Source organism: Pseudonaja textilis, chromosome 7 (assembly GCF_049901715.1).
Source record: "Pseudonaja textilis isolate UNSWEBS1 chromosome 7, rPseTex1.2, whole genome shotgun sequence".
NCBI lineage: Eukaryota > Metazoa > Chordata > Lepidosauria > Squamata > Elapidae > Pseudonaja > Pseudonaja textilis.
Window position 1 is genome coordinate 14466974 of NC_141996.1, and position 144179 is coordinate 14611152.

Genomic DNA, 144179 nt, shown 5'->3' on the forward strand with positions numbered 1-144179 from the left:
CTGTCCATATTTGCTGCCTGTATTTCCAAATATAAAAAATGTCTGATTTCCCCCTGTTACCACAGTGTTTGATTATTAGGATTGTAGTAAGAACAAATCCTATTTTCAGATTAGTCCCCACTGTTCTATTATTATTCAAAGTCCAAATATAAAGGATTGAACTCTGTACACAACATCCAACCTACCTCTGGATTCTGAAATGAAACATGAATGAAGGAAAAGCTCAGAATGAAAGACTGAAGTTGAAAGGTGTTTTATAACAGCATTCTGCAAATTTTGTTTTGTTATTGTTATTACCTTTACTGTCAGAGTGCAACATGTGTACAATGAGATTGGCTGAGCCTCCCTTCGTGCACACAAATATAGAAAAATAGGAGCTGTGATAACTCATTGGTCAAAGATGCTGAGCTGGAAAGGTAACAGCAGTTCAAAAGCATGAAAGTGCGAGTAGATAAATAGGTACCAATTCAATGGGAAAATAAATAGGTACCAATTCAATAGGTACCAATTCACTGGCTCCCTAGGCTAAGAAATGGAAATGTGTTCCAGAGTCAGACACAACTGGACAAGGGAAACCTTTTCCTTTACCTTTATAGAAAAATAATGCTGCATTAATATACTATTTCCACACTGCTCTTTCTATCTTTTTTTTAATTAGCAAACCAAAAGTGCATCTAAGATGTATCCCAACTGAAACATCAGTAACTCACCAAGATTATACACCCTGTTCATTCGAATGACTTGGGGAGAATCTAACCTCTTAGGCTAATCAGGAGGTTGAATAAACAGGAGTGTTTGTTTATGCAAGGTTAGGATGACATAGATGCCCAGGCACACATGTCACCCTTTCAGCAGTGCCAAAAAATACATCCCTGCAACTTTAAAAAAAAGTACGCACTAGGAGGTGTATGAAAGAAAACAAGCAGCCACACATATCCTTCAAAGATGTATATAGGCATATAGAGCAGTATAAGATGTATACATGGCACAGCAACAATGTTAGTTAAATGCACATTTGGAAATAAGTATGATCAATGAAATAGAAACATCACCTACAGTATATTCTCACTATAAAAAGTCAGTATATAGTTGTCAACACTGACTCAATGTCTTGGGCAAACCTCCAATCTGGATGAGAAGTTTCAATGCTGTCTTTGAAATTTTGTGATCATAAATGGAAGGCTACCTATATATCACTGACTTGAAGGCACCCCTTTATAAACAGTGTACATACATCATGATATATACACTCACTATAAAAGTAATATATAAAGAAGTATAAAATCCTACATCGATAACCTGAAACCCTGCTACCTGACTTTATTAATAAGATTGGCAACAGATTAGCCTTACCATCTAATGTTATTGTCTGCTATTCACAAAATCTACTCACAACCACTTCCAATAAAAAGTCAATTATCAAAGATATTATTAAACACCAAATCATTCTTAAATGCACCAAAGAGGTGTGGGACTAGAGTTGAAAATGAAGATAAATCTATAATTACTGCATCCACTTCCTGAAATGGATGTAAACAGGATGGAACAACATGGAAAGAAGCCCATTGTGTTCCACAAACAAGATTGTGCCAGAAAAGGAGCTGGGATAGGCTGTGGGAAAGGCCCTATTGAAGAGCCTTAAACATTAGCATCAAATGCTTAAGTTGGCGCCTAGCTGTAATAATGTAATAATAACAAGCTGTAATAATGTAATATGGGAGAAAGATAAATTGTGGGGGGGGGGAGGGCGGGAAATAAGGAAGGTCCAGAATAACACAAACTGTATTTATTTTTTGGACCAGGTTCGATGGATAAAGGAAAGTCAATAGAAGACTTGCTGATAGATTGTTGTAATAGTCTATGGGGCCTGAACCAGGGGTGGGATTCAACCAGTGTTACTACTGGTTCAGTGAGAGTGCGTTTTGTGAGCACGCAAAACCTGTCAGCATTTGCAAAAAAAAACATGAGCTGTGCTGCCGGGGAAGCTGACAAGTGCTGCGTGCAGGTGCGCAGCATTTGAAAATCCTCTTTTTTCCTGCTTTTTCAACCTCAGCTGTGCCGCGCAAAGCAGCTGAGGTTGAAAAAGCAGGAAATAAAGGACAGCCAAGAACCCAGGCGGGCATGTGGGTCAAACAGACGACCAAAAAATGGTCGCAGTGAACCATTCACTGTCTGCTGCTCTTCAAAGCTACTGGTTCTAAAGAACTGGCCATAAACTCATCATCATAAATTCATTAAGTAACTATCTACCTATCACATTAACTAGCTATTGTAATTGTTTAGTGTATTATTGTCATTGACCATGCCAGCCAAAAACACCAAACCCTCCACTACCAAACAACAACAAAAGAATAATATCTCTACCAATGAGCTCCCAGACTCCTGCATATGTTTCAGATGTCTTGAAACCATCAATGAAAGTGAAAATAACATCAAATGCCACCTATGTGACAATCAAGCCCACCTTACCTTCAACCATAACAATACAAGAGCACATAATAGATATAAACTCAAGGTAAACCATACCAAACTTGATTGCAGGAAATACGACTTCAGCAACAGAGTGGTCAATGTATGAAATACTCTACCTGATTCTGTGGTTTCTTCCCCCAGCCCCAAAAACTTTAACCTTAGACTGTCTATTATTGACCTCACCCCCTTCCTAAGAGGCCTGTAGGGGGCGTGCATAAGCTCACCAACATGCCTACCGTCCCTGTCCTATTGTTTCTTTGTATTTTTCTTATATGTATCCATTTCATGTATTCATAACTATGTTTATACTTATGCATATTATCTTATAATCACTTTACAAATAAATAGATAAACAAACAAACCAACAAATAAATAAATTTTAAAAAACTGGTAGCATCCCATCCCTGGCTTGAACTAATAAATGCACAGTGACAATAGATAGGAACTGCCCCATTCAAAGGCCAATCAGTGAAGATAACATATCTTCAGAGGCTTTGGTAAGACCACACTTGGAATACTGCATCCAGTTTTGGCCACTTCAATGTAAAAAAGATGTTGCCACTCTGGAAAGGGTGCAAAGAACAGCAATTAAGATGATTAGGGGATTGGGGGCTAAAATATATGAAGAATGGTTGCAGGAATTGGGCATGGCTACTCTAATGAAAGGATGAAGTAGGGGTGACATGATAGCAGTGTTCCAAAATTTGAGAGGCAGCCACCAAGAAGAGGCAGTCAACTTATTTTCCGAAGCACCAGAAGGCAAAACAAGAAGCAATGGATGGAAACTAATCCAGGAGAGAAGCAAACTAGAACTAAGGAGAAATTTCCTGACAGTGAGAATAATTAAGCCAGTGGAATGGCTTGCCTTCAGTGGTTGTGGGCACTCCATCACTAAAGGCTTTTAAGAAGAGACAGAACAACCGCTTGTCTGGAATGGTTTAGGCCCAGTCTCCTGTTTGAGCAGGGGCTTAGTCTAGAAGACCTCCAAGGTCCATTCCAACTCTGATGATGAGTAATAGTGAATGAGCATGGGGATCCAGGAATGATTTATTCAGAAATAGTTGAACATTTCAACATTTTTGGACTATTGTATTGTCGGAAGTTAAAACTCACCCCTTTCCTAGGAAAATGAAATATTTTAGGGTATACTAAAAAGGCAGAATATTTCCCCTAAAAAGAGAAGTAGAAACTCAGAAGCAGAAACTCATCGCAGAAGCAGAAGCTCACCCCACACCTGTGTTAATGGGTAAGCCATTAAGGCCAGGGCCAGAGTATTCTACATAACAAAGGCCTCTACCCATCTCACCACCTGGCCTGGGAAAATTGCATCAGCCAGCACTCAGGTGAAGCCATATGGTCCTGACAAAACCTACAAAGTTAGCTAAGACCCCTGCCCCTGGGAGTCTGACAGCCAATGGGATACATTTCTTACACAGGAACAGGAAACACGAAGGTGGGGCCGAACAGAGGGTATATAACTAAGAGTCCCTCAGCCTATCAGCCCTTCTTTCTTTCCACCCAACATCTTGAAGCATGTGATCGTCCTTTTCACTTTGGAGCTCCAAGCCATGTGGTCCTGTCCACCATTAAACCATCTTTCCAAACAGCCTCCATGTTTCCAGTGTCTTTTTCCCCACTTGGAACTGGACCCAGAAGGACATTTTCTTCCAATAGTATAGCATTAAAGAACAATCCATAAGGCAGGTCACCCAAGGTATGACCAGAGGAAGTAGAGAAGATTAAAACTAAGTCAGGGGGAAATATCACCTTGGCAAGTAATAAAGGAAAAGTAATAGAGTCATCTTGGGAACTGAAAACAAAAAGCGAAAGTTGCAAAACAAAAACAAAGGGATCAGAGGGATAAACAGTGGCCGAAAACCTTCCAGATTGTTGACAATTCTGACATGGAAACAAAGGTCAGCATCCTCCGTTGTTATGCCAGTGATTCAATCCTTCCTCGGGAAGGCAATAGAAGAACACCTGAGGATGCTGACCTTGGTTTGCGTGTCACAGTTGTCAACAATGAGTAATTATTACGAAGAGCTTCTTTCAGATTCAGAAAAAATAGCAGCTTGGAGGAAAAATTTGCTTTCACTCATTCAGAAGATGACAATGATTAGAAAGTAGGGAAGATACTGGGAAAGTTCTTGCTTCTCCAAGATGTTCGTTCAGCATTTGACTTTGAGAGAGGGATGGAGGATAACCTTTTGTGCTGGTGGACCAGTAATGTTCACAACCCTCTATACAGGTGATTTCAAACAGCTCTATCATGTTGCCCACTGAGCAAATTACAGGTACAAATAATCTGATCACAACCGAGTCGAAAATTGCTGTTGTTAAATGAGACATTTGTTAAGTGAGTTTTGCCCCATTTTAGGAACCTTTCTTGCCACTGTTGTGAGGGGAGTCACTGCAGTTGTTATGTCAATAGCTGTTCTGACCTGGGCTTCCTTAGAAATCATAAAACACAATTTTTGTCCCTGCAAAACCTCTTTTATTTCCATGGCTGTGAATTATGTTCATTCATAGCTTGCAAGGCTTCACAAACAGTCTTCCAGGGGAATGTTTATAAACACTCACCTTATCGCACTTGGAATGCTGCCGGAGAACCTAATTGCCAAATTCATGGGCAAGGCCAAATTTGACACAGAATCAAACAGAACTTTTCAAAGCTTGAATCAATCAGACGAACTAATTGCTTCCTGCAAAAGCTCACGTCCTATTCGCTCCTCTTTTGTGTCCTATGGGAGGGGGCCAGTCATCTCTGAGGTGTGGCCTTAATCCTGAGTCGACCATGCATTCTGAATTGTTCTTGTCTTCTGATAGCCCTGCACATGCGCAGATTGGGAAACCAGTTCCAGAAACTCTCCTGCCTCACTGCTGTCTGAGTCCGAAGGCAGCTGCTGACTGCCAGCCTGCCCTGGCCCCATCTCTGCCTTTGATGCAGAGCCCTCGTCCGAGCTTTCCTCAGCCATCAAGACTGGCCCAACTTCCTCACCACTGTCCTACTCTGCTGCCAGCTACATCAGCCGCTGGAGGGCTACAACAATAACATAGTTGTTAAGTGAATCTGACTTCCCACACTGACTTTGCTTGTCCGAAGGTCACAAAAGAGGAGCACATGACTCCAGGGCACTGCAACCATCATAAATATGAGTCAGTTGCCAAGCCTCTGAATTTTGATCTCGTGACCATGGGGATGCTGCAATGGTAATTAAGTCACTGTTTTTCAGTGTCGTTGTAACTTCGAACAGTCATTAAATGAACTGTTGTAAGTCAAGGACCACCTGTACACCCATTTGCTTCCAGTTCTTCTGTAGGAGCAAGTGGTGGGGAATTTTCAGCCAAGGCCTCAGTGAAGGTGACAGGAAGAGAAATGTTTGAAGAGGTCTTGAATATAATTCACCTCTGAGAGGGAGCCAGATAAAGGAAGATGGAAAGTAAAAATGATAGAAAATAATGACAATAACCTGGTGGAGTTATAGATGGAGTTAATGTTGAATGAGTAGCCTTTAGTCATCCCTGACCTGCCATATGAATAGAGAGTGTTTCAGGACAAGGGAAGTTAGTCACTCCAAAAAATAAAATGCTAGTAAGATGTCACAGTTATTAAAAGCAGATTGTAGGGTATTCGCAATCAGATATCTTATCTGACCAATTCAGAAAGAATGTTAATGCAAGTGCATTGTTAGCCTGTAAACCCATTTTAACTTCCATTTTGGATTACTAACTTCAACTCCACAAATGTCAAGAAGCCCTGAATTTCTAGCCAGAGTTGACTCATTGTCTTTCTCCTTCTGAGAAGAATTACAGACTGTAATTTTTTCAAACCCTCTAGCTGCATGATGGCACTTCATCCTCTAGAGTGGCTGAAGCAACATTTTCTTCATTTCTAAATCACATATCTGTAATAACCAAAATCAAGCATATAATTAATCCATGCATCAACTTCATGGGCTAACTTTCTAGGGGTCACAGTAGGAAAAATGTAAAGTGATTGGTAGGAATAAGCAAAATGGGACAATGCACCATGGTCAACTCGCTTCTGGACAATTCAACAATTCAATTTAATTGTTTAAAATAATTAAAACTTTATTTTAATTTTTGTCCTTCACATTTCATTTTGTCCCTCCTTTGGCATCCTTTCTTCAATGATTCTATTCCATTATTTCTTCGATATTAGTGTAACTTTTGTCCCACAGCAAATTAGCCCTCAGTGAGTTAGTCATGGCAAGTTGGCCATGGAATTGGTCATGGCAAGTTGGCCACAGCGAATTGGCTGCAGAAAGTTGGTTGTGGCAAGTTGGCCACAGAGAGTTGGCCGTGGAGAGTTGTTATAGACCCAGAAATAAGAAATGAAGGGGAAGAGAGAGAGAGAGAGAACAGTGGACCTCTTCTGATCGAAGGCCACTTTCCATGTGATCTCCCATAGTGTTCTGACCCAAACCCTCATCCAATAAAACAAACACGAACCAAAGGGAAAAGAAACCTCTTAATGATTCTTCCGAATCCCTGGTTAAAAGGCTGCTGCAAACTAATTAAGCATGAGCCTTGCCAAAACTGTGTGAGGCTGTCAAAAATAACAGATAAGGTCATCTAGAAATATTTTACAACACAACAGTCATCAAATACCAACTAAGATACTGCAATGTCCACAAGGCTCGAGTTTCAAAACGTCTTTGCTTCCTGCAAAGAACGTCCAATTCACAGCTGGCTTTTATCTTCTTGAAAGAGGGGCCATTACCTTGCAGCCTTATTCCTGAGTCGCCCGTGCTGTTGCAGCTGCTCTTTCCTATGAGCAGCCCTGTGCTCACGCGCACTTGGCACAGGCTCCTCAGGAACCTCCTCATCACTGCTGCCAGCCCCCACAATCTCTGAAGGCAGCAGTCCACTCCCTCATGGTCCTGGCCCCTCATCTGAGTCCTCGGTCTCCTCAGCCGTCTGCACCTGCTGCCACAACACATAGGGAAAGCATCCTCAATATACCCATTCAATATGTGCATACTGCGAAGGTGGAGTCTTCTTGAGGGAGATGTTTTTTGCACGTAGCTTGGTCCTAAGCCACATAGAGTTTTATAGACTGAACAATCACAGCCAATTAGATGGATGGATCCAGTCATGATTCATTGTTACTGGAATCATCTTCATCAGAACGGCTGGCAACTGGCTCACTAATGAAAGTTGAAGAAAAGCCTCCACCTTCTATTCAATGGTAATTGTGAGTTTAGAAGACTCCCAGTTGCAAACTTAGTGTTTCAGGGCTAATGCTGCTTTAGCCATAGTCTATTCTAAAATAAATAGAGTGTCCAAAAGTTTCTGGGTTTTTTAAAATATTTTTTTATATATTTTAAAAACATCTCTTTTGGTGAACAATGTGGTTCCAGGTTTTTACATTTCAATACAAACAAGACCTTAGTTAAATATTCATCTTTCATATTCAATTTCATATCATATCATTACTTTTCCCATTTTTCTTTAAATATTCTCAAATATTCTTATATTCATCACATTTATTTTATCCATTTCCAATTCATATCCTAGCTTATTTCATTTTTCTTTAAATATTTTCATCTTATTTTACAATGTTATCTAAAGTTCTTATTTCATTTCTATATTCATTATATTTATATACTTTTATCTGTCACATTTGCAATTTTGTCACATACTTTTATTTCATTCATTATTCAATAAATTTCATCTTAATTCTAATAATTAAAAAATTGCCCCTTTTAAATATCAATTCGAGTGTGCCATCCCTTTGCCTTATGCATCCCTCAATTTACTCCCCTTTAATTCATAATAAAAATTTACCATAATATAATCACTTTTTAATTATCACATTCTAGGTTAATAACAATAGTCTCCTAGCTACTACATATCACATATGTATATGCATATATATTTTAAGTCAGGTTCCGCATGGTATTCTTTCCCTCGATTACATTCTAAGTCATTTATTATTTCAAAAATATTAATCTATTCAATTAATTATAGACACTGATATTAATCTTTCTATTGCAATCCTCATAGTTCATTTTAACTTTATTCTTCATATTGTTAAATGTGATTAGTATTCTTATCATAAATTCCCATTCCCACATTTATTCCAATTATATCTCTATATGATTTAACAGTAATCCTTGAAAAAAAATCAAACCAAAGAAATATCAGTTGTAATCTTTTCAATTTTAAAATCTATATTCTTATATATCACAACACATTACCTTGCAGAATCCCCTTTCTTGTTTTTCATCTACCCATTATCTCTAGCTCTCCTAATTGTATAATTTCTTTTCATTTTTGTTCGCTTTCTACATCCCTCATTTTCTGGTCCTTTCTCTTAATCCCCCTTTTTATCTTTATTGTTTCCCTCCATTTCTTGTTCCAATTTTTATCCCCCTCCCTCTCTTGAGCTTTCTTCTGTAATTCCCTTTTCTGCTGTTTCCTTTTTCTTTGTTTAACTTTTCAAACAATTCCCTCTTTAATTATCCCATCAAACCTCCAAATTTTAGTTTTGATTCTCTTTCCCCCCTTGCTTTAATGTTCATTGTTCCATTTATTCTTTAAGGCTGGTTTCCTCTTTGCTCAACTCCTCCCCTTCTGGTTCTCTTTGTTCTTCTTTAATCAGCATTACCATTTCTAATTTTTGTAGTATAATACTGCACATTTCCACTCTTTCATGCATCATTTCCTGTATGTTTGTTGATTCCAATTTTATTTCCAAACATAATTCTGCCATTTTTGTGCACTTCTTTTGATTTTGATTTTTCCTTTTCTTTGATGTTTAAGTCCAATCCAATTGTCCAGTAATTTATTTCAACAAGCATCTTCAATGTTTATTTCCATCAATCAATGTCCATAAATCTTTATTTCCAAGCATCTTAAAGTTACAGTGGTTGAAAAACACTGACTTAAAGTGTAACTTAAAGTGTACATTTAAGGAGGCACCACTGATTCTTTAAAGCAGAACATCCTTTTTCAGCCCCACATGGAAGCTAAAAGGTAGATGATCTCTTAGAAGCCAAAGATGATGTTACAAATGATTAGGGTTCTGGTTTCTTAATTTGGCTTCTTGGGTAGGGTGAAGGTCTTTGTATTTTGTATTAAGATCTTTGTATTTTAGGCTACATTGAGGCCATGTCTGTACTTACACTATAACTTTCTGCATTCCAAGCTTTAAAATAGTCGCAAGTCACAATACCAGAGGCAGTATCCAGCAAGTTCTGACCAGTTCTGGAGAACTGGTAGTGGAAATGTAGAATGGTTTGGAGAACCAGCAAACACCACCTCTGACTGGAGATTTTACAGTATCCTACCCCTGCCATGCCCACCAAGCCACGCCCAGAGAACCAGTAGTAAAAAAAATTGAATCCCACCATTGCTCAATACTAATATTTAGCAGTTGTAGTCAAAGAGGATTCGGGAGGTAAGAGAAAAGGGTCTTGTGGCCACATCTGGCTCAGAAATCACCAGCTATGAAAATCCACCTTATTTATTATTATAAATGGCTTATTCAATTTATTATTATAAAATGGTTTATTCAATAAACCATAATTTCAGAAACATGGGAAAATGTATAGTGTGTGAACTAACGTTTCTGATATGTCATTGTTTGTATCATGAGGACTTTCCACATTCTGTATGTCTTAAGAGCAAGAGATCTAAAATACATTAAAAGGTGGCAAGCCATCAAGTTAGTTGTACAGTATACGGCTAGGCAGGACTTCTAATGGATTGAGCATGCTAGCTATTCATTGTTGTCTTCTTTCTACGTGAGTTCTTCAGTCAATCATCTTTCTTCAGTGATCTTCTCATATTATGAAAGAGATAAGAACATTTATCTCTCTCCGCCTGCTTGCTCCATAACTATGACGAAGAATGAGAGGAATGGGCAGGCTAGGTGCGTATTTGCAATCTGTCTCTGAGCCTCCCATATTATGTTTAAAAGTTTAAATGCAGACACTCACTTCTGCATGTTGGTGTCTCCAGCACAGATCGCCTTGATCTTCAGCCACTCAAGTTGCACTAGCTTTACAGTACATGACAAACAATCTGTTTTCATTTCTTGTGAGCCTTGAGATTTCATCCTTGCTGCCTCATTTGCTGACCTTGCTGCTGCCAGTAGCAATGATTGGTTCAACGGCGATGACATGTAGGTTTCGAGAGTGTGGCTTCCTGATTGTCGTCTTTAAACTGATAACTCCAGGGTTACGCTGGTAGACACCCCCACATGGGTTGTTCTTTTTTAAAAAAACACACACACACACAAGTACACAACATTTTAATGATTTGCTGCAGCATTTCAAGTTAACTTCGCTCTGTGATGGAGCACTTCAACCAGGACATATCTGGAAATGCACCAGAATATTTTCCTCTGTGTGTGTGTGTGCTTGTGCGTGTGTATCTATATCTATATATCTATGTACCTATACATACACACACACACACACACACACACACACACACACACACACAATGGGGGGGGTAATGTAAGCAGACTTTAACAGATAATCAGAGCGGAAGGTACCTTATAGGTCATCTAGACCAACCCCCCGCCCAAGCAGGAGACCCTAAACAATTTCTGACAAATGGCAGTCCAATCTCTTCTTGAAAGTCTCAAGTGATGGCGCTCCCACAACTTCCGAGGGAAAGCTGTTCTATTGGTTGATTGCTATCACTGTCAGAAAGTTTCTCCTTATTTCCAGATTAAATCTCTCCTTGTTCAGTTTCCAACCATTATTCCTTGTCTGGCCTTCAGGTGGCTTGGAAAATAGCTTGACTCCTTCCTCTCTGTGGCAGCCCCTCAAATATTGGAAGACTGCTATCCTGTCTCCCCTGGTCCTTCTCTTCACTAGACTAGCCATGCCCACTTCCTGTAACTGTTCTTCATATGTTTTAGTCTCCAGTCCCCTAATTATCCTGGTTGCTCTTCTCTATACTTTTTCTAGAGTCTCAACATCTTTTTATAGTGTGGTGAACAAAACTGGATGCAGTATTCTAGGTGTGGTCTTACTAAGCCAGGCTTCTTAACCTGGTTAGCCTTCTTAACAGCAGTCATATCAGTGAGGAATTTTAGGAGTTGGGGAAATTAGGATAAGCTTTAATGCTGCTTGTTTTGCATTGGGTTTATGTGTTGTGTGAAGCCAGCCCTTGCAGTTTATGAGGGAATACAGGCAGTTCCCCAACTTACGATCACAATTGAACCCAGAATTTATGTTGCTAAATGAGACATTTGTTAAGTGACCTTTGTCCCATTTTATGACCTTTCTTGCCACAGTGGTTAAGTGAATCTCTGCAGTTGTTAAAAATTAGTCATGCGGTTGTTAAGTGAATCTGGCTTTGCTTGTCACAAGGTCAGAAAACGGAAAACACATGACTTCAGGACACTGCAACCATCATAAATATAAACCGGTTGTCAAACATTCGAATGTAAATCACGTGACCATGGGGATGCTGCAACGGTCATAAGCGTGAAAAATGGTCGTAAGTCACTTTTTTCAGGGCTGTTATAACTTTGAACAGTCACTAAATGAACTTTTATAAGTCAAGCACTACCTGCATTTTTTTTACAAGAAAATTGACATAATTATTCAATATAGCAACCTAGATCATACATTTTATCGGTATAGAAGGTGGCATTAATATTCAAGTCAAACCTCCTTCAATAAGTCCATATTTTTTATATCAACAATGCTGTATGGTTCTAGATTTTTCATTTTCCCGGGTTAAATTATAACCCTGGAATTTTTTCCTGGAGTCTCCCCTTGAAGTACTAACTTACTAAACCTGCTCAGCCAAGAATGTTCAGATGCTGCCACCTAGCTGGGCAAAGCAATATTAATTTCTTGGCATAAAAGAAGAGTAACTTCTTCTCTTAGACTAATCGTGTTTTTCAATCTCAGCAACTTTAAGATAGGTGGACTTCAACTCCCAGAATTCCCCAGTCTACCCATCTACTGAGCAGAGGTGATATTCAGCAGGTTCTGACCAGTTCTGGAGAATTGGTAGTGGAAATCTTGAGTAGTTTGAAGAACCAGCAAATACCACCTCTGACTGGAGATTTTTGTCATGCCCATGTTAGAGTTGGACTCTGAGGGAGAGGAGGCACAGCCAACAGGGAGTGGAGGTGTGGCTCCGGAGGTTGTGGAGGAGGCTGGGGAAGGCAGAGGCCGGCTGGGCAGTCAGAGGAAGAACCATGTCCATCCCCTCTTCATCCTAGGACATGCAGGGAGGAACGGAGAAGGAAACACCTTGGCTTACCAGAGAGGAAGCGGCCATGATCCCCCTCATTGGTTGCAGCTGGGGAGAATAGTACATAAGAGAGACGGTTAAAACACAGTGTTGCTAGAAGCAAAGCGTGTTTTATTTTGGGCTGAAGTTATCTTGGTTGGTGTCCTTCCAACAGACTGTGCCTTGTTATCTCCTTGAAGTTGGTAATTACTTATCGTGGTCCATTGTGGAAATTCCTTCATTGTAGCTTGTTTTGGTTTTTTATTTCACCTTTATCTGCTCAGGAAGTTTGGACTGTATTGCTTTCTTTTAAAGACTATTTTTGAATAAGTTTAATCTCCAACTGAAAATTATTGAACAGTGGGGCCAAGTTGGAGGCATTAAAGGACATTTATTTACATTTTGGATTTTATTATGCTTGTGTTCAACTCCAGGTCATCACAATTTTACAGTATCCTTCCCCTGCCACGCCCACCAAGCCACCCCCAAGAACCAGTAGTAAAAATATTTGAATCCCACTGCTGAAAAAATTTGAATTACCACTGCTACTATTATGTTAATAGTTCTTCTGAAGTCATATATATATATATGTGTGTGTGTGTGTGTGTGTGTGTGTGTGTGTGTGTGTGTGTTTTCTTAAGTTTTCGCAGGTACTTACATGTATGGCATTCAGCTTTGTTTGGGTATTTTCCCACACCATTGTAGTTGTGCTTTTAAAGATGTAGCAACGTTTCAGCAGAATCTCATCTGCCATCATCAGGCTTCTGATTGTGTCCATCTGGACACAACTACAATGACGTGGGAAAATACCCGAACAAAGCTGAATGCCATATGTATGTATGTATGTATGTATGTATGTATGTATACCAAAGATCCACATATATATATATATATATATATACACACACACACACACACATACATACATACACATACATACATACACATACACATATACATATACATATACATATACATATATATACATACATACATTCATACATACATACACACACACACACATAAATCTCTGGAGTCTGGATGAGAGTTTCTGTCGAGGTGTATAAAATTCAGGCCGCAATCATACATTTGACTAAGCAATGTTTGGTTCAACCACTATTTCTTGACTAAACCATAATTGCTAAGTGCACATAATATATGACATGGCTCATATTTATGGTAGTTGCAGTGTCCCGGGGTCATATAATCACCTTTTGCAACCTTCTGACAAGTAAAGTCAATGGGGAAGCCAGATATACTTAACAACCATGTTACTAACTTAACACTTGCAGTGATTCACTAAACTGAGAGTTCAATCCTAAGCAGAAGCAGATATTTCTCTATCAGGGCACAAAGAGAAAATATCTGCTGTGAACTCCATATAGGTGTCAGGAAGGGCATCTGGCCAGTAAATGCTCAGCTCCATTCAGTTGTCCCAACTTCACTCCAAATAAAGGGATTACAGGGTTGTAAAAAAAGAACAAAAATCCAAATGATCTTGACATACAGCATTTTAAATAAATAAATTAGATATCCTTTATCTAAATTTCCTAAAATCCAAGAGAGCTGAAGTTTTGCAAAATAATTTATGTTCCTGTTGGCCCAGTGAAAGGATCCTATGCTTCTGCTACATTTTATCATTATTCTAAGAAAGTCTACATCATGTATGCTGGAGAAAAGAAGGGAAACATCAAGGATTTTGTCTCAAGACACTAGTTAAAAGTTGAAAGAGAGTGTCACACTTACATTGTTTATCCATAAAAAAAATACAGATGTTTTCCTGTGAAGGGTAAAAAGTAATTTACAATAGTTATTTATAATATGGCGCAAATGCACCTGATTTTATTACTAATTTATCCATTAGAGCAATAAACTTTTAGAACATGCTGTTCCAAATTTTTCCTTTCGAAATCACCATTCATGGGCCAGCTGAAAACTGCTTTTCTTATAAATTCCTGATGAAAGAAGTTTGTTTTATAAATTAACGCATAGACATAAAATCATGAGCCTTTATTGCTGGAAAAAATATTGCTGGTGTTATGGATGATTATTGTTATTCTAAAGAGAAAATTGTTGCTGTAAACCAGATACTTTTTGTTACACTGCTTCAGAAATTCATACAAGCCAAAGCTCAGTGGCTTCAACTTTTTGAGACAAGGATGACATAATCGATGCCATTTCAACCCTAAAAGAGATTTGGCATGGTTTAAAATACAAATCTGCTACCATGCATCCAAGAATATAAACTTGGCCAGAAAATGGTAACCTGACTTGCCATCACTTTGTTTCCAGCTTCCAAATGGATTGCACCCATAGTATGCATTTCCCCAGAATTATTTTTTTTTCTGCTTCTGCTTATATAATTTATTACTGTAAGGAATGAAAGGTTGAGAAAACTTCCCATGAGGCCCAAGATAGTTTGCTGCCTGGGAAAGTCGCCGTCCCTTCACCCCATGGATTTTATATACAGAAGTCAACCAAAATGCCCTTTGAATTTTGACTGGTGAGGAAATGAGTGCTGGGGGAAAAAATCAAAAAATGTTTGATTTTCTACTTTATCCTCAGACTTGGATTAATCAGGGATTAATGTAGCATTTTGTAGCGCTCCAGATGTTGCTGAACTTCAACTGGCCCTTTGGTTGGGACACAGGTGAAGGTTTAAAGCTAAGCAAGCTAACTAAATTCTAGGTAAGTATTTATGGAGTTTCTTAGTCATCCAGGTCATGTTTGTCCCAAAGATGCTTTTTCGACTTTGCTTTTTCTTGAAGATGTTTCACTTCTCATCCAAGAAGGTTCTTCGGTTCTGAATGAATGGTGGAAGATGGAAGAATTTAAATTCCTTGCCATCATCTGGTCATTAGCAATCTTTCTGAGAATTGTTGAGGCCACTTGAAGGTTTCCTCTGTGCCCTCAGGGTCACTTGAGTAGAGCAAATGAGTGTGGAACCTTGTTGGAATTACTGAAAGGACTGTGTAAAAATCCGGGTAGCAATTAAACAGATTATAAAGAAACTTTTTATCTGAATGAGATTTTGACTTTATCCCTTTCATTGAAGTAACTGAAAGAGCCAAACAGCCTCTGGGCATTTAGAAAATCAAAATGTTTCTTCCCTTTGAGGGAAAATTTCTACCTTACCAAAGATGAAGAAACAAAGATGAGTTTGAATCTGTGTCAACAGGACATGTCACTTACATTTCTCTTGGCCAACTTAATAGCAGGGATTTGTGTGTGAGAGAGAGCAGGGGGAGAGGGAGAGAGAGCCTTTATGACTTGTGAACTTCAACTCCCAGAATTCCTGAGCCAGCAAGTGCACAAGTCATAAAGGGCCCCCACCTTCGATCTATGTGATGAGTTAATAAAATGAAATATTAGGAGTTCAGCAGAGAAGCTGCTGCTCCTTTGTTATCTTATCTCTGCCCCATGTCACAATTAAATAATTACATTTTGGAGGAAAAGTTAGTTTGATTTAAACATCTGAAATTTCTGACTCTGCAGAGGGAACGTAAAGTCCACATTGTGATAAAATATTCAACATCCCAGGGCATTAGAAAGGAAATACTGAGAACTGTAGCTGAGCTACATTTTGACTACCAGTGTCAAAGGTTTCTGGGTTTTTTATCTTTGCAGTTAATGGCTTGTAAGTCCCCCTTCATCTCTGATGTATATTCTAAAATAATATAACATGTTTTTCAGTTGTAATTCCCCTGTTTCAAAATGATTTTACATTTTCTAGACTTATTCTCCATTCTAAGGCACTGTTGCAAATATATATATATATCAAGCTCTGTGTTGATCCAGAGAAACTGACTAGCGCCTTTATTTGGAAATAAACTGTCATATTTCTGGAGCATTTGGAGTTACAGTAGGTCATGTATCAATAGAAGAGAGTATTTGTAACTCAGAGTTGAACTGTGCGGTCTTCAGTGCTCTCTGAGCATGGTGGTTTTCTTGAAGACGTTTCATTACCATACTCAGTAATATCATCAGTGCTGATAATGTTACCTAGTTTGCCAATGACACCTCTGTAAGAAAGCAACCCAGCTCAGAAAGCACCAAGGACCCCACAGTAAGTCATGCTGTGTTCTTTTAACTGGTGGATTTTATGCCATTTTACTAACCTAAAGTTGAGCTTCTCTTATCTGTGTAATTTCTTCCAACTTAGCCCTTCTAGACTTCCAAAGGTACAACCATCTCTGCTATAATCAAGTCCATGTAGCTTGCTCTTGTAGGAAGTTGTCACCCACCCCTCTCCTAGAAAAATGAAATATCCTAGGAAATATTAAAAGGGCAGAATATTTCCCCTAAAAAGAGTAGAAACTCAGAAGCAGAAACTCATCTCAGAAGCAGAAACTCAGCCCCCACCCCCACCTTTGCTAATGGGCCATTACTCTGGCCTAGGCCAGCCTATTTTACACAACAAAGATCTTCAGGTAGAGCTATAGGAATTGCCCAAAGCCCTTTCATTGCAACATCATCCAACAAGGCTCAACCAAGCCTGAGACTCAGGACAGCCTACAGAGTTGCTCCTGCATGACCCCATGGGAGTCTGACAACCCATCAGAATACAAGCTCAAATTCAAATCCCAACAGAGGGAATATAAGGGACTCTCAGCATCTCAGTCCTTCCTTCTTTTCCTTCATCTTGAAGTATGTGATTTTGGAGCTCCAAGCCATGTGGTCTTGTTCACCATTAAACCATCTTTCCAAACAGCCTCCCTGTTTCCAGTGTCTTTTTTCCCACTTGGAACTGAACCCAGAAGGGTAATTCTTCCAACACTCTGGGTTTTTTTTTTTCATTTCCTTCTATCTTTCCCAGCATTATAGACTTCTCAAGAGAGCTACGTCTTCATGTAGGGTTTCCACAATCCGATAATTGGAGGCTGTTCATTTCTACGTGAAACAAAAGCTCTGGATTGATTTGTTCTATGATCATTTGTTCGTTTCTTTGACTATCCGTGGTATTCTCAGGGATCTTGCCCAACACCCAAGCATCAATACTTTTTATATCCTGTTTTTTTTTTCAAAGTTCATGGACTTCCATTAGTTGTCCCAGTGCTCTGTACTTCTGAATTTTTCCATCCAATTCCTTAACTAATTCTACCAGCAATCGCGACTCTTGTTCCTTGGCCTTTTCTAAAATCCTCTTGAACATTTGGCATTGTTAATATTAGACACTTAACACAGCGACAGATCTGGAGATTAAAATGTTCCATCACCAGAAAAATTACATTAGAGGCAATGCTGCCAGGAGGCACACCTCCCAGACTTTCCAGAGACTCACAGACAAATTTTATGAATTCAATAAAGGGTTCATTTATGTTCGTGGTGAACATTAATCTTTGCTTAAACCTTAGGGGAAGCAATCCCTCCAAAAACACATTTCCCCCCTGAGGATGGTGAGGTTGACACCTGTGAGCAATAATTTTCTTGTGCAATAGCAATCAAATGAAAATCCAGATTCGTGAAAGAATGTTCCCTGATGATGCAAATGATCTTCTGACTAGAATTTGGGCCGCCTGATTCTTGAAGAAATGGTAAACAGCATAGTCAACAGCTGTGTCTTACACATCTCAGCTGTCTGTCCTCATAATTGAGTACAGATAGGACTCGATTATGCCTAACTGGTGTCTTAAGTACAGCACAATAGTGGTACCCCACAACAGAAGTGAGAGAAACTCTCACGCTATGAGATGGTAACAAATGTGATCTCCGACAAAACCTTCAAACCAATTTTTCAAACCTTAGTCGATCCCTATGCAAAATATCTTTTTTTTAACAATGAAGATACATGGCAAATAGAAACGATTACCAAAAATTCATCTGAAATCAAACATGGCAGTGAAATAATTAAGGGCATGATAGCTGAGTAGGAAATTCTGCAGGGCTCCCTTCGCTTTGTGCTTATTTTGCTTAATGGTTAATCCAGGGTTGACTAAAACGCCATGATGATGACTTATCTCATGAAGGATGCCCTGGGGAAGATGGTGGGAAAACCTTTGTGGTCATTGCCCTCCACAGAAATGTTTGCCCGCTATGAATCAGAGACACCCACACTGGAAAGTAGGGGAATCCAAGTGACTATACTAACAGGTCGTTTTTGGAGTTTTGTTGGGTCTGTTTCATTACATATTATAGAAACATAGAAAACTTACAGCAGAAAAAGACCTAGTGTTCCATTGAGCCTGCCTTTTATTTATTTATATTTATTTATTCATTTTATTGATTTTATTCATATATTTTTTATTTTTATCAGATGCTGGACAGGTGTTTATCCTGAGCATGTTTAAGCTCACTTACAGATGATTGACCTCCATTGGAAGTTGGTTCCAACCTTTTATTACTCTTTCTATGAGTATTTAATTGTCTACCCTGAAGTTGGCCGAAGTGTGGCCATTTTTCTTTTGTAGTTTTTCTTTAGAGAGTTTCTTCTTCTCACAGCTTCAGGGCTGACACAGGCTCAAGCAAAAGGAGCTAGGGAGCGGGGTGTAGAGATAGCTGGGGTGTTGTAGCCAAAATAACACACACACACCCCGGGAATCAAGGACGTTGGTGCAGGTGTTTGAAAGTTGGAGACTGAGGTCACCTAGCAACTAGACTATGTGCTGATTGGACCATGTGATGGATGACTCTGGGGGGAAGTGACAAAGTTTTACTTTAATTGGTGGGAATCTAGAGCCTGTTTTTCACCAAGAAAATGCCAATTTGGTATGTTCCAAGAAGATGTTCTTTGAGGAAAATGTTTTCCTCTGAGTTCTTCTTGAATGGGACATATTTCTTGAAACCTTGATATTAATACTTTCTAACATTTATTTTCCGCTTCCCTCCTGTCAGTTTGAGGCTATGCCCCCATGTTCTGGATTTTTGCTTAACATTGAAAATGTTGTCTTCTAGATTCTAGAACCTTATTCACACCCTAAAGGTTTTAAAGATTTTAGATCAGGGGTTTCCAACCTTAGCAACTTTAAAACTCTGGGAGTTGAAGTCCACAAGTCTTAAAATTGCCAAGGTGGGAGACCCCGGTTTTAGATCATGTCAGATTCTCTTTTCCTTCTGTCCTCCAGGTTGTACATTTTCAGTTCCACCAATGTCTTCTGATATGCTTTGTCCCTCAGACCTTGCACTATTTTTGTTACCGTCTCTGGATTCACTCAATTTTATCAATATCTTTTTTGAAGTGAGGTCTCCAAAACTGGACACAGTACTCCAAATGGGATTATCTTCTATTCATAGTCCTTTTCTTTTTCTCCAATTTCCTTTCCATCTTTTCTATTTGTTTGCAATCTTATCTTTTTTTTCATTTCCTTCTCCTCATCTGTCATGGGTGATTGCAAAGGCAGAACCTGCAACACATGAAATGTTAAAATATCATGTGCGCTAATGGTAGACGATGCAAAGTAGAATGTACTAGCTTTTCTTTATTTGTACAGCACGGCTCATCTATATTTTATTGGTTCCGTAATTTGCGAACCTTTGTTTTTGTCAATATTCTGCTTTATTGCCATTTTAATTTTATTACTTAGTGACAGACTGGAAGCTCGTTGCCAACAGGAATGGAACTATAAAAAACCTGACGTTATAGAAAATATCTTTATATAAATTTATGGTGCGACAATATTTGGAATGATTTTTTATGTGGGTGGTTGATTTCCCCTCAAAAAGATAATCTAAGAATTGTCAAACAACTAGGAGGCTATAGATAAAAGCTAGAGGAAAAACTGGTGTTTAAGATTTTTAAAAATTTTTTGAAATAACTAGGAGGCTATAGATAAAAGCAAGAGGAAAAACTGGTGTTTAAGATTTTTTTTTTAATTTTGAAATCAGGGAGAAAAAACGTAGATGTTTAAAGCATCATGTGTAATATAATATGGAAAAACTTTTTTCCTATCTCACAATATTGAAACTTGGAATCAGCTAACTGCAGAGGAATTGAAGACTGATTGAAGAAAATACTTTGCATAAGGCAAATTGAGGGAACTTCTGCCATCTGGTATGTCAATGGTTACTCATTTAGATATTTTAAAGAGAGAATGGGAAAAAACACGAAGAATCAGGCTATCAGGAGACAATACAATAAGATGCTGAGACCCTAGAAATTGTGCAGAGAAGAGCAACAAAGATGATAAAAAGGGCCTGGAGGTTAAATCATATGATGAATGGTTGAGGGAACTAGATAGGTCTAGATCAGTGGTGGGATTCAAACTTTTTTACTCCTGTGGGGGTGGCATGGTGGGCGTAGCAGGGGAAAGATACTGTAAAATCTCCAGTCAGAGGTGGTATTTGCCAATTTTCTGAACTACTCAAAATTTCCTCTAATGGTTCTCCAGAACTGGTCAGAACCTGCTGAATACCCCCTCTGGTCTTGATCAGGAGTGTCAAACTCAAGGCCCACAGGCCAGATCTGGCCTGTGGGTTGTTTACATCTGGCCCACGGGACTGCCCTGGAAAAAGTGAAAGATGGGTCCATGGTGCCTGCCAGCGAAAACATGTGCAGACCACGTGCAGCCTTGCCAAGCTCTGTTTTCGCTGACAGAGGGTTGCAAGAGGCCGTTACAGCCAGAAACAGACTCAGGAGCCCATTTCAGCTGACAGAGTGCTCGTGCCACCCCTGACATGAGTGACATAGAGCTGGCCACACCCACCCTGGCCATGCCTCCCCTGCCTCCCTGAGGTCAAACACAACACTGATGCGGCCCTCAATGAAATTGAGTTTGACACCTCTAGTCTCAACTGTTGAAGAGGGCTTAGAGAGGACATATTAACTTCCCAGTACCTGAGCTGCTGTCACAAAGAAGAGGAGATTAATTTATTCTCCAAAGCACCTGAGGGCAGGACAAGAATTAACTGACATAAGTGTGTTAAAAAAAGATCCAACCTAGAAATAGGGAGAAATTTCTGATATGTGAGAACTATTGAATAGCTTGCCTCCAAGAGTTGTGGGTGCTCCATCACAGAAGGTTTTCAAAAATAGACTAGACAGCCATTTGACCAGGATAGTATAAGGCAAGGGTCTTCAGACTTGGCAAGTTTAAGACTTGTGGACTACAACTCCCAGAATTCCTGAGCTAACATGACTGGAGGAGGAATTCTGGGAGTTGTAGTCCACAAGTCTTGAAGCTGTCAAATTTGAAGATCCCTGGTATAAGATATCCTGCTTTAAGCAGGGGATTGGACTAGAAGATCTGAGGTCCTTTCCAGCTCTATAATTCTATGTTCTAAAGTTTTTTCCCCCCAACTTCTTGTATTACAATAAACACAGGGGTGGGATTCTACCAGTTCACACTTATTCACTAGAAACAGTTGTTAACATTCTAAGCAGTTCAGAGAACCGGTTGGTAGAAAAAATTACTGGCCTAATCCTGTAAGGAAGGCAGGAAGGAAACATTCTGGTGTTGCTTACAGAAACTGCCTCTCCATCAACCCTTATTACATTCTTGGCAGGACTAGACTTCCTGTCTCAGGAACGTCTCTGGGGTTTCTTTCCTCTCCTTTGCTGGTACTTTGCTTATGTGGAGTGACCATTCAAAGTTACAATGGCACTGAAAAAGTGACTTATCACTATTTTTCACACTTACAACTGTTGCAGCATCCCCACAGTCATGAGAGGCCAGGCGAGGAGATACGTGCCTCGATGTGAGTGATATTGAGTTGGCCACTCCCACCAAGCCATGTCCACCTAGTCACATGACTACCAAGCCACGCCCACCACCTAAGCCATGCCCACAGAACCAGTTGTTAAAAATTTTGAATCTCACCCTTGAATAAACATATACCACAAGCTATTGGAGAACAGTGATACAAGTGGCCAAAACCTTTCTGGTCAAACTTATAAACTTTCTAGAATGTTGAACTTGGTGAATTTTTGGCTCAAGCTAGTAGAATGTTTTTTAACAATTTTATCTACTTGGGTTTTTTTTTTTAAGTTTATTCTGGAAAACAACCAAGCTCAGAGAGCACCAATGTCTCCACAGTTCAACTCTGAGCTACATATATTCTCTCCTTTTAGAATCACAGTTTGTTTTATGTCTGTTGGAGAAGCCAAAGATATAATAGATAACTATGCTGGACTATTTTCTGTTCCTGCAGCAGTAACTATATTTCATAGTAGTGTTGAAGGAAATATTTTATCAGAGATTTTCATCTTGATGATTTATTATCTTATGAATGTGATATATTTCCAAATACGTATACAAGTCTTAACCAACAAAACACATCTTCTTTTCCAAGTTCCAGGACCTTTCCTTAGAAGTCAGCAGTACATTTTCATCATTTTTTCTGAAGTTGGAAAATTCATACTTCTGAAGCAAAGAGGTTTGCCAAATACATGAATAAAAAAGGAATTTTCAAAATAAAGCAAAGCTCTCAAAAATGTATAGGGAAAATGGGACATTGCCCCAGGTCTGAGAATGAATCATTGGGCATAATAATATGTGAGAAAAATCATATTTTTGTTCAGATACTTTACAACTGACCAGTAAAAGATTATGCATTGAGAGAAACAGTGTGTATAATTACTGCTGCAACTGGAAATATGGAATTGGAAGTTTAAGGTTGCAATATTCCCAGCAAATATTCCAGAAAGCATTGCATCATCTAGAGCCATGATGGCGAACCTATGGCATGCATGCCACAGGTGGCACGCAGAGCCATTCGTGCTGGCACAGGAGCTGCAGGCAAACTTATCTCACTGCACATGCGCATGTCTCACGGCTGATTTTTGGCTGGTTTGAGGACTTTTTCGGCCTCTCAGGGGCTTTAGGAAGGCTTCGGCAGGCTTCTGCAGGCTTTTCAGGACAAAAACTAGACCCATTTCATCACTTCCTAATTTTTCCAGAAATACCAGAAGTGATGAAATGGGCCTAGTTTTGGGCCTGAAAAGCCTGCAGAAGCCTTCCTAAAACCTCTGGGAGGCTGAAAAAGGCCTCAAACCAGCCAAAAATCACTGTGAGGTGCAGTGCAGGTTAAGGGGGTGGGTGGGGTTTGTGCACGCATGCGTAAGGGGCGTGGGGGGCATGCATTGCCTTCTGGGTGCTGGCACGTGAGCACGAGCGTGCAAGTGCGTGCACAATTTTTGACACAGAAGCCCAAAAAGGTTAGCCACCACTGATCTAGAGTTTGCTCTTTAATATCATAAAAATCTATAGACGGTTTGACTTCAGAATCAACTTTGTGGCTCCTATTCTTTGTTGTTGTTTTTTCCTAATTCAAGTGTTCAACAGGGAGGAAAAAAGGGTGCCAGAAAAACGGCTCTGACTTTACTGAATAAAACATTTTATAGTTTCTTGTACGTGATCCCAACAGATGCAGGATTTTACTAGATTGGATAAACCTATTCCAATGAAGTATCTTTTATCTTTATAGTTATGATCCAGTGGTTTTTATCATCAGCTTATTTAGACATTAGGGGTTTTTTTGGGGGGGGGGGAATCAAAATTGAAATGGCCAGGAAAGAAAATGTTTCATCAGCATTCAGTTCAGAAGCTTCCAAAATTGGACGAGCGTGAAGCTAAGTCCAAGGTATTAAATCTAATGTTCACCACTACCCGAATCTTTTCTTGCAAAAACGGTATCATCTGGATACCATCTGTGGCAATTAATTCTGCAAGGGAAGACTTGTCTTATTCTTAAAGGAGCTTCAGTGAAGCAATGCCTTCTATCAATACTCTGCAAATGCTTGCTCTCTGGAATGGGGTTCCCTTCAAATCGAGTGGCTCTCACTCTACTGATACATCAAAGGGCCCAAAGACCTGGATCTTCACCGCAGGTCTTTGGTGAGGAGGAAGGACACACCTTTCTTCTTTTGGTTACCCTCTGGATTTGTTTACTTTGCCATAATTGTTCTTATGTTTTGTGCTGTTTTTGCTAGTTTCTAAATTGCTCTTTATTTTGGAATGTTTTTAACAGTAGTGGGATTCAAAAAATTTTTTACTACCAGTTCTGAAGGAGTGGCTTTGTGGACGTGGCAGGGGAAGGTTACTGCAAAATCCCCATTCCCTCCCCACCCCACTAACCTGCTTTCCAGTTCCATTCTCCTGTGCAGGGCAACAAAAGAAGACCCAGCCAATCAGCTGGGACTCAGGAGGCAGAGAATAGATGAGGTTGGGGCCAGTCAGAGGTGGTATTTGCCGGTTCTCCGAACTACTCAAAATTTCTGCTACCGGTTCTCCAGAATTGGTCAGAACTTGCTGAATACCACCTCTGATTTTTTAACAATTGTAAACTGCGCAGAGCTGCTGGGAATTGGGTGGCATATACATTTAATTTATTATTATGGTTGGTCATACAGTCAACCAACCATAGTAGCCTAGATCTGGCATTTTTACCTACCTATCGAATATTTCCCAAGGACTTGGAACATGAATTTGATGTTTGATGGCATTTCATGGCGTAGCAACTTGCGTCCAGAAGTTGTAAATGCTCTAACACTGTTTTTAAGAAGGGATTGGATAACCATTTGTCTGAAGTGCTGTTCCAACTCTGTTATTCTAATTCTAATTCTAAGCTGCTTGGAGTAGCCTCATAAAGAGATAGGTGGAAAATAAATTCAACAAAATAAAAATGATAAAGATTTAAATATTTTTATGTTTATATTATAAAAATAATACATTTTAAAAAAAACATTTCAAGCACTCCAGTCAATATTCTCCTCTATATTCTCACTTCTATCGAAGTGGATTGGTAGCTGTAACAGTTGCTTTGCAAACAAATGGTATCGCGCACCTGCTTTTGGGAATTTTGCTGCCCCAGCCTCTGAAGATTAATTTGTTGCAAAAACCTTCCAAGGTCATAATTTTGTTTTATTTTACAGAAAGCATCTTGCCTTTCTGGCCATAACAACTCAAGGCCAGCCACTTAAATCAAAACAGAAACATACATTCTAATTTTAAAACAAAAGAAATTATTATCTTAGAGTAATGGCTACTGTTTCTGTCTTCTTTTGAGGAATGGGAATTCTAAAGTCCCCTTCATTGCTGTTCAGCCAATGCACATTTTTTAATATTTAGAATAATATTTAGAATGTTTCATTATCAGATAGGAGAAATGTTCTATTCATAGACACCCCCCCAAAAAATCACCTTTATTAATTAACTGCAGCACTTGTAGAATCAAAAGAAATACGAGTTGGAATCACATAGTCCAGCTCCTATTCATTGCAGGAATTCATTAAACCATCCTCTACAACTGGTCATCCAGCCTGAAAAATTGAAAAATTCTCAAGACAGGAATCCATCATCTAAGGATACTTTTCCATGGCTTAACATCTCTGACCCTCATTGAATGCATCCTGATGTTCAGCCTGAATCTCTTCATTTAGTTTCCCAATCCACGTATTGTTGTTTGGTTTTCAGTTTAGAGAATATCCTTATTCATGACGTCCTCTTCAATATTTATAGAGGAACAGAGCTCTCCAAAATGCTAAAGAGAAAAAGATAAATATAAGAAATGGAAGGATCACAAGGCCTTCTCCAGAAACCAGAATCAGAAAAGCTAAAGCTTAGAATAACTTGAAACTTGTGAGAGGTATCAAAAATAACAGAAAAGGATTCTTTACATATGCAAAAGGAAATAAAAGGAAAGCTAAAGAATTGCCAGGACAAAATAGAGAAGCGCTGATGGGTGATGTGAAAAGATAGAACTTCTCAACTCCTTCATTCAATGCAGTGGTGGTATGTTACCAGTTTGGACCTGTTCCAATGAACTGGTAGTAAAAAAAAAAAAAAAAGGCTCCCACACCAGCTCCAGCACACCACTGTATACAAGGGTGTTGGTCTTAAATGAATTCCGAGAACGTTTCATGATTCTTTCATTCCCAGTGCTTTTATCTACTCATCCGTCATCTGTCCACCAAGGTCCTTTTCAACTCCGTTACTCTGTTCTGATTATCTAAAGGAATAGTACTTGATTTCTAAATCCTCTATGTACCTAATAAACAACCCAGCAAATAAACTGCAATGGTTTGCACAAGATGTATGTATTTATTTTACTTTGATGGGTTATCATGACTTGAAAGGACATGACACAAACCGCTGCCCCAACCAGGTATTTCGACACACTGGCTCCAATCCAAATTGGAGAGGTGGCAGGGGAGAAATGATCAGCCTTAAAAGTCTAATGGATACAGCCGAATAAGTAAAGAACAGATTCTCTTTCCTATGCTTTAAAATGAAAAAAACAAAACAAAACACTATTCACATTTCATCGCATAAAATGAAAATTCAGGTATATTGCATCTCTTGGGGAATGTTTAAAGAAGTGTGTGGAATTTTTTGGCTACTTTGGCAAGAGTTGGAAGGGACCTTGGAGTCCATCCACCTGCTCCTTCCTTTTTCATTGCCGAAGACTTCCTCAAGCAGTTTGGCAGCAAAAAAGGAGGCACGGAGGTGCGTGCGCAGCTCTCTGCACCTCCTTTTTCATCGCCGAAGCATTCCTTAAACAGTTCGGCAGAGAGAAAGGAGGTGCAGGGGGCTGTGTACACCAGTGGTGGGATTCAATTTTTTTTACTGCCGGTTCTGTGGGTGTGGCTTGGTGGGCGTGGCAGGGGAAGGATACTGTAAAATCTCCAGTCAGAGGTGGTATTTGCTGGTTCTCTGAACCACTCTCTAGAATTGGTCAGAACCTGCTGAATACCACCACTGGTGTGCACCATTTGGATCTCCTTCACAAGGTAAGTGAGTGTTGTGGCCCATCAGCTGCCAGCAGAGCTGGCGGCAGACTCGGATGAAGAGGAGGTTGGGGAGGAACTTGGGCCAGTCCTGGAGTCTGGGGAAGGCTCTGATGGATGTTCTGCATTGGAAGCAGAGATAGGGCCAGGGCCGTCCAACATTTCCCAGCTGCCTTTGGAGTCGGAGATAAGTGGGGAAGAAGAACAGCTGGGGCCTGTTCCAGATGTGCATTTGCCCAGAGCTGTCAGGAGAAGAGAACAACTGAGGAACAGGGGCCAACTCTGGAAAGGCACACATGGATGCTGAATCCCTGGGGAATAAATAGAAGCAAAAGGGGAGTGGTGGTTGCACGAGACAATAATTCATATTTCTTTCAGAAGTTTTGCTTATCGCGCCTTAGAGACTCCTTGCCAGGAATTAATTTACAGCTTTGCGACTGGAAGCTCTCGGCCTGGCAACTATCCAAGGACTGATAAGATCTGTTCTTGCACTTATCCCTTGGAAGGATTATTGCCGGGACTTTTCTGTGTGTGAATGCCATGAATTCACAGTAACTAAATAAAGAGCGGTACAAGGGACAAGGGAGTCTGTTTCTTGGCTCTGCTAAAGCTGGGTCAGAACAGTGAGTGTCCACAGGTGAAGTGCCTGTGAAGACTTGGCCAAGGAAGTGACTAGGCAGGGCGAATGTTGTAGAGACTCTGCGGCCGTTCGCAAGGGTGAACAACTGCCATGGTGCTGCAACATTTGTAATTTTGGGGGTTGTTCGTAAGCACTAGGAGGCACTTATTGTATAACTTTGAACATTACGCTAAGGAAATGTTCATAATCCAGGAATCACCTGTATTCCAATGGGGTCTGACTAAAGAAGCCCTATTGTGGTGACCCGGGATGTGGCACAAAGGCAACACAGTCAGATAATCAGTAGGAGTCCTTTTATTAGCTCCAACTTTGCCCCCAATGTCCTGGTTACCTTCTGGCTAGAGAAAAACTCTCCCAGGAACAGCCTTTGGCTGCAGAGAATCAAGTCCAAAACGTGGTCAACAAAAACTGTAACTCTAGGTCCAAACAAGGCAAAATGGGATAATTAGTCTGGCAGGGCAGGAGAACGAATCCCAGACATGAAGGCACAGCAATAACACAACACGGTTGGGAGGATACCAGGAATGCAGATAACCAAAGTACACACAAGATCTACTCATGTTTGTTCCCAGTAAATGACACACTCAGCATGCATCTCTTTTAAACTCTCTTCCCAGCTTTGGCTAATGAAGGGAATCAGGGCCCTTTCCTCCCCTGTAAGCCACACAACCCACATTGCTCTCTTTTCCATTCTTCCCTGCGTGCCCTAGGATGAAGAGGGGGTGGGCCTGAATCTTCCTCTGAACTCCCTCTCCCTTGTTCTATCTCTCCCCTGCTTTGCCCAGCCAGACTTTGCCCTTCCCCAGTTTCCTCCACAGCCAATGGAACCACACTCCCACTCCCTGTCAGCTGTTCTTCTTCCTCCTTGGATTCAAACTCCAACAGGGGCATGACACCTGTATTGCATGTTTAGGACCTTCTTTTTCCTGCTGATGATCGCTCTAGTGATGCATCCCAGAATTTTGTTTGCCTTCACAGCTGCCTGGCCACACTGTTTGCTCACTTTTACAATCATCTGTTATGAGCATACCGTTTCTTTTGTTGTCTAGCACTAACACTGAATTGCAGTCTCCAGGTTTTTGACCAATTTTCCAGCAAGACCAAATCATTTTCCATGTTAGAAATATCCCCAGGAATGTCAACTCTATTACACGTCTTTGTTTCATCAGCAAGTAGACAAACCTTACCTAGCAATCCTTCTGTTATATGCTTCCAAGCCAGAAAGATATTATCGTCAAAAAGAAAACAATTGAAGATAAGATCAAGAAATTTTGCAAAATCAATTTCCATTGTCAAAAATTGCTGAACTGGAAAGTGGTGAATTTCTAAATGATATCAACTCATTTCACTTCAAGCTTCCAATCATGTTTTGAAATTGTATTTGCTATGCAGTCAATCTCCTGGTGATCCCTAAATAACCAACATATTCATTCTTTGATGGTTATCACCCAGCAGAAGCAGAACAGACAGCAGGCAAGAGACACAATTACATGTTGTAGATTAAAAAACATTGTCCTCATATATTGTTTTGGATATACAGTATATTCTCACAAATTAAAAACCTATTACTAAAAACTAGAAAATATTAGAATTAGAAGAATTAGTATTCTTTTATTGGCCAAGTGTGATTGGACACACAAGGAATTGTCTTGCTGCAAATGCTCTCAGTATACATAAAAGAAAAGATACATTTGTTCAAGAATCATAAGGTATAACACTTAATAATAGTAAATAATTCCCTCAACACAGTCCAACTATTTACAAAGTCTGCACTACTATTACTATTAATCTTCTCATCACTCCTTATCACTCCTCTCTTCCCATTTGTGACTATATGATTGTCGCTTGTATCCTTATGATTATATTGACTGTGATTACATAAAACATGTTTAAATATATTCCATTTAAGAGAAGAAATGGAACACAACAGCTATAGATTATCTTGTTTTGTTTTGTTTTGTTTTGTTTTGTTTTTCTTCAAAATGGGAACAAAAGAAGCCTAATAGGACAGGGCACACAAATATATTACACATCATAAACCCCAGTTAACATAATAACATTCTTCACTCTAGTAGAAAAAAAGTATCTGTATACAGGTAGTCCTCGATTTACAACAATTTGTAACTGACTGTTTGAAGTTACAATGGCACTAAAAAAAGTGACATGGCCATTTTTTAACATGGCTGCCGCAGCATCCCCACAGCTGATTGGTCACCTGATCAAAATTCAGATGTTTGACTACTGACATGTACTTATGACAGATGCACTGTCTCAGGGTTATGTGCAGAGGTGGTATTCAGCAGGTTCTGACTAGTTCTGGAGAACCAGTGGCGGAAATTTTGAGTAGTTAGGAGAACTGGCAAATACCACCTCTGACTGGAGATTTTACAGTATCCTTCTCCTGCCACGCCCACCAAGCCATGCCCATAGAACCGGTAGTAAAAAAAAAAAAATGAATCCCACCTCTGGTTACGTAATTTTCCCAGCTGGATTCCAACAAGCAAAGTTAATGGGGGAAACTGCTAAACTAATGTTTTTAGGTGAAGGACTACTTGTATTTAATTTCTTCCCAAATGTTCTTCTTGAGACACCTAGGAGTTCTAGAGGCAGAAGGATAGTTTTTACCTAGATTCTTTGCAACATCCCTGCAACATTTCGTTTTTGCAACTGATTCAAACACTCGGTGGCAATACGTTGGAACATCTTTTAATGATATGTGGCAATGGCCTCAGAGAATGGGAGGAAAAATCAGAGAAGAGAAGGTGTAGCCCACAGCTGTATAACAGGCAGAGAAAGAAACTCTGAAAAGAACCTAAAACAGACACTGGGTGATTTATACTATTAGACCTACAAAATTCTGTTCAGATAACCTTGGAGTAGAGTAGAATTAGTTCATCTGGTCATGATTCCGGTCTCATCTGTCTGGGAAGGCTGACACATCTGCTCAGTTTTTCCATCACTGAAAGATTAGATCAAGGTGTTTGTTAAGGTCTTGCTTCTACTTCTCACTCAAGCAACAAGAAACTCTTGAAACTTAGTATTTCAAAAGGAACCTTTTTATTGAGCTGAAGTGATAGCAAAACAAAGGCAAAGCAGACTCTAAATCTCCTCAGGCAATACAGTTTTATTTGTATTTATTTATTTGATTTGTCAATTGCTTATAAGATAATAGGTATAAGTATAAACATAGTTATGAATACATGAAATGGATACATATAAGAAGAATAAAAAAACAACAACAATAGGACAGGGATGGTAGGCACATTGGTGCTCTTATGCATGCCCCCCACAGACCTCTTAGGAAAGGGGTGAGGTCAATAGTAGACAGTCTAAGGTTGAAGTTTTGGGGGTTTGGGGAAGAAACCACAGAGTCAGGTAGAGTATTCCAGACATTGACCACTCTGTTGCTGAAGTCGTATTTCCTGCAATCAAGTTTGGTGCTGTTTACCTTAAGTTCGTATCTATTGTGTGCTCTTGTGTTGTTATGGTTGAAGCTGAAGTATTCATTGACAGGTAGGATATTGCAATGTATGATTTTATGTACTATATTTAGATCAGACCGAAGGTGTCATAGTTCTAGGTTTTCTAGGTCTAGAATTTCGAGTCTGGTGGCATAAGTTATTCTGCAACGAGTAGAGGAGTGGAGAACTCTTCTTGTGAAATATTTCTGGACTTTCTCTACTGTGTTAATATCAGATACGTAATGTGGGTTCCAGACTGATGAGCTGTATTTGTTAGAATACAGTTAGAAATAAGAGATTAGAAACCTCTTCCTCCAGTCCAGTGTGGATTCAGCCAATCCACAGGTGTGGAGATGTTATTGCAATAGCTGTCCTGAGAACCAGATAAGCATGCATTCCCAGGGTCATCTTCCACTGGCTTGAAGAGTAAAACAATCCACATGCCCTCCCCCTTGTAAAGGTAAAGGTTCCCCTTACACATATGTGCTAGTCGCTTCTGACTCTAGGGGGCAGTGCTCATCTCTGTTACAAAGTCAAAGAGCCAGCGCTATCCGAAGACATCTCTGTGGTCATGTGGCCGCCGTGACTAAATGGGGAAGGTGCATGGAACACTGTTACCTTCCCGCCAAAGTGATCCCTATTTTTCTACTTGCATTTTTACATGCTTTCGAACTGTTAGGTTGGCAGAAGCTGGGACAAGTAATGGGAGCTCACTCCTTTACGTGGTGCTAGGGATTCGAACTGCTGAACTGCTGACCTTTTTGATTGACAAGCTCAGCTTCGTAGCCACTGAGCCACCATGTCCCCCTTGTACATTCCCCAAAAGGTGAGAAAATCTCAGGGTGCTTAGGCGCCAGGATAAAGCTATAAAATAGCCATTGTCAGTGGTATAAAATAATTATATTCAAAGTTCCCCCTCTCCCTCCAGTTGAATGGCAGTATTACTTTAGGGATCTGACAGTGTTAGGACCCTAGGAGTCCACAGATGCCCTCAACTCATGTCTTCTGTGTTCTATGGAGCCATCTCTTAGAGAATGTATATCCAAGCTGTGAAACAGTTTCTACCATGGGGCACACAATTATAATGGAAGTCCTCAAACCTCAAACAAAACTAAATGAAGGAGAAGAAAAAACAATTACCCTCAGGAAAATGGAGAAAGTCCAAATCCATCCTCAGGTTTGTGACGTTGTGATGCTCCCTTTAGAATCATCACTACTCCTGGTACAGTGGCGGGATTCAAAAAAATTTACTACTGGTTCTGAGGGCATGGCTTGGTGGACATGGCAGGGGAAGGATACTGTAAAATCTCCATTCCCACCCCACTCCAGGGGGAAAGTTACTGCAAAATCCCATTCCCTCCCCATCCCACTAACCTGCTTTCCAGCTCCATTCTCCTATGCAGGGCAACAAAAGAAGACCCAGAAGATCAGCTGGGACTCAGGAGGCAGAGAAGAGATGGGGGCAGGGCCAGTCAGAGGTGGTATTTGCCGATTCTCTGAACTACTCAAAATTTCTACTACCAGTTCTCCAGAACTGGTCAGAGTCTGCTGAATACCACCTCTATTTAGAATGCAGGCTACCTCTGCTCACTGCCAGGAGGGATGTGATATGATTTCCCACTAAAAATGTAATAGTATCAATTTAGAATGTTGTATAGACATTTTTAGTTTCATTGGAGATTAAAGTATAAAACCAATTATAGGAAAGAAAATATTATGTGGCGCAGAAGATAAAGACGTAAGTGATGTTCATCTTCATTCTCTGCAGTTAAATATGGATTTTACCTGTTCCTATATGTCAGTTGAACAATATATCAAAGGACACACATTTTATGGCACATTATGATTTTATCGCTCTTTCGAAATTGAGCTGTGTAAAAACACCCACTCTAAAAATACCAGCTGCTTCATCCTTGGCTCGAGTTAGGTCAATCAGATGATATTACCTATGTTTTCAAATATGTCTCTAGGCAGTTTTTCATATAGATTTGAAGCATACTCCTATTTGTTTGCGAACTCTTCCACTGTATCCTGTTAGGGAAAATGTGATTACGTTAAGGGAAATAGAAGCTGTGTGTTGTAATAAAATTGCCCAATGAAATAAATTATGTTTAAATGTGTTTAACTTGGTTTGAATTATACTTGTGTATAAAACACGAGGAAGGAACCCAGATCAGGGGCAATATAAAGCAGTAGATTGGTTTGATTTGTCATTTTAGGAGTCTTATTTTTACAAGGGTAGTTTTTATACTGATTGCAGCCATTTTGGCATTACTTTGCCATACACATCAAAAATGTAGTCAGGCCCATTAACATTTCTATTAATTGTAGAATATTTACATTTTGCTTCCAATCTTCCACACACCATTATTTTCCTTATGATCTTTCCTTTCGGTGGTATATTTTGATTTTTGTTCCGACCTTCCCTTCCTTTTTGCAGCCACATATAAAATTTGTTCCAAGTTTCGTAATATTCTGAATCCCCCTTATTTTTCATTTCTAAAGTTAGTCTATCAGCTTCTGCACACACCATTATTTTCCTTATGATCTTTCCTTTCCGTGGTATATTTTGATTTTTCCAATATTGTGCGTAAACCATTCTTGCCTAAGCATTCAGCAGGTCAGCATTTTTGTTAAGCATTCTTTTTAGCTGCTTTGCTCATTTCATAGTTTAAATACACTTTGTATATTGAATTAGGAAAAAAATCCTCTGTTGAATATGGTTTTATTCCCGCCCTCTGGAGCATTAGAGAATAAATCCATTCCTCTTTCTGTGTAACAACTCTCTGTTATTTGAACTCTGCTCTTATATCTGTCTTAGATCTGTATATCCAGATTTTTAAATCATTCTTCACAGGCTTTGTTTTCAAGACTCTTCCGCATTTTAATTGCTCTCCTCGGAATTTACTCTAGTTTGTCACGTTCCTCTTTAAACTGTGGTTCTCAAAAGTGGGCCCAGGACTTCATCTTGCTTCTGAGCAAGACAGGGTAGAATGAAGCTGTTACTTTCTGTGATTTGGACCCTACGGTCCCATTCATTCATTCCAAGATAGCACTGATCTTTTTAGCAGCTGTATCACAGCTTCTGGCTCATATTCAGTTTGCGGCTGGCAAGAACACCCATCTCCCTTTCTCGTGTACTCATAATGGTATATGGCAATCATCATCATCATGGTTTAACAACCCCATAATCCCTTGCAGGGTGGAGTTTGGGCAACTGAATGGAGCTAGCAGAGTGTTTACTGGCCGGATTCCTTTCCTGTCACCAATGCAGAGTTATATTCAGCAGATATATTCTCATGGTGCCCAGAGAGAGAAATATCTGCCTCTACCTAGGATCGAACTCACAGCCTCCTGATTGTGAGTCAAGAGCTCCACCTCTAGGCCACTGCACCACTCCAATAATGGTATGTGGCAATAACTTTAGGAAATGAGGGAAACAGGTTCTCTCCAGGGAAAGATCGTCCTATATTTATGCCATATTTTTTTCCTGTCCAAATGCTAAATTTACTTTTCTTCCTGTGAATTCCCATCCTATTCATTCCATCCAACTGCTCAAGCCTGTTTAGAACATTTTAAATCTTCTCTACCAGCATTGAATCATCTGCAAAACTTATATGTGTGTTAGCCCTCCCAGGTAAAACCAGACAGGAAACACAACTAAATATATTAAATCTACTTTATTGTGAGGCTACGTTGGAAAAAATTTTGCAAGTCTAAAGGTATAAGCTTCCCATTACCACTTTTAACTGTACCAATAGAAGAAAATATTTGTAGCTCAGGGTCAAACTGTGGGGTCCTTGGCATTCTCTGAGCCTGGTAGCTTTCTTGCAGATGTTTAATTAACAAACTAGGCAACATGATCAGCACTGATGATGTTACCTAATTTGGTCATGAAACATCTGAAAGAAAGCCAGCCAGCTCAGAGAGCACCAAGGAACCTCACTTTTAACTGTTTGATCAGTTAGAAGACAAAATCTCCAACTCACTTGGTTAGCCAGATCACGCATCAGCCTTGTCTATGGCTCAACCTCAGTAAAGTCACAAAACAAAGAACCACTGAAACTTTTTTTTTTACCCATATTGACACTAGACTGAACTAAGCACATTTCCTATTAGGAAATTGGCCAATCCTCTCAGGATAAGGAAATCCTTTATACACACACAGAGGGAGATTGAGATTGGCCAAAGGTGCCATTCAGCCCATTCAGGTAAAAATGTTCCTGTCAGGATACCAGAGATCCCACCTATTAATAAACAAAATACCCCTTCCTCTGAGGGACTGCCACTTCTAGCTGCAGGGTTAAGCCAGATGATTGATTGATTGATTGATTGCATTTATATTGACACCTATTTGCCTATGGCGACTCAAGGAGGCTTACAGAATATAAAACCACATTTAAAACAATAAAAACTAACAAAAAGAATCAAATAAATTAATATAGTACAATATAACAAAATCACCCCCTCAGCTCCCATTCCCCCACACGAGCCATTTAATGGGGTGCATCCTGCTCTGGGTTCCCCAGGCCCGCTGGCAGAACCAGGTCTTCAGTGCCTTCTGGAAGAGTGTCAGAGTGGGGACCATTCTAATCTCTGGGGGGGATGATGTTCCAGAGAGAGGGAGCCACCACGGAGAAGGCCCTTCTTCTGGGTCCAACAGGTGTATCTCCCTCAGGGGTGGGACCCACAACCTTCCCTGCCTCCTCGCTCTAATGGGTCGGGTGGATGTGACCGGCAAGAGACGGTCCCTCAGATAACCTGGTCCCAAGCCATGAAGGGATTTAAAGGTGACAACTAGCACCTTGAATTGCACCCGGAAGCAAGTTAGCAACCAATGCAGCTCCCGCAGGAGGGGTGATACATGTGCACATCGGGGTCTCCACAAAATCATGCAGGCCACTGCATTTTGCACCAACTGGAGTTTCTGGATGCTCTTCAAGGGCAGCCCCATGTAGAGCACCTTGCAATAGTCAAGACGGGAAGTGACTAGGGCATGAATAACTGTGAGTAGGGACTCCTGGTCCAAGGAAAAAATGTGACTGGCGCACAACCTGCAATTGCACAAATTTGGTACATAAATGGAGGAATTTCAGGAAGTCAGCAAAAATGCCTAACCATTGGGTGCCCCCTTTGGGTCATCCAGCTAATTTCCAATAATTCCTAGGTTCTGTTCTTTGAAGGAGAGATATAAACCACCCATAAAACTGCACTTGGTTGGTAGCTTACCTTCAATTGCTGTGATTCTTTATCAACTTTGTGTTCTATGGAGGACATGGCTTAGATCTGAACTCAGAACATTCTTCTAACAGGTTAGTTAGGGCAGGTCCTTCCTAAGTTTCTTTCTCTGACTGTTAAATGCCTGCAGGCTCTTCCCTCTCTTGCTTGATTGTTCCCTAGACAGCATAGTTTTTCCCTCATCCCCCAAGGCCATCCACATATTCCATTACAATGTGTCCCTTTAAGTTCTTGATCCAAGTCATTGATTACAATATTGAAAAACTGTCCAAAAAAAGCAGCCAAAATTTCCCCAGATACTGTACTTAGTGGATGTAAATTCCTGCATGTCTATGGAGATTCTCGGTCATCAAGGTCATGGTTGTCCCAAAGGTGCTTTTTCAAAAGGCAGGTGGACTTTCTGGATTTGTTTTGTTTTTTCTTTGAAAATGTTTTTCTTCTAGTTCAAGAAACTTCCATTCCCCACCATCCAGTCAGAGCTGAAGAAGCTTTATGAATGAGAAGCAAAACGTCTTCGAAGAAGAAGAAGAAGAAGAAGAAGAAGAAGAAGAAGAAGAAGAAGAAGAAGAAGAAGAAGAAGAAGAAGAAGAAGAAGAAGAAGAAGAAGAAGAAGAAGAAGAAGAAGAAGAAGAAGAAGAAGAAGAAGAAGAAGAAGAAGAAGAAGAAGAAGAAGAAACAACAACGAAGTCTAGTTGCCTCTTGACAAAGCACCTTTGAGATAAAACCCTGCCTGGTTGTTTGACACGGGCAAAAATGCACAAAGTCACATCCCATTTTGCATTTGTAAAAGGTATAAAATATGCTTAAGAAAATTTTCAATTACCATTTTTACATCTAGGAAAATTGTATCAAAAGATAAAATACTGATTTTTACCTAGGCATAGGTTGGCCTTTCATGGCTAACATTAGAAGGGAATTGCTTAGTTTCTTATGCTCTTATTTGATTTCTAAATAGCTGCTTCTATTGCAAACTAGGAGTCACAGCCTGTGAAAAGTTATTTAGTTATGCAAACAAGAGCTGTACTGGAATTACAAGATCTCACATAGACTTAAAAAACTATTTCAGGAAGGAAATGGTATTAAAACAGAGCTTTTGCGCTCCCTTTAAAATAGCGGAATGGACACAGTGCCTCCTGGTGGTGGTTCTGGTTAATTTCTTTCTATTCAAACAAGAATATTGAAAATGTTTCTTCAAATAGTCCTGGAGCCCTGCCCATTACAACCATGTATCGTGACAGCTGTAAAACAATTTGTCATGCAATCAACCCAATTTTATGACTTCTGTAAAGCACAGGTCATTTAGCAAATGCAGCAGTCGTAAAGTGAATGCTGCTGTCGTTCAACTGCATGGTCATTAAATGAACCCGTTGTTCTCTATGGCACGGTTTTGCTGAAATGGTTCAGGAAAACCATTCTAAAACATGGTCATGTGATGAAGTCATGTTGCCAAAGGCTATAAATACAGCTGTGATGCCCATGCAATCATATGACCATGGGGAGGGAATGTTGCGACTGTCAGAACTTTGGAACTCAGCGATAACTGTAAAAGGATACTGTAAAATCTCCATTCCCACTCCACTCCTGGGGGAAGGTTACTGCAAAATCCCATTCCCTCCCCACCCCACTAACCTGCTTTCCAGCTCCGTTCTCCTGTGCAGGGCAACCAAAGAAGACCCAGCCAATCAGCTGGGACTCGGGAGGCAGAGAATAGATGGGGGCGGGGCTAGTCAGAGGTGGTGTTTGCCGGTTCTCCAAACTACTCAAAATTTCTACTACCGGTTCTCCAGAACTGGTCAGAACCTGCTGAATATCACCTCTGAGTTGAAGTAAATCCTATCAATAGGACCCAGAGCTAAAAGTATTTATAATAACTAGCATAAATTAAATTTAAATTCCTTCCTTCCTTCCTCCATCATACAATCACAGGTCCTTCCAGAATCAGTTTAGTAAAAAAATTTTTTACCAATCTTTAAGCTTTTAATGACCTCTTCTTCCCCTATTTATTTAATAAAGGGTGCCAGAGACACATTGGAAATAGTATTAACTTGCCTGATGGATATTCTCTGTTTGACGTGTGTAGAGCCACCACATTCCTAGCCATGGTTAATTGAATAAACTTTAAGGTTTATAAAGTTTATGATGTTGGGAAAGGTGGAAGGAAAGAGAGTAAGGGGGGCAACCAGCAGCAAGGTGTATGGACTCATTGTTGCAATGAATGCATGGTAGAAGAGCTGAAGGATTTAGTCAGAGACTGATCCCCATGGTGAACATCTATCTCAATGGCGAATAAGAGTCAACAAAGACTTGGTTGCACTCCGCCAATCAATTCCTCAGACCCAGGTATGACTACCACCTAAATTTCATTCCTTTTTCTATTTTCTTTCTTTTTTTTGCAGGATCCCACCAGTTCAGTCCTGAAACCCAAGAATCTCTATTGATCTTTGGCTACAGTACAGGTAGTCCTCAACTTGCAACAGTTCATTTAGTGACCATTCAAACGGCCCCTGAAAAAGTGACTTATGACTATTTTTTCATACTGTGGCAGCATCCCCGTGGTCAAAATTCTGGCATTTGGCAACTGACTCATATTTATGACAACTGTCTCTCTTAGCAACAGAAATTTTAGGCTCAATTGTGGTCGTAAGTCAAGGACTACCTGTATATGTAGGTAGGTAGGTAGTAGGTCTGTAGGAATATCTATATGTGCTGTACAACTCTATATTTCTCTTTTTAATATAGTTTTGGGGTGACTATACAGCTTTATCTTAACAGTAACTGTCTGCTGATCCAGTGTTAGCAGGAGGATGTCTTATTCACTATTCCTTTCTATAAATACTTGTGGCAAAATCTACTTGCATTGTTCAACTCAACCTCTTAGTCAAGGTCCTTGGGTTCTTCTTGACAGGGGAAACATACCACGCAGGACATGTACTGCAGAGATATTGTTGGTCCTATGTTCCTGAAATATAAATGATCAAACACGGGTCAACAAAGAGATAACACAGCATTTCAATTCAACATTGGGCTATTTAAAACAGCATCAGTTCACTGCCAAGGTCTTCACTCCCACCAGCTTTGCCCCACCATTAAGATACATCACAGGGCTAAACGCATTCAGACCGCTGTAAGAAAATCTCTTTGCAAAAGGTCAGAGCTTAAAATATATAGCTAAATAATCTACCCCTTGCTTACTCTGAATGAGAGTCAAAAGGGATGACTCAGAGAGACAGAAAACAGCTGGTGAAGATGCTGGAGATCAAAGCCAATGCCAAGGGCTTAGAACAGAGGGACTTTTGATCAGTTTTCTCTCGCCAGGTTTTCCTACCTGTGTCTTAAGCTGTTTTGTGTATCATTGCAACCTCATTCCAACAGAAATTTAAGGGAGTAGCGTTTATTTCTGGTGCATGTACTACCTCTGTTTAGTTTTAATACCACAAATTAGAATTAGTGGATGTTGTGGATGCAGCAGGTGTGGATGGCTGAGGTCTCGGAGAGTGAGGACTCAGATGAGGGGCCTGCGTGTGATGCAGGGATGGGGCCAGGACCATCAGGGAGTGGAATGCTGCCTTTGGAGCTTATGGGGGCTGGCAGCAGTGATGAAGAGTTCCCCGAGGAGCCTGTGCCCAGTGCGTGTGTGCTCAGGGCCTGCTCAAAGGAAAGAGCAGCTGCAGCAGCACAAGCGACTCGGGAGTAAGACTGCAAGGTAACGGCCCCTCCCTTAAGAGATAAAAGCCAGCTGAGAAACCGGAGTTCTTTGCTTGTTCTTATCAGAGACAATGACTTAGAAACAGCCTATCAACCGTGAAGGAACGGAATTCGTAAAGAATCATTAAAAGGTTTGCTGTTACCTCTGTTTCATGTTTGCTTCCTTGGAACAAGGTTTGGGTCAGAACAGCGGGGGGAATGGGGATATTTAACCCTTTTCTTGCTGGTTTATTGTCTTGTATAACGATAAATAAATGGTTTGGGGCATTTTTCTAGGCATTGTAATTTATCTTTTGAAGAACTTCAATGATTGAAAGCAAACGGTGTCTGTTTATAAAAGATTCCTAGCAGGAGCTGGGAGGGCAAAAGAAATCTGCACACATTTCAAAGGAGGCACCCAAGCACAATGCATGGAAACAGTTGTGGCCTGTCGGCCACCATCCCCTCCAACAGCCGAATCAGAGGAGGAGGAAGAGGCGTGGAAGTCAGGGCCAGCATCAAGGCAACCTGAGAGCTCCGAGGGGGAAGAGGAAATGGAGCTGCCAGAGATAGAGACAGTGGTGGAGCCTGGGCCATCTGTCAGCCCTCAGATGGAGAGTCAACCCCAGGTCTGGAGGTGGCTGATGAGGAAGAGGAAGAACAGCTGGGTCCAGTGCCTGATGCACGGATGCGCAGAAAGCAGAGGAGAGGAGAGCAGCAGGAATCTATGAGCCGGTCCTTGGGATGGAAGAGTCACCGCTCTGAATCTAGGTGTGGCAACTATTCATTTCCCTGCTGATTAGCCACTGATAGCCTGTACTTCTGAATCCTGTCTGGAAATTATCAGAATTCTTCTTGGAATCTGTAGTGCCTTCTGAGTGTGTGTGTGTGTGTGTGTGTGTGTGTGTGTGTGTGTGTGCTGATGGAAGAAAATGAGCACACCTTCCAGGACTTCCTTTGCAAGTATGTGGGCGGGGGAGGGAGGGAGAGAGAGAGGGAGAGAGAGAGGAGAGAGTAAGAGAGAGGGGGTGTTGGGCTAGTTCAGGGGAAATGGGAGCAAGGTCAACTACAAAGGGCTTGTCGTCATTGGCAGCTCTGGGTCAGAACAGAAACAGATTTCACTGAGGAGTGAACAGGTTCTATTTGTTTTTTCCATACTCCATTCAAACTTTTACACCAAAAGATGTGAGAAACAGAGCATGAGGTAGCCTTTGCCTTATGACCATTGCTTTAACGAGAATTCAAAGATACAACAGTTCTGAAAAAAGTGAATTACGATCACTCTGCACACTTACAACCGTAGCAGTGTCTCCTGGTCATATGTTCACAATTCAGGTGCTTGGCAACGATTGTGTGTTTATGACAATTGCAGACTCAGTTGTGATTGTCATTTGCAACCTTCCCAGCCAAGTTCTGATAAGCAGATAATGGGAAAGATAGATTCTTTTAATAAATGCATGATTTGCATGAAGAAGATCATAAAATCAGTCTGTTCAAATGATGAATATGCAATGGTGGCGCAGTGGTTAGAAGGCAGTACTGCAGTCTACTTCGGCTGACTGCAATTTGGCAGTTCAAATCTCATCAGGCTCAAGGTTGACTCTTCCTTCCATCCTTCCGACTTGGGTAAAATGAGGACCCAGATTGTTGGGGGCAATAGGCTCACTCTGTAAACTGATTAGAGAGGGCTAAAGCACTGTGAAGTGGTACGTAAGTCTAAGTGCCATTGCTATTGTCATAAATTGAAGACTGCCTGTATTTGGGAAATTGCCTCCAAACATGCTAATGAAAAGTTGTTTTTTTTAAACAGGGTATTTGTATGTTCTTAACAGCAAGTAACAGAATAATTGAGTTGGAAGGGACCTTGGAAGTCCAACCCCGCTGCAGAGGGATTGCATACTAAAGTAAGTATTGTAGTGTAGCCACGGATGACTATACATTTATATTTTCCACTATTTCCAATATTGCATAGAAATAAATCCAGGCAAAAGATTTAGACTGAACCTATACCTTCCACTTCACAGCACAAGATAGCAATGATGTAAGACTAGCTATGTAAAGGCCAGTGGAGAATGAGACAGATATATAAATGCTCACATATAAACTTCTCCTTCACTAGAAAAACAGCAATTTTAGGGTTTTTAGCAGTGTTTCTTAACCTTGGCCATTTGAAAATGTGTGAAACCAGCATAGCTGGCTGGGGAATTCTGGGAGTTGAAGTCCATCTATCTTCAAATGGCCAAGGTTGAGAAACACTGATTTTCAGAATCAACTATGTATTTCCCAACCATTCTCCTTTTGAACCTTAGCTGTTTATGGCTTTACATCAGTGGTGGGATTCAAAAAATTTTACTACTGGTTCTGTGGGCATGGCTTGGCAGGTATGGCTCGGTGGACATGGCAGAAGGATACAGTAAAATCTCCATTCCCTCCCCATTCCTGGGGGAAGATTACTCCCAAAATCCCCATTCCCACCCAACTCCACTAACCTGCTTTCCATCTCTGTTCTCCTGTGCAGGGCAACAAAAGAAGACCCAGTCAGGATTCAGGAGGCAGAGAATAGATGGGGCGGAGTCAGTCAGGGCCAATCAGAGGTGGTATTTGCCAGTTCTCTGAACAACTCAAAATTTCCGCTACTGGTTCTCCAGAACTGGTCAGAACCTGAATACCACCTCTGTTCTACACTGCATTTATACAACAGAATAGGCCTTAAGTTTCATACCTAAAGTCATTTCTTCACTTTCATTTAATTGTACACTGAAGCCCAAGAGAAATGTGTGTTTCCTGATAATAAATAAATCCGAATTATCACATCATGTAAACAGCTCCATAGACTTTATAATCAATGTATAAGTATAATCCTACCATAATTTATACATATATTGTTGAGGATTCCACCTTATTCAGCTTTTTCTAACTTGGTAATATAATTTTTGTATGTGTGAGATGATTATTGTAACTCTACATGATATGGTTTAGCCCAGTGATTCTCAACCTCTGGTCCATGGACTCCTAGGGGGCTGTGATGTCATCACAGGAGGTCTGCAAAGGCTGGGAGAAATGTTATGATTTAAATCTTGAGTATTGGGGAGGTCTGTGGCCTTGGTACATGACTGCAAAAGATACTTAGAGGGGTCCGTGATGAAGAAAACATTGAGAACTAGCAGTTTAGTCCACTCTTCAAAAAATGCTGCATATGATAATTTCCTAAGAGGAGAACTAGGTCTCCTAAGACATTTTTGTTAGGCCATGACAGCTAAAACACAATTGTTTTAAATTCCTTACCAAAATTATATTACAATACAGATAGTCCTCAACTGACTGGTTGCTTAGCAGCCATTTGCAGTTATATCAGACAGTTTTTCCTCGAAAGCCATCACTCTGCTAAACAAATAATTCCCTCAACACTGTCCAACTACTTACAAAGTCTGCACTATTATTACTATTGATCTTCTCATCACTCCTTATCACCCATCTCCTCCCACTTGTGAATGTATGACTGTAACTTGGTCGCTTGTATCCTTAAGATTTATATGAACTGTTTACTAGTATGATTTGATTGCTTCATTAAGTGTTGTACCTTATGATTCTTGACTTTTATGCACACTGAGAGCTTAAGGCACCAAAGACAAATTCCTTGTGTGTCCAATCACACTTGGCCAATAAAGAATTCTATTCTATTCTATTCTAAAATGGGGTCCCCAAACCCCGGTCCGTGGATTAGCACTGGTCCACAGCATGCCAGAAGCCGGGCCAAGCAAACAAGTGAAACCCCATCCACAGGATACAGGCAGCAAGCAAAACCATGCTCCCTCTGGTCTGTGGTAAAACCTCTCTCCACAGAACTGGTCCCTGGTGCCCCAAAGGTTGGCGGGTGCTGCCCTAAAAGGCACTCGTGACTTGTATTCAAACGTCCTCCTTGCAGTCACATTTTTGCATTTTGGATGCTTGGCAACCTGACCGCATTTACGGTGGTTTTGCACTATCCTGCAGTTATGTGCCTGAGACTTATGACATTTTTGGCCAGAAACTGGTGTTTGCTTCTAGTTCCCACCACAAAGCAACCACCGGGAACAAAAGATTTCCTCCGGGCCACAGTATTCAGTTAAGAAGCAAAACAACTGCAGAGTTTGCTTTACGACCATCAAATTCACTTAACTGTAAAAAAGGTCATAAAATCAGGGACAATCATGCGATGATTCACTTAATGACTATCTCGATTTATGACTGTAATTTCAGACTCAATTATGGTTATAAGTTGAGAAGTCACCGTAGTTTGCTGAAATCTGTGGTGTTGTAGTACAGTTACACAACAATTTGAGTAACTAGAGTTACACAATTTCCAGATTTATTCTTTTGAACTATTCTTTCATCCACCCGAAGCTTTTATGTTGACAATGAAATTCATCTCTTTGGTTAATTGACAATTTAATTGCATTTTTATCTGTTTAGTTATAGGAGGTGCAGTTCTTTTCTTTTTAAGACCGGAACTCTGTTCCTAGCTAATTTATTGCAACCTCGCTTTATTTCAATGGACTATGATTACAGATACACGTAAGATATAAGGTATGCATGTTTGAAAATATTGTATATGTGAAAAAGAACTTGATGAATCCAGCAGTTAAAGTCATACAGTTTACGAAACTGTTTTATGTCTTTCTTTTTTTTAAATTTTAAGACTATTTTTTGAAAAGTTCTTTTTTTCTTCTCTCTTTCTCCTTTGGTGCATGGGATTGAACAACTCAGTCAAATTCTGTTTTTTCCCCTGTTGCAAGTAATAAAAAGATCCATTCAAGACGTGTCTGCTTTTGATGTCTGCTGTAAAAGTGTCAATTAAGTTTGAAAGGAGAACAAAGGGGAGGTAAACATTGATATGGCTTTCATTGGGTCTGCCAGCTTGGAGGATTTCTGCTTCTTTTCCTTTTGAGAAAGAAGTTCATGTTATCTGCAGCTTTGTTCCTGCTTTGGTTCAATACACAATTTCTCTCCAAGTTTTCTGATAAGTTCTGCTAGGTCTTCTGTGTTCTGTGATTTTTCTTCAAGGAGCTCATATCGAAGGCTTGAGATGTCCTGTTTAATTTCTTTCAGCTCACCTGTAAAAGAGAAAAGATCAAAGGTTTAGGAACAGAGGAACGAAGGATCTGTTTCCAGAGGGAAGCTAATAAATAAAACACCAATAATGAAGGTAACGAAACCTTGGCTTTATTATTATTATTATTTTTTAATAACAAATCTGTTTTTCAAAAGAGGTGGATTTTTTTCCCCCTAGAAATATTGAATCTTTCTCAAGAAGAGAAATAAGGTTTAACACTGGCTCTCAAAGCAGAGCTAATTCTGCCACTATTTTGAATAGCTTTTCCAGTATTGGATAAACATCAGCTATATTGATATGAGAATCTTTGTCCTTCCCAAAGGTGCTTTTCGAAAGGCAGCTGGACTTCATTTTTTCTTTGAAGACTTTCTGCTTCTTATCCAAGAAGCTTCTTATCCAAGAAGCGAAATGCCTTCAAAGAAGAACCAGAAAGTCCAGTTGCCTCTTGAAAAAGCACCTTTGGGGCAACCATGATCTGGATGACTGAGAATCTCCATAGACATCCTTGTCTTTCACATCTACAGTATATGGATCCCTGACAGGAGCTATTTTTAAATTCATGGTGGAATTTCAAATACCATCTTTGTTTCCAAGAATGATATGAGATATATGATGATGATGATGATGGTGATGATGATGATAATGTTTTTACAGTGGGAAGTTTTAGCCCACTGCTTTGGTTTGTCATACTTACAAATGATTGTTTGTCCTTGACTTACAACCATTCATTTAACAATCATTCAAAGTTACAATGGCATTGGAAAAAACAACTTACGACTAGCCTTCACGCTTATGACCCTTGCAACATTCTCCTGGTCACATGATCAAAATTTGGGTACTTGGGAACCAGGATGTATACAGCATACCAGGGTCACATTATTGCCATTTGTGACGTTCCCAGCTGGCTTCTCTCACAAAGTCAAATCCTAAATTGAATTTTCTTAACAACCATGTGATTCACTTAACAAACGCAGTGATTTGCTTAACAATGATAAAATTGGTCATGACTCACTCAGTAACCGTTTTGCTTAGCAATGGGTATTCTGTTCTCAACTGTGGTAATAAGTTGAGGACTACCTATGTTGCACAAGAAAAAGGGTGAGTCTTTATTTGTTGGTTTGTGTCGTGTCCTTCTTTTCATCCTAGGAGCGCAAAAAGTGGTATACCTCATTCTGCCCCTCAAGCCTTAGCCTCAACTTTCAGGAAAGGATTAAATTGAGAAACCCATTTCAGAGAAGATGCTAACTGGCCTTATCTTATCTTATCTTGTCTGGTCTTGCCTTGCCTCTGACATCAAAGCACAATTTTAAGCCTTAAGACAGACTGGCTGCTTAATATGTAATTCCTTTTAAAAAATCAAGCCTGCTGGAAACTTCCAACATTTTTTTTAACATCAGAGATCCTTTCTTTAGATTCTCAGTCAAGGACGGAAATACTGTTCTATCCACATCTACCAGGGCTCATATTATGACATGCAGATGGAGATTCTGTATCCTGTTACAAATTGCAGAGGTCAAGTTTCTGGATTCACTGCAGGCTCAAATACACAGCCAGGAGGGAAAAAAAACTGACCAACATTTACTGCTCCTTGGTAATGAGATCACTGCCTTCACAACATATAGTAATAGCCACAGTGGCACAGTGATTAGAATGCAGTACTGCAGGCTACATCTGCTGACTGCCAGCTGCCTACAATTTGGCAGTTCGATTCTCACCAGGCTCAAGGTTGACTCAGCCTCTTCCAACCTTCTGAGGTGGGTAAAATAAGGACACAGATTATTCGAGGGGCAATATGATGACTCTATAAACCACTTAGAGAGGGCTGTAAAGCACTGTGAAGCAGTATATAGGTCTAAGTCCTATTGCTATTATATACCAGTGCTTTACAGCATTCTCTGTGCTGTAAAGCACACAACAACTAAAGCCCTGGTGATACAAACAAACAAGATTTTTTAAAATCTAATACTAGCTGGATACCTGTGCTTTGCGATGAAACTATGTGACTGGGCTTAGTTTTGGGGGAGGAAAATAAGGAGAAAAAGATTGTGCCTCTGCCTACCAGCATCCATCGGTATTCATCTGGCTAGGGTCCTGTCAGTGAGAAAGTTGAGGGCTGTTTGGAAACTGAAGCAGTACTTGCTGTGTGAGCAAGAAGGAGACAGCAAGGAGCCTGGGCATGGCTTAGCTCAACTGTTCTGTACTAAAGCTGCTTGATGCTGTAAAACTGAAACTCCTCTCCTCTGCTTGTGTTTTGCAGGTGGGTAGGGGGAATAGAACTCCTCAGCATCACAGTGTGTTAATAATAACATACGAAATACTAATGCTCTGATAGTCATTTTGAAAAATCCTTTCTTAGTGAGCACCTAGAATCCAAGAGGAACATACGTGCCAAATTTCAAGTTTGTAGGCTTTGCAGTTCTGGAGATTTTGTGATGTTGCATGAGTGGTATTTCGCTTTTATATAAATAGATTAGAATGATAGCCATTCTACAATCTCACCTTCATTGACTTCATCACTCTCTCTGTCTACTTGAGCTTTCAGTATATATCGTTTAACAAGACGTTTCATGATCTTCTGGAAAAGAGAAGCATAAAAAAATGTTTTTAGCCTTGATGAAAGGATCCCAATCCTACAAGCTGACTAATGCTTGGATTGCTCTCCAGGAATTATGCAGAGACTTGCTGTGACCAAACTGATGCTTATACAAGTATTGCCGTGTCATGTATATTAACCATATTAACTCAGAAACCCCACTGAATGTAGTAGGATTTACTGCTTCGTAATAATTTCCCTATATTTTTCCCCTGACCCAAAATAAATGTGATGCAGGAGATCCATTTTTGGAAAAATCCATTAAGAGATTTACTCGGAAGGACAAGATAAGTTTGCTATTACCCCAAAGAAAAAGGTATGGAATAATAGAAATCAATGATATAGACAGAGATTCCACCTTGAAAGTTAGGAAAAAACTTGAACAATGAGAACAGCCGGTAGAACCAGTTGTTCAAAAAGCTGGTGAGATCTTTTCATCGGATGCGTTGAAATGAAGAATTAGAGAGCCATCTGTCTCAGATGGTTTAATTTAGATTTTTGAAGAGAACAGGGAATTGGACTCAATGGCCTGGTAGAGACTTTATATTAATTCATACGCTATTGTGATTCAACTATTGTGATTCAATAGTTAGCACAATTAATCAGTGGAACAACTTGCTTCCAGAAGTTGTGAATGCTCCAACACTGGAAGTTTTTAAGAAGAGATTGGATAACCATTTGTCTGAAATGGTGTAGGGCTTCTTGCCTAAGCAGGGGGTTGGACTAGAAGACCTCCAAGGGTCCCTTCCAACTCTGTTATTCTTTTCTATTGAATCATGGCAATTCCTGAAGGAAGGATTCCTGTATGACATTTTTCATAGTTGAGCCTTCTCGCAAGTTATTTTTTGACTTCTTCATGTAAGACTGAATATGTCTTACACCTTGTACTAAAATTCTTCAGAATTTTGTCCATTGAATTTCCTGGATGGTTCCAATTGGTCAGAATCACACTAAATTTATAATTTACTGAATTAACCTATTTCTTTCAGATCTGCAGAATTCAACAAACCATAACCAACCAAACAGGTTGAGTTATGAGACCTGGGCTGAAAAATACAGATATATAGTTAAAAAAATATCTAGTGCTTTGCTTTTGTATAAAGGCTATCCTAAATTCTACAGTCTAGATCTGGTAGCTGTACTTGACAAATTAATTCACAAAAAAAATATAACCCAGGTAAAACTTGGCTAAGTTCTTGTGCAGATGCCACAACTATCTTTTTAACTGATCTAGTTAAGCATAAGATGCAAACTTGATACTTACCTGGTACTTTCTCTGTGAATTATTTGAGCTGTTTAAGTCGATGTCATCTGTGCTTCTTATATTTGGTAGCTTATTATGCTCCATCTGAAAATAAGAAATAATGAGAGGCTTTCTTAGATAATTCCAACTTATTTTTCTTCCTTTTTTTCTACCTGCTGGATATTTCAAAGAAGATAAGCAGGGAAGCCCAAATAAAAAGCCAGGGAAGAACAGGTGAATATTTTTATTTAGTGGCACTATTTTATCCCTATTAATTGTCACCAACTAACAACTGGGTTCTGTATAAATATATCATTCCAATTTACTTTCTCTTATTTTGTGGCTTTTTGTATTCAGTCTTCTGTATTATTTTTTTTATCTAGGAACCTGATGGTAGTTTTTAAGGATCCAGACTGTCTGCTTCACTAAATTGAGGATCATGTCCACATGGATCAAAGTATTTTCAAAACTCACCTTTCATATTTGCTGGAGTACTTTTTTATTTCCCCAAATGACTGAAGCTTTAGCTACTAACATGATAAAGGGAGAGCAAGCTGTCATACTGAGCATAATAACTATTAGACATGAGCTCCAGAATGCTGATCATTTTATTTATTAATTCATAGGAGTTCTAGAAGAGGGAAAAAATAAGCATTTCCTTCTTCACTCCTCTTTTTCCTTTGCATTCCCATAAGCAGAAGATTGATATTCTTAAGAAAAAACAACTTGGTTTCTCTTTTATTTTCCTCACTTTAAGGATACAAAGCTTAACGTGCAAGTTGGTTCCTAGAGTATTCCTTAATAAACTTGATTTGTCTTTTTGGATCTCCATGTACAAATTCCCTTAATTGGCTTAATTCTACTTGCATACATACATCCCAATACATGTAGGTTGTGATAAATAGACCAAGGATTTCAACTACCATTGCCTTCATTTTCCCCTCCATTACCACATAATTACTAAATTCCATCTAAAACATGTGTTTTTCATCCTCATGCAAGAAGTATGATATTTGTTCTTTTAGAAATTTGGTTCCTTTCCAAATTTTTCCAGTTTTCAGGAAGCAAAATCTCATAGGAATAGCTATCCTTTACGTTCTGGAACATCTCTCATTAACACGCTCTCTAAACAAATTATCTAGAGGAACAGTTATTTTTAGTGTTATGCAGAAAAAATATCCTCTATTTTTTTATTTCTCTCTCATTAAATAAAATTTCCTTTCTAAATTTGTTTCAGAAAAGAAGTCTGGAGCATTTTTAGTTCTAAAGTCAACAATAAACGCACCAATTCCTATTTTTCACATAAAATAATCTCTTCGGCAATCTACAATTCTCCTGATTCCTCATACTTCCATTAAGAAGGGATAATAAGGGAACTTAATCCATGGAGATGTTTCTAATTCAAGGTAATGGAAAGATCAGGACCACCAGCAATAGCTGGGACCTTCTACAATAATGCTCATAACTACTACTAAAAGGAAGTCAGAAATAATTCTCAGTCCCTCTGAAAGTAAGCAGAAGGCAGATTTCATTAAGTAGTTGCATTAAATTGTTTCAGTGTAATAGTATTTCAAGACTGGCTGTTAAATTTTAAAAGGCCCAACTGAAATTACATTGCATTACAGTCTGTGAACACATGGTGGCAGGATACACAAAGTCTGTACACTTTTCAATTGTCTAATAGTCTAAAAGCTGCCTCATTTCCTGAAACAGTAGGGTAGAAGCATAATAGCCGCTGATTTTACTTGCTTGAAAGCTCACATCCTGAGGGAGCCATTGTATTGAATGGTATAGGAATAGCACCTATTTCCTCCTCCGACTCAAACTATGAAAAATATGTAATTCTAGTATGTGGCAGCTGGTTACCTGATTCATTTCAGCATCCTCCTGGAAACCTTTCGTATGGCAAAACAGTAGTTTAAAAATCCACGTCTTTATTCTGAGGGAAAAGTACAGCAGAGATTTGGGGCTGGGCACCAGATTGAAAGGGACAGGAAGTGTTCTGCCTTCCTCAAAATAAGAAAACCAGAGTTTCGCTCTGGCAAACTTCCATTCTACATCGGCATCGTCCTGGAAGGCAGAGAAAACAGTCTGTCAATGGTTACCTTGCACAGTGGGACACAGATGAGAGTATGCACTTGTTTAAAGAGCTGCAGATTTGTCTAAGCACTTACAATGCACTCTCTCTCTCTCTTTCTGTCTCTCTCTCTCACGCACACACTCACACACAAACACTCTCATACACTTTTTAATATATGTATGAGCAGCGCAGTGAACTAGAGGTTAAGACGCTCGCCTCACGTTCAGGAGGTTGAGAGTTTAATTCAAGGCAGAGGCAGGTATTTCTCGTTCAGGGCTCAAAGAGAAAATATCTGCTGTGAACTGCATGTAGGTGTCAGGAAGGGCATCTGGCTAGTAAACGCTTAGCTCCATTCAGTCACCCTGACACCACCTCGATGCAGGGGATTACAGGGTTGTAAAAAGAAATAGATAGATGCCATTCTTCAAAATCAACAGTTTGTCAGTGTGGTCTATGCTAGGCTTTGAAGCTGACTATAAATATTGTTAATAAACACATGAAATGCAAATACATTAAATACATAATTAATCACAATTATTAAATAGCACAACACTAAAACAAAATAAAAGTAGCAGCCTGGATACAAATTTCTGAACAGCAAGATGTTAAAAAATCAGCACACTGATTGAGCGATTCACACAAAACTTCTTTGCTTGATGCTAGAAAATAAAAACTAGTTTGCTGAAAATACTTCTCTTTTTTCCCTAGTCCAGTGGTCGCAAACTGGTGGGCCGTGGGCCGCTTGTGGTCCATGAGAAAATTTTGGTGGGCTGCAGAGAAATCTCACCCCCAGAGCACCCCTCCAAAGCAATTAATCCAGGCTGCGCAGAAACACAAGTCTGCGCCACCCACATGGCCCGCAGGAACGCTCCCCGCCCACTCACTCCTTAACCAGTAAACTTATCTGCTAAATTGTTATTTTTCCTTTTTCTGACCATCATCTATTCTGCTGTGCCAGGAGATTTAGATTAGCTAGGAAGCAGAAAATGGTTGGATTTCTTGCCTTCTAGCTTGTCTTTAGATCTTTGGCTCTGCTTTTAAGCACAGCCGAACCTCCCTTAGGACTGAAGGTTTGCTTGCAAGCAAATTCAGTGCAGACTCACGGCAAGCAAATTTGAGAGACTGAGCTAGCCAATAGCAGATAGATAGATCACTGAATGATTCTGTGAGCAACTCAATCTGCCTGCTTTGCCTAATTTTGGGTAAAAGGTGCTCTTTTCTTAAATAAAAAATTCAATATTTACATGCATGGTGTGTTGTGAGTTAATTTTATGAGTTTGCTTGCAAGCAAATGTTATGTGACAGACTGAGCTAGCCAATGGCAGATAGATAAATTTCTGATGATTCTGTGAGCAATGCAATCTGCCTGCCTGCTTTGCCTGATTTGGGGTAAAAGTTGCTCTTTTTTAAATAAAAAATTCAATATTTACACGCATGGTGTATTGTGAGTTAATTTTATGAGTTTGCTTGCAAGCAAATGTTATGTGACAGACTGAGCTAGCCAATGGCAGATAGATAAATTTCTGATGATTCTGTGAGCAACGCAATCTGCCTGCCTGCTTTGCCTGATTTGGGGTAAAAGTTGCTCTTTTTTATAAAAAAAATCAATATTCATATAAATATTTATAATATTTACATACCAGCCATGCCCAGCCAGTCACATGATCACCACGCCATACCCACAAATTAGGGCACGCCCACAGAACCAGTTAGTGGTCCCTGGGATCTAAAATTATGAGTTTCGTGGTCCCTGAGGTCCAAAAGGTTGGCGACCCCTGCCCTAGTCTATTGGTTTATTTTGTCAGGTGATTCTTTCTGGCATTTAATCAAAAGCCCTTGCTTATCCTGTTCTTTTATATCTTACCTATTAAAATGGCAGGGAACTATCTATCTATAGCTTCAGAAAGTGAGTATTACATCATTTTTAATAGCCTCTTCCCCAAAGCTTCCCCAAGCTTTTCTTCACAGGCCTTAGCATGCAGACTGTGTGTTGCCTCTTTTCTCTTCTTCTGGACATGTTCCAGTCTGTCAACAACCTTCTTAAATTACAGTGTTGAAAACTAGGTATAAAAGTATCAGAGTAGTCTTGCTGGATTTGGCCAGAATATAATTCTGTCCCCAGAAAACAACACCCAAAAGCATTCAGGAAGGTCATAGCCCACATGACAATGTTCCAGAACAGGCCTTGGCCAAAATAGAAGACTGTTGCAAATATAGAGTTTTCTTACTCATATTTAACCATCAGCAGAGCTGTAAATATAATTTTAATGAACAGTAATAATTTTAAAGACAAGCTCTATTAACTCAAAGACTGCTTCTATGCTACAATGTTTCCTGTGTTTGTTTGCTAGCATGGTTGTAGTTCCTAATTAAGAATATACAATATTTTAATGTCTCTGAGGAAAGCCCGTATCAGTTTAATCAGAATATTACCTCAATTTCCTGGAAGGAACTATTAATCATTGCGATAAGCATGTTCAACAAAACAATAACCATGGTGACATTATAAACACCGTAAAGGACATAGCCAATATTTTCAATAAATTTGTGGTTATAATTTATGACCACAGATTTTACTTCAGAAAGTCCAAATATTGCCCAGAACAAAGTCTTGAAGCTTTCTTCCACTCTGAAAAAAAAAACAAAAAACAGAAGCATGAACAAATCTTGCAAAAGATCTTGAAAAACTGAACTGCAACCTGCCTATCTTTAATGAATAGTACTTGAAAATAAGAAAACTAAGATCATGGCATCCAGCCCTCTCAATTTTTGGCAAATAGATGAGGAAGAAATGGAAGTAGTGACATATTTTATTTTCCTGGGCTCCAAGATCACCGCAGATGGGGACTACAGCCAAGAAATTAAAAGATGCTTGCTCTTGGGGAGGAAAGCTATGGCAAATCTAGACTGCATACTAAAAAGCAGAGATATCACCCTGTCAACAAAAGTCCATATAGTCAAGGCTATGGTTTTCCCAGTTGCAATGTATGGCTGTGAAAATTGGACCATAAGGAAGGCTGAGCGCCAAAGAATTGAGGACTTTGAACTATAGTGCTGGAGAAGACTCCTGCGTATCCCTTGGGATCAAACAAGTCAGTCCTAAAGGAGATCAACCCTGACTGCTCTTTAGAAGGCCAAATCCTGAAGATGAAACTCAAATACTTTGGCCACCTAATGAGAAGGAAGGACTCACTGGAGAAGAGCCTAATGCTGGGAACGATTGAGGGCAAAAGAAGAAGTGGACATCAGAGAATGAGGTGGCTGGATGGAGTCACTGAAGCAGTAGGCATGAACTTAAATGGACTACAGGGGATGGTAGAGGATAGGAAGGCCTGGAGGAACGTTGTCCAAGGAGTCGCAATGGGTCAGACACGACTTCATGACTAACAACAACTACTTGAAAATATGTCATGGTCATGTCATATTTGCAGGATATGTGTTGTATATTTGTATGGTAGTCCTCAACTTACAACCACAAATAAACCATTTTTCATTTGCTAAGCAATTGATTTTTACAACTTTTCTTGCTACAGTTGTTAAGTAAATCACTGCAGTTGTTAAGTGAATCTGGCTTTCCCATTAACCTTGCTTGTCAGAAGGTCGCAAAAGGTGATCACATGACTCCTGGACACTGCAACCATCATAATATGAACCAGTTGCCAAGCATCTGAATTTTGATTACATGACCAGAGGGATGCTGCAGTGGTCATTAGCGTGAAAAACAGTCAAACGTAACTTTTTTCAGTCCCATTGTTAATTCAAATGATCACTACTTGTATCTAAAAAATTGAAAGATGAAGGTGCATTGTCACAATTTACAACCACCTGTTTCTACCTATGTCAACGCCATACTAATATCCAAAAGTGGTGTGACATCATGCCTATCATCTACATATTTTGACACTTCTTTGTGAATACACAGAAATGTCACAATGAATTGGGCATGTCAAATTTTTCAACTTTCCATTTCCAAATATTAGGGGTGCTCAAAAGTTGTGACATGCCTTGGGGATTGTAAAAATATTTTGGTTATTTTAATATAATTTAGATGGGCTTGGTAAGTAACTACATAAATATCATAACATTTTGTTTGTTTCATTTGATAATATATTAAACTTCTAGGCCTCAATGATACTGGGTGGATTACAACAAAAAAAAATTATAATAACATAAACATCAATAATTTTAAAATTTTAAGTGAGACATGATCAGATGTTGCTACAAAAATAATGGGAAAACGCAGTTACTTTGGCAAGTCAAAAGTAGAAATGTTTCTAGTTGTGTAGTATACCACTTTTTTTCATCTTTTAAATATTGCCTTCTTTTTTTCTACACGTTTACATTTTCTTAGCATGTTGATAGAAATGAGCATGGTTTGATGTGGATATTTAATATCCTTTTACATAATAACAGCAGTCTCAATTTTTTTTGAGTGTTGGTCCTGATGAAACCATAACAATAATATAAGCAACACACACAAAAAATCAGTACTGGATTGGGGATGCCTAATACTTATTGAATACCTAATGCTTCAATAACACCAAAATGAGGCAGAAAGAGAAACAAAATAGAGCAATTAGAACTGAAAATTGTTAGGCAGCATAAAATGCTGAATAGTATTTAGTATTTTTAGTATTTAGTATTTATTTGATTTGTCAATCGCTTACAAGATACAGGTATAAGAATAAATATAGTTGTGAATACATGAGATAGATACTTATAAGAAAAATAAAAAACAGTAGGACAGGGGCAGTAGGCACAATTGGTGCACTTATGCACGCCCCCTGCAGACCTCTTAGGAAGGGGGTGAGGTCAATAGTAGACAGTCTAAGGTTAAAGTTTTTGAGGTTTGGGGAAGAAACCAGAGTCAGGTAGAATATTCCAAAAATTGACCACTCTGCTGCTGAAGTCAATAGAGAAAGGAAAACAATACATCAGGGAAAGAGTGTAAACAAATTCAAAATATGTTGAAGGAACAGGTGTAGAATTGGCCAAAATCCCAAATTGCAATGATTTACAGTATGAATTTTGATACAGCCCTTTTCCAGTTTATTTCATAATGCACTATGCTGGATTTAGGATTGTAAGATTCTCTGTATACAGACAGTCCTTGGAGGAAGATGTGCTGGATATGTTCACTCCCTTAGGTTGTTTGTAAAAATAATAAGGCAGGATACAAATAAATAAACAATAAAATAATTAAATGCTTGCTCACACATCTGCATCAAAATATTGAATTTTGAATGTACACAGAGTAAAATATATGAAATGTATTTCATAAACTTTCTTCTGCATAATATTTCTTCTTAGGAAAATATACAGGCACCATAGTTCCGCTTTCACTAATAATCTTATCAATCCATTTTCTGGCAATTCAACAAGATACAGTACAGAGGTCTGGAACCTGAGGCTCTGGAGCCACATGCGGCTCTTTCAGTCCTTTGCTGTGGCTTCCTGTCAGCTGATCCTACCACTGGCTGGCCCCTCCCCTCCCTGTCACTCCTCGCCTGGCCTGAGAAGGGGGATGGCGGGGGATGGCAACTCACTCCATATTCCAGAGCAGGAGGTGACTGGGTGGGAGTGAGTGACATCCAATTGGCCACACCCACCCAGTCACACCGGTTAAATTATTGGCTCCCGGGTTTTCTTTTGTAGGAAACAGGTCCAAATGGTTCTTTGAATGTTTAAGGTTGCAAACCCCTGATATAGTAGAATGGGAAAAAAAATCACACTGACTAAATCCACTCATCTGGATTGATCACACTGCTCAATCCATTCATGAAAACATTTACCTAATCTGAATTCACAGATCTGAAGGCGTCGATATTAGCAGCATAAAATACGGTACAGCAAACGAATGTTTCAGGGCCAGCAACCATAGCGAACTATGACAAGGGAATCAAATATATTCTGCTCACACCAAGCATGTTACAAAGTCAAAAAGACTTAATCCAACTGAGTGCCTTCCAATACAATCATTCACAGATTCCACAAGGATTAACTTACGTGGTAAATGCTTCATTCTGCTTCGCTCCCAAGTAATAGGAGTAGAGATTAAACATTCCTATCATGAAGGCCACAAAAACCATGATAAATATGACCATGAACTTGAATATGTCTTTCACAGTTCTACCAAGTGATATCTGCAAGGGTCCAAAGCTTTCGTTGGCTGGCAAAATATAGGCGATGCGTGAGAAACTTAAAACCACAGCAATTGCGTACAAGCCTTCAGATATGATTTGAGGGTCAGATGGATCCCAGTCTATTCTTGCTAAAAAGAAAGAAATAGAAGAGTTTTAGTTTAATATGTTGAGCTTTGGTACTCCTACTTGCCTGCTCAGAACATTTGGTCAACTACAATAGAGGTAGTCCTCAACTTGCAACAGTTCATTTAGTGATGGTTCAAAGTTATAACAGCACTGAAACGTATGACCATTTTTCACACTTATGACCATTGCATTACTATCTGTAGCCTAGGAGTCATTTAACCTTGTATGAAATAAAACAACTGAGGAAATGAGAGACTCTTCCTTTGTTCTGGAACTGAGTTCATGCAACAATCTTTGGCTTCAGTACTGTTTACATTCAGGTTTGCGATGAACACGTCACTTTTCCAGCAGATTATGACTGATAAAATTGGTGAATAAATTATGGCATCTCATAAGAAGAGTTGATATCCTGCTTTTATATCCTGCTGCTTTTTACTATAAATTGGGATTGCAACTTTTTGGCAACTCCCAGCCAGTGAATTTTGAGAGTCGCTGTCTCATCAGATCCAAAAGGTGTCATATTTTGAAAAAATGTTTTTAAAACTGCTGTATATTTTCGGGAAATGGCTTGTTTATAATGTCTTGCTGATGTTTACTTCATAGCATTTAATTTTCTTTCATGACCATTCAGTAAACTTCTTTTACTTTAGAAGGAAAAGAACGTGTGCATGTGGTATTACTCTGTTTCATTTCCAAGATAAGCCAAGTTTGGTTAAAAAATTGAAACTTGGCTTATTTCTCGATGGGTCTACATAAAGTATATACGGTATACTTCAGGACTGAATAATATAAATTCACATTTAAAAAGGAATTAAAACATTAGTTTAGCTCTACAATATAAATCTGAGGTGCTCACCCAAAGTGTAGTACTTTATGTGTGGATCCAATGTTGCAGCTGACAAGTCTATCTCCGTATTAGCGTCAACAATATTCTGGGCTCTAGAAGCATGCCAGAAGGCCATGAATCTTGCAATGAATGAGGCTGCAAAAATAGCCAACATACCAAAATCTAGCATATTCCACAACTCAAACAGGTATTCCTTGGGACCTTGGGACCAAATTTCTTTACATTCAGCCCATATCATGCCTAAAAGAAAAAAGAAATCAGGACATTAGCTTTAGACTTCATAACTCTTCTTACCTCCGAAAGACTCTGAACATGGTGTACAATGGTTAAAAGAACAGAGATGGGGGTAGACAGGAGAGAGGCTGTTGAACTATATTTGTAAATGAACTATATTTGTAAATGCAGACTGGTTGCCAAACATCCAAATTTTGATCACATAAGCATGGGGACCCTGCAATGGCCATAACTTTGAGGACTGAGCCTAAGTACCATATGTTCAGTGCTGTTGGTCATCAAATGGTCATTAAGTGAGGAGTATCTATGGTTCTCACAGTCAAAGAATTTTCTTCTTATTTCAGGTCTGGTTCCCCCTCTGTAAAGACTCCATGCAGAATTAATCTTTGGGAGCTATGGAGAATAAATACCTACAATCTGTGACAGATCTTCAAGGATTTGATCTTCTTTAGGTCAAATATATCTAAGTTCTTCATCACTTTTCATAGAATCATCACTGTGTTGATTAGATTTTCTCTGCATTCTTTCCAGTTCCTTAAGTTCCAGATCTTTCTTGAATTGCAGTGATCCGAACTTGACATGGGTGGTCTGGCCAGTATAGAGCAGAACTATTCAACTATACAGGTGAAACTCAAAAAATTAGAATATCATGCAAAAGTTCATTTATTTCAGTAATGCAACTCAAAAGGTGAAACTAATATATGAGATAGACTCATAACGTGCAAAGCAAAATAGTTCAAGACATGATTTGTCATAATTGTGATTATTATGGCTTACAGCTCATGAAAACCCTAAATCCACAATCTCAGAAAATTAGAATATTACATGCAATCAATAAAACAAGGATTGTACATAGAACAACTTTTGGACCTTGGAAAAGTATAAGTATGCATATGTACTCAGTACTTGGTTTGGGCCCCTTTTGCAGCGATTACTGCCTCAATGCGGTGTGGCATGGAAGCTATCAGCCTGTGGCACTGCTGGAGTGTTATGGAAGACCAGGATGCTTCAATAGCGGCCTTCAGCTCTTCTGCATTGTTCGGTCTCATGTCTCTCATCTTTCTCTTGGCAATGCCTCATAGATTCTCTATGGGGTTCAGGTCAGGAGAGTTTGCTGGCCAATCAAGCACAGTAATCCCACGGTCATTGAACCAGGTTTTGGTGCTTTTGGCAGTGTGGGCAGGTGCTAAGTCCTGCTGGAAAATGAAGTCAGCATCCCCATAAAGCTCGTCTGTGGAAGGAAGCATAAAGTGCTCCAAAATCTCCTGGTAGACAGTTGTGTTGACCCTGGACTTAATGAAGCACATGGACCAACATCAGCAGATGACATGGCTCCCCAAATCAACACAGACTGTGGAAACTTCACACTGGACTTCAAGCATCTTGCAGCGTGTGCCTCTCCATTCTTCCTCCAGACTCTGGGTCCTTGGTTTCCAAATGAGGTGCAAAAGTTGCTCTCATCAGAAAAGAGGACTTTGGACCACGGAGCAACAGACCAGTTCTGTTTTTCTTTAGCCCAGGTAAGATGCTTCTGACGTTGTTTGTTGTTCAGGAGCAGCTTGACAAGAGGAATACGACATTTGAAGCCCATGTCCAGGATCCGTTTGTGTGTGGTGGCTCTTGATGCACTGACTCCAGCCTCAGTCCACTCCTTGTGAAAGTCCCCAACACTTTTGAATGGCCTTTTCCTGACAATCCTCTCCAGCCTGCGGTCATCCCTGCTGCTTGTGCACCTTTTTCTTCCACACTTTTCCCTTCCACATAACTTTCTATTCATGTGCTTTGATACAGCACTTTGGGAACATCCAACTTCTTTTGTAATTACCTTTTGAGGCTTTCCCTCCTTATGGAGGGTGTCAATGATGGTTTTCTGCACAACTGTGAGGTCAGCAGTCTTTCCCATGATTGTGATTCCTACTGAACCAGACTGAGAGACCATTTAAAGGCTCAGGAACCCTTTGCAGGTGCTATGGCTTAGTTAGCTGATTAGAGTGGGACACTTTGAGCCTCGAATATTGAACCTTTTCACAATATTCTAATTTTCTGAGATTGTAGATTTGGGGTTTTCATGAGCTGTAAGCCATAATCATCTCAATTATGCCACATCACAGCTTGAATTTTCTTGCTTTGCATGTAATGAGTCTATCTAATATATTAGTTTCACCTTTTAAGTTGCATTACTGAAATAAATGAACTTTTGCACGATATTCTAAGTTTTCGAGTTTCACCTGTATATCCCCTTATGTCACTATTCTATCTCTGTTGATGCAACTCAAGACTGCTATTGAGATTCTCAATCATCCAGGTCACGATTGTCCCAAAGGCACTTTTCAAAAAGGCAACCGGACGTTCTTGTTTTTTTCTTCCATGAAACATTTCGCTTCTCATTCAAGAAGCTTCTTTAGCTCAATGAACTGAACTTCAATGAACTGAAGAAGCTTTTCGGATAACAAGCTAAACGTTTGTAAGTGGAAAAAAAACCAAGGAAGTCCAGTCGCCTTTTAGAAAAGCACCAAGGGGACAACTCAAGACTGCATTAATTCGACAACTGCAGCACAATTCTGGCTCGTGCTTAACCTATAAACCAGGTCACCTATAAACTTCTCACGAGAACCATTCCTGAGACAAATGTCACCTACTTTGTCACCTGTGCATCACGTTTGTCCTATATAAGTCCTGAACACATTTTTTTTTATCATAACTGGTCTGAATTTTGATGTAAAGGGCCCAATGGTTAATTCTATCAAGATTCTTTTAAGTCTTGTATCTGTCTTCTGAAGTATTAGTGGTCTCTTCCAGCAAAAAAAATATATATATATATATATATATATACTCCCCACCCCACCCCAAAAAGCAGTAAATTCAGTATAACAAGCCTATATTGGCTTCTAGCAATATCCTTATTTCATTCTAAGTGTTGGTTTTGTTTGATTATCTTTTTCTAGGATTTTGTCATGTAGAGGTATGCAACTGACCAGCCTGTAGTTTCCTGAGTCCATTTTGCCTATTTTGAAGATAAGAAAAAAATATTCATTCTTCACCAGTCTTCCAATACTTCCACTGTATTTGACAGAACAGTCAAAGATCAGGTCCACCAGTTCCTTAGGCCTCTGGGATTCATTCAAAACAGCTAGGTGTTCCTTCACAAATTATTTACCTATTATAATCTATTTTTGTTCTATGCCCTTATGGTGTGGCTTCCTAATACTTTCTAATGATGTGATGTATTCCCCCACCCCAAAAAAAGCTAAACAAAACTGCTTTAGCAAGCAAGGAGGTACAAATATTTCTGCAGAAAGCAAGGAGGTGCAGCTGTTTATGCAGAACCCATAAACATTTTTTTCCCCCTTAGGGTCTATAGAGAACAGCCAAATTAGTTGAGTTGTAATGTGGGGAAAGGGGGAGGGAAGTACATGAGACAAAGAACAGACTGAACAGATCAAGACCTGAATGTCAGTTCTATTTTATTACAAAAGTCACAAACTTTCTCTTTTCAGCACAGTTGAGATTTATTCGACCTGAATATTTAATCTAAAGTAGAATTGCTTTGAACTGCATTCCTTGTGGAACCCATTGTGATTTGCAGCAAAGAAAGGGATTGTCAAAAGAAAAAAAAACAAGTGAAGAACAAGCCATGTCTCAGCTTTTTCTGCACTGGGATGCTGTTTCAAGCTGGCATTTTCAACGAGCATATATTACTGTACAACAGACTTGACATTTCATGGGTCAATGTATCCTTTGAAAATGATTCCGAAGAAGCCCTTAAACCTCAGGCAAGCACTTTTCTGCTGTTCCTTCAAGCAACCCTACTTTCTCAGGCTGTTGTATGAGTTATTCAAGTCAACTGTTTAAAGCAACTACATCATTTTTTGTAGTCATACAGAGCAGCGGTCACCAACTGGTGGTCCGTGAGAAAATTTCAGTGGTCTGCAGAAAAATGATTTGCATTTTTTATACTGCACTAAATCAGGGGTTTGTGTTGCTGCAGAGTTTCTCCCCCTTTGGGGTCTTTTTCTGCGGGTCGGAAGGTGGCAGAAATTCTGACTTGAGGTCTGCTTCAGCCTCCTGGTGCGGGGCTTTGGGTGAAGGCTGATGGAGAAGAGCTGGAGGGCCTCGTTCCAATGATACTGCATCATGGCCTGGAACTAGCTGACCACCTCAGCCCACTGAGCATGCAGGCGCCACTACCTGGCCTTGCACTCCTGCAGATCTTCCCTCTGCTTGGACAGCCGATGCTCATGGTCCTCATAGTGAGGTACTTCTGCTCAGCCTCCTTCTCGGTCAGATCCAGTTTGAAGTGAGCCAGCTGTTTTGCCAACTCTTTCTTGTGGCGGCTGCTTAGCTCCAACAACTGCTACCTATTGGGGTCCTAAGGAGCCCAGGCGGAGATGAGTGGCTGGGAGGGGAGGGGCGGGTAGAGACCACCGAGGCGCCCCTTGACATGAGTGACATCAAGTTGGCTATGCCCACCCAGTCACATGCCCACCTAGCCACACCCACACCCACACAGCTGATTGTTAGGCAGATCATATTAGTGGTCTGGATTTATGGATTTAGTAGTCCCTGAGGTCCAAAAGGTTGGTGACCGCTGATACAGAGAACTGATAAAACAGAGTTTTTTTTAATAAATAACTTGGCTTATGCCACATTTGAGCATTTTAGGATGAAAGTGTGCACATTCCTCTTTTTTATATATGAAAAAATATTAATTATGAAGTAAAAGAAACAAATTCATGGAATCCCACTCATTCATTTACCACTCAGTTCTTAATTTATGTACTTTCATTACATTTAATATTTGTTAATATTTAATATTATATTCCTTTTTCAAGAATTGTACTTGGTTAACTGGAATACCAGGTTTTATCAAGTTGACTCTCTCTCTCGTGTTACATATAACTTTTTTCTAGAATTCACTAACAATATTTCATATGCTTATTAATGTTATGTCAACCTACAAATTCTTTTTTAAAACATTGCTACAAAACATCTATGTTTACATAGATACTCCAGCTCAGAAATGAAAGAAAGTTGTTTTCAATTGATGTATATTGTTAATTCTACAGACTAATAGTTCTGTAGGGCTTTCACGCTAACGTTTGACCTTGTTTTTCACAGCATACAGCTAAAATACAATAAGCAGATGGTCAGGAAGTACATTAAAACTTGAATTCTTTTTCCTAGCACTGTGAAATGTAAATTGCAATGGAATTAATAACATGTCAGCTGCAAGCTATTTTTTAATGCAACCATGAAATGTATTATCTGGAATGAATGTATAACATATGGACACTGAGATCAATTTAATTGGACAAGCTCTAATGAATCTGACTCCAAAAACGGTATTAATAAATAATGCATTCTATGCTTGGTCTTTTTCCTGGTTTGGCATTTTAATACATAATTGTAAATTCCTTTAGTTGGTATTTCGATGTTATAATATTATAGCAACTATTCAAACCTGGGATTGTGCTGAATGAATGTTAGTAATGACTGGTGCTCAAAGTTCTGTCTAGCACAGCATCTCAAATGGTCACAAGATGACCAGGGTACTTGTCATCCGGCTTGGATTTCTAATCATCAATAGCAATAGCACTTAGACATATATATCACTTCACAGTGCTTCACAGCCCTCTCTAAGCGGTTTATAGAGTCAGCCTATTGTCCCCCAACAATCTGGGTCCTCGTTTTACCGACCTTGGAAGGATGGAAGGCTGAGTCAACCTTCCATCCAAGCTGATTATGATTTGTGACCTTCCCTGCTGGCTTCCCATAAGTAAAATCAATGGGGAAGCTGGAAGGAAGTCATTATCACATGAGGTCCCCATTTAATAACCCATGCTTGCTTAATTATGGTAACTGGGGACTGCTAGAACTGCCATTTGCATTGCAAATGTAAATTTCACTTAGCAATGGAAATTCTGGTCCCAAGAGTGATGTGGTGGCCTAGAGGTGCAGCTCTTGACTCACAATCAGGAGGCTGTGAGTTCGATCCTAGGTAGAGGCAAAATGAGGGCACAATGAGAATATATCTGCTGAACAAAACTCCACACTGGCGACAGGAACAGCATCCAGCCAGTAGACACTCTGCTAGCTACATTTAGTTGCCCAGACTGACTCCATCCCACAAGGGATTATGGGGCCGTTAAAAGATGATGATGATGAATGGAAATTCTGGTCCCAATTACCATGCTTAACCGAGGACTACCTGTAAAGCGTCTTTAAACATCTGGAGCCTCTGCTATGGTTGCAAAACAGAACTTCGAGGAATATTTTTACCTATTACCCATGAGATGATCAGCATTTCCATCCAGGAGAAGCAAGATGTCTTCATTCGAAACAGCTGTTTCGCACTATCTGTCACGGTTTCATTGGGCTTGAGTTTGATGCCATCAAATCTGTCTGCTGCATTCATGACCAGGAGCCCAAGGAAAATGGTGAAAGAGGCTGCATGTGCCATAAATTTCATAAAGGGCCCACGCATGATTCTACCCAACTGCAAAACAAGCCAAAAAAGAAAATTCTTTTAGACTACATTTAGAGGAAACTGGTAGTTAATGTAATAAAACAGGAACAAATGAATGCAACAAGCAAAATTGTATTTATTTTTTTGTCGAAAGCTTACAATATAACAGAAAGAAGGATAAACATAAGTTTAAATACAAGAAATAGGAACTAATAATTGGGGAAAATAGGACAGGGACGGTAGGCATAATTGTGCGCTTATACATGCCCCTTACAGACCTCTTAGGAATGAGGAGAGGTCAATGGAGGTTAGTTTGAGGGTAAAGGAGTGGGGGTTTGAGCAGGTGACAACAGAATCAGGTAGTGAGTTCCAGACATTGACCACTATGTTGCTGAAATTGTACTTCCTGCAATTGAGTTTGGAGTGGTTTGCATTTAGTTTATATCTGTTGTGTGCTCTTGTGTTGTTGTTGTTGTTGAAATATTTATTAACTGTTAAGATGTTGCAACATATGCAGGAGTGGGATTCAAATTTTTTAACAACCGGTTCTATGGGTGTGGCTTAGTTGGTGGGCACGGCTTGGTGGTCATGCCACTGGCTGGGCGTGGCCAACTCAATTTCACTCACATCAAGGCACACATCTCCTTGCCTGGCCTCTCATGACTGTGGGGATGCTGCAACAGCCGTAAGGGTGAAAAATGGTCATGTCACTTTTTTCAGTGCCATTGTAACTTTGAATGGTCACTCTACACAAGCAAAGTACCAACAAAGGAGGGGGAAAAAACAGAGACAGGAAGTCTAGTCCTGCCAAGAATGTAATAAGGGTTAACTGAGAGGCAGTTTCTGTAAGCAACACCAGAATGTTTCCTTCCTGCCTTCCTTACAGGATTAGGCCAGTAATTTCTTCAAACAACCGTTTCTCTGAACTGCTTAGAATGTTAACAACTGTTTCTAGCGAATAGGTGCGAACTGGTAGAAACCCACCCCTGAACATATGATTTTATCTACGATGCTTAAGTCCAATCTTATCCAGCGTAGTTCAAGGTTGTCTAAGCCTAGATTCTCAAGTCTGGTGCTGTAGGGTATTCTGTTGCGAACATAGGAATGTAGTACTCCTCTGGTAAAATAATTCTGAACTCGCTCAATTGTAAAATAATGAGCTAATATACATGTAATAGCCAGCGACTATATTTTAGCATACAGGTAGTCCTCAACTTACGACTATAATGGAGCCCAACATTTCTGTTGCTAAGTGAGACATTTGTTAAGTGAGTTTGGCTCCACTTTACGACGTTTCTTGCCATAGCTGTGCAGTGAGTCGCTGCAGTTGTTAAGTTAGTAGCATAATAGTTGAGTGAATCTGGTTCCCCCATTAACTTCTCTTCATGAGAAGATCACAAAAAAGGATCACATGACCCCAGAACACTGCAACTGTCCTAAGGATGAGTCAGTGGCCAACCATTTTAATTTTGATCACATGACCATGGGGAATGTTGCAATGGTCACAAGTATGAAAAATGGCCATAAGTCACTTGTTTCAATGCTGCTGTGATGACCTGTAGTGTAATACAAATGTAACAAAATCCAAAACATAAATAAATGTCCTTTAATGCCTCCAACTTGGCCCCACTGTTCAATAATTCTCCGTTGGAGATAAAACTTATTCAAAAATAGTCTTCAAAAGAAAGCAATACAGTCCAAACTTAATGAGCAGATAGAGGTGAAATAAAAAACTAAAACAAACTACAATGAGGGAATTTCCACAACAGACCAGGATAAGTAATTACCAACTTCAAGGAGATAACAAGGCACAGTCTGTTGGAAGGATGCCAACCAAGATAACTTCAGCCCAAAATAACACACCCTTTGCTTCTGGCAATACTGTGTTGTAATCGTCTCCCTTATATACTATTCTCCCCAGCTGCAACCAATGAGGGGGATCATGGCCGCTTCCTGTCTCATAAGTCAAGTTGTTGCCTTCTCCATTCTGCCCTGCATATCTTAGGATGAAGAGGGGATGGGCCTGGGTCTTTCTCTGACTGCCCAGCCAGCCTCTGCTTTTCCCCAGCCTCCTCTACAACCTCCAGAGGCACACCTCCACTCCCTGTCGGCTGTTCCTCCTCTCCCTCAGAGTCTAACTCTAACAAGGGCATGACAGCTGCTGTAATTTTGAACTAAACAAACCACTGTAAGTCTGGGACTACCTACAGTAGCCGTCACCAACAGGTGGTCCCTGAGAAAATTTTGGTTGTCTGCAGAAAAATTATTTGCATTTTTTATACTGCACTAAATCAGGGGTCATCAAACTATGTGAACCAGCTGTTTCGCCAACTCTTTCTCATGGTGGCTGCTTAGCTCCAACAACTGCTTCCTGTTGGGGCCCTAAGGAGCCCAGGCAGGGAGACAAGGAGTGGCTGGGAGGGGAGGGGTGAGTAGAGACCGGCAAGGCACCCTTTGACATGAGTGACATCGAGTTGGCTATGCCCACCCAGTCATATGCCCACCTAGCCACACCCAAACAGCTGGTCATTAGGCAGATCATATTAGTGGTCTGTGGGATTTAAAATTATGGATTTAGTGGTCCCTGAGGTCCAAAAGGTTGGTGACCCTTGTCGTAGATTACAATTTCCATCTTCTACCAACCCCATGAAGCACATTCTTTCAGAAATGTTTTATTTTATTTTTATTTTATTTGGTTTGTCAATTGCTTACAAATAATAGGTATAAGTAAAAACATAGTTATGAATACATGGATACATATAATAAAAGAAACAATAGGACAGGGATGTTAGGCACGTCGGTACGCTTATGCACGCCCCCTACAAACCTCATAGGAAAGGGGTGAGGTCAATAGTAACAAGTCTAAGGTTAAAGTTTTTGGGGTTTGGGGAAGAACCCACAGAGTCAGGTAGAGTATTCCAGACATTGACCACTCTGTTGCTGAAGTCGTATTTCCTGCAATCAAGTTTGGTGCGATTAACCTTGAGTTTGTATCTATTGTTTGCTCTTGTATTGTTATGTATTGTTTTCTTGTATTGTTAAATGTATGCCATCAGCACATTTCTTAAGTACACGGTGAATATGTTGCCCATGTATGTCCTTCATGGATGGATGCAAGCAGTGTGTGGGACTAATGTATAACTTTCCCAAGCCAACTGGTCACACTAAGCGCAACACTGGGCATTTATTCCAAAGCGAGACTCACTGCATTTCATAAGTTTTATGTTTGTTCAGAGGGCTGCCTAAAATAAGTTTTGCCTTCCTTCTGAAAAATAAGCAGCTGTCTTCCATGGCCAGATGGCCATCATTCCTAATCACTCTTATTAATGACCTAGACAAAGGGTTTTTTTAAAGCTTCCAAAAGGACAGTTTAAGACTTTGATGATTAAAATGCACTTTATAAAAAGGCTTTCTTTTAAATCGATTGTGTATCTCTATTTAAATCTGTATAAATTTGAAGGAAAAAGTCAAGCAGGGGAATGAAGCTTCAAAATGGAAAAATTATGGAAGTAAAACAAGGTAATGGCAGAATAGCTAGAGAAGGATTAATTCGCATCACCTGTAGTAAATATCATTACATGGCATTTTTTGGATATGTTAGATTACAATATTCATCTTCTACTAACCACCATAGCCATGCAGTTGGGTAGGGAGATGTTGTTTAACTGGGATTATGGGAATTATAATCTCACACACCCAGATGCATCACATTTTAAAACAACCAAGTGTCATAAAAAATACCAATAGGAAACAGACAGCAACACAAACAAAAATTCTTACTTTAAGATCAGAGGTTTATTGTTTCTAACAATTTGCAACATAAGAAATGAATAGATATAAAAGATATAATAGCAGTAATACACTTTGGGGACGAGTGGTCTGCCACCTCCAAGTGGTGTCCCCTGGATGCGCGAAGCCGTCAAACGCTGACCGTAACTGAGAGCAGACCCTCCGACGACAGGCCCACGCGACAGGCCGGCTGGAGTACTCAAAGGCCGCATCAACATGGTGGAAATGTCCACTACAAAACACACGCCCAATGCTACCGCGTTCGGGGGAACCGACGGGCGCAGGAGACCATTGGCCTGCGCCAAAAATCAACGAAATGGTCCACGCGGAAAGCACGGCGCACCTGCACCGTGTGAGAAAGCTATGGTGGCTGCGTCCGGGTCCGATGCGCACGGAGACTACCCGATCCGTGTGAAAAAACGCAAGCGGGGAACAGAGGACTGCCAGACGCTCAAGGTGGCCACCTGGAATGTGGATTCGCTGACTGGACGCTCGACCGAGATCGTCAGGGCCATGCGGGACAGGAAGCTGGACATCTGCTGCCTCCAGGAAACTCGCTGGAAGGGCAACAAGGCTACGACTATAGACGGCTATAAGATCATATACACCAGCTGTAAGGAAAACCGCGGCGGTGTAGCCGTGGTTGTCAGTCCAAGCTGGCAAAGTTCCGTCGCAGAAGTTAAGCGCCTCACAGAACGACTGATGATAATCGTCGTAGCGACCGAGAGGCAGCGCCTACACATCTTGTCCGCCTACGCCCCTCAGACCGGATGTCACGAGGAGGAGAAGGATACCTTCTGGGAACTGCTCGATATCCAACTCAGGCAGATCCCACACGAAGACGACATCATCATCTCGGGCGACCTGAATGGTCATGTAGGGCGGGACAAAAACGGACACCAGTGCCACGGTGGGCACGGCACAGGCGATACGAATGAGAATGGCCAGAGGATCCTGGACTTTGCCGACTCCCATGATATGACCATCACGAATACCTGCTTCATTAGGCGAGAATCTCAACTCCTCGCCTACCATAGCAGAAACGGGAGCCACCACACACAGATCGACTACATCATCGTACGACGAAGAGCCGCTAAAAACGTGCTCAACGCCAAGGTGTACCCGTGCGAATCGAGCAGTCAGCACAGGCCGCTGATGGCGAAGATCAGGATCAGCAAGCCCAAGACCAAGATTGACAAAAGGAATGCAGACCAGCCACGAATCAAGTGGTGGAACCAGAAGAAGATGGCGGGACCCCTCATCAAACCGGAGCAGTTCCTGCAGATGGTCGACGGGCCACAGGAAGCGTGGTCCATGTTGAAGAGCACTGTTCACACTGCCGGCTGCCAACAGCTTGGTTGCACCAAGCCAGGACGGAGACGCATCGAACGAGATACATGGCTCTGGACACCGGAAGTACAAGATGCCGTACACCTGAAGAAACGGCTCTACAAGGCCTTTCTTCAGGACAAGACCAGCGAGAAGCTCTGCGAATACAAGGCGGCCAAAAAGGCAGCCAAGAAAGCAGTAGCGACAGCCAGAAGCTCCCACTACGATGACATCTATGAGAAGCTGAACACGCGAGAAGGCGAGAATGAGATCTACCGCCTAGCCAAAAGCAGACACAGGAAGACCCTGGACATTGACCAGTTTCATGGGATCAACGACGAAAGGGGAAATTTAATCGTGAACCCCAGAGACGCTGCCGAGAGGTGGCGGCAATACTTCGAGAAGATCTCCACCGAGGAGTTCCCACACCCATGAACCCCGCGAGGTGACCCAGTTGAAGGCCCAGTCTCAGGCATTTATGCCAGCGAGGTCACCGACGCCATCAAGGCCATGAAAAACGGTAAGGCAACAGGACCAGACGACATCCCTGCCAACTTCTGGAAAAAGGCACTACCGGGCTCGGCATTGTGGCTGTGCGAGCTGTTCAACAACATCGTCTCCACGGGAAAAGTGCCACACGACTGGTACCGCAGCACCACTGTTCCGATCTGGAAGGGAAAGGGCAGCCCAGCGGACTGCTCCAACTACAGACCGGTCAGGTTACTGTCACACACTATGAAGATCTTCGAACGTGTCCTTGATAAGCGCATTCGGGACATCGTCGACATCAGCGTCAACCAGGCTGGATTTATCAAGAACTGCGGCACCACCGACGCCATCTTCGGTGTGCGGATGCTGATGGAGGCTCACAGAGAGAAGAAAATCCCGCTCCACACCGCCTTCCTGGACTTGGAAAAGGCCTTCGACCGAGTCCCGCACGATCTCATCTGGTACGCACTGCGAGATCACGGCGTGCCTGAGCTGCTCGTACAATGGGTCCAACTCCTATACAGATGTCACAAAAGCCGTGTAAAAGCGGCAGCTGGGATATCAGAGGAGTTTAATATCACCGTCGGCGTACACCAGGGCTCTGCTCTCTCACCACTGTTGTTCATTCTGGTGATGGACACAATTACACACGACCTGTACACGCCCGCCCCATGGACGCTGCTCTACGCCGATGATGTGTTCCTGGCTAACCTGTGCAAGGCTGAACTCGAGCACCTAGTCCAACAGTGGCACAACCGCCTCGAGCAGTTCGGGCTCCGGCTGAACCTAAAGAAGTCCGAATACCTGACCACTGACAATGAAATGACAGGCTCCATCCACGTGAACGGGCAGGAGCTACCGCGCGCCTCCACCTTCAAGTACCTGGGAACTATTCTTGGGGAAGAAGGCCTACTACAAACTGAGGTGGCAGCCAGGATCAACGCAGCGTGGGGCAAATGGAAGTCCGTCACGGGCGTCCTCTGTGACAAGAAGATGCCGATGCGCCTGAAGGCGAAAATCTATAACTCTGTGGTGCGCCCCGTGGCCATATATGGCGCAGAATGCTGGCCGGCGACCAAAGAAGTCGAAAGCAGACTCCAGATAATGGAGATGCGAATGCTCCGATGGTCGGTAGGCCTCACCCTACTCGATCGCGTCAGGAACGAAGAAGTGCGTAGACGGTTCAACGTCGTGCCCATCCCCACGGTCATGAGGCAGTCCCGGCTACGATGGTTCGGCCACGTGAGCCGCGCCAAGGAAGAATCTATCATCAAATCTGCAATGAAGGTGACTGTCGGAGGAACGAGACCGCGTGGTAGACCTAAGCAACGCTGGATGGACACGATCAAGGCCGATCTAGAGATCGCGAAGGCAGACCCGACATACGTGGTAGACAGAGAGGTGTGGAAGCAGTACTTAAGGACATTAGCGGACCTCGCCCGAGCGCGAGACAAACGCTGAAGAAAAAGAAGAAGAAGAAGAATAGCAGTAATACACTTACATTAATAAGCCATTGCAATGGGGTCCAATGACATATAGCAGGTCCTTCAAGGACCGCCATAAATCAAAGGGCCCCCAGCTGATCTCTAACCCTATCCTTTATACTTTTCTTCTAACCACATACACACTTCACAACTTCACTAACCATCACTTTCTGTAAACACCTGTGTTCTTTACTTTCAGTTCCTCATTTCCAACAGTTTCATTCTTCCTGTTTTAAACTTATCCATCCAAGCGCATACTTTGCAAAAATATGTTTTCACAGTTAGCAACAGCTCAGCAGGATTACAAATAGTTCTGGTATATTTTGAAACCATCCTATCTGAAAACTTTGGTCCATGTCTCTTTCTTCTGAGGCCTGCTATCATCCATAGGACTTATTGAATCTAATAGATCATTAAGTGATATCTTTGATTCTCACACAAGAGAGAGTTGCGGTACCTTAATTACATTTACTGCATCATGTGTTTTTCAGAGATGTAAGGCATCGTGACATTTCTGAAGTAGATGGTGAAAATGTTGCCCCTATATATCCTTCATGGGTGGGTGCAAGGAAATAAAACAGATGACAACATGAAATCGGGGAGAGCAAATCACGCTGTCCCATGCAGTTATAGTTAGAAATTAACTCTTTCCATTCTGCAACATTTTCCCAACGTAACTCACCCTTTATTTATACGCTTCATAAAGGAAAAATTAAGAATATGCATTTTTAGGCAAATTTAGAAAGGAAATTGACCCATGGACTCATATTTTTGACCCACTGTAGTAAATCTCTATTCTCAAAGAGTGCTTATAAAGAAAAGCTTACAATGGGAAATTCAATTGTGATAATGCCATCCATGATTTGAGCTGAAATCCCATGGCCAAAGACAGACACAACCAAGAATACTCACTCTTTCTTTTTCTCTTTCTTTCTTTCTTTCTTTCTTTCTTTCTTTCTTTCTTTCTTTCTTTCTTTCTTTCTTTCTTTCTTTCTTTATCTCTATATCTACCTATCTATCTACCTACCTATCTATCTATATTGCTCTTGTTTGTGTATGTGCATATATGTCACACACACACACACACACACACACATATATATATATCCTAAATTCTCCTAGGACTTTTATTAATTAGGAAAATGCTGAAAAACTACTCATTCAAGTAGTTCAAATACATGAAATATTATATTAAGTGTATATATGTCTTCTGATCAATACTTAAGAGAGGAATTATAGTTAATAGAAGGGATAATCGATGGTGGAAATGTATTCCAGGTTCAAATATTAGTTTCAATCATCTAAGTAAAGAAATCTGCGAATGGCTCTGTCCATCCAAGATACTATGCTTCAGTAACCACAATAGTTATGTTAAAATAAGGGGCTGTTTTAATAGGAAACACACACATAATCATAGACGGACGGATAGAAAGTGTGCTAAGGCCCCAGACTGGAAATCAGGAGCCAGGCACATTCTTTCAGACCACTTCTGAGATCTTGCCAAGAAAACCACAGGGGGCAGTTTTTATGCCAATGCCTGGAAGCTTGCTTTTTTTTATCGTCTACATCTGTTCACTCATTTGATAATCATCATTATTAGTATAAGAAATAACTCTTTCTTCTCCCTCTCTCCTAATAAACTTTATCAGCATAGGAAATGTCATTCATTTTTATTCATTTGGAACTTACACATGGATGTTTATATAACTACAAGCAGTCTAGTAGCAAGGCATAGGAATTGCACATGGAAAATCTTGGGGTGAAACCTTGTGCCTAATAATCTGTATTTTATCATAAAGACCAATCCAAATTTAATCATGTTGACCACCGGCTCTTCTGTATCTTTAGTTTAAGCACAATTGTGATATACTGCATGAGCAAATTTGCCTGCATTTATATATAAAGTATCTGTTTCATATTAAGCAATCTAAGAGCGATTGTCCTTCCAATCAAAATGAGTGCCTATAAGTTAAGTCCTTTTGTTGACATGTATTTAATGTGCTCAAGTAGAGTTAATGTGCTCATGGTTTAGAATAGAATAACAGGGTTGGAAGGGACCTTGGAGGTCTTCTAGCCCAACCCCCTGCTCAGGCAGGAAACCCTATTTAAACCATGTTTAAAGTAGGTTTGGGTAAAATGTTTCAGATTTGAAATATTTTAATTTTGGAAGTGGCTTGCTGCAATCTTCCCATCACAATGGAAGAATGCAAATTCAAAGTGTATTTCTAAAAGGCAACTGGACTTTCATGTTTGTTTGTTTTTCCCTTTTCCCTTGCTAGAACTTACAGTCTCCCAGTTTTGGCATGTATATGATTCATTTCACTGCAACTGACAGTGGTCCAAAAAAACTATCTCTGTGTTTATATCAATCAACAATCCAAGGTAAATCAGACAGGAAAATCAACTAGATGAGCTAATTCTATTTTATTGTAAGACTATATTAACAGAATCTGGCAAGTCTTAAGATACAAACTTCTCATTGCTAATTTTAATTGTTTAATTCATTAAGACAAATGCTTACTAAAAGAAATTGAGACACTAGCTGCTCCTGCCTCTCTCCTCTGATGGTTTCCTAGGCAGCATCCCTTGCCTTCATCCCCAAGGTCATTCACACATTCCATTCTATCATCTATTCTTTCTCACATGTGAACCAAGCCCCAAAGTTATTAAAAAATCAGGTCCATCTAAACACCAACTCGTACCTTACTACATGGAGCAATCCAATAAGCAATTGAAAGGAAGGGCAATCCAACAGCTACAGCAAGTACCACTAAAAACTTCACTGCCATGGTTTGTTGTCGTAAACCCGATAGATTCTCATACCAGATTGAAAGAAGCTGCTGCTGGCAGTTTGGATGTGCAACAAACTGTGAAAAGAAAAAAGAACACAAAGAAGCATTAGCCATAATCTGCCATAATCTGCCACTCACCTCAAAAGTAGGATGCTAAAACAAGATTAAAACAGAAAAATATCTAAGTAATCTTCACACCACAGGTGCAAAGGAAGCATGAAACTTAAAGTGGGGGGAAAACCTCTTTATGTGCCTTATGTCTTTTTCTAAAGTAGAGAATTTTGATTACTTAACAAGCAATGTGAGTTTGCTCTAGAAAGTAATCAATGAAAACTGAATGCAATTATCAATATTGGTTTAAAGGAGGAAAAAGACAAATGAGAGACCATAATAATAAAAATTTCACAGTCATAGATCCTATACAATCAGCTGTGGATTTGCAAAAGAAGGGAATCCAGAGTTATGATTTATTTGTGGTATAGTTCTATTACATTTTTGGAACTGAGAATATATTTTAGTATGTTTATATTTAAAAGTAATGATGGACTCAACTAATTATTTTATTTTTTTGGAATTTTTGGAACATATTAGAAAATTATATATCTTTTTTTGTATTGTCCACCAAGATTTGGCAGCATGGTTTTTAATGGCTGTCAAAAAGTGGTACTTGTTGATAACATGTGATCAAAGGATTGTGGGTAATTCCTTGAAAGCAAGGAAAGCCTACAAAAAATGCCATCGGGTTAGGAAGTAGACTGATCAGCACCAATCATTCTCCAAGATATATGAATATCAAAAATTTAAATGCTCCAGGATGCTACTTTGAGACAAGGATGTCACACTATTTAAGACTATTTTTGGTGTTCCATGCTAACGGTATTTAACAATTGTGAAGGGCTTAACTGAAAACCTCTCAATTAATCTCAGAACTCACTTTTTTGACTTCATATTTTATAGCCCGTTTTAAGCGGCTCAGGCTTGGACGTCCATGGTCTCCATGGTTCAGTTCAACATCTCCGTTGAGGATAGCTTCCACTTCTTCTGTGTTTCTGCACAAATCAAGAAGTCCGACCACAAAGTCCTTGCATTGCATTGACAATTTTTTGTAATCGTTCTTTGAAGGAAAAGAAATTGATGAGTCAATAAACAGTCTCTCCCATTCCCAGTAACACAAAAGTACGGAGGAACTCTCTTAGTAGGCTGTTGGAAGCAGGAAAGCTCTACTACAGAATGTATTCTACTTTGGGTCTAGCTGTGGAATTTTCTGCTCCTCAATGGGTGTAGATTAGTGAATAATGGAACATTAACTTTCAAGAAATTAGGGATGATTATGAGATAAGGGAGTGGTGTGTTCGGCATGCAATGTTAAATATAAAAATGCAATTCTTAGGAACTATATGTCAGCCGTTGTAGGAGATTACCGGGATGAGTGAAGGGACTCGAGACTGATGACATATTTGACCAGTGGACATGTCATCAGTCTTGAATGCCTTCATGCCTACAAGAGGTATAAGTCCAGACCATCTTGAATTCCTGTGACTCTTATCTACTACCAATTTACTTTGACCATTAGTAATTTAGATTCCTGAATGATGCGGTGGCCTAGAGGTGGAGCTCTCACCTCACAATCAAGCGGCTGTGAATTCGATCCTTGTTAGAGGCAGATATTTTTCTCTCTGGGCACGATGAGACTATATCAGCTGAATATAACTCTGCATTGGTGACAGGAAGGGCATCCAGCCAGTAATCACTCAGCTCCATTCAGCTGCCCAGACTCCATCCCGCAAGGAGTTATGGGGTCATTAAAAGATGATGATGATGGTGATTAGTAATTTAAATTCCTGTAGAGAACTTAAGCTTGCAATAAATCTTTATACCCATTTGAACTGCCTGGATCGTCTGATTTTCTAGTGCTTGGACAGTCCTTTTATATACGCCCTTCATTACAAGACGTTAGATTACTTGTGAGACTGTCTCCTCCCAACTGTTTCTATTCAGTGCATTACTTTGGGCAGAGTGGCCTGTTCCAGGTCCCAATAGTGAAATAATGTTACTTCGTGAGTGCTAGGAAGCACACGTTCTCTGACACGTTTCCTGTCTGTGGAACAGTCTCTCCCAAGGTAGACAGACAGACTTGGTCCTAGTATTGTTCTAGAACAGGCCTGTCAAACTGGAGACCCAAGGCAAAAAAATGTCACAATACATCACAATATGTCACGCGACGCGATTGAGTGACACTCATGTTCTAGAAGGCTGTGAAGACTTGGCTTTTCCTCCAGGTACTGGGGTCAGGCTGTGAATGGAATTTGGGCATTGGTGTGGCTGTGTTGACATGTTCGTAATGAGATTTAGGGGAACCTCAATGCAGAATTTAATTTTTTCTAATGGTTTTTAAAAATCTAATTTCTGTTTTCTATTGCCACTTAGAAGTACTCTGGTAGATGGATGGCTATAAACATTTTAACAAATAAATAAATGTGCCAATAATAATAATAATAATAAATTAACAAATGTTTTTAAGCTATAGACAAAAATTTAGCATTCAGAAATAACAGATGATTGTCAGGTAAAATTATTATTAAGCCTCAGCTAGTGAGTAAGGCCAAAGAGACAAGAACTGCTAAGATTTCAGGAAAGTATATTTGATGCTGGGTTAAAAGCAGAACTTTGAAAACTGTGAGAGTTACCTCTTAGCTTCAATTTATAGCAAGTTATTTAGGGCAGAATTTCTTCTAATGCTTTTTGTTATATCTCTCAGCAGATAGAGTAAGATACTTCTTCTGAAATAAATATTCAAACATCTTATCCTCACTTTCCCCTAATCTTGCACAATTAGTAGATCATTATAGAAATGGTATAAAAAGAAAGTACTGAAGATCCTTAATCAATAATTTTTCAATTAATTTTAATATGATGATCCTTATTTATTGTTTTAATGTTTTAAGAATATATTTTAATTGAATGTCTGTAAGCCATCTCAACTCGCCTCTGGCAAAATAGATAGATAGATAGATAGATAGATAGATAGATAGATAGATAGATAGATAGATAGATAGATAGATAGATAGATAGACAGACAGACAGACAGACAAACTGACTTACGTTAGGCGTTCAAAATATATTTGCTATACTGCACAACTTGAAATAATGTAGGGCAGTGGTCAAGATAATAAAATATAGGTTCCATTTTCAGCAATTCTGACTACATCAAAAAGAGGATTAGGTGAATGTGTTTAGTAAGTAGATAAATATTTGCAGGACTTATAGGTGGATCTGTTATACTAAGTGCTGCATAACTGTTCATGTCTTTGAATCAAATCAGAGGGATGAGTAATCAAATGTTAAAAATAAAACCATTTACTATAAAAACCAGGAATCGATTGTCTAATTATAAGGCAAATTCATCATCCACAGGGATAGTCATAGCAACCCTGATGAAATAACCAACTCTACTGGTTTTCTGAAAACCAGGAAGAAGGAATGGAAGGCTTCTGCAAAAAAAAAGTGGTGATGCTACTACCTATGTAAGGAAGATGGAATCTAATAAATTATAATAATGTGACTAATACATAACTGAATGGTCAGGTAATGAACAATCAAGGAGCAGAAGCCCTGGATTTTATGGCCAATTACAAACCTATTAAGAAAATAAGATATGAGTGATCTATAATAGGAAACCCAACATAGCAGTATGGGTTTTGCAGTTCTGGCTTTCTCTCCCCTGTCCAGAGAGTAGAAAAGATTACACTGATCAACAGCCTTTTTCGATCGGATCTAGATTTTATTGCAGTGGTATTACCAAGTTTTAGATTGCAGGGGGGAAAAACTGTAAACTACTGTAAGCTACTTTAAACATGCTTTTCTTTTGATCTTCTGTTTTGTGAATAAAGTACAGTTGTTTTTCCTTAAATTGTGGTTCAACAGTTTCATGCAAAAGGCAGATGGGTTTTAATTCAATACATTTTAATTTATGGGATAACAATAACGAGAGATCATCCTAAACAGACTAAAAAAATTTCACTATTCCAAAAATCCCAACTTGCATGCAAGTTTCTCTAAGAATTAGAAGGTGAAGTTCAAATTCTATGATAAAATCAATAAACAGAATTCAAGCCTTCTGATTCCTTTCATTCTTTTAACGTAAAGTTTTAAAATTATTACTGGCCACAGAGACAGCTGCAATAATGCCAATGTTTTATTACTTGTATGTCTAAAAAAATCAACTGTACTTTTTTGTCATTTGAGGCCATTATCCATTACTTAATTAATTATAAGTTTATTTAACTCTAGTATCAGAGTGGTCTGCAAAGTTTAAATATAAATTATTTAAAAATATCATGCAGTTTTAGAAAGTTATCTAAAATGTAGACATAACAACCATTAGCACATTTTATCCTACTGTAATCTAATGCATTTTATTATTTTGGGTGGAAAATTTATCTTCCAAATTTGTAAACATATTTAAAGGATAAAGGTTTCCCCTTCCCAGTCGTGTCTGACTTTAGGGGCGTTGTTCATTTCTGTTTCTTAGTCAAGAAACCCAGTATTGTCTGAAATCATTTCCATGGTCATAAGGCCAGCATGACTATACACCAAGGCAATGGAACTCTGCTACCTTCCCACCAAAATGGTACCTATTTATCTACTTGCATTTGCATGCTTTTGACCTGCTAGGTGGGCAAGACCTGGAGCAAGTAATGGGAGCTTGCCCCATCATGCGGCACTTTGGGCTCAAACCTGGGCTGTCAGCTTTCTAGCTGACAAGTTTAGTGTTTTTAACCATTTTAGAGCCGCAGTTAGTGGCGCAGTGGTTAGAATGCAGTACTGCAGGCTACTTCTGCTGACTGTTGGCTGACTGCAATTTGGCAGTTCAATTCCCACCAGCTCAAGGTTGACTCAGCCTTCCATCCTTCCAAGGTCGATAAAATGACCCAGATTGTTGGGGGCAAGATGCTGACTCTGTAAAACTGCTTAGAGAGGGCTGTAAAGCACTGTAAAGCACTGTAAAGCAGTATATAAGTCTAAGTGCTATTGCTATTGCTGAGCTATCATACCCCCAGGAAAATACTAATAATTAGTAATTGCTGCCTATATTAGTTTTAACTTTGCAAACTGACTTGATATTTGTGACTCAATTACTTTTTACATCTAGCTTAGAATGCAAAATACAGGAGTCAAACCCTCAAAGTCTACTTTAAAACTTTCTTAAAACCTTTTTTATGGTTTATATGTTTTTTATGGGAATGGAAAAGAGTTTAAGATATTTGCTCTGATCCAAAAGAGGTTATATAATGACAATTCATGCCTATCCATTGATTAACATCTTACCCTGAATTCTTTTTCGATGTTAGCAAGCACAGCCAACTCATTGCTGAGTTCTAAGGCAGTCATAACCGGGTCCTCACTTGATAAAGACAGATAAGCTGGACTTGCTAGGCCTTTGTAAGCATTGATCCTGGATCTAGAATGGCTGAAAGTGTCATTCCTTTGCTTCTTGTTGCATTCGCTGCATTTGCAGAAATAATCATGAGGCCTCTCAATCCGAGCTCCTTTCCTCAGCAGGATGTGCACAATTTCATACTCATGGCAGTGGGCGGCAAGGATAATGGGGGTCACGTCGTGCGAGAAGCGAGTTCCGTCCTCATCGTAGGCGTAAAAGTCATCATGTTGCAACTCCGATTGACTAGGGCTTGTGGCCAGCCTCTTCCCTTCTGCAAATGCAGGATGGTTCAAAATGGCTTCAACAATTCGGATGTAGCCTTTGCTAATGGCTAAGAGTAGTGCATCTCCAACACGTGACAAGTTTTCCTTCTTAAGTAACAGCTCCGTGATTTCCAGATGTTCATTTGCCACAGCCAGTTGTAATGCGTTCTGGCCCATGTAATCCACACAGTTCACGTTGAGCGATGTGCATTCCTCCAGCATTTTACGGACTACAGGGATATTACCATATTCTGCTGCTTCCAGAAAACGCTCTTCCTCGATAGAAAGGCTGGTTGAATGATCATTAAACATATATGCCGGGCCTCGAATAGCAGATCTCCTGCCTTTGTCTCTAACTACAGTCTGTTGGCGAAAGCCATACCGGTTCTCAGCACCTCTACTAAAAAGAAAGAGAGGATTAATGCTTTGGCCACCTTCCTTTTTTAAGGATACATTTGTCGGGTGCAAGGAAGAACAAGGAGAGAGACATAAGGAGCTGAAACAGAGTGGTATGCTTATTGCTACACGCCTATAGACAGGAATCTGGTCACACTACATTTCCCCCACACTGTCATGTCCCTGTCGGAGTCTGACTCCGAGGAGGAAGACGAACAGTTGACAGGGAGCAGGAGAGTGGCTCCATTGGCTGTGAAGGAAACTGGGGAAGTGTAAAGTCAGGCTGGGCAGAGCAGCGAAGAGGTAGAACAAGGGGGAGGGAGTTCAGAGAAGGACCAAGGCCCACCCCCTCTTCATCCTAGGGCATGCAGGGAAGAACGAAGAAGACAGCAACGTGGGTTGCATGGCTTATAAGGGAGGAGAGGTCCCTGATTCCCTTCAAAAGGCACATCTGGGGAGGGAGTTTAAAGGAGAGGCAGTTGCAAGCTGCGTTTTCCAGGAACAAACACTGAGTTTATTTAAATGTTGGCTGCTGTTATCTGCATTCCTGGAATCCTCCAAACTGGTTTGATTTACTGCCGTATTACTTCACTTCTGGAACTCCTTGCCTTATCTTGCTTTGTTGGATTTATAGTTTAAAATTTTCTGTTTACAATATTTTGGACTAGAATATCTGCAGCCAAAGGCTATTGCAAGTTCCTGGGAGTTTTTCTCCAAACCAGAAGGTAACTGGGCCATTGGGGGGAAAGTTGGAGCTAATAAAGAGACTCCTACTTATCATCTGACTGGGTTGTCTTTGTGCCATGCCTCGGTCATCACACACAGACAACTACTAGATATACATTGATCTCCTTTCAGCTGCTTCCTTCCCATGAGTGACTCTTCAATCTTTTCCTCAAATCACCTCGAAATTCCACAACATTTTTAGAATCATTTGTGGAATGTTACTTCAGACTCTAGATCTTCAGCCAGGTCTCTTGCAACTTCCCTACAGACTAACAAAATAAAATTAATATTTGAACAAGATGCATATCCTGTAATCCTTGCACTGTCTGCTTGGATGTGGATTGTAGAGTGCTCAAAGTATTTTACTATGTTGCAAAGTTTAATGTGTTAGGAAATATAATTGTTTATATACATGGGAGTGATATTAGTCAAATTAATATTGAATTAATTATATTTAACCCTATTTGATGTTACATTAAAAGTAAATTCAATTTAACGTTGGTCTTCCCAATGCCCAGTTCTTTATCTTACTCATTTTCATCTTCTCTCCAGTTTTATCTTTTAACCAGTTTTTGGCATATAGTTCCCATTATACTACATGTGGCCTCCATATAGTATAAATCAGAGGTCTTCAAACTTGGCAACTTTAAAACTTGTGGACTTCAACTCCCAGAAGTCCAGAAGTCTTAAAGTTGCCAAGTTTGGGGACTCCTGGTATAGAAAAACAAGCTCAGGAAAGAGTATTCGTAACTCAGGGTTGAACTAAGGGTTGGTGGTCTCTGGGTTTGGCTGATTTCTTGTAGATGTTTCAATACTCAACCAGGTAACATCATTAGTGCTAGGTTTTGTTTTCTAGTAATTCTTCGGCTTTTTGTATATATTAAGATCTGTTCATGATAACCATGGTTTGGTCTTTGTCTGCTGGAAGGATGATATTAACTAGTTGGATAATGAAATAATCTACATTGAAACCGATTAAGTTCAGAGAGCACCAAGGACCCCACAAAGGCTGGAAAATGGTGCAAATAGCATTAAAAGGTTTAAATTTTGTGTGTTGAAATTGTTTCCTCTAATAACCAGTAGAAATGACTGAATTTATTTATAGTCTTCGCACTGTTTCACACTTGATATCATATACCTTTTTACACTAGTCTATTTCAAGCTGTGTATTTATGCAATTTATATGTTTAAATTTTTACCTATTTTTTTCTCAAAATTTTCTCAAAATGCATATTTAAATGCCTAGCTTTATCATGTTTTAATTGTTGAGAGCAGTTTTGCAATGATGGGACCAAAATTAATTCTGCCTGTTTAAGCTGTGATAAGAGCATCTATCTAAGTAATATGTATTAAATAAGCACCTGTAGGAAGTTGCCTGCATTTGAGTGTTTTTACATTCAGTAGAACTAAAATAATACCTTAAAGAGAGAATGAAAACTGCTGAAAGCAATCTTTGCTACTGATTCATCCTATGTACTCATTTGCATTTAATTTCCACTTAAATCAATGTCATTGTAATTACCTCTTCATCTGATTGCAATTACATGTTCTTTCTTTGAAAATTATTTTTTCCAGGCATACAAAGAATGTATGGAGGGTCAATCGGATAATTCTTTTAAAACCTGATCTCTATTTAATCAGTGGCTTTCAAAACACCGCATTTTCTTGGAACTGTAAAAATATACCTGTAATAATATATTAGAAGCTCCAATATCATCTCAGATTAGCACCAGACTTAGATGAAAATTGGAAAATTGAAAGAATTGTTTAGTTTTTAAAAGGCTGTCAGATCTCGACATTTTGCTCATAAATTAAATTTCATAAATGTTGGCTTAAGCTTTATATTTTAAAAACTGCCTAGTAATCATTATAGTAATGTTAATTACAGCTGATGAAAATTTGCTTATGTTATCTACAGAAGCTTCAGTTTCAATTCACTTTGTTCACTACCCTTCCCAGAACATTTAAATATTATAATATATGCACTGCGAAGTACACTTGCAAGACAATCTTTTCAAATTAAAAAAAAATCTGAACAACTTTTTTAGAGTCAAATTCTTAAGCTGAAATACCTTGCTTTGAAATAAAACTTGGAAAGTTAGAATTGCAGACATTTTCCTGCCAAAAAGTCACTTGCATCTCAACATAGAACAAAATTCACTCCCTATCCAGACTTACAAAGAAAATGAAGATAATTCCTCTAAAGCAGACAAATTTGTGAAATTTTAATGAAGCACGTGACTCACATGGAATGTAAATACCCGGAGGACAGTCGTGCACGGGTTATCACCGAAACTTTGCAACCATATGGAAATAGAGCAACTGGCAAGCTTATTCAATTCTATTAAAATGTATGTCTTGCTAGAGAAAATAACTCTTAATTTGATGGGTATTTATTACAACTTTTTCAAAAATAGGAGAGTAATCAGCATCTGACTGAAATGAAACTGACATGAATACTAGGATTATACTAATAATACTAACACTAATTCAAACCCATCTAATACAGCTGTCCATGGAGATTCTCAGTCAGTCATCCAGATCACGGTTGTTCCAAAGGTGCTTTTTTTCACGAGGCAACTGGACTTTCTTGGGTTTTCTTTGAAGACGTTTTGCTTCTCATCCAAGAAGCTTGTTGGATGAGAAGCGAAACGTCTTTTTAAAAGAAGAAGCAGGAAGTGCAGTTGCCTCTTGAAAAAGCACCTTTGGGACATCTAATCCAGTGGTGGGATTCAAAAAGTTTTACCAACGGTTTGGTGCGCTTTGCACATGGGCACACACTTTGTGTGTGCACCAAACACACACTTTGCACAGGCGCAGAGGCATTTGTGCAATGCAGCTCCTGCAAGCCTGCACTCTTCTGGTTGCTTCAGCAGCTGCCGCGCAGCACTCCGCTATGCCGCACAAAGCAGCTGAGTTTCAAAAGCAGGGAATAAAGGTGAGTAGGGGAGCCCTGGTGGGCAGGTGGGCCCAATAGCAGAGTGGCAGAGAGAATCGGTTCACTCTCCAATGCTCATCGCTGCTACCGGCTCGGCAGAACCAGGCTGAACTGGTAAAATACCACCACTCTAATCCAGTATTCTATGTCAGAAAGAGAGAACAGTTTAGAGCAGGGGTCTCAAACTCAATTTCATTGCAGGCCACATTGGGGTTGTGTTTGACCTCAGGAGGCCAGGAGGGCTTGGCCAGGGGAGTGTGGCCAGGGAGGGCTGGCAGGGTGGGCGTAGCCAGCTCGTCATCACTCGTGTGGGGGGCACCTGTGGCAGCCCTGGTTGGGCTTGTGGGGGACCCATTGTCTCCAGCAGAGGAAGGTGAGACAATGGAGAGTGCCAAATCCTTCTCTTCCAGAGGAGCCTCTCAGGCCACATGGAGGACCCCCCGATGGCGGCGCAGGCTGTCCAGAGCTCTAGCGCCCAGCCCTCGAGCTCCCAAAGGACTGGGACCCCACAGCTCAGCCCAGCCCAGCCCCACTGGATTGGTTAGAGGCATTCAAGAAGCTCATAAGTATGAACAGTCTTCTGATACCATCACCCTCTAGCAACTATTTGAAGCATGTACTCTGTGATTCAGGAGATTGTGCTGTATATACCAGTGTTTCTCAAACTTAGCAATACGAAGATGTGTGGGCTTCAGCAGAATACTCATTTTTCCCCATCCAGGCAGAGTTGGCTCTGCACTGAGTATGTTTAATGATTCTCACTGAGCTTATTTTTCTTTATTTTTCACTCTTGGTGAACCAGTGCACTTCTAACACCACATAGCTAAATATACAAGGTAGTATCAAATGAAATCATTTATCTCTGTTAGAAATGTCAGATAAAATGCACTATCCACAGTCCTTTTTTTTAAGCTTCCCACTTCTATACATTTGCAGATAATAAAATATATTAACCTTTTGATCTAAAATTCAAAACACACCGTATGTCTTCACATCACATTGCTTAGAAACACCAGTGCTTAGCAATGGAGTTGCCAGTGCCAATTGTAAGCAATGTACACAAGCAGACACACCTAACTCCAATAGTCTATTCAGCTATTTCCAGTGCTCTAAAACTTTAGCAGCAGCAGCATCAACAGGATAAAAAACAGGTGCATCCAAATTGAATTCTAGGTTTACAGTTACTCCTGTCAGTTCTATTATAGCATGTTCCAGTTATGTTGAATTTCACTTTATAAAATGGGTGGCTGCATTTTTTTTAACCTCTCTAGGTGGCAATTATGGCAAAATACATTTGGAAGGCACCAGATTGGAGAAGGTAATTCTATAAAATATGAAGATAACCAGAAAATCTTCAAAGCAGAATTGTCCACAGTTAATCCTTAGTCTTTGTCTCCTGTATTTGTCTAGTCGTTTTCAAAATCTAAGCTAGTAGCCATCAACACATCTTATGGAAGTAATTGAGGTCTGGGCCATACAATGATGTGGGTTTTTTTTAATCTCATATAAATCATTATATTACATATTGTAATCCAGAATACTAATGGTTAAAAACAATCATGTTGCTCATTTCAGACAATGAGTTTTTTTCCCTGTAGAAATAACCCTTCCTTACCATAGCCTCTGGTTTTGAGTAAATGCCATTTCCTTCCCCCCAGATATATGAATGTCTATCATTCTCTTTGGGGAAAATAGAGGCAAAATGTGCTCTTTACTTATGACCTGCCCAAAACTTTGTTTTCCTGCTCATTTTCTTTAAAAAAAAAACTTTTTAAAATTTCAAAGCAGAAAATATCAAAATATTTGCAATGGTGGAATGAAAAACCAACCAATTCTTTTCACTGCAAATTTATCTGAGGAGATACCTAGCTTACAGGTATTCAAGTCCTGATATTGATTGTGGGTTCTAAGTTTAGCAAGAGGGAAAATACAGTGCTACAGATTGTCAAAGAATCCTACCACATACACAAATGCAAACAGCCCTTCCTATTTCATTTGTCTTTTAGGAAACACACTGCCAAAAAGAAATCAGTGCAAATGCATTTAGGAGTTTGGTAATAAAGTGATGATATTGATTGGTGGTTGCTTTAAAGTGATAAATCACCACCACCATCATCATCACAAAGAACAAAGCCCAGCAAAAGAAATGATTGTGTGGCAAGAGAAAGCAAAGGCAGTACTAAATCCCAAAACAGCTGGAGCATCATTTAACACCATTGACATTGACAAAATGACCATCAGTCAATTGCAAAAGGCAACTTTGCTAGGAACAGCTTACATCCTGTAATAACACCTCTAAGAGCATCAAACATCCATATCTGCCGATCCCAGGTCCTTGGGAAGCACTTGATAGCTGGATAAAAATACCAAATGCCAGTCTAAGCATGGACTGGCTGACTGTGTGACCAACCATAACAATTCTTAATGACCATCAATTCCAGGTGACAATGACTTTGAATACACTGGTATTATTAGGGGACAGAATAAAGTATCTTTCAAGAGTGGACAGAAGATGCAGAACAGCAGGAATCCAAATGGCAGTAGATCTGAGAAATCGGAGATAGGAAAGCAACTTGGGCAACAAAATATAAGATCGGAATCTTGTAGAATGGTAGTTTATATACAGAATGTAAAACTAAGTATGATGCCAAGAGTTTCCCATATTTTGTCCCACAGATTAAAAAAAAGGCATCTCTGATAAGGAGGACATGTTTTGGACTGAAGCTACAGGAAAAGGACAAGAGAGCCATTCTGATGTAGTGGTTGACGTGCTGGATGGGAGACCCTTGTTGTACCGATAGTCCTTGATTTATTACCACAACTGAGCCTGGAATTTTGTTTGTAAGTCACTAAGGTCATAAATCCAGTCATCATGTGACCAGACTCAATTTTATGACCATTTTTACAAGTCATCATGGTTTGTTAAGTGAATCAGGTGGTTGTAAATCTCAATCCAGATTATCCAGTAGGTGCTTTTTGCTGTTATTTTTGCTAGGAATGGCAACAAAAATCACAAAACATGATCCTTTGACTGAGCAATGCTGCAACCAGTTGTAAACCAAGCTGGCTGACAAGCGCTTGAAATATGATTACGTTGGAGGTCGTGTGGTAGTCATTACTTTAAGAGGGATTGTAAGAAACTTTTCAAGCCTGTTGTAATTTCCAATGATTGTTAGGCAACTTGTCATTAGTAGAGAACTACCTGTAGTCCTCCCTTAGGCACAGAAAACAGCTAGGTCAGGGATCTCCAACCTTGGCAACTTTAAGCCTGGTGGACTTCAACTCCCAGAGTTTCCCCAGGGAATTGAAGTCCACCAGGCTTAAGGTTGCCAAGGTTGGAGACCCCTGATCTAGGTGACCTTGAGCCATTCAGCGCCAATCAGTGTCAGGTTCTGCATATAACTGGCTGTAAAATAAACCCTTATGACATGATGCCTTGATGACTTTGCTGTGTAAACAGGCAACTACAGTGCATAAGAAGAGGGTCCTGCAAGCAGGACCAACACTAAGAAAAATGTAGCAAATCCATGTTTAAGAGTCGTTCTCAGCAACTGCATTAATCCAATCACGGTTTCTGAGCATTATGCAGGAGTGGGATTCTATGTGGTCTATAGAACCGGTTGTTACGATTCTGCGCAGTTTGGAGAACTGGCAAATCGTGCTAATGGCTGGCCCCACCCCTCTCCGCCCGCCATCAAACTTGCCTGCTTTGGTAAGTTGCTATTTTTCCTTTTTTTTTTCTCCTCTGCTGTGCCAGGAGATTTAGATTAGCTAGAAAGCAAGAAATTGTTGGATTGCTTGCTTTCTAGCTAACCTAAAAGCAGAGCTGAACCTCCCTTAGGACTGAAGCTTCTATGTTTCAGTACAGACTCAGGTAGCAAACTGAAGAATGGTAGATCTGTGATTCTGTGAGCAACTCAATCTGCCTGCCTGGTTTGCCTGATTTTGGGTAAAAGTTGCTCTTTGTTTTTTTTATTAAAAAATTCAATATTTACATACATGGTGCATTGTGCATTAATTTTGTGGTTTTGCTTGTTAGCAAATTTTATGAGTTTGCTTGCAAGCAAATTTTATGTGACAGACTCAGATTGCAGAATGGTAGATCTCTGAATGAATCTGATTCTGTAAGCAACTCAATCTGCCTGCCTGCTTTGCCTGATTTTGGGTAAAAATTGCTTTTTAATTAAAAAATTCAATATTTACATAAATATTTATAATATTTACTTACAAGCCACACTCAGCAGTCACATGACCACCAAGCCATGCCCAGTCAGCAAGCCACATAACAACCAAGCCACACCCACAAATTAGGCCATGCCCACAGAACCTGTTGTTAAATTTGACTCCTACCCCTTCCATTATGTCACAATGCCACTGTTTTCTTGGAATAAACAATATAAGTCATACTAATGGACTTTCCATTACAATTTAATAGACTTATTCAAACCCATTTATTTTGTAAATAAGGCATTTTGCTCAAAAGTCCCATTTCTCCCACAATTATAAGTGCATTAGAGATCAGTTCTAAATGGTCAGAAATGCTTATTTGTAAACTCTTTCAAATGGAGTTGCCAATTAAATTTATATCAAAGTGTGTAGAATAATTGGTTTTACTCAACTAAACAAAAATCTTGGGGGTTTCAAATACAAAAATTGCAATATTTTTGAACAATACTCAGATGCAGAAGTTAACATTATAACTTTAGGAAATGAACTTTGAAAATTAATAAGTCTTTAATAGACTAAAGATCAGCAACTTTCTAGCTGTAGCAGCATATATATTGAGGGGAGGACACACACATGGGGATCTCCTAAGGCAGTAATTCCCAATGTTTTCCTTTATATAGATCACAAAAAGTTTATGTGGAAAACCAGTTCAAGTATGAAGCTACAAACCAGGAGACTGTGAGTTCTAGTCCCACCTTAGTCATGAAAGTTGGCTGGATGGCCTTGGGCCAATCTCTTTTTCTCACTTCACAGAATTGTTGTTGTGGGGAAAAATAGGAGGAGGAAAGAGTATTATGTATATTTGTTGCAGGATAAAATCTAATAAATGAAGAAATAAAGCATTGACACAGAAAGTTGGCAAACCATCCATAAACAATAGGCAGTGCTGTACATGTGCTCCTTTCCAAATGGACATAAATATTATGTGAAAACAAATGTAATTTTTTTAAAAATGTAATAAATGAATAAAATAGCCAAAATCTTAGGAAATTACTAAATCTCATGATATTTTGGCATTCCTGTCTAAAATTTAGCAAGCCTTGAGATACAAATCCTATAAACTTGTGAATTGAATGAAATTGTACAATTGCAAGACCTCCCAAGATTTAATTAAAAAAAAAACAATCTGTATTTGCCACCTGTATCAATAATTCCTTTTAGGATAAAGAAGATAACCTTGACAGGAAGATGATGCCTAAGCAATAGAGTTAAAAACATTTTTAAGTCCAGAATATCCAGAATGAGCCCAGAATGACACCTCCCTAATTCAGAGGAGTACAAGGGGACAATGTAGAACATAATCAGACTTGGAAGACTATAATATTAAAGCTAAAGGAAAACAATGCAACATACTATTCAAACCCTTATCCTTGGTTGGGTGCAAAGATGGACAAACGGGAAAACTAGATCTTTGCATGTGAGCTGTATATTCCATATTCTTTCTTTAACTAAATTCCAGTATTGCAAGTTCAGGAACTATGATAAATAAATATGAGAAATTATATTAAGAAGACTTTTACCAATCTTAAGTTCAGGGAAAACAGAAATATTAATTTTCCCTATTTTACAGACAGTATTATCAGCAATTTGTTTTTAAAAACTCCAGGAATTTAAACGAAAATTATTTATTGTAGTATTTGTTTTTTTACCAACTTACTAATTTCATCTGGATGCATCATTCTACATATTTATGTATACAACCAATAAATTGGACCCACAAGAAGGACTTACTTCTGGGTAGACATGCATAGGATTGTAGTGTTAATTATTTCCCAAACAATGTACAGTATGTCAAGAAATAATAACGGTGTCTCAAGCAACTTGCCACTGATTTCGGCTGCACCAAGATTTCACTCCTAGAACAGAAAAAACTATTAATTTTTCTTTAGCACCAAACTGGTGTTTACAATAAATATTGTGCCATCTACTATAAATCAGATCACAACATGGAATTCAGAGTAGGCAGAGATACATAAAGTCCACTGTGCTACAGAGCTTTTCATTGCTGAGACTTCCATAGTAGTATTTGGCATTATTTTAATGAAACAAAGAAATGCAGGAGCAGAATTCTTTAATTGGTTTCTAGAGATGGTTATTTTGCTTTATGCCAGTTTCTAAAATATACCTTCCCTAAAAGACCAAAATGATCTCTGTTGGTTGTATTGAGCAAAAATAAAGGCATATGTTATCATACATGTCAACTTGACAATCCAAAGCACACAAACAAGACCTCACAGAGATTCATAACATCCACTGATATAACGAAACATCAGAAAAGAAATGTGGAGATAGAGTTTGGTCTTGCTACTTGCTCAGTCTTCCAGGATCTTTCTTACAATCTATTTTTTAAAAATGCATACTAATTAATTACATGTAATTAACACCCTATTTGGTCACACCACCCCAATTTTTTCAAATTAATCCCTAAAATTTTAAAGCTCTCCATTAGTGATGTTTCTCTCTTGCTTTCGGGATTGAGCCAAGTAAGTTGGTTTATTAAAATCAAACACGAAGCTATTAATCCACTGAACCATTTCTTCAACTCACCTAATATTACCTGCTTGGACTGGCAGCTCCTCTCTATGGCTTTGCTTAGCTTTTCTTGACTATCTTTAAACCAGGGGTGCTGAACAACTTCTGAACAAAAGGCATGCACTTCACACCATCATCCTATAGACCCGCCCATCCAGATAATTTCCTAAAGAATCATCTTGGTAGTACATGGGAGATACATCTCAGCAGAAATGCTGGGACAGTAAACCATACCTTTAATCTCAGAATGGATGGAGTTTAGTTATTTGCTGTAGGAAGCCATGAAGAGATAATCCAAGGTTTAGAAACTGAAGGCAGAGCACCAATAGCAGTCACTAGAGTTGGCCTCTTAAGCAGAGATGTTCTGAAACATTGCTTCAGCATCAGTCGGTAGCTCTTTAAGGACCATCGCAAGAAGAGTGGAGTATTTATCCTCCCTCTTTGAAAGAGGGCAGTCCAATTAAGGAAATTGTGAACTATGCACTCTCGGTGGTAATAAGTGTATCAACATATGCTGCTGCCAGTGGGAATAGCAACACAATAACTGCAAGATGCTAAGAGCTAAGGCAATCCTTTGAGAATGGAAAACAATACTGGGATAATGTCAGCAGAAAGACCCATCTAGCTGCATTTCATTATGTTCAGTACCACAGGGCTAATTGGCTGCCTGCTAATCTTCTGTAACACACAGTGCTTTTTTTAAGCAATGCAAGGCTGCAATTCTGTGTGGACAGTATTATTGATTCTGTTCTAACAGAATTTTGGTATAGGAATCCTTGAAACCCATTTTCATTTTCATTTTAGAACATTATTTAGCAAAAGACACACAAGGCAGACAAATATAATATTTAACTTCTTGTTGTGCCATATTCATCATCGGATGTTGGCGACCATTTTGGCCATCCTATTTTTATCAACAGCCCCATGAAAAAGTGCTGCTGACTTTTGTCCAAAGCAGTCCCTTAGATTTTGAAGCCACGATATTCTTCTTCTTCCTGGACCTTATTTGCCTTCCATCTTTCTTTGGAGGATTAAGTGAAGGATGTCATATTTTTCCGGGTGTTGCATCACATGTCTGAAATATTCCAAGTTTCACTTTTTAATGGTTTTGATGATTTCCCTTGGCTTTCCCAGGTGGCTTATCACCTCCTCATTACTGCTTCAAATATTTAACTGTACATATTCAATATTTAATACAATTTAAGAATTCAAAATCTTATCCATCATAAGGTGAGATGGTGCTAAGTCCATACACATGCTAAACATACCAAGCATTAATATACTGGTGTGCTGTCCAAATGATTCCACCAAGTTAATCATATAAGCCATTTTTTGGTTCACTTGCTTTGGCTTGCGGTTTTGATATTAACACTATCTATGGTTTGTTACCATCTGTGGGATACAGCTGTAGGTTTTTTATGCCTTAAATAACTTTTTCATCTTGCACCATTTACTTAGAATTCATGAAGCACCAGTTTATATTTATGAGTCAACACTTTTGCTATTTTTATTTACTAATATTAGTCTGAAAACAATTAAACTTCTTCAATTGTTCTGTGCTAAACATTTCTGAAACCTTTAACACATTATTTTAAGGAAACAAGTCATTTCTCGGGGCTCTTTCTAACATTTCTAATATAGGTAAATCAGTTACAGTATTTTTCCTAACATTTATACATTGGTAATTGGAAAATTACTCACGGTTACTTCCTATTGGTTGGTATCTATTTTCTCTTAATCTCTATGTATAGTGCTCAGAGGTGGTATTCAGCCAGTTCTGACAGGTTCTGGAGAACCAGTAGTGGAAATTCTTAGTGGTTCGGAGAACTGGCAAATACCACCTCTGATTGGCCCCACCCCATCTATTCTCTGCCTCCCGAGTCCCAGCTGATAGCCTGGGTCTTTTTTTGTTGTTGCCTTGCATAGGAGAAGGGAGCTGGAAATCAGGTTAGTGGGGAGGGAATGGGGATTTTACAGTAACCTTCCCCTGCCATGTCCACCAAGCCACATCATGCCCACCAAGCCACGCCCACAGAACTGGTAGTAAAAAAACCTGAATACCACCACTGATAGTGCCCAACATACGACCATAATTGGGGCCAGAATTTCCATTGCTAAACAAGGAAGTTGCTAAGTGAATCACACCCAATTTATGATCTTTTTTGCACAATTGTTAAGTGAATCACGTGGTGGGTAAGCGAATCTGGCAGGCAGCTGGCAGTCAGCAGAAGTAGCCTGAAGTACTGCACACTAACCACTGCGCCGCTGTGGCTCATTAAATCTTTTAAATCAATAAATCATCTAAAATCAGAGCCTAAACATTTGAAGTTTCTTTTAAAACTGGCACAAAAGTTTACAAACGTGCAGTACTTCAATTACAGTAAATTGGAATGTTTTTTTCTCTCTCCCTTCCCTCAAACCACATCAGAATGCAGATTATCCCCATGTAGAGTGGTGAATGCATTTCATTTTAGGCTAACTGAAATTGAGATTCCTGTTTGACACAGTGGGTCAAAACCTGCCATTTGTTTCAACTTGGACCTCCGAAGTATGTGACTATAAAGTTTCCTTAACGGAAAAGGAAGTCAAAAGGAGCCGAACAGGCAGAAACGGTTCTGTATTTGGAGCATTAGCAGCCATACACTCTACGTGTTAAAAGCATCTCTTAACAAGCTCCCTGGTGGTTGTCATCCATTGAAACAAACGGGCATTTATGTTTTTTCACTTAAAGCTGAGAAAACATTAAAGGCAAGAAATTATTTACATAGTGTAGCTATGGCAGACCTGAATCTGGAGAAAATCCCCGGTAAAAGCCTTGATTTTAGTGACTTTCCTTTCAAACCTTAATAAGTCCAAGGAAAAAAATGTTGATAGATATGGCACAAAAGATAATGTGAAAGGCACAAATTATAATATTATTTATATATTATTTATATAAATAATTCTATATAGCCCATCATCAGTAACATTTCAGCAATTGTCTAGTACTTTTAGTAAAGGTTTTAGCTGATCGCACACACAGAGGAAGGTTGGATAATTACTTGCACTATATCACTGCAAATTACTGTAATGCTTTCATTTCTCTGATGTGGAAAAGCCCAGGAGATAACATTATATGCAAGTTATATTACAAGATATGTTGTTACTCTGGCAACTTTTTATGGGTTTCTGCTGACACTGGAACTGAAAAAATGATGTTTTTTTGGATTTGTTTAGATAAGATATGGGATGAAGAGATCTGTTGAGGCCCTCCAGCGGCCAGTGGAGCTGGCAGCAGTTTCAGACAGTGAGGAGGTTGGGGAGGAACATGGGCCAGTCCTGGAGTCTGGGGAAGGCTCTGAAAAGTGCTCTGTGTTGGAGACAGAGATGGGGCCAGGGCTGTCTGACAGTTATCAGCTGCCTTCAGAGTCGGACATCAGTGAGGCAGAAGAACAGCTAGAGCCTGTTCCCAGTGTGCACATGCATAGAGCTGCCAGGAGAAGGGAACAGCTAAGGAAGAAGGGTCAACTTGGGGGTAAAGCCACAGGTGGACAGTGAATGGCCTCTCCCATAGGGGAGGAGTGAAAGGAGACTGGGGTTTTGCAGGAGACAATTAGTTCAATTCATTAGGGTGAAGATTTGTTCCTGCATTCTTACAAAGTATTGTCTGCTACAGAGTGGCGTTTGGAAGATATCAGCCTGGCAGCTCTCCAAGCCTGATAAAGGTCTGTAGTTATGAAATCTCTTGAAAGTCTGTTGGCTGGGACTTTGCTGAAGAGGAATTCACTGTAAACTAAATAAAAGGGGTTTTATTGGGACAAGAAGTAGGTTTCATGCTTTTGGGAAGCCTAGATCAGAACAAGATCAATTTTTGTAACCTTAGAGGGGGTGAAAAGTCATAAATTTGTTTACACTTGTGATGAAGTTTGGAAGTCAAACACCAAACACACATCTGTATCATATTCTTGCTTTCTTTTCATTTGTTCATTTATTCTTTTTCCTTTGCAAGTTTTATTCTTTCTTTCTGTTCTCTTTTTTTCTTTAATCTGTATTATACTTTACGTTTGTAATAAAAAAGTTCTTAAACATATGTAAACTGATTTGGGATGGAAGAAGCGGGAAAATATTTTTCTGGTGTTCCTCACATATTAATTCAACAATAAATTCACTGATTTCTGCTGAAAAGTTAATATTATTGATTTCCTCTGAGATTGATGCAATATCAAACCAAGTTTAGAAATTATCAGGTGGAATGGAATGGAATAGAATAGAATAAACTATTAGTTAGGAGGGATCTTGGAGATCTTCTAGTCCAACCCCCTGCTTAGGCAGGAAACCCTATACCATTTCAGACAAATGGTTGCCCAATCTCTTCTTAAAAACTTCCAGTGTTGGAGCATTCACAACCTCTGGTGGCAAGTTGTTCCACTGATTAATTGTTCTAGCTGATGGGAAATTTCTCCTTAATTATAAGTTGCTTCTCTCCTTGATTAGGTTCCACCCATTGCTTCTTGTCCTGCCTTCTGGTGCTTTGGAGAATAAGGTGACTCCTTCTTCTTTGTGGCAGCCCCTGAGATATTGGAAAACTGCTATCATGTCACCCGTAGTTCTTCTTTTCATAGCTCAAGTGAAAAAGAGAATGTGCAAGTTCAGACTTTTTGCATTTGTTCTCTTATTAACAAACCATAATACTGCCATTTTGCCTGTAATGTCAAACAATGGTTTGTGGTTACCAGGAAAATGGAAGGAGAACCATCTTCTGGTTATAAGAAGGACATTCAGCTCAGTATCCTGCCAGTAAGCACATAGGAAAAGAGCAGGATTGCAAACTCTGCATTTAGGACTTGTCAGCCTCCAAGAATCCTTCTTCTGCTTGTCTTTCTGGCTGCCATAGAAGGGGAGAGGGAAGATTGGGCTTTGTTGGGGGGGAGGGAAGAGTGCGGAAAGTTTGAAATGGTGAAATGTAAAAGTTGGGATGTTTTCTTGACTACGCTTACTTGCTTACTGCGTAGATGTAGCCTCTTATCTATTCAGGCCAAGGTCAACCGTCCTGGTGTGCCAGATGTCTGAAAGACCACCTGAAGACGCCCCATACTGTACGCATCTCAGATTGGTGGGAACATTGGCATAACTTTGTATGTGTGATTGTTGTGCCTATTGCCTCAGATCTTGTATTCTTCTGATGCTACCACTTCGATTGTTTCAGTAAAAGTCCTTTTCTCTTTAACAATGGAGTCTATGGTTTTCTTTCTTGGATTTTGAATGGAGTCTCACCTGACAGGACTGGGCCAAGATACTTAGGCAAAGGCTAAGGAAAGAAGGAAGTTTTCTCTGTCGTTATATAGAGTTCTGGAGAAATAGCAAGTGTCTAATTATTTCTAAGTGCCTCCAGATTCTCTTTTAATACATTCCATAACATCTAACTAGCAGAAGACAACTTAAAGGGTTGCTCTTGGCAGACTCCTAATCTTGTTGAGAGCTAATAACACACTATGGGATGACAGAATTCCTCACTATTTCCTAGTGCCAGATCTTCATGTACTATATTTCAAACCTGTTTTATCCCTTTATAAATTTTGCTTCCCTTTGTTTAAAAGTATTGTCATTCATCTTTTTGAATGTTATGTATAGTTTGCTACAGGAAAGATGGAAACTCAGAAAAAAGAAAACAAGATGATGATGAAATGGGCAGTAACTTAAAAAGTTTGAGAGCAAGCAAAACTAAAGACTTTGAAGTAGCTGGCCAAATTCCTGGCTGTAGGCCATTCAATTCCATTTCAGGCACCAAAACCACAAGAATTCTGATTTTTCTTCTTCTTCCTAATATAAATTTGTATCTGTTTTGATTTTATGGAATCACAGATATGTATTAGAATGATGCGTACATTTAAAGGAGCAGAAAATATGTTGTATGTGTGTGGCAAATAAGATCTAGCAGAGTTACCAGAGAAAGCTGGCTAACACCCAATGAAGAAAGTAATAGCCATAGAAGGAAATTTTCTCTCCAGAAAGAAAGTTGGATTGTATCAGACATGAAAGGATATGGGATTAAATGGACCACACTGCACCTCTGGACTATTTTACAACTACTCAAAAAGTTGTAAAAAGTATGCCAGGAATAAAAGATTTATCAGGACAAACAGACTCAAATGTAGAGTTAAAACAGGTGAGTAACTTTGTGTTTTGCATGAGTCAAACAAGAAAAATATACAAAAGTTGGCTTGGGAAGAAGAACTCCAATACCACTTCCTCTTTTAAAAAACATGTGTACACTGTGATAGCTTTAGTTTAATATTAAATGTCTGTATTTCTTAAATATGCAAGAAATCTCTCCTTTATTTTATTGGTATCAGAATACTTTAGCATTACCATTGACTCCTGGCAACTCTATGACTGATCCCTGCAGTTTTCTTGGCAGTATTTTCAGAAGTGTTTTTGCTGGAGTTACTTCCCTAAGGTTGACAGAGAGGTCATCCAGTTGGCTTTGGGCCTAAGGCAGGACTAGAACTTTCCTGGTTTTTAACCTGATGCCTTAACCATTACACTAAGCTGGTTCTCTTAAGCATGCAATACATGTTATATGTTATGATGTGTACAGAATAACCCTTGAGTAACAAGGATATATGCACATGGAAACATTTATGAGAGTAGTTATGAATAATTATTCAGCCACACACAGATACACTAAATTGAGTTAAAGTTTACTTTAAGAAATAGCACAGTCCAATAAATGGTCCAGGTTTAACAGTCCAAAGAATATCCAATTACAAAATCTTCTTACCGGTTGCCTTTGTCATTTACAGTAAACAAAGATATCGAAGTATAAGCACAGCATAAATACAACAGAGAACCTGAGATAGCAACAGAATGTCAGAGAGACAGAATGTCAGAGAGCAAGCTATGATCTCTAGCTCCCTCTTATGGTAATTTGCAATATAATCAACCAATCAGAGTATAGTATAAATCAATACAGTGATTTTGTCTTAAAGCTACAAACATATATTGTTGGTTTATATATTGCTAACCCAACTAATTGGTGGACAGATTCCTAACATTATATATGCACACATACTGAGAGACACACATACAATTGGTGGATAAGGGAGATTAAGCCAAACACCCGAAGCGATATTTCATCATTAACATTTTTCTTGGCACTTACAAGCTCCCAAACTTAACATTTTATTTGTGGGAGTGATCAGAGATTACTTTCAAAATTCTCATATATGACCGATCATCTAAAAGGGTAGGTGCTTGCACAAAGCCATAATGAGAAGGTACCCTTAATCAGATTAAGACAATTGTAAACAAATCAAATTAGAGTTTAATACTATAGGTCTGTTGATGGCGAACCTATGGCACATGTGCCAGAGGTGGCATGCAGAGCCCTCTCTCTATGCGTGAGCCGTTGCCCCAGCTCAGCTCCGCCGCGCATTCACACACACCTCCCGCCAGCCAGCTGGTCTTCGGGTCTCTGCCACGCATGCATGGGGGTGGGGCACAAGCATGGGGGACATGTGCACATGCATGGGGATGTACACATATGCGTGGGAGGTACACATGCCTGGGGCAGGAGACATGCATGGGGGACACTTGAGTGTTGCATTTTGGGGTTGCACATGCATGCTTTGGGCACTCAGTGCCAAAAAGGTTAGCCATCACTGCTATAGGTGAACCATGCCACAGTAAAGATTTGGGCAGGTATGTAGGTTTGTGTAATAAATGCAATGTGGGGTAACTTTATGCCTTTTCTTTATGCACACATAACACTTTGTAGTTCTCTCTCTTCCTGTCTTTCTCTGGCAGTTCAGTGAGCATCTGGGAGCTAACCCATTTGGCCGTGATTGACCCAGGACAGCTGCCAAATTTTATGTCCCCTGCTGCCAGGTTTACCATCCAAGGGACATTAAACATGGTGACTACCCAGTGTTGTGAGTTGTCTGGCTCCCAAACTGTTATAGTATTGCCGGCATCATGTAAACCAGCTTGTCTGACATCCTGCAGGAGATTTGCAGCTGGAGGAGGAACACAAAGGGCCCCACTCACCCTATCAACGAATTCCTATTTCCTATTTAAAAACATATAATTTAAATAAGAGTAAAGAAACATGATGTGGTTATATATTGCCCATTTGGTTCTATCAATGTGTGATTCCCTGCTGGACTTTTTAACTCTGCTCGGATTAGATCTGGAGTTAAAATTAAAGCTTTGGGCCACTGAGTACATCCTTTGCTCGGTGCAGTAAACCATATTATAGCACCCCAAATACATGGAGGTCTAGTCTTTAACTGTTTGGCCAAATACACTGTTGAATACTGTGAGGAAATTTTCCCTAATGCTGAGAGAGAGAGAGACTCTGCCTTCTGTAGTATAAATCCATTATTCTATGACATGCTTGCTGGAACAATTTTGTCAGATTATCAAATCCACCATCCAGTTTTCGCTTCTCAGAACTAAACGTTCTTGGTTCTTGTTACTTTTCTTCACAGAATTTAATTTTCTCTAGTCTTCTAATCATCTTCCTTGTTCTTGTCAGAAACTCCTCCAGATTGCCTGGATTATTAATTAAGAATACCCAGAACTGGAAACATGACTTGAAGTATGACCAACATGGGAGAACTGCTACCCATAATTTCAGAAATCTACTTCTCTTCATGCAACAAACTTAAATAAAATATTTTCCTCTGGGAAGAGATGATTTCCACAATGACTTTGTTGAACTGTTTTCACTTGTGACACCATTTTCACAAAGACACAAAGGACACTAGTAATGCCCAAAAGATACCAAGTCATCATGAACTCAGATTCATTGATTATGTGCCATCATCACCAGAACACAGGTAGATTTTCTTCCAGACGGTCTGTCCAAAATTTACTCTTCCAATGGTGCACCTATTGCCACTTAACTGACTCTGCCTACCTTTCTACTAGTTATTCCCTTCTCTTTCCTCCCACCTTCCTGAAATTATGGACTTCTTAGTGGAATTGAATGTTTGTATAATGTACAAAGTAGGATCATTTCAGCCACATCATTTCTGCCTCAACTCTGCACTGATTAATTGCATGGTCCAATTGTATGCTTGCTTGGCTACCTTTGGTATGCTTAGGAGTCTTCTTCAACATCGAATTTCCAAAATGTCAATACTTTTTCCATCATTCTCATTCAAAGCTTGACTTTCCTTTCTATAAAATATCACACGGAAACATTGCCTGCATTATTTTGATTTTTGTAGATACTGACACTTCCCAACATTTGCCTATTTTTCCAAATTCACTCAATGTACTGTATCATGTTCCCTTTTATATTTGTTTCATGTTGTTTGCATTAAAGAAAAATCAGACCATCCACAACAATATGATTTTTTACCCTTATAAATTAATTAATTTATAAAAGAAATTAATAGAAAGGTTTCTGAAGTAATTCATCACCCTTCCCCAACATGTTGTTTGTTTCAGTGAATTTTAGAATTTCTAGCCTGTGTGATTTTAATTACTATTGATGTGACTAATAATCATGGTGTCTGAGAATTCAGGGCATTGGGGTCAAAGCAGTGGTGTGGCACCAATTATAGAGATGATGAGAGAAGGTCGACTCTGCTGGTATGGATATATCCAGAGAGCAGCACTTTCCACCGTGGCCAAGACTACCTACCAACTAAAAATCAAAGGCCAGTGATCTCGCGGGCATCCAAAATAGAGATGGCAAGTCACCAACAACAAAGATATGCAAGCCTTGAGTCTGCTGACTGTGCAAGGTGGCATTCAATGATCCAAAAAGAGGACCCTGCACCTACAGGAATACTCTAGAAGGAGGCGGAGGGGGAGGGGAAGAGGGGGAAGGGGGAGAAGCAGCAGAAGAACAGCAGCAGCAGGAGCAGAAGGAGAAGGAGAAGAAGGAGGAGAAGATGATGACTTGGGATCAATGTTTAGATAGGCAAATATTAGGCAAACTTTATTTTGAGTCCATGCACTGAACAGCAATCCAACTCAGTGTACCAAGTAGCTTATTCTACAATTCTATTAGATTTACTTTTGTCCATGATGGGAAACAAATGAAGTTCAGTAACTACCTTGTCTTGTTTTCCTGTCGCCAGACAAATGTAGTTAATGCATTTTAAAAAACCCAGAAGTTTACAAATGTAGAGACAAAAATAAACATTATTAGGTTAAGTAATATGGATCCAATGCACATATTGTATTAAAACATGGGCCTAATTTTCAAAACTACCCAAGCAAAAGTTTCTACAAGTACCATAAAAACTAATTTAAAAGGATAAATATTAGTTTCACAATAAAAGATTACAATAAGTTTGTTTTTACATTTCTACTCTGTAAATGTGTTCTCATTGTATATTAGATTTTCAATACAGTGATAAAATTGAGAAATACATACCAAGATATACTAATAGCATCTCTTCTAATAATTAGAGGATAGTAGTTATCTTCTCAGAAGTCTATAATGTTGATATGGAAGTACTATAAAATGGCTGTACATATTTTCTACCATATTTGCACCCAAAGCAATTTTAGGAGTTTTTCCATTCAGGTCTTACATTTGCTCAGATCATTGCAAATTAGCATGCCCTGAAATTAGCAAAAATACTCAATTCTCTTTTTGTTGTTATTATTGTACCTTTGTAATTTTTCTCTAGACACAATTTGTTTTGTATTTTTTCACAGAACTAACCCTATTAGTTTCCACAATGCTTCAAATGTTTCCTGAAATGGTCTCTAGGAAACTGTTCAATTAAAGGCTCCAGAAATGGATTATGCTACAAATACATTTTACCTAAAGTCATTCATCATGCTTTCCAAAAGAAAAGAACAATTAAGAAGTGTTTTATTGAAACTGATACACAAGACCCAAGAACTACATACTAGGAAAATTATTTAAGACTGTATTTAACAATCCACTCCAGAATAACACAATGACATTAGAGCCAATACTTTAAAAATGTAGTAAAGGAACAGTGCTTAGCACTAACAGTTGTCTGTCTTTTTAGTGGAAATTGATAGTGAAAGCACAGTGTAGCCCATTTCAGAAAGAGAAAATGTAAATTGATTATTGGGTAATATAGTTTATAAAAACTACCCTGTTTCTCCAACAATATGGCTTCCCCCAATAGGAAGTCCCAGCATGTTTTATAGGCATGAAATGAAATTAAGCCCCTCCCCCCAAATTAAGGCCTATATTAAAACATGCAAAATGGTGGGGAATGGTGGGGGGGGCTTGCCGTTAGGAAGTACTTTTGTTGCACACCTGGATATAGTGCTGCCTGCGTTGACTCCAATACGAAATGCCCCACCAGTGCCGAGGTCAACATCCAAGCCATCGCTGCCTGCCCAAAGTTGCGGGAGGGGGGGAGTTAAGTCACCCCCGAAAAGACGGCCTAGCCATTTTTTCGGGGCTCAAAAAAAAATAAGACCCAGCCTTATTATATGAGAAACACGGTATTTGTATGATAAGAGGAAAAATATAGTTACAACATAACAATAAACTCATATTAACGCCTTTAATAGTTGTGTCAAATTTCACCCAGCATAGCTTCTAAGCTTGAGAAACTTCACCTGCCAAAATTTTCTGATCTGCATAATGATTAAAACCATGGTAACTATGGTATAATTCTAAATGCCTCATGCTCAACTAAATAGAAAAGGAAGGCTCCTATCTTGTCTCCTATGAGCAGATTTTTGGTCTGGGACATCCTAGACAATTACAAAAAAATGTGAAGACTGTAATATAGAATACCTGTTTATGCTTTGCATAATTCTTATTGTAAATTATTCAGACACTATTCAAATGTATATTGCCTGAAAAACCCTAGATTATTGGGTGATGGAAAATAAGGAAGACATTATTTTCTAGGTAAATAATACACGCTTATAATGAAATTGAACAATATATTACATTTCTTTGGATTGGTGAAGAGGCATGGAAATTTGTGATTCTGGAAAGTAAAACAGAAGAATGAGCTTAGTAAAACTGTAAAAATTTGGTACTTCTAAATGTTTCCTTCTAAAACATCACCTATGCTTCCAAAATTCTTTGCTAAATTACGTCTTTAGAGGGAAGAAACAACTGATTTTGATTGATTGCTTCATGATAATAAAACAGATATAACTTTGCAGATCTTACATCTGTTGTCCAAGCCACTTTGAAATGAATAGGAATTGTGCATTATTATAGCCTGGGATTGAAGTGTATAATAATAATAACAATAACAATAATAATAATAATAATAATAATAATAATAATAATGCAGAAGATATAAGCCATTCACTCTGTAACATCAGAAAAGATTATTGAATATATTTTCTAAATAAACAAATTGCTTTTTCTGTCCAAAGTTGATTCATTATTTAAACATTTATGAAGAAATAAAAATCAGCAGTGGAAAAATGTGGTTATACTTTGCTACAAACACATTTCTCAAATTCTGTTGGAAACCATTTATCCATTAAGGCTTCAGAGTTATAACTGTATTATTTAGAGAGGAGAAGTACAAATTAGCCATGTTAATTGCAAAAGTCAAGCATAGCAGCACTTTTCACTTACTACTGATTTTCTTATGCTGGAATTTATAATTGAGATTTGTTTTAGTGTATAGTTACGAACAGTCCCTTCTCTTGGGATTATATATGAAGATTTCAACTTAATCCCCATGTTGAGGAACGAAATGACTCTTTACAAAAGAGTAAAATGAATAACTTAATATATTCAAATGCCTTTATTTCTTATTAATGATCTCTATACTAAATGATATCCACTTGTATTAGCCCTGTGTAACCATAATAGTATTACTAATGACAGAACACAATAATTCATGGTAGTTAAGAATCTTGGAGAAATGGAAGACTGCTACAGCATTTTTCCCTGGATTCATAGATCAGAGACAAGAACAAATAAAAACACTCAGAAAATATACAATTAAAAATTATAGTATAAAATAATAAATAACAGGTAAAATCTATGATAAAATCCAGTCTGTCAGTTATACATGGTCCAACTATACTAAAATTACGATCCATAAACTGTGTGCCCCATCGTTTAATACTAAAGCAAAAGGAATAAGCAGTGCAAAGGGTTAGCCCCGTTTGTTGTATAAAATAGCTATTAGACACGTGTTTCCACAAATCCCAAAAAGTACAGCAAGGTAATTTTAAATTGTAAATATAATAATTTAAAAGAACTTGTTATGACAATGAAACTGTATAGCACCAGGGATTGGATCAGTGGAGAGGTTTTTCTGTGGACTGGAGGAGGCGTGGTTTCACATGCTGCCTGCATCCCATGGATGGGCCTTCGCTTGTTTCAGGCATGACACAGATGGGATTACAAGATTGAGAAACCTTCATAACAGTTTCATAAATGCTGGGAAGAATTTATGAGTGATTTATACAGTCGTAATGTAATTTGTAAGTATTTGAAATACTGATTACCGTTACTATAATGGTCATTAGTAAAGATACAAAAAAGAACCGTGTATATTTTTCTTTGTAAATAACACACAAGCAAACTAACATTATAGATAATAGTTACCTGGAAAATTATGATAATTATTTCATTTCAAGGCATTCATTCCATTAAATGTACAGAAAAGGAGTGTGTAGGTCTGTTATTAAATTCAACATCATCATCTCAGTAAGTAACATAACTAGTAGAACAATTCATTCAAGGTATTTAAAAATCAATCATTTACTATAATAACTTATTTACCAATTTTCCCAGTGGGTACAGATATTTGTTTAAAAAGATATTTAAGCCACTCCTTACTAAAGCTAAACCATGGTTTTCAGCTATTAAAGAAACATCTCATAATAAACATGGTAAACAACCAGTAACCAGTTTCTCAATAAGATTGATAGTCAGTTTAGATATCTATCAACCAGGAAATCTACTGAGGGGGGGAAATATTCTCTTCTGTTTTCTCACATTCCTACTTGCAGGTCTACAGAGTACTGGAATATTGTGTTCAAATATTCTATGTTCTAGCTTAATGCTAGAATCATCCCTCCTCCTCCTCCTTAGGTTTATTTATTTAGTGCATTGCGCTGATTCTATGTAAGGTTTTTTTTCCACCTCTAGCATATCTATTTTCTTTCCATCCCACTTTGTCTCACTTGTTTAGATTTTCTCCATTTCATAATTTTACCTGCACTAATTGTATGTCCTCCTCCATTTCAAACTTCCCACTCTTTCACACACTTTTGCTATCCTGTTTCTGTCCTCAGCATTATCATTTTCTTCTAAATTTCCAGTACAGAACTTTGTAGGGTCCTAATGCCTTGTTTATTTCTTTGTCAAAAATATCCCAGATTTTACTTTGGACTTCCTGATTGGAGATTATACATATCCTAACCCAATATGTGGACAAACAGCCAAGTGTCCAACCACCTCGGATGGCCAACTTGCCATGGCCAACTCACTGCAAGACAACTAGCCGCGGGACAAGGTTTACACTAATATTGAAGAAATAATACAACAGATTATTGCATCCTTTAAAGGATGCAAAAGGAGGGACAAAGAGAAATGTAAATGACAAAAATTAAAATAAAATTAAAATTTTATTTTAAATAATGAAATTGAATTGTTGAATTGTCCTGGGCTGAGCTGGCTATGGCAAATTGAGCATAGCAAGTTGGTCATGGTTAGTTGGCCAAGGCAAGTTGGCTGCATCCAGTTGTCCTATTCCAACACCAGAAGGATGGGACCTCCCAGATCTCAGAGGGAACCTCACTGTAGAAGGCAGATGAAGCAACAGAGAATAAACCAAGAGCACTCCAATCCTACAGGTATGTCCATAACTGTCCATGTCATTGTATTCTGAAGCTTCTGGAAGTTCTTCAAAAACATGTAGGATATAATACAAGATGTGTTACATTGGTCAAGGAAAATGTTTTCTCTGTATTCTTTCATCATGGTCAGACAGAAATCAGTGGATTTAAAGCACATAACCCAAAAAACATGCTAGCATATTTGCTTATTTTTATAGTCCAGGATGCTTTATCTGTATGATTTAGGACTATAATGTTGGCTTTGGACCAAGGAACCTGAATTTACATCTAAAAAGTTCTTATCCATCAAAGAAAATATGTGCTATTGTCGATGATGATGATGATGATTAGCAGTGGAGCAGCAATAATTTTTACATGTTCATATTACTGCCTTTTTCACACTGATTGACTTTCACAATTGTTTTATTATTGTTACCAGAGAAAAGATAGAAAATCAAAAAAGATTAATTTGACACTTCATATAAAAATCATGTTTTTGTTTGGACTTATTGTTACGTCGTGTGAACCCCACCAACAGCAGATTATGCCTCAAACCATGTTTAAGTAATTTAGTACGATGCACTGAATTCTAAATATCCGAAGTGCCTGCTATATAACTGTGCTACAATCCTTCCACTGGTTTTTCTATGCAAAGATATCAAAAGAGCTTTTAAGCAAATATGAACAACGTTTGACATGAAGTGTGACTACCCTGCCACATGTGGCTGACCCCAACATGCAGGGAAGAGTTAAAGCCGGTTTGTTCTGGTATAAAGAATCCCAAAATTACAAATTATGCTGGAAAATTGGAAAAAACAGAAGAGTCAATGGCAAACAACTTCCATATTATTGAAACACAAACAAACAAATCTGTAAGACTCAAGTTTAAGTCAGAGGACACTTTATTAATTTTTATCTATCTATCTATCTATCTATCTATCTATCTATCTATCTATCTATCTATCTATCATCTATCTATCTATCTATTTATACACATACAAACAAAATAAAGCATAAACTAAATCCATCTAGTCATCTAGGTCATCTAATATAAACACATGCAAAAATAGAAAAGGTTTCCTAGGATTTGCAAAGCTTTTAAATCACCAAGTAAGCTTTCTACATAGAATATTCTAAAAGCAGAAAGCAATTTCAGAAGAACCTTCTCCATTCCTTCTCCCAGTATACTACGATAGCTGTTACAATTCTCATTACTTCCAGCTAACATCTGACATGTGGTTAGATTGCAATCCAGTGCATCAAGAATGAGCCCAAATTGAGAAAGTTGGTAGTCAACCATAGTGACATTCATCCTGTCTCCTCTCTGATTCCAACCTCTCTAATTTAGTTCCACCTTTTCCAAGGTCCACCTAATGAATTTTGAAATGAACTGAACCAGTGAAATTATTTCTTCAATATTCTTAAACCCGTAGGTATTGGTAATTATTCTTCAGATGGTCTCAAACTGAGAGCCTTGCATATAACATTTCAACATTTGCATATTTAACTGAATTAAACAACTGTTCATTATTTCTTTAGAGGGTGAGAAGGGCTGTGTTATCCTGAGATGTATATAGATGAAAGCCAGACATACCTATGTTTATGTGATGATAGATCTGGAATCCTCTACTAAACAGGGGATTAGATTCAATGGCCTTTTCCAATGCTGTTATTCTGGGTATCTATTCTATCTTAAAACTTCATCTTCATCTGCTGCCTCTTCATACCAGCACTCCAAAACTGTGCCAGGTTATATTAATATATTCTGGCAAGTTCAACTTGTATAAATCAGAGGAGGTGAATAACAAAATGACTCACGTTAAGAAGTTAAAATACAAAGTTAGACTATTAGTGAAATAGAAAACATGTTTCCTACAGCCATTTCTGAATATTCTAGATTCTTGTCATGCTTTCTAAAATAATTATTTCTTGATCTCTAGGGAAGATCATTGTATGCAAGATGTTGTGATTAAATTAAGATAAATTGCAAGCCATGGATGTTTATTCTGGTTTTATTGAAAGTCCATAGAAATCAAAAGTGTGTACAATCAAATCTTAAATCCACATGCGAACTTCCAAATTGGCATTTAGCTTTTTTATGTGATTGTAGGGAAGAATTAATAACTGTATGAGACTATTATATTGATTTATTTGACCAATTTAATATATTTAAATATTAGCTTTCGAATTGGTATCAGCTTTTCTCGACTAGTTCTACCAACTTTGTAAACTAGTTCTTAAGCATATCCAGAAGCACCTCTCAGCTTAAAAAAAGTTTTATATCCTTTCATGAAATTTATCTAAATCCTAAAATCTTTTTAAATCAATTTTTATTCCTAAAATTCATATTTTTTGAAGAATTGTTGTTCTGGCTTACCTAGTTTAAAAATAATTCAAGCTAGGAATCCCATTTAAAATAGTCCCAAACAGAACTGGTAAAAGATTAAATCTAAGTGTACTGTTCCAGTAGAAGAAAATGTATTTATTGAGGAATACTTCAGAACCCAGAAGAGACCTAGTTCAGCAGTGAAATAGAGAGGAAAGTGAGATATTGTGTCAAGGTTTTGTTTTACATGATGTAGAGTTGTAATTGCAGGAATGTTCCAATCTTGGATGGCAAACCTCAGATAAAGAATGTTTCCAAGCAAATGCAACTCAGGTAAACAAAGTCACTAATCTAAAGGAGGATTAGAGAGAGGAAATAAACATATGTTAGACTTTAGAGATAAAGTTTACTGTGCTAAACAGTAACGAAAGTTAAGCAGTAACCAAAGTTAACCAATGATGGAGGATAATTAAAAATGTGTATAAATGCAAGACTAGACTCCAATAAAGATCATCATGATTCAGTTGTTCATGATCAAACAACTCGACTGCCTAGTCATTACAACAACATGAAAAGTACTGAGATGATGGTGACCTACATCCCAAACTAAGTGTCAACATTTCTCACCTTGTTTTGCAGACAGTGGAAGCTAGACACTGAGTAAAAGTTTATTAAGTGAAAACACCAAAACTATGTTTTGCTTTACCATGGTAAGACAATTAAAACCATCTGTATTTTATTTCTGTTAAATCTTTACACTTCCATTGGAGATTGTGTTAAGAACAGCCAAGACGAAATCATTATAATTGCATTGCGTACATTTATGCACCAGCGTATTGCAGATTTAACTCTTACAGAAATATGATTGCAATCTCAGTTTGGTTCAACATGTGATGTGGCTATTTAAAAAAAGACATATGCATTTTTGGGCTGCATAGTTTGCAATTCCCAAGGAATAATTATTGCCCTTTATTCTCTCTTGGTCAGGCTCCTGTTAAAGAATTATATTCAGTCTGGGGCACTACACTCTAAAAAGGAATCAGATAATCTGGATTTGGAGGAGGGCACTGAGGATAATTAGGGGACTAAAAATATAAACCAATATTGATGGAGTTGGGTACATTTAGCCTGTGAGTAGAGTATAGAACAAGAAGATGGAAATATGACAATATTCTTTAAATATATTATAGTGTGTATAGTATACACCTAACTATTCAGAAGGTTCAGACTTGTTTTCTTGTAGATGTTTCATTACCCAAACTAAGTAACATCATCAGTGTAGTAAGGAGTGTGGTTTGTTGTAAATTTATATTATAGTGGCTTGCCCTGTCAGTATAATCTATATACAGTATATAAAAGCGAAATACCACTCACGCATCATCACAAAATCTCCTGAACCGTAAAGCATACAAACTTGAAATTTGGCATGTATGTTCCTCTTGGCTTCTAGGTGCTTAGAAAGGATTTTTGAAATGACCATCAGAGCATTAACATTTCATATGTTATCATTAACATGCTCTGATGCTAAGGAGTTCTACTTCCCGGCCCCAACTGAAAAGAAATCACTTCCAAATGCAAAACACAAGCAGAGGAGAGGTGTTTCAGTTTCAGAGCAGCTTTAGTACAGAACAGTTGAGCTAAGCCACGCCCAGGCTCCTTGCTGTCTCCTTGCTCACACAGCAAATACTGTTTCAGTTTCCAAATAGTCCTAAACTCTCTCACACACTGACAGGACGCTAGCCAAATGAATACCGATGGATGCTGCTAGGCGAGGCACAATTTTTTTCCCTTATTTTCCTTCCCAAAAACTAAGCTCGATTACATAGTTTGTAGGGAAGCACCGGTATAGAGCTAGTGTTCAATATAAAGGAGAATATTCCCCTTTATAAGTAATGAATACCTATCACAAATACTTTATAAGTAATGAATAATAATGAGATACCTGTCTCACAGGAATGCTTTAATTTGTATTTTTTCACTAAGATGATCCCTTTTAATCCTAAAATTCCCAGATTCTAATTTTACAAACAATCTTTCTTTTACTTAACAAGAGCAAACAGATCGTAACCTATTTCTGTATGGATGTCTTCCTTTCCTATATTTCTGATTGAAACATTGAAGAAAGCAATGTTAATTCACAACAACTGAGCGTTATTAGCTGTTTTTTTTAATGTTCAAATATGCATATAACTATTTTTACACTGAATATATGCAGTAAACCAGGTATGTGATTAATATAACAGAATATGGATTCACTAATGCTATAAATGTCATATTTCTCATCCCACAAACCATAATTAGAAGGAGTCAAGCAACAGGGTGGTATCTCCAATGCACATTTGTTATCCCTTCCGAGAAATATATTTTCCAGATTTTCCTCCTACTTTCCCAGTTTACATTTTTGCTGAATATTTATGTTAATCTTTTTCTTCTTCTTCTGACTCAGTGTTCTTCATTGTGAACTATTCTTATAAATAGTTTTATAAGTTATAATACTTCTGACCGAACCTGGGTTTTCAGTAATTTTAAAGATGTACTAGCAACCCGTGTCCCATTGGATCATAGTTTGAGATATATTTCCTTAAACAGAAAAAACAGAATGACCAAGGGCAAGCAAAAAAGTAGTGGAAGCAACAGCATTAAGTTTACTTGTGGAAATCCGGTAGGGGGCATCAGAAATCTCCCTTCTCTTTCCCTTCCGGCTGCTGCTGAGTGGAGAATGGGGGATTGCGAGACTGGCTGAGAAATTGTCACAGAACATTTCAAAATAAAGATCATGTAAACCACAAGAGCAGCCCAGCGGTGCAACAGCAGCTGATAGCACTGAAGCAGCTACAGGTTTCCCAAATTTCATTCTGTCAGGAGTCATGTCCCGGATTTTAGATACATTGTGTAAGGAAGCCCATTTGAGACACTTTGGTTCAAAAAATATTGCCCTGTGCTGCACCATTACACCCAGTTAAGGAACCTGACAAGAATTTTAGTCCAGTAGTATATAGATTAAGGATTATCACTTTGTTACAATATCTGCCATCTTTATAATGGTAGTGTCAGCTTTGGAAGCCATATTAGAACCAGCAGCTTCCACACTGCCACATTCCTGAGCCTAGGAAATTGGGAGGGGGGATTTCATAGGGGGTATGTAGTTAGACATAATAGCATTCTTTTTTTCAGTCAAGGTCATGTCATCCTGCACCTGGTTGAGGAACGATTAGAGGAGTGTCTCTTGTTGAGAAAGATGGTAATTGGGCAATATGATGGACTGATGGGTACAGGGGATGGGTCTTTGAATTTTAGTTACGGAGGGAAAGCCCAGAACTCTCAGATTTAGGTTTTCCCAGATGTGCCAGTATGAGTTCTAATAAAATGGGACATTGAGAAAATGCCTGTCTCGGAGTTTTGGTGTTGGAGTTTGTTTTTCTGGAACACTGACAGGTAGACAAGGTAGTTCCTTCCACAAAGGAAAGGAGTATATCAATGAGGTACTTGTCAAAACTTCTGAATTTCAATATATCTACAGAGAATCATTTTGATGCAGAAATATGTTCACTTCCCATCTGAAAAAGTAATTACTTCAAATCAAACTTGACTTGTAGTGATTTCATAAATATGCCCTTAACAATGTTCTTGGCAGTAATATAGAAATGGTTTGCTATTACCTTCTGGGGTGGTGGCGTTTTTTTTTTAAACTCCATACTGTAGCTTGCAGCCCTAGTATTCTCTACCAACCAGCATCAAACCTGTTTAGCTTCTGGGCTTAGACAATCCTTATGTTATCAAGAAGTATCCTTTCTTCCTTTTCCACATCCCCATTTTCCTTTTCCTCATCTTGGATAATTTGGGAAACAGAAATGTAGCAAGTACGTGTAGTCCTTGTTTAGTGGCTGCCTTGTTTACCCACCATTTGCAGTTGCAAAGATGATGGAAAAAATAACTTTAAAACCAATCCTTACATTTACAACCTCTGCAAGTCTGTAAAGGGAAAGGAAGCTGAAGTAAGATTATAAGCAATCATGGTTTCACTAAGCAACTGCTTTGCTTAATGACTGAGTTGCCAGTCCTAATTGTGGACACGAAATGAGGACCTCTAAATAGAATAATGAAAGACCAAGTGAATAGTGCCATTAGTATTGACCTAAAAAAAAGGAATCTCTGTGTCCTGATCAGCAAATGTTGTGATGATATATTGGATGGAAGACATTGCAAGATATGGAAAGGGCATTTGATTTGAATCAGTTTGAATCAGAACAATGCTGATCCAAATTCTCTGTCACATGATGTCTTCAGTCAAAAAGGAGAAATGCTTCTAGTAGCATAACTAGAATGGTTTTTCAGCATTAAGTTAGCAGAAAGAAACTCCTGTGCCATATCCTAAAGCACACCTCCAGGTCTTGCCCCAAATCTTCCAGGTTGGACAGGGTGATCAGTGGTGTCCAACTTTAGAGTAGAGTAGAGTAGAGTAGAGTAGAGTAGAGTAGAGTCTACTATGGAATGGAATGGAATGGAATGGAATGGAATGGAATGGAATGGAATAGAATAGAATAGAATAGAATAGAATAGAATAGAATAGAATAGAATAGAATAGAATAGAATAGAATAGAATTCTTTATTGACCAAGTTGATTGGACACACAAGGAATCTATCTTCGGTGCACAAGCTCTCAGTGTACGTACCGTAAAAGCTATAAGTGATAAATTATTATCATAGTCTTCATAAAAATACATTCATCACAATTCATAAGAAACAACACTTAATGACAGTCATTGGATACTAAATAAGCAATCAACTTAAGTCATACTAGGAAACTAAATAAAACAATATAAATCATAAAGATACAAACAACTAAGTTATAGTCATAAGTAGAAAAGGAGATAAGTAACAGGAAAGATGAGAAGAATAATCATAATACAGCTTTACTAAACAGTGTTGTGGAATTAACTGTTTAGTAGAGTGATGGCATGGAGGGAAAACTGTCCTTATGAATAGATAAGATAGAAAGATAGATGGATGGATGGATAGATAGATAGATAGATAGATAGATAGAGATAGATTCCTTTCTATTTTAACTATGTGCATTAAGAAGTAAACTACTGCATATATAATACCCATGCCACTGTTTTTAGGATGGAAAAGTTCAGAGATTTGGTACTATATTATACAGATCAAACTTGCAGCTTCCTTGGCTGTCATTCCCTGTCAAATACTATATCTTGTCTTGTATTTGTCCCCTTCATTGCACTCATTCTCTTTCAACAACCTGCTGCAGTTTTGTCAGCAAGCCCATAAACACTGGTTTTGTCCCACAGGTCATTCACCTTTAATATGATCAACAGTTAAGGCACAGAAAGTATCTACTTTTCTACTTCACATCTTGTTGTTCCACTAACACACAAACAAATACTGTTTATCCCAGATAAAGGATCTTACAACAGATGCACTCAAACTGCAGGTATGGCAAGCGGGGCAGAAATGGGTACATCAGCCACCCTGCCCTAACATTAGTATAATAATGAAACAAACTTCCAGCATTTGGGGATGGCTTTGCCATCAATACAACAATAGAAGTGGGCTAATCAACCCCTGTATTTACTTTCAAAATCATTTGGTCTTTTGCTACAATACTTTTGGAGCCAAGATTTAATGTTCTTATTTGCAGTGGCATTTAGTTGATGATATGTCTTAGCTGAGAATAAGCACAGTGGGCCTTATGGATAAAAATGCTATATATCAGATGGCATCAGCAATTGCAGGACTTCACTCTGGTCTTCTATTTGCCCCCAAGTCCAGCTCTAATTTCCTCCTTGCCATGGGGAGGTAGGCATTATGTGATAAATACGACAGATTGGCAATTTTTATTCTACAATGAGCCCACTCTCTCCACACTCCTAGAGAGCTGTGCAAAGGGCCCCTTCTTCCCCACAACCTAACAAAGGCCACCCTCACCACCAATCCTTATCACAAATAAACATTTTTATGGAGAGGACCACTTTTCTGCCTCATTACGCAGGGCCTGTTGCTGAGGGATTGTCATCGAAGCACCGTCCATAACATGCCTCGGACTCTTATGCCTCGGTAGGCAGTAAAACTAACCAGTCCAAACATAATTGCAAGAGTTATTTCGGTACGTCTCTGGGTTTTCCCATATGCTCCTATTTCCTGCACCATTGACTTTAATGGACAACAATAACAGAGGGAAAAATACAGAGATAGGATGGAGGGAGAAGAAAACTAAAGGGGGCCCAGTGAGCATTCTGCATCCCACCAGGGCCCTTCAAGTCTCTTTTAAAAGGCTCCAACATCACACACATACATTCACAAACACACATACACAAACTCCTTTCTATCACCCACACATTTTCTTGCCATGCATTCAGTTAGCCACGGTAAAACGCATCCTTTCGCATTCCTCATGTTTCTTTGCACCAAACGCTCCTCCTCGCCTGGAAGTTTTCTACAATTTCCCCAACTGCTGACAAAGTCGTTTTAAAAAGAAAGAAAGAAAAAGAGGTGGAAAGGCAACAGGTGCCTCTCGGAAATGAGCTTCACCGGCCACTTCTGCACACCGTGCAGCTGTCAGACCCATTTTGAGGAGCGGAAGAAAAGCAAGTCCTAAACTGCAACCCACTCAGCGCCCCTCCACCCCCACCCCCTCCCACACACACGTACACCTCGGTTAAACCACTTTCTTTCCCGTGACGCTTTACCAGTATGGGGTGGGCTTGCCAACACGCATACGTGATTGTGACTGCGTTTCCCACAGGCAGCTTTGGTCTCTAGCCGCTGCATTCGCGCAACAGGCTTGTTTAGTGCTCGGTTGGCAAGGCTGAGTGTACAGTGTGAATCCAGGCCGTTTCAAGGAGCCGTGGGAAAAGTATTCGGCAAATGCAGAAAACGGGGTAATTTAGTAACCAGGTTAAGCACCTGGCGCCAACACAGCCTAAACCTGAACCGTCCCTTTAAACCTGACCCAGCTCAGCCGACGCCCCCCACCGTCTGCCCCGCGAGCCTCCCTCTCTCTCTCTCTCTCTCTCTCTCTTTTTTTAAGCGGGAAACCCACTCACATGGGGTAGTAAGCGTAAGGTGCCAGGCAGTTCTCCTCACACGCTTCGGAATCCATCAGCAAATAGTCCTGGCTGTCGTTCCTGGGGGTTCCGCCGACCGGCGAGCCGTTCCCCCGCGGCGCGTAGAGCTGGTTGTGACTCATAGCGCTTCCTCTGGGGAGAAGTGGTGGGGTCCCGAAAACAAAAAGGCCCCTCTTCTTCAGGAGGCTCCCGGCCCCCAAAGGGGCACTCTCGGGGACCCCCCTCCCTCTCTCCTGCAAAACGCACAACACACACAGGCGCGCGCGCGCGCCGCCTGAGGGGGAGATACACGTGCGCGCGCGCGCCTGGCCGGCGTTGTTTAAAAGCAAAATTATTAGTAATGTTTGTTTTTTAAGAAAAAAATGGCAGAAGCGCTCGCTTTCTGTTCCCCCCCGGCTACCTGTGGCGCAGCGTCCCCATTTTAAAAGAGGGCTGGAGAAGGTCGTTTCTGCGTGGCGGAGGTGGGGCAGACCAAAGGGCGAGCCCCCAGCGCACCTCGCGGATCTCTCCCTCGCCGGGGTCGCTTCCAGCCCCCACCACAGCCCCTCAGTCCAAGCAGGCGGCTTTGTCCGCCGCTCCGAGCCTCCGGATAGCCACCGAAGGAAAGAGAGGAGGGGTGGGGGGTGAAAAAAAATAAAAAGGACGGAGTTACTATGTCAACCAGCCCTATTCCGCCGCCCCCCCCTCTCTGAAAGCCACCCGTGCCCGGAGTGGCTCAACCAGCTTTTGCAAAGCCGCAACGGAAGAAAAAAAGGGAAAGGAAAGGAAAGGCGGGGAAGAGGGGCTTTAAAAAGTTTACGCGACCGCCGCCGGCCAGAAGCAACGCGTGGGCGCGGAGGGCCACAGATCCAATGGCAAAACGCCGGAAAAAACCAGCCTCAGCATAATAACCGCCGGCCCTTCCCACGTTTTTCATCTGTCCCTTCGCATCATCTTGGGCGATCACGTGAATGAAGGGATTCCGAAGTCTTCCTACTACCGCTTGTTTGACGAAGATCCTCAATAGGTATAACTTCGTCGGCGGAGTCCCGTGCTGCTTTTTGGCTCGGTTTTTCATTGAATGGAAGCTCTTGCCATCACCAGCCTCGTAAAGTCAGCGCAGTTTGGCGCTGCCACGGTCTTAAGCTTTGCATAAGGAAGGCTGGAGAAATCACCTTGTCTGCCTCTCTCCGTTCGTTTGCTCTGGCGGCATGTTCTCTCAGGGCTGGGTACCTAGTTATGCAATCAATACATCTGGTACATCTGCTTCGTTGGCATTCAACAGTTAAGGAGATCTTAATGTTGCCTGGCTGAAAAAAGAAAAGGGACAATCGGGGATGCAACAGGGATTGGTTACTGTGAACAGAATGGACAGCTTCGATAATGAAAATTTATTACCATCTCCTGAAAATGGATAAATTAGAAATGGTACTTGACAGAGGTGGTATTCAGCAGGTTCTGGAGAACCGGTAGTGGAAATTTTGAGTAGTTCAGAGAACCAGCAGCAAATACCACCTCTGACTGGAGATTTTACAGTATCCTTCCCCTGCCACACCCACCGAGCCACACCCACAGAACCAGCAGTAAAAAATTTTTGAATCCCACCACTGGTATTTGACTGGATACAACACTCTTTAGAATTGGATTGTTTGTGTTCTGCAATTAGCATCTGGTGATTGTCTATTCTGGCAATTCTTCTCGTCCACGGATATTCTTTTACTTGCAAACATACTTGGTTCCATGGTTATTTTTAAAGGCTTGCAACAGCTTTTCTGGAAAGTTTGTAGACGGTCAGGACATCCTAAATGTGCATATGATGGAAGAAAAATATTATTGTAAGAGACCAGCTGTCAACTATTTCACTCGATGCTGTTAGATGAGGCTAGAAAAATAATGATTTCTGCTTCTTTTTCAGTACAGCTCTCGGTTAAAGGTTTCTGCAATTCACACCAAAAAAATTTAAAATGACTCCATCTCAGATCTGTTCCAAATCAATGATTTTTAGAAAGATTTTCACACATTCCTTATTCTCATATTCCATTATTTTGTTAGATCTTTTCTTAAAATGTTAAATGGATTTTCTATACTTTTGACTGGGGTATTATAATAAAGATTTAGAACTTCTATACTGGTATAAAATGTAGTTACATTTCAAGGCACTGTATGCTGTGATATTGATGCAAGAAAAAGAAATGATTTAAATTTTCAAATAAAATATTCTGTTATTTTTACCTTGAATTATTGTGACTGATTGTATTTGCAGAATTAATAGAAGCCCTAGGTGCTGTAATGTATAGATAGTCCTCTACTTACAAAGTTTGTTTAGTGACTAAAGTTGCAATAACACTGAAAAAAGTGACTGATGACCATTTTTCACACTTATAACCATTGTAGCATCCCCATGATCATGTGATCAAAATTCAGGTGCTTGGCAGCTGACTCATATTAATGATGGTTGTGTCAGGATTCCGGCAGTTACCCCCATTTAAATCATGAGTCTTGAGCCAAACTTCCAAAATTTCAAAAGGATTTATTGGGCGTTATCATGTCTGGCACTGTCTGAGTGTAGCTGACTCTGAGACACATAATTCATTGTCACCCTTGACCCTGATTTCCCCCCACCCCCTGGGTATATCGTAATTCATATTCTCCAATGGGACACATTCATAGCCAAGAGTCATCAATCATGCTCTCCAGTTAGAATTTTGTGTGGCAGAAACTTCAGTCACCTAGTTACTATCTTTGAAAACATTTATGGAATGCAGTTTTGCTGCACTGCTCCCCCCTCCCTTTCTGTTGGCGACTCTAAAAAGACCATAGAAATATTTTATGAGTTGACAGGTTGCAGTCTCCCAGAACATGTGATCATCTTTTGTGACCTTCTGCCAAGCAAAGTCGATGAGGAAGCCAGGTTCACTTAACAACCATATTGCAGACTTGACAGCTGCAGTGATTCACTTAAAAACTGTAGCAAGAAAGGTTGTAAAAACTCACTTAACAAATGTCCCACTTGGCAACAAAAAGGTTGGGCTCAATTGTGGTCATAAGTCAATGACTATCTGTATTGTGTATTTGTGTGAAGTTGCTTTTTAATTTCCCCACAGTTCAGAATAAAGTTGTAAATGTCTCCCTAGTTATTGTACATCCTGCTAGAGTCTGTATCTTGAGTTTATTCTCCAAAGTATTAGAAAGTCCCCCAAGTTTGATGAGCTCTCCTTCTATCTTCTCATCCAGATCATTTATGAAGCTATTGAAGAGCTCTGGCCCGAAACAAAACCTTGAGGGACCTCAGTGCATGCTTTTCTCCATGAAAATGTAGTTCCATTGCCACAGCTGACTTCTATTATCTCCTTATTTGCCAACAGGGCAAAACTGAGTTGGGTGTTCTCTAAGGCAGACTTCTCAAACTTTCTACACCTCTTCACTTGAAACATTGTGAGACCAATTGTTCAGAAAATGATAGCCATGCAATTGGAAGAATGATTATCACAATTACAAGAAAAATGACAAGATAATAACCAGACTTGTAGAGTTAGGATAAACCATCTAGGCCAGGGGTCTCCAACCTTGACAACTTTAAGACTTGTGGACTTCAACTCCCAGAGTTCCTCAAGCCTTTGCTGGCTGAGGAACTCTGTGATTTGAAGTCCACAAGTCTTAAAGTTGCCAAGGTTGGAGACCCCTGATCTAAGCCACCAAGTTCAATGCAAGAATCCAAGTTATAGCATCCCAGACAGAGGATTTTCTAACCTCCTTTTCACCATATCCAATTATTTTCTTTCAAGTCCAATTATTTTTTTTCAGTATTGGGTTCACTCTGCTATTATTGTTAGAATGTTCTCCTAATGTTTAATTAGAATCTGCCTTGCTGTAGCCGTTATTTCACATCCAGCCCTCTGGAATGATGGTTAGGGGGCCTTGACCTTCGGTGTGTCATCTTTTTTGATATTGGAAAAAGCTATCATAATACTGCTCAGACTCCTCAAGACTACCTATTTGGTTTTTTCTGTCTCCATTTATAGGACTTGATTTTTTTTTCTTCCCAGGTCACACTTTGCTAAACCTATTCTAATTTCTTGGGATTCTTCTTAAATTGTAGTGCTCAGAACTATACTATATGGATGCAGAGATGAATATTGGAACAATGAAAGAAGATTAACAAAATAAAAATAAATACAGAGATATGGAAATATGCAGTGGTGGGGTTCAACAAATTTCACTACTGGTTCTGTGGGCGTGGCTTGGTGGGCGTGGCAGGGGAAGGATACTGCAAAATCTCCATTCCCTCCCCACCCCATTAACCTGCTTTCCAGCTCCATTCTCCTGTGCAGAGCAACAAAAGAAGACCCAGCTGATCATCTGGGACTCAGGAGACAGAGAATAGATGGAGGTGGGGCCAGTCAGAGGTGGTATTTGCCAGTTCTCTGAACTACTCAAAATTTCTGCTACCAGTTCTCCAGAACCGGTCAGAACCTGCTGAATACCACCTCTGGAAATATGTAATAATAAACAATGCAATAAATATTATTATTGGATTGTAGGCGAATATAGTATGAAATGCACAAAATGAGAATTTTAATAGCGTATTATGGTAGAAATAAGTAATAGTTATAATCGTAATGCATAACACTATGTAGTCAAAAGACAAAATACTGTATGATAGTTTTAACTGGGATGTATAGCATGATTTTTTAAAGGGATTTGATATAACCAGTACACAATGTTGTTGTATAATTGGAACTGTTATGTATATTAAGGAAAAACGTATAATAAAAATATTTCTTAAAAAAAAGAACTATACTATGGATACAACCTAAAATTGCATATGCCTTTCTTGTTGCAACATCACCCTTCTAACACATACTCAGTTTGCAGTCAACTACCAATCCATTATTGTAATGACCAATATTCATTATATGTATCCATTATTACTATGTTTTGTCAATATCAAACTTTTATTCTCTTTCTTATCTCTTCAATTAATTGTCTCATTTTCATTTTTTCTCTCTCTCCTTGTACAATTGGAAAAAAGTTGTGGAGAGCAAGGAGGTTTTGATACCCAGGTAGGACTATTTTGAGATCCAGTACTTGGATCCTGACCAAGATTTGAGCCATTGGCAAAGAGTTAGTTCCAGGTTTGAGCCATTGGCAAAGAGCTAGTTCCAGGTTCAATTTCTTTGTATTCAAATGTTGCTGTTCATAAGGCAGCAAAAATAATTGGCATAATATGGCTGCACTGGGAGAAAATGGAAATGAAGTGCAGCTTTAAAGAGGGAAAGGTAGAAGCTAGTATGTTTAGTGAAATGTGATTTCTTGAATGGAATGCTGAATTTTCCCTTGAGATTCATAATGTAGGTGTTAACTTTTAAACCAGGGATGTCAAACTCAATTTCATTGATGGCTGCATCAGGGTTGTGTCTGATCTTGGGAAGCCAGGGTAGGCGTGGCCAGCTTGACGTCACTCATGTCGGGAGCACCTGTGGTGGCCCAAGCGCTCTGCCAATGGAAATGGGCTCTCAAGCTCAGTTTCAGCTGCGACGGCCTCCTGCTACTCTCTGCCAGTAAAAATGGAGCCCTTCTGAACTCCATTTTCGCTGGCAGAGGCACTGCAGGCTAGTCCTTTGCTGTTTCCAGGGTGGCCCATAGGCCAGATCTAAGAATAGAGTGGAGTGGAGTGGAGTGGAGTGGAGTGGAGTGGAGTAGAGTAGAGTAGAGTAGAGTAGAGTAGAGTAGAGTAGAGATAGAGATAGAATAGAATAGAATAGAATAGAATAGAATAGAATAGAATAGAATAGAATAGAATAGAATAGAATAGAATAGAATAGAATAGAAATAGAAATAGAAATAGAAATAGAATAGAATAGAATAGAATAGAATAGAATAGAATAGAATAGAATAGAATAGAATAGAATAGAATAGAATACTTTATTGGCCAAGTGTGATTGGACACACAAGGAATTTGTCTAGGTGTAAATACTCTCAGTGTACATAAAAGAAAAGATACATTCATTAAGAATCAAGAATCATAACGTACAACACTTAGTGATAGTCATAGGGTACAATCAGCAATCAAATCATACTAGGAAACAGTCAATATAAATCATAAGGATACAAGCGACAGTCGATAAGGATAAGGATACAGTCGACAGTGATACAAGTTACAGTCCTACAATCACAAGTGGGAGGGGATGGGTGATAAGGAGAGATGAGAAGATTAACAGTAATAGTAGTGCAGACTTTGTAATAGTTGAACAGTGCTATGGGAATTATTTGTTTAGCGGAGTGATGGCTTTTGGGAAAAAAATGTTCTTGTGTCTAGTTGTTCTGGTGTGCAGTGCTCTATAGCGTCGTTTTGAGGGAAGGAATTGAAACAGTTTATGTCCGGGATGTGAAGGATCTGTAAATATTTTCACAGTCCTCTTTTTGACTTGTGCAGTATACAGGTCCTCAATGGAAGGCAAGTTGGTAGTAATTTTTTTTTCTGCAATCCTAATTACTCTCTGAAGTCTGTGTCTGTCCTGTTGGGTTGCAGATAGAGGTGCAGATGATAGACTCAATAATTCCTCTGTAGAACTGTATCAGCAGCTCCTTGGGCAGTTTGAGCTTTCTGAGTTGGCGCAGAAAGAACATTCTTGGTTGTGCTTTTCTGATGAAGTTTTTGATGTTAGGTGTCCATTTTAGGTGATGTGATATAGCAGAACCTAGAAATTTAAAGGTCTCTACTGTTGATACGGAGTTGTTTAGTATTGTAAGAGGTGGTAGTATGGGAGGGTTTCTTCTAAAGTCTACCACCATTTCTACGGTTTTGAGTGTGTTCAGTTCCAGATTGTTCCGGTTACACCACGAGGCAAGTTGTATAACCTCCTGTCTGTATGCAGATTCGGCATTGTCTCGAATAAGACCAATCACTGTTGTGTTATCAGCAAACTTCAGTATTTTAACAGATGGATCGTTTGAGATTCAGTCATTGGTATATAGGGAGAAGAGAAGTGGAGAAAGCACACAGCCTTGTGGGGGGGGGGGGCTGTGCTGATTGTACAAGTATCAGATGCACTCCGCGGGTCTGGATCCGGACCCCAGACCTTGAGTTTGACACCCCTATTCTAAATGGATTGGGCCTATCAAAGCCATTTTCTCAGTTTCTCAGCTTGACATACTTTGGAGCTTGGAATGTCAGACCAGACATCAACAACTTACTGTCTTGTGGGAACTAAGGTCATCCCAACAGGTGCTGGCCAGAGATTGGAAGAGGTTACCAAGGAGATGCCAAGTTAATTGGACAATGTGATCTGTGACAAGGAGGGAGGGAGGTGTCTATTCTTTAGTTAATTTAATTTCTGAAAGCGTGGGAAATAGCCAAGCTGATTTTGTTTTTCAACTGTGCTGATGTGATATACTCAAATAAAGCTAAAAGTCGAGTTGCTGGATTGGTTAGGTTCATTACGCAGAACCTTGAGATTAAGATCTAATAAGGTAAAGACTATTTATAACATTGTCTTGGAAGGATCTTGGTTTATTAAAATGATAGGTTACAGTTATGATTAGACTTAGATATGTATAAACACACTTGAACATTATTGCTTACAAGCTTTTTTGCATGTTAGACTTTTGGAATGTAATCAGTGTTCATCATCATAACTTATAAATATTTGGTCATTATGAGAAATTATTCTGTATTCTGAGGAAAATGGGAAGATTGTTAATAAACTATTACAACATTTTGCTGGCATGAGAACCAAAAATAGTTACCAAGTAAAAGCTGAGGCTCTATTAGTATGGAAAGTTCAGAAGGATCATATCTATCAACAAATTCCACTTACTAGTTTTTGCTGGATAATATTCAATATTTCCTCATTGTACATGTTGGAGTGTATGTACATGTGTAATCTGTATTCAAAAATAGGACTAAATATGCAAGGATCTTATACTTAATTGCAATTTAAACACTGATTTTTCTATAACTTATAACTACTTTTATTTGCAATGACAAAAAATTATAATTTGGAAGGTTGCAAACTACAATTAATATACAAACATTTAGAATAAAATTGCAATAGTATTAGAAGGGCTGTAGTGAAAATGGCAAACTCATTCAGACTAAGTTGTGCTGATGAAAATGGAATCTTGTTCCAAGCCCCCCCCCTAAATAAAACATTGTGATGTTTTTTACAGTGAAAACGTGGAAATATCCCCAATATGATATTTGTTGACTTTTCAAGGCACTATCAAATCTTCTACACATTGCAAGCAAATTGAGGTATTTAGATACAGGTTTTACTGTAATTTGACTATGAACATGAATTTTCATTAATTATCCTGTGTACAAATTATGTGTAAATTGTATAATGGGCAAATGTATAATAGAGCCTTACTAAATTGAAAAGTTCAAATGTTCTAAATCAAATGTTCAGTATTAAGCCTTATAGATGCAAGATGCCCTCTTTGCACAGGGGCAATAACTAATTGAGGTGAAGTTTTCTTTGACTTTGGAGAAAAAGTCTTTATGTACTTTACTATTATTAGTAGTAGTAGTACTACTACTACTACCACTACTATTACCACTACTACTACTACTATTGTTCTAGCATTACACGACAATAGCTGAGAAATAAGATCCTCAGTTAACTGCTTTTTTAATTAGTAATTTTTCTCTTATTAATTGAGCAAAACAGAAAAAAAGAAACCGAAGAAAAAAGAACAGGAAAAAGTAGACACAAAGTCACAACACATACACACATGCTATATGTTAAATATAGATATGGATATAGAGATAAAGGTAGAAAAAGATTGTTAAAGATGTAAATATAGTTTTACATAATATTTTTAATAGAGAATGACCATTGTCTGTGAGGGAGATGGGCAGTTCTTAAATATGACAAATGAATAAATATTGCAATAGTCCTTGGCACAGTGGTTAGAGTGCAGTACTGCAGGCTACTTCTGCTGCAGCCAGCTGCAATTTGGCAATTCAAATCCCACCAGGCTCAAGGTTGACTTAGCCTTCCATCCTTCTGAGGTAGGTAAAATGAGGACCCAAATTGTTGGGGGCAATATGCTGACTCTCTAAGCGGTTTACAATTTGAGTCCTGCATTATAAAGTGGTATATAAGTCTGTTGCTATTGCTGTTATATAATCTATTTTTACAAGCATTCTTAAATCACTAGTAACATAAGATCTTCCTTTAATTTAGTATTTTGAGCTATAAATTTATCTTTCCAATGTTTGATGTTTGGCAAAAATATGAAGCTCACAGAGAATCCATTTTCATTCTCCAACCATCAGTTTCCATGTGATAGAAATATACAGTAGTTTAAAATAATATAGATATCTGAAAATACTAAAACTGGTTTCAAAATCAAATTAATATGTGCAAACATAAGACATCACATAAGTTTCAATGAAGATTTCTTCCCACTTCATCTCCAATAACGAAATAATTTGTTCATTCCCTTTCTGTATAAATGCAATGAGTTCCAATGTTAAAAGTGTTATTTTTCATTGAATAAGCTGTAGTTTAAGAACTATTTAAGTTTTTTTATAAGAAATATTAAGATAGTTTTCTATTGTTTAAAAAAAATGGGGATCACAAATTCCTTATTTCATTCACTGTTTAAAATATGCATACCAAATTGATTCATCAAAGATAATTCAATAGATTTTTATTTAACTACTTCAGCCTAGAGATTATATATAAAACGTTCAATTCCATGTCATTATAACCTCACCTTGAGTAAAAAAAGTAAAAACAACTTAAATCAATGGCTTATACAGTATATACATACAGAAAAAAGACTTACAGGAGCATATTATATTGATCTTCTCCCCTGGAGAAAAATCTACTCGATTTGATTCATGAACTTTTCTTTTTATGGGAGAAGGAAGAAAATTCAAAATAAGATGCATAAATATAGCAAGTGTTCTGTAGGTTTTTTCCATGCACCTACATACAAACATGGAAGCTAAATGTGAAGGCTGAATTAAAAGCTGTAACCTAGAGGTAAAATTTAGTCATAGAAAAGTTCTTTAGTTGTAATATAAAATCTTTTTTGCCTGACTGGCACAATTAGCTTAGAGTGGGTTGTTGTGGTAAAGAACATGAAAGTCAAGGCTGGTGACAACAGAATCCGTGAAGAGAGAGATGGAGAAGATGACTAAGTAGATTAGCAACAGAATAATGTGGGAAATAGGTTCTACAAGTCCTCCAGAATCTTCTTCAGAAAAATTCCTTTTGTCAACATGACCTTCTACTGAAGATTAACATTTTATAATCCTTTTTATAAATAAATCTTAAGCTTGTTGTTGTGGCCTGCCAGCCACTGGCCTCTCCAGCAGGCAAATCAGAGGAGGAGGAGGAGAAGCAGTGGTGGGATTCAAATTTTTTTACTACCGGTTCTGTGGGCATGGCTTGGTGGCCGTGGCAGGGGAAGGATACTATAAAATCTCCAGTCAGAGGGGATATTTGCTGTTATTGCAAAGCTTCTATTTATATTGAACTTGTACATGTGTTTCAAAACCTCCAACATCTTACATACAACATCGTAAATACAAAATGACATCATCACTGCATGAATCACTTTTGGATTTTTAATATAAGGGTGTTGTGACTCGGAGGGTTGAGCCTGCTCTGTTAGAAGACACAGACTCGAGTAATGAGGAAGAGGAGGATTTGGTCTTGAGTTTTGAGCCTGCCTTGCTGGAAGTTTCGGAATCATCTCCCTCCTCGGGACCTTCCTCCCTGGTTGTGCCTCAGGTGTCAGCAGATAATCAGGAGAGCGTGCTGGAGTCCTTGGCTGAGGATCAAGCCAAGGAATGCTGGTTGGATGCAAGGCAAAGACGCAGGCAGAAGCGTAAAATTCAACGTAAGAGGAAATATCAAATCAAGAACTGATTTGAGAGATGGACACGCCCCTCAGGACATAAAAGAGGGTGTGTTAGCTCTCAATCCCCGTTCGGGACAATTTGTTTATTCGTGATAACAGCTTGGACAAATTCTCTGTGTGGCATTTGCTTCTTGATTTATAGTCTTGTTTGTTATCGGACTTGGCAGGCAGCTTTTGGAAGACTGCCAAGGATTCCTCCAGTCAAAGGAATTTAACTCTGTAGTTCCTGGTCCTGTCTGTTTATTTATATTCCTTTGAAAACTTGGACTCTCACTTCATGGTCACAGGTGAGACAGAACATAAAGGTATTTCCTTTATTTAGCAAAATATTTCCATGAGTACGTGGTTGGTTTATTTTTTATTGCTGCCTATTGTTACTATTGTAACTCCAACTCTGGATTAAACTACAATTTCTGGTCCAAGATCTGTTAAACTCAGAGTTTGGTGTAGAATTGTTACACAGATTCCCTAATTTGGTGTTCTCTACATGTTGGAGGACCATAAATTAGCTTAGCTGTTGACCATAACAGTGGGGAATTTTTTTTTTTTAAATCTCAACACATGTAGAGGGCACAACATTGGTGAAGATTGCTAAAATGGTATTACTAAACAGAAAATGATCCCTACTGTGTGAATGCAATGAGTATTGGTATATATATGTAGGTCTAGGTGTATTCGGGTCTTTTCCTGTGTAAAATTAAGAGTATATTGGCAATGTTTCGGCGAGGTCTCACTCGCCATCCTCAGGCTGGTGCTTTTGGCTTCATGCCAAAATACCCGAACAAAGCTGAATACCATACATACCATATATATATATATATATTTTCTTAAGTTTTCACGGGTATTTATATGTATGGTATTTAGATTTGTTCGGGTATTTTCCCACGTCATTATAATTGTGCTTTTAAAGTTGTAGCAATGTTTCAGGAGAATCTCATCTGCCATCATCAGGCTTCTGTATTGTGTTCATCTGTGAGTCGGACTTTCATAGCCGTTTCTGTTTTAAATTTGGTGCTAGCCTACTGCTGTGCCAGAATGGTTTTTTCTTCATCCTGATTGGTTGGGAGTCTTGGTCTCTGTTTATTGGTCTTGGAGTTTGCTGTGTTCTGCTTGATTGGTGTTTCTAATATCTTCTGTCTGTTTTGTAGCTTTTTTTGTCTTGATTGGTTGGCAACATTGTGTTTCCTGTATAGGAGGCTTTTAGTGCAGCTTGGCTCCGGGTAAACGGACGGCTATCATTTATTAGGAAGCTAGGTTTCATCTGGGTGCCTGATTGGGGTGTGTTTGAGCTGGAGGTATCAGGGGGAGTCTGTTTGTGCCCAGGTGTTTGCCTATCTTGTGGTGTGGAGATTTTTTTGTTTGTGAGTGCAGGTTTCCAGATAATTGACAGTCTGGTGGAGTCATCTCTTCTATTCATGCTTTCAGGTCTTTTTTCAATCTCTATGGCTTCTCTGATAATTCTGTAGCTGGGGTTTTCTATAGTGGCTAGCCATTGAAGTGGTGCCATTGAAGTCGATGCTATGACCTGTGGCTTTCATGTGTTGGACTAGTGAGGAAGTGTGTTCCAGCTTTTTTACTGCATTTTTGTGTTCATCCAGGCAGATACTTATTCTTCTATTGGTCTGTCCAATGTATGTGGCAGGGCATGATGCACAGGGGACTTCATATAAGCCTTGGTTTTCCAGGTCAATTTTATCTTTGGGGTTTCTTAGGATGGCTGCTATTTTTCTGTCTATTTTGAAGGCAGTCTTGATGTGATGCCTGTGTAGTATCTTACTGATTTTGTCTGTAGTACCACTTATGTAGGGCAGGACAGCTGTTCCATAGGTCTGTTCATCTTCTAGGTCTCCATTATGTCTCCATGTGGCTTGATCCACAAAAACACAGATGAACACAATACAGAAGCCTGATGATGGCAGATGAGAGTCTGCCGAAACATTGCTACAACTTTAAAAGCACAACTACAATGACGTGGGAAAATACCCGAACGAAGCCGAATGCCATATATATATATATATATATATATATATATATATATATATATACACACACACACACACACACACACACACACACACACAGAGAGAGAGAGAGAGAGAGAGAGATTATGGAATAGATGAAGCAGAAGTTTTTGGGGGGAGAGGGAAAATGCTTTTTGAAATTACCAGAGAGCAACAGATTTCTATATCCTCTCTTAGTTTACATTGCTGTTTACTCATTAAATATAATTCAATGGTATAGATATATGATAGATAGATAGATAGATAGATAGATAGATAGATAGATAGATAGATAGATATCATCTATATCATCTATCTCTAGGTCTATCATCTCTCAATCTCTTATCTGTCTCTCTATATATCTATTTCCTCTTTCTCTCTCTCTCTCTCTCTCTCTCTCTCTCTCTCTCTCTCTCTCTCACACACACACACACACACACACACACACACCTGTCTCTATATCTATCATCTCAATCTCTCTCACACACATCTATCATGTATCTCTATATCATCTATCTTATTTCTCTCTCTCATTTCTACACTGACATAATCACATATCATTCTGCATTGCACTAAGTTCTCTAAGGTACTTTTAATTCAGTTTTTTTCCACTGTAAATTGTTAAAGAAAAGCTCCTTTTCTTTCCTCATTCTTTATTTCCACCGTGTAGATTTGGTATTCCTTCTGTTTGAGAAAACAATTTGCTGCTTTTTATAAATTAATAGTTACTATTGCTCATTAAAATTGTTATTCAGATTACTCAATATATTTTTTGAGTTCTTCTGCAGCATGTTTTTTAGAGGGTCAGCACAGATGATGCTCTGTGTGTGTGTGTGTGTGTGTGTGTGTGTGTGTGTGTGTGTAATTGCTTGGTATGAAGATTTGGGATTAAAAGAAACAATAAAAACTAAAGCATCTTAAAGCATGCTCTTGTATAGGGCAACTCAGAACAGCCCAATTTACTCTGAATCTGAGAACCTGCAGGATATTATTAGACTATGTTCTCACAGTCCTTTGAAGTAGAGACTAGTCTGTAGTTCTCAACAGAGAGGCAGGAATCTAAAGATATATTTTTTTCAATGTGGGGTGTAGCATGGTTCTTCAAGGAGACTGCATCGTTCTCCATTTAGGAGAGATATTACTAATAAAACTTAATATCTTCTTCAGCAAATCTCTCTCTGCACAGTACTAACCAAAACAGGTTCTAACAAATAGCAATAGCACTTAGATTTATATACCACTTCACAGTGCTTTTACAGCCTTCTCTAAATGGTTTTACAGATCACCATATTGCCCCCAACAATTTAGGTCCTCATTTTACTGACTTCCAAAGGATGGAAGGCTGAGTCCATCTTGGGCTCATCTAAGCATCCGAAAAACTTTAACCTTAGACTGTCTACTATTGACCTCACCCCTTTCCTAAGAGGTCTGTAGGGGGCGTGCATAAGCGCACCAACGTGCCTACCGTCCCTGTCCTATTGTTTCTTTTATTTTTCTTATATGTATCCATGTATTCATAACTATGTTTTTACTTGTACCTATTATCTTGTAAGCAATTGACAAAAATAAACAAATAAAAATAAAATAAATAAAAAATCTACATGTTCAAGTTAATTAAGCATAAATTGATCCAATAAAATTGGACAAACACAAGCATTGGCCTCTTTCCTCTTATCTTTACTTCAATCTCCCCATGATTATGAACCAATTCAGTTCAGAAATATATAATAGAATTAATTAATACACCTCACGGTATACCAGCAAAGTTACAAGGAAACCTACAACATTTGCAACCTTTATCAGCATTTAATACTACCCAGAAAGCTGCATTAAGTAATATTCTGTACTATGGAGAAAAAAGACTTTTTCTTCTCCCATAGACTTCCTGTCATTTCAATGCACTCTAAGTTTATTTTTGTTTGTTTGTTTTGCCACTTATATGTCACTGACAGTTAAGGGGCTCATTCACATTCATTTGTGAGTTACCATCACCTGCACTCTGTCTGCCTGTCCATTGAATTGTCTGCGTCTCCCCAAGAATCTAGAGACTTCTACAATCTCAGGAGGCAGTCAGAGAATGCTTAAATGCTAAACAGCTGGTCATTCCAAGCCTTCACCAAGATTTTGCCTGAAGGATTAAGGTGAGAGTATTGTGGCAAACTAAGCTCCAATAAATCCAGAGGCAATTTTAGAAGAAGGGACCTCCAAACACTCCAGATTCTCCTGAGGGAGAGAGGCAACACTAGCTTGATAGCAATCCATCTTTAACAAAAGAGTGATCTCTGATTCCCCCATCAATGGAACACCATCCTCAGTGTTAGTCCAGGGTGTGACCTGCTGATGAATTGGGAAAGATATCAACCACAACTGACCTGTGGAAATTATGAAAGCTGTGAATTCCTGAGCCATTACTGAGAATCAGGCCTTATCAATGACTGTTGAAATACCTCAAGACTTACAGCCTAGGAACTCTCGATATTAAATGCAGCTCCAACTTTACACTTCAGGTAAGGATATTGTTTGGTAGTAAATGCCATGGTGGCACAGTGGTTAGAGTGCAGTACTGCAGGCTACTTCTGCCAGCTGCCTGAAATTTGGCCGATCAAATCTCACCAGGCTCGAGGTTAATTCAGCCTTTCATCCTTCCAGGATGGGTAAAATGAAGACCCAGATTGTTGGTGGCAATATGTTGACTCTGTAAACTGCTTAGAGAGGGCTGTAAAGCACTCTAAAGTGGTATATAAGTCTAAGTGCTATTGCTATTGTACACCTTTAAGATCGCCAACTTGTTCTACTCAACCAATTCATGTGAAATACACACCGATCACTCCTTGAGTTTGGGAAAAGGGAATAAATAAAGCCTTTGAGACCACTTTCTTTCCCAGCTCACTCATGTCTTTGTTCCAGATCACAGAAACCTGGAGGGATAATCTGAAGGTCTTTCAGACATGCGTCTTATTTGCCATTAACCTAGCATTAACAAGGCAAGGGAGACAATGGGGAAATTATTGGGGAAATAATTGAAGTCTGCAAAGACCAAACCATGATACATTTTATCTATGGCTATGATTAGACATCCTACAAAACACCATACTTTAATTACAGCTGGGATCAGACATCACAACAAATCCAAATTATATTATCTGAGAGGCCTGCCCTAACAACACTGAACACTGCCCAAGAGAGAATCAACAAAGGCATTTAACTTCATATAGCTAAATATAAGGATTTCATCTGGAAGGAACTACCCCGCATATCTCCTTTTCATATCTCCTTTTCTATGTCCCTAAATTGTGTTATAGTGCAAAATTATATACAACTGGTACTTTGTAAATATCAGTAAGATATATTCTGATACATGTTTAATCTTGCTTCGTTCTCTCAAGATTCAATATTTAGGGCAGATGTTTTAAAATGGTGGAGGGGAGAATCAGTTCAAATCTTTGTGAGCTATGGACTGAAAGAAGATTAATTTTCATTTCATGCATGAGAAATTATCAATGAAAGATATGAATAACATAGAGTTTCATAAGGGGGGGAAATACTGCCATTTCTATGAAATCCAAAAGTATTCTTTAAAAAAAAAAGTTTAAATGTTACATTCAATACCTTACAGTACATTATATTTACTTATGTATTCTCAAGTTCCCTTTGAAAGCAGTCAAGGAGAAAAAGGAAGAGTCATACTTTTATCACAAGGCCATCTAAAGAGGTTCTTATACAGAGGTAATTAAACTTTTGTTGGCTGTGAGCAACATTTAATATTCTGGAGAAGGCGGACAGCCAAAGTCGATTAAGTAAAGACGGAAATGGCTTATTATTATTATTTTATTTAGCATATGGCATCTACGAAGTCATCACTGATATATAAATTTATTTTAAATGAAGCACCAACAAAGATAGCAATGGGTGGGGTTTGGTCACACAATGACCAAAAGTAGAATTTTCTCTAATTTCCAGAGAAAGAGAGAGAGGGAGGGAGGGAGGGAGAGGGAGAGAGAGCGAGAGAGAGAGAGAGAGAGAGAGAGAATAAATGTGAATGAATGAATGAACGAATGAATGAATGTAGATTATTTTTCCCTTAGGCCTTTTAACTACATTAGGAATGTTTTGTTAGCATGTATGTACTAGCAATTTTCTTTATTGCCTGCCTGGAAATTGGTTCAAATTGGGTAGAAATTGTAATATTGGGGGGTTGTTTTGTGACAACTGTGGTGGATGGGGGCCTTGCAGATTGCCAAAGATTGCATCAATATTCCTACTATCCTGCTTCTTTAAAGTCCAATTTTTACTTCCATAGAATGCCATAAGAAATACCAAAATCCTCTGCACAAGTCTGATTTTTATAGATATAAAAATCGCATCACGGCAACTAAGTTTTACAATTCCTCCTACCACCTGAACTGGAGTAGGATATTGGGCAGAACTCTTGTAGATTTCTATCCAGTTTTAAAAAATAATAAACTAATAATAAAAATCTATGGATAGCATTTCAGCAATCCACTACTATACCACTACTGTACCTTTTAAAAAATAATATATCCAATATCTCATGGCAGGCATGTCCATTTGAAATAGCCATCAACTGCAGGGAGAGGGATTGGTTGGGTGGTATATCTGTCAGACCTCATAACAGTAAATTGCAATGCATATGTTTGTAGAACACAGATTGAAGTATAGCTGGCAATCCAGACTGCCCTACTTACACCTGTAAAGGGTGAAAAACACTGCTTTGGATGCAGAGCAAGAAAACTCAGATCTCTACTCAGAATTTTAGGGAAAAGCTGATAATGATGTCATCCATTTCTCCCTTCCCCAAATGTTCTGTTGGCCATCCTTCTGATGGGACAAGCAGGAAGCTTGGATCCGCTTACTCTTCTTGTCTCCTTTTATCTACTTCTTTACCTCCATTGGTCAGTTCCACCTCTACTGATGTGAGGGACTGTGGGAACCAGACAGAGGGAGAATCCAGTGGGTCTGAGAAGAATCAACCCAACAGAGAATTGGGGGGCTTTAGGAAGGGGACACTTCTAAGCCTTAATTGGCTTGCTCTAAATCTGCCTGGAAATTTACTTTTCCACAGTTTAAGCTTATATTTGACTAGCTTTAAAGAGACCTCCTTGAAGTATTTGAGCTTACCTGTTACATGAGGTGTGGCAATTAATTCAGCAAAAAGGGAGGGAGGGAGGGAGGGAGAGAGAAAGCAATTTTCAAATAGGGATCAAGGGTGTAAAAAAAGAGGGAATAAGTAGTCCCACCCATTTTAGTTTTCAGCCCAATTAACAAATTATTCCTTAGAATAGTTTTTCATAACCTGAGTTCCTTCCTGTCAGCTCTTCAAGGCAGATCATGAAAATCCCACAAACCATAAGTACTAATACTAGCCTTATTATAAAGTTACAGTAATAGAATGTTGCACAACTTAAAGCATTTCTGAGCCGTGGTGGCGCAGCAGTCAGAATGTAGTACTGCAGGGCTATTTCTGCCAACTGCCGGCTGCCTGTAATTTGGCTGTTCAAATCTCACCCAGGCTCAAGGTTGACTCAACCTTCCATCCTTCCGAGGTGGGTAAAATGAGGACCCAGATTGTTGGGGGCAATAGGCTGACACTGTAAACCACTTAGATAGGGCTGTAAAGCATTGTGAAGCGGAATATAAGTCTAAGAGCTATTGCTATTGCTATTTGTTCCCTCTCTAATTTCCCAAAAAACTAAGGGAGGTCCCTTCTAAGATGCTTCTAACGTTGACTTTCTTCTATGCGCTGAGCTATCTTTTAAATTACAACTGTCTGGCCCGCGTTCCTTCCTCCACTTTCCCAAGGTTATTCTCACAGATCATGACTTTGAGTTTAATTCTCAGAAGTCTCTCTTCAGCAGGGCCATTGCTAATAATTCCAGGAATGTAACTCAGGGGTGTTAAACTCACATCGTCACAGCAGCATCACGTGACGTAGCATAACTTTTCCCCCCTTTGCTAAATCAGGCATGGGTGTGGCCAGCACATGATGCATACGGCCCACAGGCTATGAGTTTGACACCCCCGGTGTAAGTCATTTGGAAAGGCACCAGGTTGGAAAAGTTTAACTTAGTGCAAAGTTTCTTAACATTAGCAAATCTAAGATGGGTGGACTTCAACTCCATGAATTCTGGAGTTGAAATCCATCCATTTTAAGTTGCCAACATTGAAAAACATTACCTTAGAATATGGAACCATAAGAAGAAAAGTCACTCAGCTTTCCATGAAAAATTTGCCAGTCTAGGCTTAGGTGATTTACAGTATTCTTCTGCGTGACTAGACATTAGATAATGGTAATACCAGGTAATAGTGATAATGGTGCTGATGATTTTGATGTTACTCTTAAGCAAACAACAGCCTGAGAATTTTTTCAAAGAATTTTTTTCAACTCCCTGTATAAAGAAACATTCTCCTCACTCCATTCATACATGTATCGCCTTCTTCCAAGCCACTTTGCACGAGTGCTTCCAGAAGGTGACTCCCAATTGCTCTAAAAAAATATGCTTCCATTTCCCTTTCAAAAATCACACTAGGCTATTATTGAAATGGGTGAAAGTTGGAATTATGTATAAATGTGCTTCACTTAGTGCGTATGATATGCCAATTTCTATAAATTGGAAAATGGTGTCCTTAGATATTTCTCTAAGTCATTATATAATGAACAAAATATCTGTCTTCTTTTGAGCTACTGATATATAATCTGGAATCATTGTAGTTCTGGGCATCTCACTCTCTAATGTTTTTTTTAAAAAACACACCCTTTTTATTGTACCACTTGCATTTTTTTTTCTTACTTTCTCTCTGAAGTGTCCATCTTATCACATAAACTGTTAAACGAAGATCAGATTTTATGCAGTTGCTACAGGCTCTGAGCAGGACAATTTTCACAAATTTCACTTAGAATTCAGATGTTTTGTTACCTGTGTTTTATAATATGTATCTTAATATACTGTTTTCTACATCGACCCCAAAACTTGTGGTTTTTTGGCTTGCCTTGAGCTACCTTTACACAACTTGCCCTAAAAAATAAACAAGAAAGAAAAAGAAAAGGAAGAAAAAAAATCAATTCCAACAAGCTTTTTGCAAAATGTGATAATGCTGCTAAAATCCTTTTGCTGTATTTTGGGGGGAAAAGTAGACCTTGTCTTTTGATTTAATGGTCATAAAAACATACAAGTACCATAATACATATCCTAGAAAAATACATAATGAAAAAAGTCTTTTTTTTCATTTATACATTTAGAATTGGACCAGTGGTGGATTCAATGTTTTTTACTACCGGTTCTGTGGGCATGGCAGGGGAAGGATACTGCAAAATCCCATTCCCTCCCCACTCATGGGGGAAGGTTACTATAAAATCCCCATTCCCTCCCCACCCCACTAACCTGCTTTCCAGCTCCATTCTCCTGTGAAGGGAAACAAAAGAAGACCCAGCCAATCAGCTGGTACTCGGGAGGCAGATAATAGATGGGGGCAGGGCCAGTCAGAGGTGGTATTGCTGTTTCTCTTAACTCAAAATTTCTGCTACCGGTTCTCCAGAACCTGTCAAAACCTGCTGAATACCACCTCTGAACTGGACCACGACAAAATTTTAGGATATAAAAGTCATTCATATCTATTTTCTGTTATGCTGCTAAAAGACAAGTATGAGCGGTCTGACTGTATGCTCTCAGGCTGGTGTTGATTCTTAACAACAGCATACACAGCTTTTCTTCTTCATCATCATCATCAACTATCCCTAACATGGTCCTTCAGATATTCCAGTGTGGTGCACATCTTCGCTTAACTGACTGAATCCATCCATCAGGGGTAGGATTCAACCGGTGTTACTGCCAGTTCGGTGAGAGTGCGATTTGTACATGTGTGCACAGCATTTCCAAAAAAATCTCAGCTGTGTTTCCCGGACAGCTGACAAGCACTGCGTGCAGGTGCACAGCGTTTGAAAAGCCTCTTCTTTCCTGCTTTTTCAACCTCAGCTGTGCCGCGCAAAGCGCTGAGGTTGAAAAAGCAGGAAATAAAGGACGGCTAAGAGCCCAGGGCGGGCAGGTAGGCCAAACAAATGAACGAACGTTTGTTGCAGCGAACCAGTTCAGTGTCTGCTGCTCTTCAGAGCTACTGGTTCTTTTCTTTTTTTAAATTTTTTTTTATTTTAACAACAAAACAACAAACATAGACATACCACATAAAACATAAAAGTATCATCCTTCTTCATAAATTTACAAACAGTGCATCGATTGGTTTACCACTTTTTTTGTGCATCCATTTCCTAGTCATTAATATAATTATATTACATAATAGCTCATATTATCAATCAATAATTGTATAACCTAATATCATCACTAAAAAAAACATTTATCTATAATTTTGTTAATTCATATTTTAACGAGATAGCTATAGTTTACTTAATTTATTTTGCAATAAATCATAAGATCATACCAAATCTATCTTGATAATATTTTATAAAGATAATATCAAGGAAAAAAAAAAGGAAAGAACTGGTTCTTATAGAACTGAGCCAAACTAGTAGCATCCATCCCTGGAATCCATCCATATTGGCTCTTTCTTCTCCATCCTTCCATCCAGGGGTGGGATTCAAAAGTTTTAACAACCGGTTCTGTGGGCCAGATATATCACATGATGGGCATGTCCGTGCCTGGTTTAGCAAAGGGGGGAAATATCATGATACATCATGTGATAATGCCGTGATGATGGGAGTTTGACACCCCTGTTTTAACCTAACCCTAAACCTTTATTGAAAAGACATATATGAAAATGAAAGAAGAAATGCAAAATAAAGTAGTTTTCTTACTGAAAAAAAAAACAAGAGAAAAAGACTAGCATTGTTGCAAACAGTCAATTTCTCCATGTTCTGTTCATATTGTGGCTTTCTAATTTGTGGTTTTCCCTGAGACAATGAGATATTGTGGGATTTCCATTTCTCTAAGCATGTTCTACAACCTGACATGATTAGCACAATTGAAAACCTTTTGATGCTGACTTCTTTTTTGTATTCTTTGGATTTTTGCAGCATGAATCAGCAATAAAGTCTTATCTTTCTCAGCCTTTTCTAAAGCTAGCTTAAATATCTGGCATTTCTTTTTCCATGTATGGCTCTCATCTACGTTGGATTACCATTTTGCTAGCATGTGAAGGATATTGTACGATAGTTTGCATATTCTGTTCAAACTTTCCTACATTCGTAGAATAGTTCCCATATCATGAAATTAAACAGTGCTTAAATTTTAAAAAAATGCTTTCAGGTAGAGGACTGTCTTCTTTAAAATAAGCCATATGGTCAGATTGTTGCCAGTGCTTTTGCAACAATCAGACAGCTGAACTTAATTTATAGTTTTATAAGTACTGTTATCGCACTACTTAATATCAGTGCTCTTATTTAGAGCAGTACACATGACTACCTAATCCGGCTAAAATACTGTGATTGCTTCTTATACAGCATATATTCAGATTTAAAATGTCCAAAATCCACCTATTTATTCATTCATGTTCATGTTGGCAGTGGGGTACTTCTTGTCCAACGACATCTGTGGAATCCCAAAATCAGTTTTTCTAGTTAAAAATTACTGAAATCTCACAAGGTTGCTGTCCCAAGGTTGCTGTCTCACAAGGTTGCTGTCCCTTTTTCAAGAGGCAACTGGACTTTCTGGGTTCTTTTTTTTTTTTTTTTTGAAGACATTTCACTTCTCATCCAAGAAGCTTCTTCAGCTTTGACTGGATGTTGGGGAATGGAAGGATTTATATTCCTTGCAGAAAATGAACCTCTAAAAGAATGCAAATGACCAGCTATCTGGTCATTTAATCTTCTAAATGACCAGATAAATGGTAATCTTTTCTAGGCTGGATTAATTCATTATGCTTATTGTATTGTATTAACATACAATGGAACAAATAAACTACTCAATAAACTACTCAAATAAACTCAGCATAATAAACTACTCAAACAGAGTTCACTTAGGTCCATGATGGCGAACCTATGGCACGTGTGCCAGAGGTGGCATGCACAGCCCTCTCTGTGGGCATGTGCATCGTGGCCAGCTGCTTTTCCAGGTTCTGTCATGCACATGCACACTGGACAGCTGCTCTCTTCTGGGTTCTGGTGCCTGCATGCGTGCCAACCAGCCTGTCTTCAAAGACCAGCTGACCGGCGCGCATGCATGTGCCAGAACCTGGAACAGAGCAGCTGGCTGGAGTGCATGTGTCTGGACCAGTTGGCCACTGTGCATGCGCATAACAAACCCAAAAGAGCAGCTGGCCACCTCACGCATGCACACCGGCCAGCTGCTCTCTTCCAGATTCCAGCACTCCAGTACATGCATGCACTCCAGTTTTGGCACTCGGTGCCGAAAAGGTTAACCATCACTAACATTAAAGCCCCCTTTTAAAAAAACCGTGTAGCCAACACGAACACTGAGTAATATTTACTTCCAATTACACAGCTACCAATACATGACTGACTATATTTGGAAGGAAAGCCCCTACCTCTGGTGATGTTCTTTGCTCATAATAATCATAATCATGCCAGTATTCTAAACTTACCTTCTTGTTTTGCACTGATTAGTCTCTTCACCTTATATATGCTTAAGAGCGTGTAAATTTCATCTTTTCAAAAGCAAGGCCTGCAAAATTATTGTAGGATATGGGAAGTGGATGGAGGAACAACACCCCAACCAGTTAATGTGTGGTGGTTTTCTCCCACTTTGTTTGAATAATCACCTTCTACAATCACCCATAAAATAACTCATATTCAGCCTGGAGACTTACGTTGTCATTTATTAGGAGAATTTCTGAATAAGCACACTAAACCTAGTGAGTTAAGTATTAGTCATATTTTTTTTCAGGTTAGCTGTAAAGTGGGGTGGAAATATCTACAGCACAGGAACGAAAAACAGATCAGAATTGGCTCTGAGAAATAAATACCAAGATACTGGAATACACAAAAGTATGCAATTGCTAACTTACAGTGATTCTAGCACATAACGAATGCCACAGTATACAGCAGCTTTCCCCAATCTAGTATCTTCCAAATATGTTTGGCCAACATCTCCTGGAATCCCCATGTTGGTTTCAAAGGGGCATGCTGTCCCTTAACTATGCCTCAAATGATAAACCCATATTTTGATCCAAATTGCCCAAAGCATCTTGCTAGGGGGAATTAAATCTACTGTAGAGTCACAATTCCATTTGGTGTAATGGTTAATATGTTGGACTGCATCAGGAGAAGACTCAGGTAAAAGACTTTGCCATGAAGCTCAATTAATAATTTTGGAACTGTCATGATCTCTGAGCCCACTCTAGTTTAAAGGTAAAGGTAAAAGTTTCACCTGTCCAATTGTGTCCAACTGTAGGGGTTGGTGCTTTCTCTGTTTCTTAGCTTGAGGGAGCCATCATTGTCCAAAGACACTTCTGTGGTACTGTGGCCAGTATGACTGCCACGGAATGCTGTTACCTTCCCACCCAAGTGGTACCTGTTTTATCTACTTGCATTTGCATGTTTTTGATCTGCTAGATGGGCAAGAGCTGGGTCAAGTAACGGGAACTCAACCCTTCACACATCTATTGGGTCTTTAATCTGGCTGTCCACTTTCCAGCTGACAAACTCAGCATCTTTCACCATCGAGACATTTCTCCCCTCCCAGTTTACAGTGTTTTTTGTGGGGATTGTATGAATACAAATCTTTGTGTAGATTGCCATGTGGGAAGAATAATATATATGAATTCAAATAATATCAATATAATGGTCACCTTCTTTCCATTGCTCATAAGAATGGAAAGAGAACAAAATGGTTGTGTATAGGGGAAACATTGGATTATAGGACAAGAAATCAGGAAAAGAGACTAATCTGGGCATATGACAGTAGAAACCTTTCAACCTTTTCCAAGTCACTCTCTAAAATTTTAAGTGGAGATTCCTAAGAAAGAAGAAATGAGAAATCTTATTTCCATAATGAAATCCTGTTGTGAAAGTTGATGCTGTTCCTGATTTCTGTACTGATGAACAACAGATACAGAAAGCTGGAGAGAGGCCTAAAATCACTAATTGACTTCTCTCTTTGGCTAATTAGGTCCTCTTCCTAATTAAAGCTGATGAGTTGCTATTAGAGCCAGTTAAGCCACCTTTGTCTTCCATCTCTATTTGCTAGGAAACATTGGGGAGAAGGTCATCAACCCAGAAAAATAGCCCTATTGACTATTATTGGAAAACCTTCACCTCCTTTTTATATATACACGTGTTCCTAAAGTATAGCCTGAATCATCTATCCACTCTTTAATATTCAATGTCAGACACTGTTCATGAAAACAATGTAATGAGATTGTTCCATTCCATTCAAGAGGAAGGAAAAACTATGATTTTACTGTTGCCTGCTCTACTTTTATGATTACACCATTAAAACCTCATAATAGACACAACAATAGACTTCCGCATAATTTGGTTGAAGCTTCTTTTAAGTGGAAATCTAATGTAATCAAAGCTGGGAATAGAAGACAAATTACTCTTCATTTCAGTCCTTTGCATTGTTATTATTTAATTGAGAGTAGTCAGAAAATCAAATAATTTTTTTCAAAAAAATCTTTTTTTTCAGTAGTGTATTTTTCTTGATAAATTGTTTCTTTTGAACAACTGAAGATTGTAGCTCTAAGTCCACTGATTAAGGGGTAAAGCTTACTGATTGCTGGTAGACTTGTTTAGGAATTAATAAATTGAGAATTGGACTGTAAACAAATAATACATTCTATGAAACGGCAAGATTGATTCTTTTTAATAAAGTTTTGAAGCATGTGCCATAAACCCATTCTATATCACTATCCATGCTATCCTTTAAAAAGCACAATGACATGAACATCATAGTTGCATAATGACGCTATTATTCAAGTGATCAAGTTATGTAATCATATTACAATTTCCCACAACTGCGCTTCATGTTTGTATAACATGTATTTATTGCATTTGGCAATCTCTGGCAATCTGGTGTTTTGCTTTCTTGGCTTATGGGGTTTTTTTGTGTCCTGACTGCTCATATGTGTAATTTAATTTCTTGACCTTTATTTACTATGTCAGGAAAAGAAGTGAATAAAGCAGGAAGGGAGGAATAGATGGTTCTCATCTGTAACAAATACTGTAAAATATAAGTTATTATTGCCTATGGGTGATACACTGGTCACTGAACTTATAACTGAAAAGATTTTCATTAAAGTGTGTGTGTGTGTGTGTGTGTGTGTGTGTGTGTGTGTGTGTGTGAAGAGGGTGAAACGCAGGTTAGATGAGCTGACCACAAACTTAGACAGGTTTGTACAGTACAAATCAGTTTTCCCAAATGTACTATTGTTCTCTCCAGATGTGATGGTCCTTGGCTTCACTAATTAGGAAATATGGCATAGCAGTCACACATATAGATTTGATTTCATTCATTCATTCATTCATTCATTCATTCTTCTGTTCAGTTGTGTCTGTTAGGAATGATAGTCACCTAACAGTTGGGTTGACAATATATAAACCAGGATAGTCATTTAATACTGTTGTATCTTTAAGAGAATGCTGTAATTGTGATTGACTGAGGTTCCTCCAACAGTCATAAGATGGACCCAGAAATCTGGTTTGTTTTCTCTTTGCATTTCCCTATTGCCTTTTGTCTGATCGTCATTCTGCTAGGATTGCTGTGAGTCTTGCAACTGTTAGCAAACTCTGTTCACAAACTTTGTTTATCTTACTGGACTTCATTTTTGGATTATCCCTGGACTGATTGTATTGAATACTACCTGCTTTAACCGTGTATGATTTGGACTGTTTGTTGGACTTTGTTTACCCATTTACTGGAAGTAAAACCTACATTTTACTATTCAGTGTATCTGGTTGTGTGTTATTAACACCACTCTCACTACGTTTCCCTGAGTGCACTCATTCGCCTAATGGGGAATACCTCAACACTGGTTATAGGCCCAGTTCATACCAGACTCAGATAACTGAGAGTTAGTGTGAATACGCAGTACCATATACAGACAGCTGTTTACTGTTTAATTGTGGGTTACTGTCAAGGTAAAGATGGCACAAGACCCATCAACAAGTCTATTTATTTATTTATATTTGTAAATTGCTTACAAGATAATAGGTATAAGTGAAAACATAGTTATGAATACATGGATACATATAAGAAAATTTTTTTAAAAAGAAAGAAACAATAGGACAGGGACGGTAGGCACGTCAGTGCGCTTATGCATGCCCCCTACAAACCTCATAGGAAAGGAGTGAGGTCAATAGTAACAAGTCTAAGGTTAAAGTTTTTGGGGTTTGGGGAAGAAACCACAGAGTCAGGTAGAGTATTCCAGACATTGACCACTCTGCTGCTGAAGTCATATGTCCTGCAATCAAGTTTGGTGCGATTAACTTTGAGTTTGTATCTATTGTTTATTCTAATGTTGTTATGGTTGAAGCTGAAGTATTCATTGACAGGTAGGATATTGCAATGTAAGTTTTTATAAACTATACTTAGATCGGACCGAAGGCAGCGTAGTTCTAGGTTTTCTAGGTCCAGAATTTCGAGTCTGGTGGCATAAGGTATTCTGCAACATGTAGAGGAGAAGTCTTTTTGTGAAATATTTCTGGACTTTCTCAACTGTGTTAATATCAGATACATAATGTGGGTTCCAGACTGATGAGCTATATCCAAGTATTGGTCTAGCAAATGTTTTGTATGCTCTAGTTATTAGTGAAATATTACCAGAGAAAAAGCGATGTAAGATTAGGTTAACAACTCTTAATGCCTTTTTGGCGTTATCACTTTACCTGGTTGGATGGAACAAACTATGTTTCCTGGTCTATGAAGTGCAGTTTACTTCTGCGTAGGGAAGGGTTATGGGCTGCAGTTCAGAATCCACCGGATGTGAATGCTTGGGATCCAAATAATGAGAACGATGCCAAAAAGTTAGCTGACTTTAAACGAAACAATGAACAAACTCTTTGTATAATTTAACTAACACTGAATGACCAGCAGCTAGTCCATATTCGTGGAGAAGAGTCTGCTGCTAGGTGTTGGGAGAATTTTAAGAGGATTTATGTTCGTGACAGTGTAGGTGCACACATACATCTTACACGTAAACTGTTTAGAGCACGTCTTCTGAAAGGTGGAGATATGTTCGCTCATTTGAACTTCATGAAAAGAACTTTTCAAGAGCTACATGAAAAGGAACTGATTTTTTTCAGAGCTACATCAGGTTTACATCATTCTTTCCTCATTGGATTAAAGTTATGATTATTATGTATCTTCACTGGAAGTCCTGACCAGAAATGAACTGACATTGACTGACATAACTGGACGATTGTTAGAAGAGGCAAGAAGAAGGCTGGATAGAGACCAACTGAGAGAGAAACAACCACAAGAAGAGGATTTGTTTTCAACTGCCTATACTGTTAGGAAATGTTTTTCTTGTGGGGCTAGGGGACATATAGCTAGATTCTGTAAGAAGGGAAAATGATAGAATACTGGTAATCACCAGAAGGCTAAGAAGAATGTTAATT

At 39.1% G+C, this 144179-nt stretch overlaps 1 protein-coding gene across 6 annotated transcripts; it reads right to left on the reverse strand.

The window, feature by feature from the left end:
* Positions 1-44710: 44710 nt before the first annotated feature.
* TRPC6 (transient receptor potential cation channel subfamily C member 6) lies at positions 44711-116465 on the reverse strand. Of its 6 annotated transcripts, none has more exons than XM_026706938.2 (12): positions 115755-116465; positions 80420-81191; positions 76026-76205; positions 75002-75166; positions 65022-65238; positions 58518-58748; positions 57399-57663; positions 53826-54021; positions 51179-51382; positions 49334-49417; positions 47976-48051; positions 44711-45477 (listed from the first exon to the last, which is right to left on the reverse strand). In XM_026706938.2, exons 1-12 carry the CDS (start codon positions 115895-115897, stop codon positions 45326-45328), a joined length of 2685 nt encoding a protein of 894 aa, XP_026562723.1. In that variant the 5' UTR covers positions 115898-116465; the 3' UTR covers positions 44711-45325. The 6 variants fall into 6 exon arrangements, with proteins under 6 accessions (XP_026562723.1, XP_026562722.1, XP_087793193.1 ...); XM_026706937.2 differs by having other exon boundaries at positions 80420-81194; positions 115755-116386; XM_087937067.1 differs by having other exon boundaries at positions 58665-58748; positions 115755-116199.
* Between the last annotated feature and the right edge of the window lie 27714 nt (positions 116466-144179).

Coding starts and splice junctions, on each gene's coding strand:
- TRPC6 (XM_026706937.2), bottom strand. CDS start 115,897: ATGAGTCACAACCAGCTCTACGCGCCGCGGGGGAACGGCTCGCCGGTC. Junction 76,206..80,419: donor ACATCGAAAAAGAATTCAGG/GTAAGATGTTAA, acceptor TTTCCTTCAAAG/AACGATTACAAAAAATTGTC. Junction 57,664..58,517: donor CATAAAGTACTACACTTTGG/GTGAGCACCTCA, acceptor CTTTCTTTTTAG/CAAGAATAGACTGGGATCCA.